General features: G+C 44.2%; 2 protein-coding genes and 4 pseudogenes across 9 annotated transcripts in view; 3 read left to right on the forward strand and 3 right to left on the reverse strand.

Moving 5' to 3' along the window:
* Positions 1 to 8,911: 8,911 nt before the first annotated feature.
* LOC147459787 (Nucleic acid-binding proteins superfamily) lies at positions 8,912 to 119,236 on the forward strand. 5 transcript variants are annotated; one of them, XM_086510987.1, is made up of 15 exons: positions 8,912 to 9,164; positions 24,524 to 24,734; positions 24,980 to 25,052; positions 41,845 to 41,995; positions 42,064 to 42,173; positions 70,073 to 70,213; positions 70,318 to 70,459; positions 70,545 to 70,682; positions 115,247 to 115,334; positions 115,565 to 115,679; positions 115,756 to 115,830; positions 115,912 to 116,050; positions 117,811 to 118,032; positions 118,183 to 118,340; positions 118,633 to 119,236. In XM_086510987.1, coding segments are annotated over exons 1-15 (1,971 nt in total). In that variant the 5' UTR covers positions 8,912 to 8,957; the 3' UTR covers positions 118,634 to 119,236. The 5 variants fall into 5 exon arrangements, with proteins under 5 accessions (XP_086367113.1, XP_086367112.1, XP_086367115.1 ...); XM_086510986.1 differs by having other exon boundaries at positions 118,183 to 119,236; XM_086510990.1 differs by having other exon boundaries at positions 9,031 to 9,164; positions 24,415 to 24,734; positions 118,183 to 119,236.
* LOC147459788 (uncharacterized) lies at positions 53,753 to 54,557 on the reverse strand (annotated as a pseudogene).
* Positions 56,379 to 59,331, reverse strand: LOC147459789 (uncharacterized; annotated as a pseudogene).
* Positions 59,399 to 62,835, forward strand: LOC147459790 (uncharacterized; annotated as a pseudogene).
* A 5,329-nt stretch (positions 119,237 to 124,565) lies between the features above and the next one.
* LOC147459791 (uncharacterized) lies at positions 124,566 to 126,848 on the forward strand (annotated as a pseudogene).
* A 16,435-nt stretch (positions 126,849 to 143,283) lies between these two features.
* Positions 143,284 to 144,179, reverse strand: part of LOC147459792 (ABC transporter G family member 22-like) — a 16,063-nt gene continuing 15,167 nt past the window's right edge. For all 4 annotated transcript variants that reach the window (XM_086510994.1, XM_086510993.1, XM_086510992.1 and 1 more), the window contains 2 exons: positions 144,144 to 144,179; positions 143,284 to 143,683 (listed from right to left, as the gene is read on the reverse strand). The exon at positions 144,144 to 144,179 is cut by the window's right edge and continues 72 nt beyond it. In XM_086510994.1, the coding sequence (XP_086367120.1) occupies positions 143,420 to 143,683; positions 144,144 to 144,179 (300 nt within the window). In that variant the 3' untranslated portion in view covers positions 143,284 to 143,419. The remainder of the gene's footprint in view (positions 143,684 to 144,143) is intronic.

Genomic DNA, 144,179 nt, shown 5'->3' on the forward strand with positions numbered 1-144,179 from the left:
AGAGTCGCAATGGAGAGCCCACAATGTGGCTGGGAGAGGAAAGTGTGTAGGTCTAAGTCATGGTTGAAAATGTGAGAGAAGTAACTTTAGATGTGACCAAAAGCTCAACACTCTAGTAGTGTGTCGTCCTCAGACTCTCAAACTTGCAGTGAGCATAATGTGCACAGTTGATTTGACTCTTCTCCATTGCCCCAACGCCCTGTCTCACATCGATTGGAATGGGAGCTAAGCCGAATGGCTACTGCAATAGTGTGTATCACCGACAAGGGGATAGGCTCAAGCATGTAAGTGTGAGTACAGTTTCCTCTTTCAGCAAAACACATGGTTTTGTAGTTGGGGGCAATATGGATGGTGTAATGTATGAAGCGTGACCCACCGGATTTCTCTCAAGCCGTAATACATTGGCGTTGTAGAAAAGCTTCATTCACTTGGGAGTCAATTGAAGCATCATGTAGCAAGTAATGCATCCCATCCCATTCACTTGGGAGTCAATTGAAGCATCATGTAGCAAGTGTAATGCATCCCATCTCCCAAACCACTTCTTTATGTCTTGCATCCATCCCGTGCTCAAGTTCTTGCTTTTATGTGTCTTTTGAAGTTTTTTGCTTGCTTCTCATGCAATCGTAGGAAGTCAATGCGAGGGGTTTTGATGCATCTTTATCATGTACTCCACAACCCTTTCCATGCCCATAACCTCAATTGGAAGAGATCCTGACTCAAGAAGTAGGAGCATATATGGTGTTTGTCTTAACTTGGAGAAAGTTTGTAAGAAAAAACTTTTGGACATTCTAAAACTCTTTCCAAGTAGACTTTGAGATACTCCCACCCCACACTTCAACTCCATAAAGAAGAACCGGTGCCATCAATGCATCAAAAGGTACTTCTTGAGAACCCAACACTTGATTCCGGCATTACACATGTTCTAAAATGCAAAATATGCTCTCTTTCTCGCTTCTAAACGACGCATAGCACATTCATGCCACTTGTGATTGGACGGAACCTCAAGGCCAAGGTATTTAAAGCTCTAAACAAATTCAAGTATCTCATTGTTGTACACAATGCATGGCTTCTCCTTATGGTTGGTTTTCACAAGCATAACCTTGTTTTGGATTCATTCACAATCATCCCACTATGCAAGCAAAATTTCTCAAGGACAACCATAAGCTTTTGTGCATCTTCTAAAGTGTGTGCTAGAAGAACTACATCATCCGTATACAACAAAAGCATGATTACCGCATTGCAAATAGTGACCTCTTCAATGCCTTCTTCTTGCATAAAGTCAAGTAACATTTGTTCCAATTGATCAATGCATAGAGCAAAGAGAGTTGGTGACAACAGACATCCTTGTTTAACCCCAATTGTGCTTATAATTTTTTTTGAAATTCCTCTTCCCATGCACAATTGACACATCACCTTCTCATAGATTCAAAAAACTGCAAGCATAAACTCACTTGGCACTTGGAGTTCTTCCATCCTTCTCCACAAATTGTTACGTGGAATCATATCAAAGGCTTTCTTAAAGTCCACAAAACAGCAATACAATTGCTTGCCTTTCAATCGACTTTCCTCCATGAGAACACGAAGAGTGACAAGATGATCAATGGTACTATCATATCGATGAAAACCCGCTTGTTCTTTTGCACACTTGTCATTCTCTTCAACCCAATCACTCAATTTCATCTCCATTTTGCACCCTAACAGTCCGGTACTTGTTTACATTCTTTACATCCCCTCCTTTACGCAAAGGCTTGACCCAATTAGTATTCCAATTGTAAGGCATACCATGTTGAAGTGCAAGGTTGAGCATATCACACATCCACTCATGGGTAAAATCTCCCATCCATTTAATCATCTCCGGTTTGATACCTTGAAGATCTCCCCCTTTGCGAGTGGCCAACTTTTCAAGCCCACTGCATACATCCTTAGTAGTAAAAAAAGAGGACATGCATGGGAGTGAACCATAAATGGCATTTTTTCAGCATTTGGTTGCTCATATAGTTGCTTACAATGTGTGTACATATCCACAAGACCCAAGTTATCAAAATTCTCAACCTGCTTGCCCCTCAAGTTTTTCCAAAATCTTTCACATGCACGCGCCTTTTCTTGGAATTGAAAAAGTTGTTGCTTTACTTCCCATCTTCTTCTCTTCTTTTGAATCAATGCCTTGTATGTATGCAAATGACTTTGATATTTGTCTTTGTCCATAGTTGCATCAAGCTTTATCAAGGACTTTCGAGCATCTTGACATTCTTTATCAAACCACCTTTTGCGTGATCTATCTTTGTTGATACCATGGACATGCTTTATGGCAAAGCATTCTTTGGCACAAGAACAAATAACTTTCTTGAAAGCTTCCCATTTAGTTTCCAATGGTGTGTCATATTGAAGCTTTGTCATCCATAACTTTTGCTCAACCATTTCAATGTACATTGGTGCCCATTTGAAATCCATACATAGTGATAACTTCTCTTCCCTTTGGCTGAGTCATGCTTAGTTGTTTCTCCACATGCAAGGTCAATACATAAGGTCCGATGGTTTGATTTTGGGGTCCATTGGCCAAACATAAAACTCTTTATGTGATACATGATGGCTTCGGAGGGTAGCATATAGTCAATCACACTATCCCCATTATGTTTTCTACATGTAAATCCATTGGTTCCACTCCACAAAGATACACCATTGACAATGAGCATACCCGTGCTATTACACATGTGTAATACTAACTTTCCATAGTGATCCAACTCTTTCTTATCCATTGAAGTATGATCATACAATTGAACTTTCTCCAACTCCCTTAAAATGTGTGACATATCAAATTGTTGATTATCATGTTGCAATGTTTTTGTGCGAGCATTCATATCCCCAAATAAAATAACATCACCTTCGCCTTGGAAATAAACAATGTCCTCTTCTAAGTAAAAAAATGACTGATCTCTATCCATGCAAGCATAAAAGGGAGAATCATGATGAGGAAGGTAGCAACCGGCTACAAAAATGGGTGCTCTTTTTGGTGTCATATTTTTCAACCATACATAACGTTTGTACTTGTCATCTTCTTTTACGATTGATAAAAAATCTTTCAATCCTGTCTTGACCATGCATGCTACCCGTCCTTGCCCTCTTCATTGCTTGAGATTCTTTGACCACATCAATGAATGTACATTGTAATCCTCCAAGCCATTAATCCTTTGTATATCATGCTCCCAAGTTTCAACAGGAAGTACAACATTGGATCTGCTTGTTAGTTCATCAATGCCAACCCCCGCATTGCATGGGCATCCATTGCAATTCCAAAAGCATATTTTTAATTGTAACTCGGCCTCATACGTTGCACATTCCTATTTGCTTGAGAGACTTGTCTCTTCCTTGGACACATTTTTTGGAGAAATCTCCTTGTTTTTCTTATTCTTTTCCTCATATGCCTTGCGACGCATATTTTGTTGCTTAATAGTGCGATCTTCACACACAAAATATTTTGAATCCCTCAAATAGATCCAACTATTATCAAGGATAATCTTTTGTTTGATCTCATCCGGCATGGTGCATATAATTGGCCGTTCTCCCAAGCGAGGAGCTTCTTGCTTACCCACTCTATGTACTTCATAACCATAACTCCGGACATACCAAAGTGGGTTTTGATGAAATCTTTGATAACAATGGCAAGAGAAGAAGGCATCTTTAACTTCGCTTCAAGAATTCCACGAATAACAATGTTCTTGGAACGTCGCTCCCGTTCCTTCAACTCCTCCACATCCACATTCTCAACATTCTTTGTTTGAGCCATACCTTGCATGAGGGAGGAACTAGGAACCGCATTGCTACCACATACATCATCCAAAGACTTGTTTGTACATACATTTTTCATATTGCATACTGTTAGGGAAAGGCGGTGTGCCTCACCGTGCTTTGCCCGTGTTCGTCGCCAATGTCCGACCGTCCACATTTATCTCCTTATTCTTTATACATACAAAGAATAAGGAGCTTTCACTCATTCTCACACTGTGCTCATATAGTGAGATTTGGGAGCTCCACCCACATCTTGTGTACTCTCTCTCTCTCTCTCTCTCTCTCTCTCTCTCTCTCTCTCTCTCTCCTTCTCACTCTCTGCACACGCATCGCATTCACGCACTCACAATTGGTATCAGAGCTTTGGCGATGGCTTCCCAACGAGATGGAAGCAATGGAGCTCGAATATGGTGGATTGAGATTGACGGAGGTGGATACAGCTCAACGATGTCAGATCTCAGCTTAAGCATGTATAGAGATTTTTTAGCAAGCCGTTGTTGAATTTTCCAGAAAAAGAGCAGGAACAAGAAGTGTTGCAGCTCGTTTTTGCTGTTTTTGGCTCCTGAAACAATGTTTTTTGCTTATCTGTGTCACACGGAGTCGAATGGATATGATCCAAGAGTTTAGGCTGGGGCTTTGGCACATTTCAGATGTGATGGTGATGTCCATTTTTTGAAATTCTGCTCTGAATTACAGCAAGTGCAACAACATCAAGTTTGTGTTGCGTTTTTGGGCCAAGAACGGAGGTTTTTGGCATATCTCTCACACCGAGACTCGGATACATGTGATCCAGGAGTCTACCCTGAGGTTTTGGCATGTTCCAAACGCGCTATTCATATACAAATTTTGAGAACTGAATATTTTGCAACAGCCTATTAACAATCTCGACATATCGAGGTTTTGGAGTTTGATTCCTACAGTGTAGAGAGTGATGCAGTTTGCATCTTTGGCTATGTATGGCACACTGTGGTGCTATTTGAGAGATAATTCACTTTGTTTATGCGTATGCAAATGATACTTTGGGATGTTAGTTTCGGATCGTTATGCATCCCAATGCGGTTTCATGCACATTGTTTGACTGTGTGGGGCATTTCTAAGAGCCTTTTTTAGCACGGTTTTGTGCAGTTTCATGCTATGTATGCATTATACGGATACTGTTTGAACTAGCCATATCTCGCAGGTAGCAGGTTTATAGGTTTTCAATGTTTTTAGACATGTACACGTCCATAGAGCTACTCGGTCAGGAGTGAGCCAGTCTGCCAGGCTTTTGGCCTTGCATGTAGACCATTTGTGGATTTTTCTAATGAGACAGTGTCTGTTGTCATGCGTATTTGGTGAGATATTTTGAGTTTTTGCTCAGTTTCCAGGGGAAACTCTATCGGAATTCTCCCAAGATTTCTCGCTATGGTTTATGCGCATTCGCAGTTTGCTCTCTGATGGTTTAGTGGTCGAGTTGACTCCCACTCTGGCAGTTATCTATAGTTTTTTGTCTTGCAGTTTGCGTTGAGTTTTGACTCATTTTGCAAAGGAAATTATGTTTGTTTTTTCCCGTTTTCTTGCCATAATAGTTTGCAGTGTATGCCATCTTGTACAATGGTCGATATATTCCCACTTTAAAGTAATCGAGTGTTTACTCTCACTTTGACAAGTTTTGTAAGTTTGGTGTTCTTGTATCCACTCTCGCAGGAGTGAGGAGTTGTGTATGCTACGGTTTTCTGGCACATTATTCATTCATTGACACATTTTGGCAGCATTTTTTCACTCAAAAATGTATGTCTTTACCTAGAGGTGCATTACTTACGCTATGAGATGTACGTTGTGTACCAGGAATAAGTCAGAGTCACATTTTAGTGTGTCAATTTTGCAGAGTAGTGGACATTGTGTACTACTTGAAGAGCGGTCATTTCAGATGTATAGGGGATCACTGGTGATATCTAGAGGTGCTAGGAGTGGTCTGGTATACCCTTTGCATATTTTTGACACACAAGGCGGTGTATTCTATGTGTATTTGTAGCCATGTTTGGAGTGAGAGACGAGGCGTGTCTCTTTTGCGGATGTCTTGTGGTGACATTCACGCAGACAATGGTATCTTTGGGGATGTACAACTTGGTCAGTCATCAGTTGAGGTGACATCAATTGAGCCAGAGACCGATGCATTGTTCTATGATGCGTCTAATACGTTTGAAGGCGACAGTGTCCTTCAGATAGCTGTATGTGATTGCAGTGGTGCTGATTTTTTGGTTTTGCAGTCACTAAGACGATATGCCTTTGCCAGACGATGTTGACATGGTGATGCATACTTAGGTGGTTCCTGATGAGGGTGCATATGGCACTGAGGTTGCTGACAGGGAAAGGTTGGCACACATAGTGCATGTTTCATCGGCTTTCGAGTATCTCATGTCTGACCTTTTGGTCTCGAGACCTGATCTTGCTTATGCAGTTGGTGCATTGCTGTGGGAGTTGTCAGTCGTACGGTGATTGACACTGGCATTGTGCATTGTGGAGCCATGAGGGTCGTCACTCGATACCTGCATCAGGGGTGTCATTATACACTTGTGTGAGCCACTAACATTAAGTTCAATGTGTATTGTGTCTTAGTGCATAAGAAAAAGAAGAAAGAAAGGGGGCACACACTACGTGATGCCTCTCCCCCTCCAACCTGTGTGTGTGGCTATGGTGATGTGTGTGTGTACGTTTCTTCTTCCACTTCCGCTAGGCTCCCAACTCCTCCCCCTCATCTTGTATCAGAGCATTGAGCATAGGTTGAGAGTCGTCTTCTCTCACCTTTTGTATATACTAGTTGTAGACTAGTCTTCTCGCCACTTATCGGCACACAGCCTTTAGTGGAAGAATGTTAGGTAAAGGCGGTGTGCCTCACCGTGCTTTGCCCGTGCCCGATGGCCAGTGTTCGACTGTCCACATTTATCTCCTTATTCTTTATACATACAAAGAATAAGGAGCTCTCACTCATTCTCACATTGTGCTCATACGATGAGATTTGGGAGCTCCATCCACATCCTGTGTACTCTCTCTCTCTCGCTCCCCTTCTAACTCTCCGCACACGCACCGCATTCTCGCACTCACACATACATCCTGGCTCATAGTGTCAAAATTCTCCTCTTTCAATACATGGTTATGCTCTACTTTTGCTCATGCGCTCATTCAAAGCATTCAAGTCCACAAGAGAGCGTTTACATTCCTTGACTTCCTCTTCAACTTGCATCAAACGTGTTGTTTGCATCTCAAGTGTCCTCTTGAGATTCTCATTCTCAACCACAAGAACCCTTAGCGTGCCATTCTCCATTGCAAGTGCCCGTAAGTCTTCACCTTGTTTGTTTACGGTCTCTTGCAACAATACCAAGTATGCCATGATCATGGTTTTGGATGTCGTTGGTTGAGTGGTTGTGTTTCTATCTCCACACTTAGGAGATTGTTGATCATTCTCTACAATGGTTGTGGACCTTGTTGAAGAAGAAGAACCCTTGCGAGTGCTGGAAGACATTGTATGTAAAATAAGAGATGAGAGTCAACTTTTCTGAACCTATTCACTTCAGAAATGCTCCTACAAAAATGCATTCCATAACTTTGAAAAGTTATGTCTTTACATCAATGCATAGAGCGAGTCATGCTCTTCGATTGAGGCTATAGATCACCCAAACTGGAGTTCGGATGAAGAAGTTATGATCAAAAGAGTGAACTGATGTATACATGTCAAAAAACGGCTGCAAGAGAGAGAGAGAGAGAGAGAGAGAGAGAGAGAGAGAGAGAGAGAGAGAGAAGAGAGAGAGAGAGAGAGAGAGAGAGAGAGAGAGAGAGAGAGAGAGAGATGGATAATCAAATAGCCCCAAGTCTTATTTGTTTGCTGACTTAATATTTAAATATCTCACGACTTTTTGCGTGATTTAATTATATGTACACTAAAAAAAGGAACTCATGTTGTATAGGATTTTCCATGAATCCAATGACATATTGTAGCGACAGAGAAGTTTATAATTAAGTATATTCTTGATTTTAATACAAAAACAATGCTCTATTGACCCCATAGTCAAATTTGATATGTGCCCATGCAAGTTGACAAATCTTTTAAAACTAGATGCATGCTCACTCCTTTAAAAGATAAATCACATTTAAATCAAACTTCCTATCAGATACCTAGCAACATTGACTATCATACAAGAGTGGGCCCATTGGCTTTTTAAAATCATCTCTGTGTAGTAAAACGAGTTTCCCTACTATTGCATTGGTTAAGCATTATGGCCCTTTCAACATTTTTAAGCAGGCATGCACATAGGCCTTCCAAAATAAAAGGTAGTCTAAATTGGAAGCCCTCCTTTAAAAGGTGGTGCACTCCCATAGGTATCCTCTTTCATCTAGAAGGTGGTTTAAAGGCAACGTGTTTCTTAGATGTGCACTTTATATAATGTGGTGGTGGAGGTTTATGGGATTGCATTTGCCAACTTGAGGGGCCCTCTAAAAGTGTCGTCACCTATTCTATTTGGTCCATGCATTGACATCCCACTATGTTTTTGATTTTTCTTTGATACTTTTCACAATCTTACACACATGCTTTTAGGGTATACATGCAAGTCCCTATGTTTCAAATGATACAAACTTGTCGTGCCTTGGAGAAGTGTGTTAACATGCATGTCCAGAATTGCATTGCTTGCTAGGCTAGCAATATCTATCAACTTGTCACTTGAGGTTTGGAAACTTGTTGTGCCTTGGAGAAGTGCGTTTGCGTGCATGTCTACAATTGCCTTACTAGGTTAGTAATATCTATCAATGTCAACTTGCCATCTGGGGTTTGTTGAGTTGGTTATGAGGGGGGATGTATTTGCCAAACCCCGTGCAACTAGAATGACACATCATTGTATATTTATCCTTTTTGATAATAGAGATCTATCTTCTATTCATCTAGAGAGGCCACAATACCATGTAAAATCCTAGTCCCATAGTTTTCTCTTGAGAGAAACCCAATCTTGATATGAAAGGGTGCAAACAGTAATGTCGTTTGCAAGGGGTATTTTGGAAAAATTTAAGGGATTTTTAGACTTTTATGGAGGGCAGGATGCTTCAAAGGTATTTTCATGCAATTTTTTTTTCGTACCATGCCCCGGATAGAAATTTGAATTAGGTGGCAAAACTCTCCTGGGCTTGTAGGACAACGTCTAATGGAGGAAGATGCCTTCCTCGCGTTCGTGGAATCAGCACGGCAGATGCTTGTGCAGTTGGGCCATGGAAGCTATCCGGAGCACATAGCGCGGGTGGAGGAAACTTCAGGACCCAGCTGGGGTTGGGTCTTCTGCCGTATTTTTGACTGCCTCAAGGCCTATTCCAGCGGTGTGACGCCTGCCATCCTCCTTTCCGACCTTCTCAAGGTAATTTTTAATCTCTTGTTTTGATTTGATCAAGGAGCGTGTGTCTTTGAATGTGAGAGAAATGAAATGTGTTACAAAATTGTGAATCTGATACCATGTCTGGGTACAAAAGACTAGAACAAAAATACTACTACTACTAGAATCCATCCTCATCTGCACTCTGGATGTAGAGAGAGAGAGAGAGAGAGAGAGAGAGAGAGAGAGAGAGAGAGAGAGAGAGAGAGAGAGAGAGAGAGAGAGAGAGAGAGAGAGAGAGAGAGAGAGAGAGATATGAAATGAAATGAAATGTTATATTAACGTCTTCAAAAAAGGCCAGAATGACCTATGAGACCAAACTGATACAAAAGTGGTGAATCTGTTACAAAGTCTGGGTACCTTAGTACTAAAGTACTAAGTGTGAAAGTGCGAAAATAAATGTGAAAAAAATAAATACAAAGTATTAAATAAACTTCTTAGGAGCATTCTGGGTGTCTGGCTAGAATGCTTCTAATTCTTTGTTGTAGTCTCCTCCGGTGAAGTGTGCTTTTGCATCTCGATCGTGGTCGTCTCGATTTCCTAAGCTCAGTCGCCCTGTCAATGAGGGTGCCTTTGGTATGGATGTGGGTACTCCTTTGTGCTGGCTGCTGGTCTCTTGCTTCTCCTTCCACTTCTGCTTCTCTCGATCCGAAGAAATCTGTGATCTGCCTCTGAGGCTGTAGTGCTCTTTGTCTTCTCATTAGATTATCCCTGTGCCGATGTATTTCCAGTAGGTACAAGCCTAAGCATCTTTGATCTTGGTATTGCATGACTCTATCTAGAGGTCCAAAGCCTTCTTTAAATAGGCAATGGAAACGCCCACGTATCTCATAGTATACGGTGCAATGGCATATGTAGTGTAATTCTGTCTCCGGCTCCATTCCGCATAACTTGCAAATTCTGCTCTCAGGTGGGATTCCCCTAAATCTGCCAAATTCAATTTCCAGATGGTGTGAGGATGTACGAATCTGACCAATAGCACATCTCAAACCATGAGACAGGTGGGTATCCATGTAGCTCGGGCGAATCACAAATCCATCTTCAGATAGCTGTAGGAAGTTTTCTTTGTAGTCGGCCATCTTCATGTCCAATTCTTGTGTAGGGTCTACCCATGTCCTCTTAGTATCCAACTGTATAAGATCCTGACGGATGATTTTATTAATCTCCGTTCGTGTAATTGCCAGTGATGGAGCCTCAAGAGAGTATTGGTAGGGGGGTAATCTTTCCATACTGAACCCGTGTCTCTGAAACCACGAAGACAGTTGCGCATACCAGCATGATGTATCCCCTTTCATTGCTAATTGTCGAGAGGATTCGAGGGCCAATCTAGTATATCGGCAATTACTTGTATCCCACAAACCATGTATAAAGGACACTGATCTGGTAAGAGCTTCAATTTCTATCGGAGGGGCAGCTAGTTCCGCTCAGATAATCGCGTGTGGTACGGAGGCCTTGGCTCTAATCATTCGGGAAATCATAGATACCAAAGGTCTCTCCATTGGCTTCCAATTATCCTGATCCACAGATGGTCCCCAAATCTGGACCCCATAAAGCATAGCAGAAGCCACCACAGTATCAAAGAGCCAAAGTTTTGTTCGTGGTTCCTGAAATTGCTCTTGTGAACACATCCTCTCCAACCCTCCCAAGGCCGCAGAAGCTCTGGACAATCTAGCCTCCGCTGCTTTCTTAAGAGTAAACTTCGGTCCGGCAAATACCGCACCAAGGTATGTGTATGCATCTGTGTACTCTATTGTATCCTGGCCATATGCAAATGTAGGTGCCGATCTCCTAACCCACTGCGGTGTGGTGTTAAACACCATAACTTTGGTTTTACCCAAATTCACCGACAATCCGTTGTCCTTTGCGAATTTATGTAATGCATCTAATTGCCTCTGCATTCCATCTGGTGATTCTGCTATCAATACAATATCATCTGCATACAACAACAAAGTGAAGGAGTACGAGCGGAAGTGCGACGCGAGAGAGAGTGCGAGAAGAAGAGCACGACGATATGGTGAACTCGCTCTACTGTAATGTGTAGAGCATAGTGAGTTCTTATGAGGTTTTAACAAAAGAATATGTGTACATACCTGGCGGCCCGCCCACTTTCCTGGGCGACCACATTGGGCTTTATACCCCAACAACCTCCCACGTAAAGTCCAATGTGGTACTTTAAGTGTGAGAGAAGCTACTATACAAGCTAATATACAAGAGATGTAGAGAAGTGATGTACTACCCTACACCTATCTGCTTGCGAAGATGCGCAAAGCTCTCTGAGGGAAGTCCTTTTGTAAGTAGATCAACAAGATTTTCTGTGGTGTGAACTTTGACAAGCTGAAGTTGCTTATCCTCGAGCATTTCCCTGATGAAATGATACTTCACATCCACATGCTTTGTCTTTGAGTGATAAACTGGATTGCGAGCCAATTGTATAGCACTTTGACTATCACAATATAACACAGGCATCTCTTCTTTGATTCCCAAATCTGTTACTAGTCGATTAAGCCAAATTTGATTCTTTGCATGCCTCTGATGTTGCAACATATTCAGCCTCTGTAGTAGACTGAGTAACACAATCTTGTAATCTAGAACGCCATGATACTGCTCCACCAGCCAATGTAAAGACATACCCTGACGTAGACCTTCGGTTGTCTAAGTCACCTGCATAATCTGAGTCTGTAAAACCCTTTACACTTAGCTCCTGACTCCCATAGCATATACGCATACTCTTTGTAGCTTTCAGGTATCTCAATATTCCTTTCACTGCCTCCCAATGTTTCTTGCCTGGGTTTGACATGTATCGACTTACTACTCCCACTGCAAATGCAATGTCTGGGCGAGTAGCAATCATTGCATACATCAAACTACCCACTGCAGACGCATATGGAATCTTATCCATTTCAGCTTGTTCTTCCTCAGACACAGGACAATCTTGTTTGCTAAGTTTCACATATGGTGGCAGTGGAACACTCAGTGCCTTTCCCTTCTCCATATTGAAACGTTGCAAAACCTTGTCAATATACTCTGTTTGAGATAACCAAATCAACTTCTTTGATCTGTCTCTCTCAATGCGCATACCAAGTATATGACTTGCCTCACCCATGTCTTTCATGTCAAACGATTTTGCCATCTTTGACTTCAAAGCTGAAATTTCTTCCAAGTGCTTGCCAGCAATCAACATGTCATCCACATACAAAATAAGGATGAGCCAACTACCATCCTTAGCCTTCTTTGTATATAGACAGTGATCGAACTCACTACGTTTGTAGCCTTGAGAAAGCATAAACTTGTGGAATTTATGGTACCATGCCCTCGGTGATTGTTTTAAGCCATAAAGACTCTTTAACAACTGGCATACCCAATCTTCCTCGCCTTTCTCAACAAACCCTTTTGGATGCTGCATGTAAATTTCCACATCTAAATCACCATGCAAGAACGCTGTCTTGACATCCATTTGGTGCAACACCAAATCTAATATGGCAACCAATGCAAGAAAGCATCTCAATGTAGTCATCTTGACCACCGGAGAGAAGACTTCATCAAAGTCAATGCCTTGTTCTTGCTTAAAGCCCTTGGCAACAAGCCTTGCTTTGTACTTTGGCTGACTATCATGAGCGGTGATCTTATACCTGTAAACCCATTTACAAGGTAGAGCCTTTTTGCCCTGTGGTAATTTAACTAGCTTCCATGTCTTGTTTTTATGCAGAGCTGTCATCTCTGACTGCATGGCCAATTGCCAATTCCCGGAGTCCTTCATTTGCACTGCTTCCTTGTAACATGAAGGCTCATTGCAATCAGTCAACATGACATAATTCATAGATGGAACAAACCTATTAGGAGGTCGCGTGACACGTCCAGATCTACGCACAATAGGTGGCTCAGGCTCAGCCACAACCTGTGGTTCCACTCTATCCTGTCCTTGCTCCTCTTGAGCCCTGACATTTTGTCTTGCACGTGCAGGTCCATCTTCTTGGAAGACAACTCTTCTAATCTCCTCAACCCTCTCTGGTTTAGAATGATATTTGGATTCATTAAAGTGAACATCATTGCTGCGGACAACCTTTCTGGATTCGGGATCCCAAAGTCTGTACCCCATCTCAACAGAATTACCATAGCCTAGAAAGATGCACTTTCTACTCTTTGGCTCAAGTTTGTTCCTAAATTCCTTTGGAACGTGAGTATATGCCTCACAGCCAAAGACTCTGAGATGCTTGTATGAGGGCATTTTGCCTGACCATACCATCTCTGGCACTGAATCCTTCTGCAAAACCTTGCTAGGAGATCTATTTACAAGATGAACAGCTGTTGATACAGCTTCAGCCCAAAACCCATTTGGCATCTGTGCATTAGACAACATACTTCTGACCTTCTCTTGTATGGCCCTATTCATCCTCTCAGCAACACCATTTTGAGGAGGATTGTAAGGAGCAGTAAGTTCACGTTTTATACCTTTTGACTCACAAAAGTCTTGAAAGGCCTTTGAAACATACTCTCCACCATTGTCAGTGCGTAAACATTTAAGCTTCTTGCCACTCTGATTCTCCACAAGTGTCACAAACGTTTTGAAAACACTAAATGCTTCATCCTTGTGCTTGAGAAAGTAAACCCATACTTTCCTCGAGTAATCATCTATAAATGTCATAAAGTAAGAAGCTCCCCCTAGAGATAGGTTAGGCATAGGTCCACACAAATCACTATGAACAAGTGCCAACTGTGTATCTCTTCTATTGCTTCTATGTTTATGTGGCTGATGTGCTTGTTTACCATACAGACAATGTTCACAGAATTCAAAATCATTAAATGAAAAGCCAGGCAAATAACCAGAACGAGACAAGATTTCCATTCCCTTCTTGGACATATGACATATGTCCTAACCGGCTATGCCACAAAGAAACGTTCGGCTGCTCGGTTACATTGATTACATTTTTAGAGACATTTGATACATAAATCATGTAAAGTCCTCCAGACTTTACTCCATGTGCTACTGTCATAGAACCCTTGGATATCTTCCACATGTTCTGTCCAAAAGTGGTGACGTAGCCAGCATCATCAAGTAAACCTGTGCTGATCAAGCTCTTTGTAATTGCGGGAACATGTCTCACATTCTTCAGCGTGAAAGAAGAGCCATTCTGAAACTTCAATTGTACATCTCCAACACCGTCTGCCCATTGCCTAGCCGAACATGATCTTTAGTGGTCACATAAGAGGTAAACCACTCCTTGTTTGGAGACACATGAAGTGATGCCCCTGAGTCTATAATCCAGTCACTCAGTGCATTTCCATCAGATGCTGTAAGAAGAGCTGAGTCCATTGTATTCTTCAAGAAGTAGATGTCTCCTGACACTAGACTGTCATCCTCTGCAACAGTGTTTGTCACATTTATTTCTTGAATCTTCATTGAGGACTTGTTCTTCTCACCATGGTCTTCAGCTTTCTCTTTGCCTTTTTCTGCTTTCCATTCTCTGTAGTCTCTTTTCATGTGACCCTTCTTGCCACAATGGTAGCATTCTATGTCACTCTTGCCTTTAGCACTGCGGGACTTGCTACGAGACTGATTCCTCTTTCCACCTTTGTACTTTTCTTTGGTCCTTCCCCTGACAACTAAGGCTGTTTCTTTGCCTTTGTCCATTGTCTTTCTATTGGTTTCTTTAGTAAGCAGACTTCCTTCTACACCTGCTATGTTCAAACCATCTGGAGGTGCAGAATTACTCAAAGCTGTGCGAAAAGTGTCCCAACTTTCCGGCAATGTGATCAACAGGAACATAGCTCTAACAGGTTCATCAAACTTGACACCTTGAGCTGACAACTGACTATAGATTGTGTTGAATTCATTCAGATGATTGGACATAGGTGTCCCTTCTTTCATCTTCAAGTCAACAAGCTTCTTAAGCCAGTATACCTGTGAAGCTGCACTCTGCTTCTCATAAAGATCACTCAGCTTTAACCATGCTTGATAAGCCGACATCTCGTCTGCTACATTGAAGTAAACGCTTTCTGCCAAAGTCAGTATAATGGTAGAAAGTACCAATTCATCCATTTCGCTCCATTCATCTTCATCCATATCTTCTGGTTTTATCCCCTTGAGCTTTATAGGTTTTATCTGCTTCTTTTGTACCAACACGTGCCAAATCTGCTTCTTCCACAATGGGAAATTGGTTCCATCCAGCTTTTTGATATTGTAAAGAGCAGTGTCCTGTGATCCAGCCATAGCTACGCTTCACAGTAGTTTACTTTTCTAGGAAAAATTCGGCAGAGTTTCCCCTGTAAACTGACCTCTGAACCAATGTCAACCTGTCAAATGAACCAAGAAAGCTTCAGATTCTGCAGAAATTTTGGCAGAGTCTCCTTTGTAAAATGGCTCTGGTGTACTAAAAACAGACCAAAAAACAGCTCAAAAAACACAGTCTCTCTGACACTGTAAGCTGCGGGTAAACCTGTCCTGCACCTGTCCTGTCTCTTACTGTCCTGTCACTGTCCTGTAAGCATAGACTGCGACAATGCCTCAACGGCAGTAAAGCAAAGATGCAATCCCAACTGTCTAAGTCACAGTCAATACATCCTAGCTGCCTATCTAAGGGTGCTCGAGGGATCTCTCCAAGACCTGTATCATCGAAAGGATCTCAACATTCGAGAATCCCCCAGCTCAATAAAACCTCACTCGACCCTCAACAAAGGCTGCAGTAAATCTGACAGTACATAGACTTCCCACAAAGTCATACATCCACAAATTTTCCACTGTATGCTGTAACCGCTGCGGCGGTTGTTTGCTGCGTGACTCACAGCCAGCAAACCCTCAACAGACATACATCATCTCTGACAATACATCCCATGTGGAAGTACCTGCAATGTTAGGATGAAATCTGGAATATCAATCAGCAAACACAAGCTACCTGATGAACTAGTGGATGTCGCCTACAGTCTGTGTGTAGATGCGCCCGTGTCGTATGTGACACGCCTCCAAGAACTGTGAGCCGTCCTTCGATGTGTAGACAACCACAAATCAACACTCTGGGAGTGTCGATATCCTTAGCGCCTGCAGTCGTAGGCCGAAAACCCCAAATTTGCAGAGTCGGATCTGCACCCGTCGAGACCACGTAGTCGAAAATGGCATGCGCAGACCTTTGTCGAAGCCGAACGGTGGTCGAGATGACCTCAGAATGAAATTCTGAGAACACCAAGCCCTTCGAGCGCTCCCACAGGATTTGGGGCCGTGTCTTCGCCTGTCAAATTTCACTCCAATCTGAGCTGGTGACTCTAGCCTCCTGTAGTGCTGCCCCGAGCCTCGATCTGAGCTCTGATACCAGTTGAAGGAGTACGAGCGGAAGTGCGACGCGAGAGAGAGTGCGAGAAGAAGAGCACGACGATATGGTGAACTCGCTCTACTGTAATGTGTAGAGCATAGTGAGTTCTTATTAGGTTTTAATAAAAGAATATGTGTACATACCTGGCGGCTCGCCCACTTACTTGGGCGACCACATTGGGCTTTATACCCCAACACAAAGGGATCCATGACCCTGCAAGTTGAGCACCTTTGTCACCCTCTTATCAATGTAATCTGATACCTCATCTATATACATACCAAATAAAGTAGGGGACAGTGGGCATCCCTGCTTTACTCCAACGGTGGAATGAACAATGTCGGAATCCCCTTCTGGAGTACGTACATAACCAGTTACTGACCCATATAAGGCCATGATGCCCCAGATAATCTCTTTGGGGACCCCTAACTCTTGCATTCTGCGCATCAATCTGGCCCTTGGTACTGTATCAAAAGCTTTCCGAAAATCCACAAAGCAACAATACATCCTTCTCCCGCTTGCTCTTCCTTCCTCAATAATGGCTCTGAGCGTAAGAATATGATCTAGAGTGGAATAACCCCTCCTGAATCCAGCTTGTCCTGTTGCCCTTATGCCCTCATTCTCTGCCCATCTACTCAATTTTTGTTCGAGAATGGATGCGTACAGTCGGGTCAATGTGTGACCCACCATAATGGTACGGTAGTTCCCGGGTATCATAGGATCCCTTGACTTGAAAATAGGTACGATAGTAGATAATTTCCAAGATTCAGGTAATCCTTCACACATGACCCGATTAAACAGACGAGCAAGGACTTCTGAAAGTAGATCCCTTGCATGGATCAGATGTTTTGCTACTAGACTCTCATGATCATATGCTCTTCTTGTCTTCATCTTATCAATGGCTTTTTCCACCATTTCCGTAGTAAAGAAAGTACTAGTAGCAGGGCATGGCTCTAGCGGGTCTGGTAATGGAGGCTGTCCAGATACCATATATAATGATGTTACATATTGACCCCAAATCTCATGAGAAGTAATTGTCGGAGGTGATGAGTGCTCGTGAAATAAACGCCAGGCCACATGTGAGTCCTGACTCAAGAAGAGCTGATATAAATCCTTCTCCAGTTTGGCTAAAAATGCCCTTTTCTTGCGACGTACTATACGCCGAAGAGCAATCCGAGACTGCTTATGTGTGATGGTCCCAAGTGTAAGCTCTTTTTGGACCTGGGTTCTCGTCTCTCTGCATTCCTCGTCGTACCAACTGTTTTGAGGCATGTTCCCAGATCCTCTCTTCTGATTAGGCTGAGTATGTGGGTATGCCTCTTGTGCTGCTCCATGTAGTATCTCTGTTAGCTGAGAAGTAATCTCCTCTACAGTATATACTGGCTCGGCTGCCCACATCCTACTATAGATCTGTTCCACATAGACTGAATCAGTCTCTGGTGTGAAAGTATATCTTGTGTGCGTCTTCTTCCTTTGTACTTGAGAGGCATTGTATTGGAAGGAGATTGAGAGAGAGAGAGAGAGAGAGAGAGAGAGAGAGAGAGAGAGAGATGAAATGTTATATTAACGTCTTCGAAATGCCAAAATAACCTATGAGACCAAAAAGTTACAATTGGTGAATCTGATATCATGTCTGAGTACGGAGATTACAAAAAACTAACACTCAAAAACACTAAGGAAAAAGAAAATAAATCTGAAGCTGATTCGGGATTGAGACGAGATATTGAGGGGGGGGGGGGGGGGGGGGGGGCGGGGGTTGGTGGGTTCAAATGAAATCTCTCATCGGTCGTTGTCGAATCTCATCAACCTCCTCCATGGTAGTACTCTGCTTGGCCGTCTTGCATGTCGAGCTAAAGTGATCTGTATCTTCTGCTGCAGCCTTCGTCGATGGTGGGAGATCCCCCGAGGTCGCGGGCGTTTGGGTCTGCCTAGCTCAGTGGCTAGGTCAAGCAACGTACCTCTAGTGTGGGTGGGCTTTGAGATTTGCTGCGATAACTGCTCCTCTAGCTATCCCCTGGCTGGTGTAAAGAAATCTGTGATTCGTCTCTGAGACTGTCTTTCCCCTGATGTCCTCAGCAAGCTCTCCCTAAGTCTGCGCAGCTCTAGCAGGAACAATCCGAGACATCTCTGATCCTTGTATCTCATGACTCTAGAAAATGGTCCGAACCTTCTCTGAACAGGCAGTGGAAGCGGCCGCATATCTCATAGTACGCCAGGCAATGACATGTGTAGGGCAGCTTTTTCTCTTGCTCTAAGTTACATAAGTTACATAGGTGACATATCCTGGCCCCTGCTGGCATCCCTCGGAATCGGCCAGTCTTGATGTGGAGCTGATGTGAGGATGTGCGTATCTGCCCAATAGCGCATCGTATCCCATGAGATAAGTGCGTATCCATGTATGCAAGCCTAGTCACAAAACCGTCCTCCGTGAGTTGGAGAAGATGTTCTCTGTAGAAGGTCATCTTCGTGTCCAACTCTTGTGTCGGCTGTATCCATGTGCTCCTGGTATCTAGCTAAATCAAATCTTGGCGTATGAGTCTGGTGATCTCTGTCCGTGTGAGAGACAAGGAGGGTGCATCCAGGGAGTATTGAAACGGAGGCAATCCATCCATGTTGAAACCATGTGACTGAAACCACGTTGTCATCTGTCCATACCAACATGTTGTATCGCCTTGTAGCGCTAGTTGTCAAGATGACTCCAGGGCAAGCCGAGCGTATCCCATAAACCATGTATAAAGGATATTGATCTTGTCAATGCCTCCACCACGAGGGGGGGGGGGGGGGGGGGGGGGTGCGGCTAGCTTGGCTTGGATAATCTCATGCGGTACTGATGCCTTAGCTCGAATCTCCGAGCGATCATAGAGACCAGAGGCCTCTCCATACATCTCCATCCATCTATGTTGCCAGATCTCCCATGGTGGTCTACTGAGGGTCCCCCTAGCTGAACTCCATAGAGCATAGCTGAAGTCATGAGAGTGTCAAAAAGCTAGAGCTTTGTTCGCAGTTCCTGAAATTGAACTTGCGAACACATCCTCTCTAGTCCTCCCAAGGCTGCATATGCTCTCGTCAGTCTAGTCTCTGATGCTCTCCTCAGTGAAAACACCGGTCCACCGAAGACTACCCCAAGATAAGTATATGCATGTGTGTACTCCACAGTCTCCTGGCCATACGTAAATGTGGGTGCTGACCTCGTGACCCACTGTGGTGTGGTGTTGAACACCATAATAGAGAGAGAAATGAAATGTTATATTAACGTCTTCGAAAGGCCAAAATGAGACCAAAAAGTTACAATTGGTAAATCTGATATCATGTTTGAGCACGGAAATTACAAAGTTAGAAAGGACTAACACTAAAACACTAAGGAGAAAGGAAATAAATCTGAAGTTGATTTGGGATTGAGACGAGATACAGGGGGGAAGGTGTTGGTGGGTTCGTATGAAATCTCTCATCGGTCGCTATCGGATCTCATCAACCTCCTCCATGGTCAGTACTCTGGTTGGGCGTCTTGCATGTCGAGCTAGAGTGATCTGTATCTTCTGTTGCAGCCTTCGCGTGTGGTGGGAGACCCCCCGAGGTTGTGGGCGTCTTGATCTGCCAAGCTCAGTGGCACGGTCAAGCAGCATACCTATAGTATGGATTGGCTCTGAGATCTGCTGTAATGACTGCTCCTCAGGCTCTTCCCTGGCTGGTGTAAAGAAATCTATGATTCGTCTCTGAGACTGTCTTTCCCCTGATGTCCTCAACAAGCTCTCCCTAAGTCTGCGTAGCTCTAGCAAGAACAATCCGAGGCATCTCTGTTCCTTGTATCTCATGCCTCTAGAAAAAGGTCCAAAACCTTCTTTGAACAGGCAGTGGAAACGGCCGCGTATCTCATAGTACGTCGGGCAATGACATGTGTAGTGCAACTCTGTCTCTGGCTCTAAGTTACATAGGTGACATATCTTGGCGGCACCCCTCGAAATTGGCCAGTCTCGATCTGGAGCTGATGTGAGGATGTGCGTATCTGCCCAATAGCGCATCGTATCCCATGAGATAAGTGCGTATCCATGTATGCAGGCCTAGTCACAAAGCAGTCCTCCGTGAGTTGGAGAAGATGCTCTCTGTAGAAGGCCATCTTTGTGTCCAACTCCTGTGTCGGCTGTATTCATGTGCTCCTGGTATCTAGCTGAATCAGGTCTTGGCGTATGAGTCTGGTGATCTCTATCCGTGTGAGAGACAGGGAGGGTGCATCCAAGGAGTATTGAAACGGAGGCAATCTATCCATGTTGAACCCGTGCGATTGAAACCATGCTGTCATCTGTCCATACCAACATGCTGTATCGCCTTGTAGAGCTGCTAGTTGTCGAGATGACTCCAGGGCAAGCCGAGCGTATCTGTCCTTGGGGAGATCCCATAGACCGTGCATAAAGGATACTGATCTAGTCAATGCCTCCACCACGAGGGGGGGGGGGGGGGGGGGGGGGGGGGGGGGGTGTGTGTGGCTAGCTCGGCTCGGATAATCTCATGCGGCACTGAGGCCTTAGCCCGAATCATTCGAGCGATCATAGAGATCAGAGGCCTCTCCATACATCTCCATCCATCTGTGTTGCCAGATCTCCCATGGTGGTCTACTGAGGGTCCCCATACCTGAACTCCATAGAGCATAGCTGGAGTCACTAGAGTGTCAAAAAGCCAGAGCTTTGTTCGCGGTTCCTGAAACTGCACCTGCGAACACATCCTCTCCAGTCCTCCCAAAGCTGCATATGCTCTCGTCAGTCTAGTCTTTGATGCTCTCCTTAGTGAAAACACCGGTCCACCGAAAACTACCCCAAATTAAGTATATGCATCTGTGTACTCCACAGTCTCCTGGCCATACTTAATTGTGGGTGCCGACCTCTTGACCCACTGTGATGTGGTGTTGAACACCATAACCTTGGTTTTTCCCAGGTTGACAGACAATCCAGTCATGAGCAAATGTGTGAGTCAGAAATCAGCACAATATCATCAGCATATAGTAACAACGGAATCCATTGCCCAGCTTGCTAAGCCCCCTTGTCTCCCTGACAATCTACATAGTCCGAAAATTCATCCACATACAAAGAGTCGTGGATAGGGGGCATCTCCAATAGTGGAGTGGACCATGTCAGACATCCCCTTAGTGGTGCGTACCCGCCTCATCACTGTCCTGTATAGAGCCAAAATACCCCATATCAGCTCTTTAGGCACACCCATGTCTTGTAGTCTGCGTTTAAGTCTAGCTCTCAACATTGTGTCAAAAGCTTTGCGGAAATCCACAAAGATCTTGCCATGGTGTCTACCCTCCTCAATAATAGCTCTGAGTGTCAGAATCTGGTCAAGAGTGGAGAAACCTCTCCTGAAACCTCCTTGCCCTGGTGCTCTTATGCCCTCTCGCTCTGCCCATCTACTCAGCTCCTACTCAAGAATGGATGCATACAGCCTAGCTAATGTGTGACCGACCATGATGGTGTGATAATTCCCGGGAATCATGGGATCTCCTGACTTAAAGATAAGCACAATCGTAGACATACTCCAAGTCTTAGGGAAGTCTTCATACATGGCTCGATTAAACATCACAGCAGGAGCTCTGCAAGCGTATCTCTAGCATGGATGAAGTGCTCTGCTACTAGACCATCATGATCATGTGCTCTCCTTGTCTTCATCCTGTCAATGGCTTTCCTTACCCTCTCGGCAGTAAAGAAAGAACATGGCTCCGGGCATGTCTCTAGTGGGTCTGGTAGAGGTGGTTGCCCTGATGCTGTGTAGAGAGATGTGGCATATTCCCCCCATGTCTCAGTGGAGGTGACCATTGGTGGTGGTGAATGCTCGTGGAATAGCCTCCATGCGTCGCCTGAGTCCTGACTTATAAATAGCTGATACAGATCCCGCTCTAGTTGAGATAGATAAGCCCTTTTCTTTCGTCGCACTAGGCGGCGAAAGATAATCCGTGACTGCCTATGTGTGGTAATTCCCATGAGCACTTCCCTCTGTAATTTGATCCTCGTCTCTCTACATTCCTCATCATACCAGCTGTTCTGGGGCATGCTCCTAGATCGTCTACGTGTAGGCTGGCTGTGGGGGTATGCCTATGATGCTGCATCATGGAGCGTCTCTGTCAGTATCTGAGTGAGTTCATCTAGTGGCCGTCCCGGCTCTTGGGTGCATAACTGCCTGTATATCTCATCCATATACATAGAATCCGTCTCCCTCATGAAGGTATACCAAGTGTGTGTGGGGACCTCTCCTAATGGAGCTGTGCTGAACTGAAACGTCAGGGTGAAAGACAAGATAGCATGATCAACTGCTACTCCAACTGGCCTAGTGCCCACCATGAAATCGTGAAAGAATGGAATGAGACCTGGCTGGGCCATAATATAGTCCACTGTGCTGGCACCTTGTCAGTGTGGAAAGCAAGTAAAACCTCCAGCTGTTGGAAATCTTTGTAGGCCATTCAAAATGGCCAATCTATGTGCGGTGCCCATATCTATTAAGTATCTGCCATACTCAGTGTATTCCTCATCTTGTGATAGTCCCATCTCTGTAACGTCCAGCTCCCTAAGCATCTCCTCGGAAGTATCATAAATATTGTTTGGTGGTGGGCAGTCCGAGCATTGAAATTCCCTAGTATGATAATGTCACCATCCTTGGAAAACTCCCTTAAGTCATTATCCAAAATAGCAAAGGGGGATTGTCCTCAAGGTGATGCATATACTGACGTACTCGGAGGAAAGTAACAGATAGCAATGTAGAGGTATCTGCCCGTCTCTGCCCTGAGCCTCACCCACATGTACTTAGCCTGTTCATCTTTGCGCGCTATATGTATCAGCGGCTGCAACTCCTCCCTCAATAGAACTGCCACTCCCCTTAAGCCCCATCCTCGATGTTCCGATCTGGTCTCCTGTCTGTAGGCTGTCTCCCATCTATATCTGCTCACCTGTGGCATGGATTGCCCAGGGGCTTGATGCGTTTGAGAGTAGAAAATGACCTCTCTCCCTGTGAAGCTATCCTCAAAGGCCCCTACATCAAGACGGAGTGACCCATTATAGTTCCAGGTTGCCATCTTTAGTGTGGTCCCATAGGTCTCGCACCGTCATGTGGGGCGTCGCTCCAATATCAGCACCTTTCCATCTCTGTAAAACGCAATCTTCCCCTTTTCCCTTGCTGCTCTAATTTCCGGCATTACTTCTTGCATATGAGCAATCTGCGAGAGAGTGAGGTCATCTCCAAGAAAGATGCCAGTCTTCTCTAGAGTCGGTCTCTTCTTCAAGAAGTCCTTTTTCGCTTCCATGGAGGGGAAGCGGAGAATGAGTGCCCTTTCCTTCGAGGTTTCTCCGTTGCTCCGTTCCCACTTTTCTTAGTGCCCACTCTCCAAGCCCTCGTATGCGTCTGCTCGTTGACCCCCACTAGAGTCATGAGTTCTTTCACCTCTTCATCCACATTATCTTGGTCTTTGAGGCCACATATCCTTACGTGTAAGGCTCACACACGTCTCCTTTGCTCCTCTTCTAGTGTCAAGTTGATGATGGTTGGTGTGGGGGTGGGGGTTATTTCCTTGCCTTTTCCTTTCTTGACAATCTCGATCCATTTGTCGGCCTTTTCTGCTTTTTGTTGGGTCTTTGTGATGACATCTACCCCATAGTTACCAGGAACGGGAAACCGGAACGGGAACGCGGAACAAAATGCCATTCCCTGTTACGGGTACTCGCGTTTGAAACACGGAACGGGGATTCAGAACGGGAACTTGGAATGGTAACGGGGAACGGAGACCTGAAAACGGCCATTCCCTGTTACTATGATCTACCCATGAGGTTGTCATTTCTTTTTGTTGCTCCCCACCTTCTTTGACGGCCCGCACTTGTTCAGAGAGAGAGAGAGAGAGAGAGAGAGAGAGAGAGAGAGAGAGCATCTGATGATTTTTGATGCAAACCGTGCTCATTTAGATGATGTATTGGTTTTCGTTTCGGATGGATTGGTGGGTTAGCAACTTTCATTTTGTCCCTCGCAAAGAAGCATGTCTTTCTGGCTATTAATGAAGCTCAACCTCCTCAGGCATGGCTTGAAAAGTCAAAAGTTGAAAATGGTTGGAATTGCAAAGAGACTGGTGGATACAACTCTCCAGGAATGGCTGTTTATAAAAGACAAAAGCAACTTCGCACAAGACTTTCCAATGTTGTCACTATAGATTCAATTTACGAGAAGTGCTTTATCAGTTTTGATGCTGTTTTGGAGGTTGTCATTCTCAACATTCAGCTTCTTTCGGGTGAGAGCAGTGTACTTTGTAAATGCATGCATATAGTGTAAGCTACCTAAAAGTATGATTTAGAGAAGCCTCCAATGATACCATTGTAAGTTGTAATATCACAAGACTTAACCCATTCATAAGAAAAAAAAAGTCGTGCTATGTGTTGTGAGGCATGCATGAAATTTCCCCCCCCCCATTCCCGAAAAATGTATTATTTAAGTCAGACTACCGACCAACAAAGAATTTTTGTTTACTTCTTATAGGCACTAGCAGCTACATTCTCACGCTTGGAGATGCTTGGAGCACAAACACTATCGACATGTATCTACATCGCAAGTATGCATATTTTTACTTGGTACTGGAGATTCAATTGGACTTGTTGTGCTAGAAACCAATCTTTAATGACGTATGGGCTTGATATATGTGTGTCAATTTCCTGGTGGATTGTACATATTCTTTTGAAAATTATGATACACTGTGGTACGGTGAATACTGAAAAAAATGTTAAGGTTTAAATAATAGTTTTGTAAAGTACTGAAAAGAAAGAATTTTCTTTTACTAGTAACTTTTCCTTCCCCTTGGCGTTTGATAATGTAGTTTGGATCATTAATAAAGATCTTGATCGTATTGCTTGGTGGATTGTACATAAACTGATAATCGTCTGGTATGAAGCTTACGATTCACTGTGGTACTCTGAAATACAAACGTTAAGGTTTTTTGGTGCAATACAATAGAAGTATTTGTCTCGTAGAATATAAAATACCTAACTCTGTCTGAACTATGACGAGGACTACAAATGCGGCAGATTAGTGCCAAGGCTTTAGTGCAAACTTCAAATGGTTGAACTTCTGCCCCCAGAAAAAAAAATAAATATCTGCATTTTAACTGATTCGAAACTCCCTTCAGGAGAAAAACTTATTTTACACTGTTACGGCACTATCCAAATTTGTTTAATACTGTATCAGGACACATGGTATGATATCATTGCTTATAAGGGAATGCTAGTTCACAGATGCATATATTAAAATGCTTCTATCTTCCTTAGCACTCTTTGCTGTTTCTAGATTCATACACATCTATATAACCAAAGGCTAAGATTTGAGTGGTCCTCTGAAAGAGCTTCCATTTAATAAAACAGTATTTGTACTTTCTTTTTTTCAAACACTAGATTACCATCGTCTGGATGTATGAGAAGACTAAGATGTGAATTCTGCTGGTTGTGCAAATACTGTCCCAATGTCATCTCCAAATTAAGCATCCAAAAGCTTGAATAGGTGTTTGCAACCCTCTAAGCCCAGTCTCTTGAGCCATGAGATAATTACTCAGTGTTTCTGCAAAAGGCAAGAATAAAAAAGTCAGTAGGGGGCAGCATGTCTTCAGGATGCCATGCCTTGCCCTTGTTGGGCATATCCCAGAAATCAATGTAATCCAAGAGACCATATCTTCAATAGGAAGCTCATCAAAAGCTCTTGTGCCTAGAAAGGACACTCGACATACATATAAACCAAAAGAAGGCAAAAGATTTACTGATCAACAATCGCATAATGGATTTGTTTGCCCATGTCAATGCGTTCCAAGAGGCCACATGCTAGACATGAATCTTGACAAGTACTTTTTATACTTTCAAACCTGACCTTTTTTTGAGAGAGCACTTGATTAATAATCCCACCATATATCTAGATTCTGGTCACTATCCGGCCACACAGATCTAGATAGTGCAAATCAAGGTCCATGTACCTGGTGAGTCACCTTGACAAGACAATAGGAATATTGTAACAATATCGAGCTGAACTGAAATAGCAACACTTGAACTTGAAAAGAGAGAGCACACACTAGACGAGACACGGAGTGAAACTCCGCGGAATTTCACTCCCAAAAGAATTGGCCCCTCAGCTAGGCGCCCCTCGCGGTATTTCTATATTCCATAAGACCAAAGTCAAAGTTTACAACTTGGAGAGTCACGCTCTCCCTCTGAGTCATTCACAAAGTCGCAGGAGCATTCACACTATCCCACAATGTTGCTCTAACTGTATCTGCCAGCCTTTTGAACTCCTTGGTAACAAAGCCTCCAAAGTGGTAGGAGCCGAAAATGTGCCCCTTGACATAAATATGCCAAGTGGAGGATTCATGCCACATCATATAAAAATGACACTTGCCATAATAGTGCAAAAATAGAGACGGTGTCCTAAATGGCCTTGGAACAAGGGTCTTGCCTCTAGCCAACCTACCAAGCTAGCAACTACATGTCTCGACTAGTTGAGAGTCAAGACAGGTGTGTCTATCTCACACATGGTCAAGCACAACCACAAAATAACCCACTCCCTAATCTACTGCTTGGAGATACCGGATCCACCATTAGAAAGGAGGTGACAATGGATTTGTGCAAACCACAAAGAGGATACCAATGCTTTATAAACCATCAGCATCCTGTGTTGTGACAATGAAAGACCGATACCAATGCTTAATAAACCATGTGCATCCTATGTTGTAAAACCAGAACGAATGGGTTTCAAGGGCTGGGTAATGGACGTTTCGGGGCCGGAACGACAAGGATGGCTAGGAACTGACGGCTTCAGTTGTTTTCAGGCAGGTCGCAAGAACAGCTGTCTGGAGCGGCGTTCTGAACGGCAGCCAGTTGGGAACGCTAGCTGCAACGGCCAACGACTAAAAAGTTTGAAATTTTAACACCTAAAAACGGGCAGATTGGCTTTAGGGCACTTTACACCACTCTCTATGAAACCGGCCTGTTCAATCCAAAAAGGGCGGTAGACTTTACTTCAAACCTTGATTTAGCTTTCACCCATTATTAGTCGTCTATTTTACCTGTACTTTCAAGACACAACAAAGGGGAGGGATACAAGCTGCTAGATTGCACCTGTATGAGTAGACCGACACTAGATTGGCCCCTAACTTAGGCGCCCCTTTCGGTATTTCTTTATTGTTCAAAAGAGGGAATAAACGCTGTGGTTCCCTACAAGCTGCCCCGCACAAACTCGGCTGAATTTCCACTGTTCCGGCCTGATTTCGGAAGCATAACTGTACTAGGACACTTCACAGTCAGTTTTCGCACGCATTGACTGACTTTCCCGACGCATACGGGCACTTTGCAAAACCTGGCGAGAATCTGCAGCATGCTGAATTCTCTGTTTTCAGCCCTGAAAATGCGCCAGATCACCTGTACAGCGGTCCCCTTGCGTCCCCGAACTTCCTGGGGGTATTAGGGTCCGTTTAGGGCCAAAACCCTAAACCTGCAAAAATACACAGCAGGCTGTAATTTACTGTTTCGGGCTCCGTTTCGCGTGCCGGTCGCATCTGTAGCAAGTCCTCGAGCTCCCGCACCTGTAGGGCTACTTGCCCTTTGAATCGGACGAGATTTCTGGCGTGAAACCTCTCCGAATTCACCTGTACCTGCGGGGGGATTAGCCGCTAGCTAATCCAGTACCTGTGCAAGAGGCTCTTGCCTCGGCAATCGCGCATGAACCCACACAACTGTACATTGGTCAAATGAAGAGCCCACTAGAGGGGCATAACATACTGCCAAAGGGGAGAGAGAGGGCAGTGCGTAGCGTGCAGGGCATCACTCCTGGCACCGCACTGTGCATAAGAGGGAAAGCAAGCACTCCATAGCTCTTACCCTGTGACAGGTTGAAAATGAGCCTCTTTTCTCTTCAAATTCAGCGCCCCCTTCTCTTGCATGAGGAAAGTGCACCAGAAGGTGCCACTTGGCACATTTACAAGCATTTTCCCGTTTCGGGGTTGCCGTCTAAAAATATCCCAACCGGTTGCCCAATTGACTTCACGGCAGAGTAAGAAAATGTTCCCTTTGTCATTCCGGAGGTAATGACGTCAACACATTTTCAAGTCCCAAAATAGCAGTTCCCTAAATTTTAGGAGATGCTGCCATTGTATCTTTCTAGGTCATCCGACCCTCTTTGTACACTGCGGCCACATCCAGAACTGAAATGTAGCCTCTGTAGCAAAGGATTCCACTTGGTGACATACCCCCCTCTTGAAATCTCAAACGTCCTCGTTTGCATCTATGTCGTACATGCTTACTGTCAACACTGATGTATTCAACACCTGTCGACACATATACGACACATACATGCTCATTGTCAACCCTAGTGTGTTCAACACCTCGTCGACTCATGTATTGCCTGCGTGTGAACCCTGTCCCAATGACATAGTGGTAGCTTCGCACTCTGCCATTGCTTTGAGTCACTAACTTTCCAATGACAAAATGGTAGCTGCACATTTTGCCACTGTCTTATAGTACACGTTGGATCCCGTAACACTTTCGAGCATACCCAAACCGACAGTTTAAGAATGCAGTTACACATGTACTCTTCAATAGAAGCAATCATTGTATCCTTGACAAACTGACAAGAAATACTCACTTCTATAGCACTAACCAAACTTTTGGACATTCCATAAGAGCAATTGCCAAACTGACAATCTGTACAGCTCTAACATTCATGTAACAGGTATTTGATTTGAGCTCACTTTAAATACCATGTACATCATTTGTTTCAGAAGCCATTGTCACATTGACAATCCATGTAGCTTTGAAACTCAAGGGGTCAAGGTAGGTTGCAAATCGAAGGCTTCCAGGTAAAGTGATAACACAGTTGGTGACTCTACAAGTTCACCTTCTTCCATCCACTTAGCATCCATTGGTGGATAGTTTCTGAACTTTACCAAGTATCGCCTAGCAACCTTGCCTTTCACTTTCCTTTCTTTGTGTGCCAAAATCTGTTCAGGGACCAAGATCTCGTCAAGTTCCTCGACTTCCGGCTGATCTTCAGCTGGCATATCTTCTGGCACATCACCCACATAGGGTCTGAGAAGACTCACATGAAACGCATTGTGAATCTTCCAACTGTCAGGCAATTTCAGCCTATATGCAACATCACTGATTATGTCGCACACTTGAAAAGGCCCATAGTAACGCATGCTGAGCTTTGGAAACAGTCTTTCCTTGCCCTTCATCTTCTTTAACCTTGCCTTTTCAAAGCGTAAAAGCACCCAATCACCAAGTGAATATACCACTTCACGACGGTGACGATCAGCTGCTTTCTTTTGCTTTGCCTGAGTCTTTTCTAAGGCCACTTTGACCTTCTTGTACATTTCATCCATGTCCTGAACATACTTATCTGCTTCAAATATCTTGTCCTTTGTATGCAGTATGGGAGGAACTTTCTTGCCACCTTGAACTATCTCAAAGGGTGCCTTGCCAGTTGATGAATGCACTGTATTATTGTATGCATACTCCACCAATGGCAAATACTGCTCCCACTTTCCTTTATGCTCTGACACATAGCACTTCAGCAGATCTAGGACAGTAGAATTTGCCTCTTCTGACTGCCCATCTGTTTGAGGATGAAATGACGAAGAGAATTTGAGCGTGGTGCCCATATTCTCAAACAAGCCTCTCCAGAACAAACTTGTCATGCGTGGATCACGGTCGCTAACAATCGACTGTGGCATGCCATGATACTTGAAAATATTGCTCATAAACAAGCGTGCCATCTGATCTGGCTTTATCTTCTTCCTGACAGGAATAAAATGAGCCTGTTTGCTGAATCTGCAAATAATGGTCCAAATACCATCGTTTCCTGTCTGCGTTCTCGGAAGATCAAAGATAAAATCCATAGCAATACTTTCCCATGGTTTATCTGGAATAGGTAGTGGTTGCAATAACCCTGGTGCCTTTTGCCTGTCAAACTTGACCTTTTGGCATATTAGGCATTCTCGCACAAAGGCATCCACATCCCTTCTCAATGTAGGCCAATAGAAGAATGTCTCAACCGCTTTAACTGTAGCATCGATACCACGATGCCCTGCATACGGTGGGACATGACTCTCTTCCATAACTTTGCGTCGCAATGGCTTTGTGACACACAATCTGCCATGCATCGTCATGAACCCGTCTTTAAGAAGATAGTGTTCATGGCGTTGTCCATCCATTAGCTGCTCGAAGACCCTTGCAAAATCTTCATCATTTCCATACTGTTCTCTCATATCATCAAGTTCATGATGATAAGGAATCGACACAGCTGAAATTTGTGGCTTCCTTGACAAGGCATCAGCCACAACATTCTTCTTGCCTTCCACATGCACAATCTGAAAATGGAACATGGACAAGATATTTGCCCATCGGATATGCTTCTCAGATAACTTTGTCTGTGTCAAGAAGTACCGCAAGGTCTGATGGTCCGTTTGGACAACAAAGTCTGCACCTAGCAAGTAGTGTTTCCAACTTAAGAGCGCATGAATCACAGCCAGTAACTCTTTCTCATAGACCTGCATGGTCATCTCTGGCCCTTGCAAAATTCTGCTCTCATAGGCTACTACCCTGCCATCTTGCATTAGCACTGCACCAATGCTACTACCGCAGGCATCACATTGGACCACAAATGACTTCCTAAGATCTGGCAACACAATGACTGGATCTGAAGTCATCTTTTCCTTTAAGAGATTAAAAGCTAAAATCTCTTTCTGTGTCCATCTAAAGGTGACTGCCTTCTTTTGAAGAGCATGTAAAGGTGAAGCAATCTCAGCGAAATTTCGGATAAACCTTCTGTAATAGGAGCATAATCCCAAGAAACTTCGGACATCATGCACCGTCTTCAAATTTGGCCATGACTTGATCGCTTCAACTTTTGCAGGATCCATTCTGACACCATCCTTTGAGACAATGTGTCCCAGAAAGTGAATCTCTTCCAGAAAAAACTCACTTTTCTTTGCATTGATGAGCAACCTATGACTGCGTAGCTCTTTGAACACAATGGCCAAGTGATGCCTATGCTCCTCTTCATTCTTTGAGTAGACTATCATGTCATCAAAGAATGTACCAACAAACTGTTGGTGTGGACGGAAAATTCTGTCCATCATCCTATTGAACGTAGCAAGAGCATTTGTGAGACCAAAGGGCATCACTAAAAATTCGTAAAGGCCAAACGTCGTTCTAAAAACAGTCTTGTGCACATCCTCTGATCTAATGCGGATCTGATGGTACCCACTCTTTAGATCTATCCTGCTAAACATAGCTGCTCCTTCTAATTTGTCCATAATATCATCAATTCTAGGTATAGGGAACCTATTCTTGATGGTATTCTTGTTCAGTGCACGGTAGTCGATGCACATACGCCATGAGCCATCCTTTTTCTGCACCAATAACACTGGAGAACATAATGGAGATGAACTGGGCTGAATCAGCCCCTTTTCTAACAGCTCCTGTACTTGGCCCATTATCTCTTTCTGCTGAGCCGCACTAACCCTGTACGGAGGCTTATTTGGTGGGCTACTGCCTGGCACCAAATCTATCGCATGGTCCTCGGGTCTCTCTGGCGGTAATTGAGATGGTAATGAATCGGAAAAACAGTCACTATACTGTTGTAAAAACATTGACCTTTCTTTATCTAGCACAGATAAATTTGATTCATCACAATCTGACACTTCACGTGCAAAAACCAAGTACGCAGAAAGATGCTTTTTCATTACAGAAGTAATAGCAGAAGCTGATACAGTAGGAATAGACTCCCCTTTAAGCTTTACATCCAGAATGTGAGTCTTTCCCCTGCTCTGTACAATGATCTTTTTGTTGTAGGCATCCAGGATTCCCTGTACACGAAACAACCAAGGAATACCTAACAACACATCACATCCGTCCAGTGGCATGATGTAAAATTCTTCAGCATCTACATAGGACTGGATATGTAGACGCAACTTTTCAATGATGGGTGTCACACCCTCTGTATGGCCAGGACATGCCAAACCTACCTCTGCTGTATACCCCATCTCTTCAGGTCTGATTGCCAACTTTGAAGCCAATTCTGGGGAAATGAAGTTGGCTTTGGCACCTGGATCAAAGAAGATAAGCACTGTTTGATCCCTGACCTTTCCCCATGCTCTGCAAAGCTCACTTGCATCTGAATTTGGCTTGTCGCCCACCATATTTGGCACTAGACCAGCCATGGGCTTCTTTCCTTTCCTGTCCTCCTTGTCTTCAGAATCAGCTGGCCTTTTCTTTGTAGGACAGTTGTAAGCAATGTGGCCAGGCTGCTCACCTATAAAGCATTTGTTCTCTGTCCTCAGGACCTTCTTTTGCTCTTCTGACTTGCGAGGAAAACGTCTTTTCCATTTCTTTGCTGGTCCTTTTTCTGATTCAGCCGTAGCTTTGTCTTTCCCTGCGTTGGCCGACTCCTGAGTCCCTTTAGGAGCCTCATTGGGAACGTGCTTCTTGGCTGAATTTTTCTTGCCTGACCCTGCCTTGACGCCAGTGTTAAATTCACAATCTTCTCCCTTGAGCAAACCATTGCCAGTGTTTGCTACCTCGATGAGCTGCGTCAAAGTAGTGACTTTTGTCTTCGTGCAGTATTTTCTCAATCCTTTGGGTAGGCCACAACAATATTTTTCAATCTGTTTTGTCAATGGCACAAACCTATAGGAAGTTACTGGAAGTAGAGCTTTCCAAAACTTCCGATTGTAATCATCTAGATTTCTGCAAGTGGCAGCATTTAGTTGGTGCCATTCTGTCATGACATCTGCTTCAAAGTCATCAGATAACCATGCTGCTGCAAAAATCTGCTTGAAATAAATCCATGTGGACGGAGCTTGTCCTTGAAGCAATAATGTTGTCCACCATTGTCCCGCATTCCCTGTCAAGAAAGTGGCTGCCTTGCGGACCTTTGAAGCCTCTGTAAAGTTTCCCCCTGCATAGGCCTTGTCAAACTGCTGGAGGAATGAGAGAGCCTTCTTCCTGTCATCAAACCCTGTAAAGGTCGTGAAAGTCACACCTTTGCCACCTTCTTTGTACGGAGTTGGCCTCTCCAGCGGCGTTAAATTGTCATATGGAAGTGACTGAAACATGGGAACACTATTAGGGTTCATCTGTGTTCCTTGGCCGCTATTAACTTGACCTGGAAACGCCATATTTGGCTGCTGATTTGTAATTCCAGCCATACCAAAATTTGCCTGTGGCATCCCAAATTGGCCCTGAGTGCTCTGAAACCCTGGTTGCATACCCATGACACTGTACATGGGGTTAGGCATCATCGTTTGAGCACCCCCAAACACTGTTCCTGGCGTGTAAAACTGATTTCCAGGTGCATGACCAGCCATGCTCTGGAATACGGATCCACCTCCAAAATAGCCAGGGTGTACTGAAGGTGGTGGGAAGACCTGTTGCATAGCCTGTAGGTTGCTTCCCTGCCCATTAGAACCAGCTATAGGCTGCTGAAAGGTGGCGGGCTGAATTGGTACAGCTTGAAATATTGGCATCTCAGCCACCTGTTCTTGCACCTTAGGCATAGGTTGTGGAGACTGCATGTTCTCCGTCAAGTGTACGGGTGTTTCCATTGACTGTGCGGTATGAATCACCTGTGCTCGAGCCTTAACAGGCTTTTGAATATGATCCAGTGACCCAACTTGCTGAGACGGAACAGGAGGTTGCAGAAAGGCTAAAAATCTCGGGTTCTGCATTACTTGTGTGAACATAGCCACAGTAGTAGCCAACTGGGTCCTGAATATATCGTCATCTGTCTGTGGTGGTCTTGAGGACTCACCCACTTCATGTGTCTGTTGACCCTGTGAAGAGGAAACCTCTTCAGTCACATCATCTGGTCTGTCAGCCATAATTGCAATTCCCTGTGTCTGGTCTATGATCCCCTGTGTCTTCAAGCCTAAACTGACCAAGGCTCACTTCTATGGGAAAAAGTGATTTAATCCCGTCGATGGAACCATGAAACCGGCCTGTTCAATCCAAAAAGGGCGGTAGACTTTACTTCAAACCTTGATTTAGCTTTCACCCATTATTAGTCGTCTATTATACCTGCGCTATAGTGACACAAGAGAGGGAAATGGGATACAGATGCTAGAATGCACCTGTATGAGAAGACCGACACCAGATTGGCCCCTAACTTAGGCGCCCCTTTCGGTATTTCTTTATTGTTTAAAAGAGGGAATAAACGCTGTGGTTCTTTCCAAGCTGCCCCGCACAACCTTGGCTGAATTTTGACCATTCTGGCTTGATTTCGGCAGCATAACTGTACTAGAACCCTTCACGGTCAGTATTCCCACGCATTAAATGATTTTCCCGACGCATACGGGCACTTTGCAAAACCTGGCGAGAATCTGCAGCACGCTGAATTCTCTGTTTTCAGCCCTGAAAATGCGCTAGATCGCCTGTACAGCGGTCCCCTTGCGTCCCCGAACCTCCTGGGGGTATTAGGGTCCGTTTAGGGCCAAAACCCTAAACCTGCAGAAATACACAGCAGGCTGTAATTTACTGTTTCGGGCTTCGTTTCGCATGCCGGTCGCATCCGTAGCAAGTCCTCGAGCTCCCGCACCTGTAGGGCTACTTGCCCTTTGAATCGGACGAGATTTCTGGCGTGAAACCTCTCCGAATTCACCTGTACCTGCGGGGGATTAGCCGCTAGCTAATCCAGTACCTGTGCAAGAGGCTCTTGCCTCGGCAATCGCGCATGAACCCACACAACTGTACATTGGTCAAATGAAAAGCCCACTAGTGGGGCATAACATACTGCCATAGGGGAGAGAGAGGGCAGTGCGTAGCGTGCAGGGCATCACTCCTGGCACCGCACTGTACATAGGAGGGAAAGCGAACACTCCATAGCTCTTAACCTGTGACAAAATCTGAAAAGGAGGCTCTCTCTCCTTCAAATTCAGCGCCACTTCTTGTTGCATGAGGAAAGTGCACCAGAAGGTGCCACTTGGCACATTTACAAGCATTTTCCCGTTTCGGGGTTGCCGCCTAAAAATCTCCCAACCGGTTGCCTAGTTGACTTCACGGCAGAGCAAGAAAATGTTCCCTTTGTCATTCCGGAGGTAATGACGCCAACACATTTTCAGGTCCCAAAATAGCAGTTCCCTAAACTTTAGGAGATGCTGCCATTGTATCTTTCTAGGTCATCCGACCCTCTTTGTACACTGTGGCCACATTCAAAACTGAAATGTAGCCTCTGTAGCAAAGGATTCCACTTTGGCTAGTCAATGACCCCACTTGGCTAACCATAGTCCTTGTCCAACTCTAGTGCTCTCTTGCCCTCAGGCCTGGACTCCCTCTGGACAGTTCCACAGTAGCTATGCAATGCAGAGCAGTTAGATTTCCCGAGGGGTGTTTCCAAAAAGTGAAAGTAAATAGATAATAAGAAAGAAATCAACAAAAAGGATAGATAGTAGTCACACGTTGGTGACAGCACCAATGGCTTCAGGCAATGATCAGTCGACTCCCTCTGCATCTGGAGATGCGGGCTGGGATCACAACGAAGATTCAGACAGAGAGTATGGCCCGCCTCGGCCTACCCAGGCGAAGCAAAGAGAGATGGAGCGTCGTCAATTGATTGGCGATGCAACAAAGATGATGCTCAATTTTGCCAAGGACCCGAAGATGGCAAAATATATGAACCAGACCTCTTTGGAAGAGGTACAGATGGTGTGGCAAAGAACCACAACACCACTCCCGAAACCCGCTCTCAAGAAACCTTCTGCCTTCAAGAAAATATACGGAGAAGGAACTGGAGAACGTGGTTGATGCGCGGATTGCTCAGCTTTTTGACGCGCAAAAGAAAGCCAAAAAGCACGGCAAAAAGCAGAAGAAAAGCACTTACTTTCCAGGTTATTTGGGTCGTCAGTCAACGTTTGACAAGGCAAAGAAACAGAAGAAGCGTGTCAAGTTTGAAGGCTTACTCTGTTCTTCTTCTTCTTCAGACAGTTCTTCTAGCTCTTCAGACTCGAGTGAAGAAGAGAGAAAAGCAAAAAGCGAAGGAAGACAAAGCTTCGGAAAGGGCAAGAAAAAGGCAAAGAAGGCTACATCTGGCCCAGAGACTGACAGTTCTACTGAGGAGTCGTCTACAGAGAGCTCAGATTCCGATGACGGAAAGTTTTATGAGAACAAGAAGAATTTTTACAAAGCTAACGAGTATGACTTTCTCGAAGATAAAAGCAAAAAAGTCCGAGAGTTTAAGGAAGGTGGCCACTCGATCAAGTTTGATACTTTTTCAGGATACTCAGATGCTTCGAAGGCTTTATCTTTTATACAGCAGTTTGACATCGCTTTCGCGGGAGGACGCTATTCAGAGCACTCCAAGATTCGGAGAGCTGCCTCTTACTTTAAGAGGAATGCTCGTACTTGGTGGTCCACGCTTCTTTTAAATAAGACTGCGCCAGTTAAATGGCTGAAATTTAAGAAGCTTTTTATTTGTTCTTGGTTGACGCAAGAATATGAACGAGATATACGAGCTGCTTGGAACCATCTTCGGATGACCAAGAAAGATACAATCAATGCTTATTGTGAAAGATTCTGGAGCTCTTTTCTACCCACCTCTTCATTCAAGAAGATCTCGTTCAGAGAACAGATTGAGAGGTTTACCTTGGGTCTACCTACAGAGATCCGAGATCACTGCTTGGAACAAAAGTCAGCTTCTATTCAGGAGTTGATGAGTCATGCGAAGCGGGTCTTTGCCATTCACTCTGGCAGTCTGACCTACCCTACAGATGAAAGAGCAACCCAGAGAAAAAGGATGCACGACGCAAGCTTACTCCTGAGGAGAGAGCTCGCTTCATCAGAGAGGGGAAGTGCTTTGGATGTGGGGAACAGGGACATATCTCCGCGAAGTGCCCTCATAAGGCACAGAAAGAACAGAATGATAAAGAACGACGACAGGCCTGAGAGTTCGAGAGCAGCTGAGGAGCGTGGCAGAAAAGGCAGATAGAAAAGCAGAACTGGTACCACATGGCATGGGACTTTCACCGAATCAAATGAATGAAAGTACAAACTTTGCCGCTTTTTGAGGCAAAGTGAAGGATCAGGAAGCTCTTTTGAAGGAGCCAAGGCCAACTTCTTCTCACTTGGAATTGGCGGCTCGATTTGGAATTACGCCCGACAGACTGACGCCACAGGCCGAGGTAGTTCGACTGGCACCCGGATGGGATGTTGCCATTACACCGAGCATTAGCAAACTTCGTTTGCAATGACAGGGGTGTTCAGGGCACGCGAGTGACGTTCTACTCAGGATCCCTTGGCACCACAAGAACTACGTCGTGGTTGACTACCGGGCCGAGAAAGCGACTGTGATAAATGAAGGGCTTAGAGATTGTACTTGATGAACTTCAGTGTCTTACTCATTCTTTTGGGAGAGAACTGAACGATGGATAAAGGTTGAATATGTTTTGACCTGATCAAAAGAACGCCAAGATTTTTCTCCACACTCATGCCGATTGCTTTTCAGAGGGCCTGAAGATCAGACCATTGATTTGATACCTGGAAGCACGCCACCGAATCGGCCACCTTACCGTGTGAGCCGAGTACAGAATGAGAAGATTATGAACCCAGTGAAAGAGCTCTTGGAAAAGGGTCTTGTCCAACCTAGTACTTCACCGTATTGCTCTCCAGTGTTGTTGGTTTTGAAGAAAGACGGATCTTGGAAAATGTGCATCGATTATAGCACTCTCAACGAAATCACCATCAAGAACAGATTTCCGATTCCTAGGATCGATGATATACTCGACAGGTTACAAGGATCCTCGTGCTTTAGCAGGATTGACTTGAAGAGTGGATATCATCAGATCAGGATAGCACCAGGAGATGTCTACAAGACAGCTTTTTGGACGACTTTTGGGTTATTTGAGTTTTTGGTGATGCCTTTTTGGCTTAACCAATGCTCCTGCAACATTTAACCGGATGATGGACAGGAATTTTTGAGAGCACAGGCTATTTGTTGGCACTTTCTTTGACGACATCATTGTTTTCTCCAAGAATGAGGCAGAAACAGAGATCAACTGCTTCAAGTTTTCAGGCATTACGAGATCACAAGTTAGTGATTAATGCAAAGAAAAGTGAATTTTTCCTACCAGAGATACACTTTTTGGGACACAGTGTGTCAGCAGCAGGAGTGCAAATGGACCCGGCCAAGATAGAGACTATCCGTGATTGGCCCGATTTGAGGAATGTCCATAAAGTTAAAAGCTTCTTGGGATTGTGTTCGTACTACAGGCGGTTCATACGAAAGTTTGCAGAGGTTGCTTCCCCTTTTGCATACCTTGACTCAGAAAGGAGTACCTTTCTCGTGGGGATCCACAGAGGTGACTGCCTTTCGGACATTGAAAGAGAAATTGACTACGGGACCTATTTTGACTTTGCCGGACTTACAGAAGTCATTTGAAGTATACTGTGATGCTTGTGGTCGTAGTCTGGGTGCGGTCTTGATGCAGGAAGGCCATGTCATAGCTTACGAGAGCCGTTTATTCTCTAGGCCGGAGATGACAGCACAGATTTATGAGAAAGAGCTATTGGCGGTTATCCATGCTCTTACTCAGTGGCAGCATTACCTACTCGGAGTGGATTTTACTGTCTTTACAGACCATCAGAGTTTGTGCTACTTCTCACAGAAGCAGCTTTCGGAAAAGCAGATGCGGTGGGCGAACATCTTGTCACAGTTCCACTTCTAGATTGTCCATGTGCAGGGACAAAAGAACGTGGTGGCAGATGCTTTGTCTCGAAAACCGTTGGTTCTGGCTATTTCCGCGATACATCATAGGAGCTTCGAGGATATGGTCGATCAGTATGCCACAGATACAGATTTTGCAGATATTTTCACATGGATACAGGATAGGGAGACAGTAGCTGGATACTCCCTTCGGGAAGGCTACTTGATGAAAAAGACTATGTTGTGCGTTACACAGCCGTTGAGGGAAAAGGTTATGACTGAATGCCACTGTCCACCTTTTACGGGTCAGCGCGGCATTGCTACCACCATGAAAGGGGTAGAGAGATACTTCTTTTGGTCGTGACTCAAAAAGGACGTGGAAGAGTTGTGCGCAGTATGCCAAAAGGTCAAGTTTGACAGGCATAAGGCACAGGGATTGTTACACCCTTTACCCATACCCACCCGCCCCTGGGAAAGTATTGAAATGGATTTCATTTTTGATCTCCGGAGAACACAGAATGATCACGATGATTTTCCGATTATATGGCACGTCTAAGACGATTGTCTCCGACAGAGACCCCAGATTTATGAGTTTGTTTTGGAAGGCAATTTGGGAGAACATTGGCACGCGGTTGTAATTCTCGTCATAGTTCCACTTGCAGACTGACGGGCAATCTGAGATTGCCAATTCAGTGGTTTTAGATTTATTGAAGTCTTGTATCTCGGATCAGAAGACTCAATGGGAAGAGAACTTACCTTTGGTGGAATTTGCCTACAATAACACGATACACTCTTCGACGGGGAAGACGCCATTTGAGATTGTTGAAAGTGCTGCGAAGGTTCCATCTTTCTTGAGCACGAAGATTAGATATTTGAAACGGATGAATATTCGCGAGATTTGGATTCGGCTTTTGCCAAGGTTCGCGAGACTTTGTAGGAGTCTCAAGAACGACAGAAAAAGGCAGCAGATAGCCATCGTCGCGACTTGAAATTGAAGGAGGATGATTGGGTGCTCTTACGTTTTGAGAAGGCACGCCTACAAAAGAAAAAGGGAAAGGAAAGGCTTTTTCCAAAGCTTAGTATGCGATACTACGGACCTTTTCAGATCACTGACAAGATAAATGATGTCTCCTTTCGATTGAAACTGCCAAATACTTGGAGGATTCACAATGCATTGCATGTGAGTCTCTTGAAACCTGTTAAGGGTGATGTGCTTTATGATGGGGAGCCTGATGAGCAACCCGAAGTGGAAGCAAACGAGGAGATCCTTGTTCCTGAACAGATTTTGGCACATAACGATACGAAGAAAGGTAAAGTCCGAAGGCGGTTCTTGGTTAAGTTCTAGAACTTTCCTGCATTTGATGCGAAGTGGATGGGGGAGAAGGACCTAGCAGATACTCCTCAGATTGTGAAACTTTACCTCGATGTTTTGGTTTAGCATAGTCTATTCCAAACGGAACCCAGAATTAAGCTTAGCCGGAGATCTGGTGTAGTGGGATGCACAAGAGGGGAGTCGCTCCGCTCCTTTGTCAACAGATGCCTTGATTTTGATACTAAAGTCATTGATGTCTCTTTGAGCTTCAGGGATACTGAGAGCTAACAATATTCTGCTGGATGACTTTATGAAATGGAATTCCTGATAATGATACTGATTTGTTCTTGACTTCTTGTGAGTGGAGGAACTGATAGCCGAAATGACTGCAGCATTTTGGTCTAATTGATCTCGAATAGACATGGTTGCAATAGGGGTTAGTCAATCGGACATCGATGAGGTCCCGATTGGCCCTAGATGTGATTGCTAGCTACATTGCCGATAAATCATGGTCTAAGATCCGAATGAATGTTGAATGTCATGTGATGTCCTGTGATGTCGTGTGATGTGACTGTCGATTTTGTACATGTGCTAGATGTGTGTTCCTAGTACGTAGGTACTAACAGTCAGTGTCTGCTAAGACGGTTTATGGCTTTTGTCGGTTTTGCAGGCGTAATCGTAGTCGATTACAATGCTTTCAAGAGGGGGGTATGCCACAAAGTGATGATGTGGCAGATAGCAAAAACCCTAATTTCTGCCAGAAACCCTAATTTTCGGAAATCGTGGAGGTTGATTTTTTTTTTTTGTTTTATAATGATGAGCGACGCGAATTTCGCTTTTGAAGAGAATACTTTTTTTTAACAAAAGAAAGGAGAACTTGAGAGAGGAGCTTTTGAGCTCTTATGCTTTTTATTTTAAAAGCTTTTGGAGCTCTGCTTTTGGGCATCCCTTGTACCTTTAAATATGTGGAGAGGGCTGCACTTCTCAGAGCATCTGGACGCAGAGTCTGAGAGTGAATCCCGATCCACTCTCTTGTACTTTGAATTGATTAATATAAAAAGAAATACCGAAAGGGGCGCCAGTCTTTGGGGCCAATATCTCTAGGCACGGAACTCCGCCGGGCCAGTGCAAATCTATTGTGATCTGTGAATTGTTTTGAAGTGGTTATTTGGTGCTGTCGCGGTTGATTCTTGACTTGGAGTGTCCAAGTCTGTTACATTTGATCTCCGGATGGATGCTGGTTTTATTGAATAATATGGTTGACATCTTTTGTCTCCTTATTTTCAGCAATCTGGTGGCTTTCTATTCTTGAGTTAGTCTGGCTTTCTTGTCTAGTTGCAATTCTGATGCTGCAATCCTGTTTTTGTAGGTTTTATGACTTAGTTGATGAACAGAAAGGTATAATGAAGAAGGGTAGAGAGGTTCGGCTCACTGGGTGTCGTCTTAGAACTGCAGTTGTGGCAGGATCCAGTCAGACTCGCCTCCTTCCCACAGAGTATCTTGTTGTGTTATTGGATGAGGTAAGTCTTGCTCTCAAAGTTTTGTTTTTGGAAATGATATTGCTAGTTACATTTCACCTTGACAACAGGAGCAAGATGACGATGCTTTGTTACTTGGTGCGAGGTTCTACTCTGACACATTCTCTAATATTCAAATTGGTTCACTTGAGGCGGGCGCAGAGTACTGCTTCTATGCAAGGTTTGAGTCAGAATAGACCAATTTGCAATTTATTGTTGTCACTTTGGAAATAAGTTGCTTATGCTGCTTTCTGGCTGCTTCACTTTTACTCCTTTAGCCAGATGTGGGTTTCTTTACGATTTCTATGGTGACAGAAATATTTATCAATGAATCGAATGGATCTACGTGTCTCACCTGTTTTTGTGTCTTTCCGAAAGCCCTCATGCTGGAATCTAATGTAGAAGGAAAAGAGTGCTCTCTATGGGTGCCCCTCAATGCAGTGTGCACAAAGTCCACACTCAATGAACTATTCAAAGAAAATAGTACTATCAGCTGCACAGATAGCGATGATACTAACTGATAGCTGGAAGACACAACACAATGGTACTCAAAGCTCATTTGAACCAGTTATCATCTACAACAACTGGCTGGCAACACAGCTCTAGACCAAGGACCGACAGAAGACAATGGGGGTGTGGAGGCTCAACTTTGCATGGAGTGTGCTGTGAGATTGTGTGATGGATTCAATACTCTAGACCAAGGTAGACCGATGATGATACTAACGACTGATTATCCCAAATAATGACATCGATAGTATTTGTAAGAGCAAAATATCCATTGAAAAGGGATATGCCGAGTAGATGAGTAGACTGGTGGAGGATAAGCTAGGTAGGTGATGACTTGTGCTACTATTTGACCGTCTCCTCCAAAGTGCTTGCCTGTAGTAGTTGGGACCACTAGCTTGGACTCGAACTAGTCCAAGGCTGGAGCTTGGAGCCCTGTTGTTGGCTATAGGTTGCCGCCACAAGTCCACTCACCGTCTGAGTGAATGTGCTGAGGAATCGAAAATGATTGCTGGAGCAACATGAACACTGCTACAAAAGATGACTGAAAATGAAGAAAAACGCTGAAAGAACCATAACTGCATAGAGAAAGAACCATAGCTGCATAGACAAACGAGAGGCTTTTTCCTCCACCACAAAGGCTGGGATTTTGGCTGGGAGAAGGAAGGTCAGCTTGTCTTGGGTGTCCAAAGAGGCGTAATGATTTGAGAAGATGAGCGCCCCATCTGAGAAAAGCTATGTATCTCATGGCAAGGAGTGGATCCTGTAGCAGCTCCATAGCCTGATATGTAGCTGTGTGCAACTTGTGTATAGTCACAAGCTGCTCTGCTGATTCTTCGATTGTCTCGATAGCAATGGTGTGAGAGGTGGTGGGGTGATGTACTGGTGTAGTGTGGCTGTCAGAAAATGGTAAGACTTATAGAGAGACTGGAGATTCTCTCACCACCTTGGCTCGCTTTGAGGTATAGTGAGTGGATCTGGTTGAGGTAGGCCCTGGCAGAGTGCCCACAACCACTGTAGTGGCCTTGTGCTGACTAGAGAGCTACCTTTACCTGTAGATTGGCAAACTGGAGCTGGGGAATCCAACCAAAGATAGGAGCCACATAGCAGTGAAATTTTGATACCTTGGGCGTGACCTAAATCTTTTGCCCTCTCCTTGAGAAAGTCATAGAGCAGTTGGTGAAAGCCAAAGAGCATCGCATGACATAAACAATATAGAGGATGGCATACAATAATCCTGGTTATGCAGGAAATTCTTCTTTAGAGATCCGGGAAATAAGTGCGAGACGTTGAGTTGACTACAGGGAAGGTCTGCATACCCATAGCTCTGCTAAGTAGTCCAGAAGTGGCACGGCAGTGTCCAGGCAACTCTGGAAAAGTAAAGAACAAGGAACTGATCTCATTACCTGGTATGCTGGCGGGTATTGTAGCTGCCGCAAACAAGTGAAGGCCAACCTGTCCAATTGGTGTGCCATAAAGTTTTCTAGAAGGAGATATGAGGCAGCTTTCAGAAAGAAACTAGCACAATTACAACTTCACAGATAACCATGAACAAAACCTAACAGATCATCACTACTTCACTAAACTGTGAAATTCCTGGAAACATTATGCTGTGCAACAAGAAATTGTATGCCAGACGTGCGAGAATAAAGTTGTAAAGTCTTTGTATCATGAAGGAGAAATTCTATGATGGGAATGGTCAAGATGCTGGACATTAGACCACAGGACAGACTTCAAAGGTGGCAAGGTTCTAGAGGTGCAAGGTCGAGTTGTTGCAACGTGCAACTTGACCTTTTTTGCAACAACTCACCTTGCACCTCTAGATTCTTGTTGGCGATGAAGTCGGGTGGGGCTGTGGGCAAGAGTGGTGCCTGGAAGAACTTAGCTGAGAGGAACGTGTAAACAGATGAGCTGTACCGGCACTACACACAACAAAGTACGTGATAAGAGAGTGGGGGCACTTGTGACTGGAATGGAAGTGGTTGACACTACCATAGGACTTGTATAGAGGAGTGCTCCAGGCTTATGTTGGTTGCCTGATCATCCTTCAAAAGTGCAGTTGCAGGAGATATAAACCCTACAAGTGGGATGGTATAATGGAAAAACCTCACAAGAAGGCTGTGACGAAGAAACTTAAAAAGAGGCCATTTTTTGAGGGTGGTGTCCTGAGGATCCCAAGGCAGCAGCTGCAAGTGGTGGCTGAAGGTCCTAGTATCGCTCGCGAAAACAAGCCTTAGAAGATAAGTGTGATAGGCATACAAATCTTATTTTAACGTTTTTCTAGCTCCCAAATTTCCTCACAATGCGTTGAAAGCTTCTCTTCTTTTAGAAGGCCTATGTCAGTTTTCACCCTGTTATTCAAAAGGCCAGTTTGAAGTCGTTGAAACCACTTAAAATATGTATTTGTACACGTTACATTTGCTCTCAAAAGATTCGTGCTTAGGCAGTGCGAGTGCTTTTGGTAGCCCAACAAGGTGAGAGATCACGGAGGCCTACAACATGATGAATGAATGGGGAGTGGCTATGTCAAAGGTGGTCAGAAGGCAGCATAATGTATGTCGCGGAGTGATCGGTCCAGTACATGTAGCTGGATCCTGATTCGTATTCGGAGATTGCAGAGCTCGCCCAAATATGGTCTAAAGAAGATCCGTAGATAGTTGTAATATCTTTTACCAACTGTCGGATGTTATATTTGTTTAGGAAAGAGGAAAGCTAGTAGTAGGAAGTATTAGGAACTTTAATGTCAATGTTGAAGTCACCCAAGATAATGATTGGAATTTCCATAGTGTGTTCTTGAAGCAATGTTTTTAATGCGTCTATTAAATTTGTTAGCCTTGTTGAAGGTGAATTGTAAAGGGAAACTATTTTGATGATTTTGTTGTTTGTGAACTTGATCGTTGTATGCAACATCTCAATTCCCGGATGAGAAATATTCCCATGGTCAAAGTGGATTAGTGTTTCTTGGTGGAGAATTGAAACACCCAGTTTTGCATTATATTGGTGTTGTAGAAAGCCTGGTATTGGATGCGGTATTTTTTTTGTTAGTCTTGTCTCTTGCAAACGAAGTACATGCGATGTCATTAGGATGGAATTTGTTGTAATCTTTCTTATGTGTTTATTGAAGGACACAATGTTGAGAGATTGAATTATGATATGTGTGTTTGAGTAAGCTTCTAATGACTTTTGAGTGGAGATCCATCTAGCTTGTGCTTTTAGACGATCTAGTTCTTCTAGTACAGGTTGGTTGACCTTGATATAGGAAGGTTGTATTCTTTTGAGTAGGTAAAGATTAGTTGGGTCTCGAACGCGTGACAATGTTGTGTATGTGATGTAAGTGCGCGAATGCGGTGCGTGTGCAGAGAGTGAGAAGGAGAGAGAGGGAGACAGAGAGCAGGACACAGGATGTGGAGTGGAGATCCCAAATCTCACTGTGTGAGCACCATGTGAGAATGTGAGTGAGAGCTCCTTATTCTTTGTATGTATAAAGAATAAGGAGATAAATGTGGGCCGGCGGACACGAGCAAAGCACGGTGAGGCACACCGCCTTTACTTAACATTCTCCCACTAAAGGCTATGTGCGAATAAGTGGCGAGAAGACCAGCCTACAATAAGTATATACAAGAGGTGAGAGAAGACGACTCTCAACCTATACCCACTGGCTCACTCCAAACATGCTCTAGTGTAGATGCAACATGCATACCACTAGGGCTAGAGCTACGATGACACACATGATGCAGGTATCGAGTGACGACTTGCGTGGCTCCATAATGCACAATGCCAGTGTAAGTCATCGCACGACTGACAACTCCCACTGTAAATGCACCAACCGCATAAGCAAGATCAGGTCTCGAAACCAAAAGGTCAGACATGAGAGACCTGAAAGCTGACGAAACATGCACTAGGTGTGCAAACCTATCCCTGTGAGCAACCTCAGTGCCATATGCATCCTCATCAGGAACCACCTGACTATGCATCACCATGTCACCATCGTCTGGCAAAAGCATATCTGCTAAGAATGACTGCAAAACCGAAAAATCAGCACCATTGCAATCACACATAGCTGTTTGAAGGACATTGTCACCCTCAAACATACCAGATGCATCATAGAACAATGCATCGGTCTCTGGTTCAACTAATGTCACCTCAACTGATGACTGGCCAAGCTGTGCATCCCCAGAGATACCAATGTTTGCGTGAACGTCACCACAAGACAAATGCACAACCTGCTCTCCATGCAGCACATCCGCAAAAGAGACATACCTCGTCTCTCACTCCAAACATGGCTGCAAATACATAGAGACTACACCGCCTCGCGTGTCAAAAATATGCAAAGGGTATATCAGACCACTCCTAGCACCTCTGGCTATCACCAGTGATCCCTTATGCATTTGAAATGACCGCTCTCCAAGTAGTACACAATGTCCACTACTCTGCAACTAACGCACTGAAATGAGACTTTGACTGAGTCCTGGTACATAACGTACATCTCGTAGCGTAAGCAATACACCGCTAGGTAAAGACATGCGTACATCTCCAGCACCCTCTATGTCATATGCTGAACCATTAGCAAACTGCACACAACCAAGTCTCCCACTAGAGAAAGAGAAAAACAAATCACAACGTGCTCTCACGTCAAAAACTGCATGCTCGTCTAGTAGAAAACGCATAGACAATGTGCTATCCCAAGACACAAAGTAGTCTGAAGGCAAGCTAGACTCAAAAGTGACATGCCCATCACATGCATACTCTCTAGCATCTGTCCTCATAGTAGCACCATGCATCTGCCTCATATGCCTGAAGCAATGGCGCCTAATATGCCCCTTATGGCCGCAGTGCCAACATGTCATTCGCGATCGTGAACGAGAACCGCCTCTAACCTGAAGCGTCTCCATGCCAAAACTACGGCAAACAATGCTCTAGATCACAAGACTCTCCCACCCGAGAGCAAACCACTGTCTCAAGCAAAGAAGAGAACAAACTACGAACACGCATAAACCATGGCGAGAATCTGGGAAAAATTCGACAGAGTTTCCCCTAAAAACTGAGCAAAAACTCAAGTACAATCTCTACCATAAACCATAACACTACTCAATGCCAATGAGTAGAAATACCAAAATGGCTCCACATTTTCACATACAATGGCAATCCGCACTCAACGTAAATCAACGGAGTTACCGTGCATAAGCAAGCGCCAAAAGAGTTGCAATCCGGAAACTTGATCAATGCGAAAACAATGCTCTCAATAGAGCTTACCGGCACTTGAAAGTGCTCGCCAAAATGCATGTATAATGGGTATTAACCATGCGCCATAACCATATGCAAACCATCCGCAAAGACCATGAATCCAAGCACAAAATCACTGCCAAAGTATCTTGTGAAAACCAGTGAAAGAAGCTCCACCTGTGTGCTCCAAAAACCGTGTCTCTCAAGAGACCGTTTCGATGGTGTGTAAACGCCTCCGTACTGCGTTGCCCAAATCTACCAAAAACCCTCAAACCACAAGCTCTGTACAAGCTGGAATTGCATCTTCAGCTCAGAATTTATGCACCTAACTTCGAGCACCTGTCGTGCTTCCAAAAGTGCATCAAGCTCGCACATTATGCAAAAACAAAAAACCTGCAGTTTCTGTATACAGTCAGTCTGAGTTGAATATCAGCAACACGGTGAGGAATTTGCAAAACATTTCTTCTGCAAAGTTGTAGATCACGTCGAAACGGATGGGCATTCGGAGACAAAATTCTCAGATCTGCATTCTACAAGGAGAAAAACTAATCTGAAAACAGTGTTGCTGCGCACATAGTTTTTAGGGCAGCACCTTCACTTACACACAATCTTCCACACTCCTTTCCGAGCTTCCATAAGAGCATACATCACTCTCAACTAAGCTCACAAGCTCCCATTGCATTCTCACAAAGCTTCCAAGCTTTCTTAATCTCTCCACCGTCGAGAGCGAGCGAGCTATCGCCTCGAAGCTCTCAAAGCCGTCGTGCTCTCCGCGGTCACCATGGCTCTAATACCAATTGTGAGTGCGCGGATGCGGTGCGTGTGCGCAGAGAGTGCAAAGGGGAAAGAGGGAGAGAGAGAGTACGACGCAGGATGTAGGGTGGAGCTCCCAAATCTCACTGTGTGAGCACCATGTGAGAATGTGAGTGAGAGCTCCTTATTCTTTGTATGTATAAAGAATAAGGAGATAAATGTGGACAGCCGAACAGTAGCCAGCGGACACGGGCAAAGCACGGTGAGGCACACCACCTTTACCTAACATGTGAGACCATGTGTTGTTATGTGTTCAGGATTGAAAGCTAGTGTTTGCAATGTAAGACCCTGGGAACGATGAATTGTTCAAGCACTAGCTGGTTGCAATTGGAATTGGTATCTGTAGATGATGTTCAAGTAGCTTTTTCCGACTTGGAATTCATGAACGACTCGTTCTACTGGGGTCCATTCTTTGTTAATGGTCGATGAATACAATGCTTGATTTTCATAGCGTTTTCTCTTTCCAATGAGAGGGTTGGAGAAATGAACCCAAATTATTGTTTTTTTGCTTGTTTTTGTACTCCCCTTCTGCTTCATTAACCAATCCATCAAGAATATCCAAGTTCCCTGCGCATAACTCGACAACAATGCCTGCTTTTAGGCTGAGTGTGGAATGCAATCCTCCAGTGGATTTGGGATCTGCAGGAATGCTAATTGTTTTGTTTCATGAGTTTTTTTTTTTGTCAATAGCGATGAAAGTTTGTGGCGTTCCTTCCATTTGATTGAAAACGGCAAGATTATGAGCGTCCTTTTCTTTGTTGGAGTAAAATAGATGAGAAACTTGACGGTTGGTTGGAATAGGTCTATAATAGTTGTTGTTAAGATATTCCAAATCCTCAGAAGTATGTTGTGCAACTTGAAGTCTATAAAGAATATCTATGAATGTTGATCATTTTGTCGCATTGTTAGTGTAAGTTCGTAGCATTGTGGATGAGTGTGCCAATATGATGGGAAATTGCTTCTAAAAGCGTATGTTTTTGCGCGAAGATCCAGGTATGCTTAACAGGGCTTGCCTGACATAGATCACCACAAAGAACGACATCCAACCCACCGAACGGTTTATCATGAATGCGCTTGATTGCTCGTAAGCGAGAGTTAGCCATGGAGAAGACGTTTGAACCTATCAAGGAGACCTCATCGAAAACTACAATTCTCAAGTCTGTATAAAGGAGAGAAAGCGCATTCAATTTTCGGCCCTCAATCTTGTTTGTGTAGAAGTAATTAGAGGCAAGTGAAGTGCTGAGTGGATTGTGGTGCCACCAATATTAAAAGCTGCCTTTCCTGTGTATGCCATTAGCAATGCTGTTGGAGATTCTGGATTTGGTGCGTTTCTATGGTTGTAAAATCGTTGCAAGGCTTCTACTAACAATATTAATGTGAATGTTTTTCCTGTTCCTGCACCTCCTTTGAGAAAGAGGTGTATTTGTTTGTTGGGTTGAATTCGTTTTTTCAACATTATGTCGTCAAATATGTGTTGTTGTTGGTCATTTAATTTGTCAATGGCTGCATGGAAGTCATCATTTTTCATGGAGGTGTATTTGAAATGTTGCAACTGGAAAGTGTTTTAGAGTGCATATTAATGTGCAGGTCATTAAGAATGTCTGTATCAAGCGAGGCATGTGAGTCATTGTTGGTTGTACTAGTTGTGGTTGAGGAGGAAATGTAGTGTATTTTTTTTTTTCTCTATTGGGCTTGGGTCTTTCTTGAACTTGAGTTCATTTGATTTTATGGCTTGTATATTTTCATTATATACATCACTCTATGTACAGGATTCTGCCAAATGTTGGTCTTCGTTATTGGTCCAAGGAAGGTATAACAAGCATTGTTCTCTATAGTGGTCTTTTGGGTTTTTAAGAATGTTATATTTCACGAATCTTATGATCTTAGCTTTGCGCAATGGTTTGTAAGTTGTTCCATCTTGTTTAATTGTTGATGCATATTCAGCCAAGCATAGATGATGGAGACTTTGTGGTCTTTCAACATATTTATCATTAATGTTTTGGAAGAAGATGTTTGTGTCAGATGAGTGTAGTTTTTGTAGACATGCTTTCCTTTTGAGAACTAATGCACGTTGATCAGGAGGGTTAGTACTTATGTATACAAAGTCACGAGTTATAGTATGGAGTGGTAACGATAGCGCTATGTAAGATGCTTGCTGTGTATTAATTTGTTGTGTGTTGAGAATAGTGTCGCCGACCTTACGTAGCCGCTCAATTGTTGTTGCGTTGTTGGCCACACAAATTACAAATTTAGATTTTATTGCTGCTATCAATGTGTTGTCAATTTTTGTTATGTATGATGTGCAATAACTTGCTGCACCATGTGCGTTCAAGACGAATTGAAGATCAGTGTTTGCGTCCCATAGTGTTGCAATTGTGGGGTTTAAATTGTTTGTATGAATGTCCTTCATATTTCGTTTCAACAAGATTGTTGCTTTGGATAGTGAGTTTGTTATTGCCAAAGTATATTCTTCGAATGTCATGCTAGTTGCAGTGGGAAGTGTATCGAGGCTATTCTGAATGCATTTAAAAGTTTTCTTGCTTCTCATCTGGTTGTCGTAGTCATTGGTAGTTGGTCTGAGAATGATTGTGAATGGCATGGGGAACCTTGGGAAAGCAAAGCGACACGATTTGCCTTTCTTGAGGCAAGTTTTTCTATGATGGTGCGTTTGTAATTCAGAAAGGTCTGATGGAAGCTTGGAGCTGTATGTACTTATGTACCTGTCTACGAATGCCACAATAGCATCATATGTGTCAGGTTCGAATATAGGAGCTTCTTCAACCCATAAAAGACCATGATCATGCTGGCTGCCACGGCTTAGGAACTCTGTCACAAAGAAATAATCAAGAATTTTTCTGCATAATTTGCTATCATTAAGTAGTATTCTTTTCATGGCTATGAAGCGGTTAAGGTAGAAGCGAGCTGTTGTTATTGGATCTGCTCGCAACAAATGTCTACGGAAGGAGCTATTGCTTTCATCGCTATCTTGTTTAAGCGGCACTATTTGTTCCAAGGCATCAACAAGTTTTTTCCAACGTTTTTCAGCTGAAGAAAATGTCACGAAGAAAGTTGGTGGCCCTAGATGTCGAATCATGCCGAAAATCTTTTTTTTTAAAAATTTTTCTTTGTAATCTGGTGAGGTACGAAGCGCTTCGAAGTCTCTGTACCCTAGTTGTGACGAGACTACTTTTTCTATGTTTGTGTCCTGACAAACATGTCCAGCAGACAAGGTTCCTCCCTCAAGTTTTGCTTTGCGTAGGCATATCCAAATGAAGGATAGTATTTTTTGCGTCATGATTTTCACTGATTTGAAAATAAGTTTTCGATGTTGAGGGCAAAACGTCTATCTTTCTGCATGAGCTCCCATTTGGCTACTGTTTGGTAATTTTAGATACGTGTTGGTGGTATTTTCTAGGCTCTCCAAAGAAGATCATAGGGAAACTGAGCTCCTCACAGAACACATGAGCAAATAAACAAAGTGGATTGTTCCCCTCTGATGGTGCGACATACAAAATTTTATTGTTGTAATCAACAACTTGCTCAGCAGTAGTGATGCTGTGTAGGAGCACATCAGTGTCAATAGCTTCCTCGTTCTCCATCTCGTATGTGTTTGTGTTTAGGGGAAGTGATGAGTGTGAGATTTTTTGAAAGTGTGCAAGCCATTTATCATTTATGGTTATGTTTTCCTTCTTATACAAAGGGGTATGAAGAAGAGCGTGTGTGGCCTTTAGTGTCAGCAATAGTCTAACAAGGCCAGATAAGTAGCAATGTGTGTACTCGAGCTTGCGTTTGAGCCCTATCAAGACTTTAGCCTCATCTTGGATAATTCGAGAAAGAACTTCTTGTGTTTTTTCGATATTTGCAAGGACATTCACGACACTGCCTCGCAAACTATATTAGCCATCATAAGTTAGTTCTCGAATCTTTGCGAACGGTATGGAGACCAGGCGTGCTTCAACATTGTTCAGTTGTGCAGGACTCGCGGCAGAGGGTCGTTAAAACCCAATGTACATAGATCTGTTTGATTTGCGTTTGCATGCACGACAATAGAATAGTGAGGAGCATCTTTTTCGTTTTCCACCTCCAGTATGTAAGCATAGTGGAGGAGTGAAATGCGTGACTTGCGAGCGGAAAAACAATCGGCCACACTTTTCGCATGGATATGTAGGCGTGTCATTAAGCCTCTTTAAGAATTTGTTTACAATCTTGTTTTTTTGTTGTGGATGAATGGAAGGATGGTGCTGCAATTAGGCAGTCTCTGGCAACTTTATATGTCTTAGTCGCTTCGGTTTTGTTGTAATTGCAGAGCATGTATGGACACAAAGTGGTTGCTTTTCAATAAATAGAGCTGCGATTTGAGTAGCTGATTTATGCATGTTCTCTCTCCACAAGTGGGTTAATGCATCATACTCTTCAATTGTCCAATGGACTAGTTTACGACGTGATTGTGAAGTCGTGAAAGCATAATAGATGAAGCCGATAATAGATCCATCTATAATTAGAAGTCCTTTTTTGAACTGTTCAATTGATTTTCCAACTACTTGTTTTTTGTTGTGTCCACTCGTAGCATTGTGAAGGATTACGGTAAGTGTTTTTCGAATTTGTGAGCAAAAATATTGATGACTTCCATTGTGAGACTCATCGATGTTTTACAAGTATCGTATAGAGCATGCAATTGTGTAGCTCTTTCACTCAATGACTCTAGCTGTGATCCAAAGAAGAATGAAGCTGAAGAGTGTGTGATAAAATTTGTTAAGTGGTTCTCAAACAAGCATTGTTGCATTATAAGTATAAATGATTCAAAGCTTAAGGTTATTTGCAATACACTATGGAGTGCTAGAAACAATTGTTGATTAAGAGGATGTGTTTGCATAAATAGCATGTCAATGTCTCTTTTTTGGAATACTGAAACTATTAGGATTTTCCATTATAGAGAGAGGAAGAGAGTAGTGTTTGTTGTTTTGCATATAATTGATAGATAGAGAGAGGAATTGAGGACTAGACACACACACACACACATAGAGAAAGAAAGAAAGAAAGAAAGAAAGAAAGAAAGAAAGAAAGATATATTAACGTCCTGTCGAGGCCAAAGCTGACCTATAGGACAATCAGAATACATCCTTGGTTACAGTTTCTTCCATCATAGCAAAATGAAAATAAAATAAAACTACCTCAGTAGCTCAGAGCTCGATGGTCATGAGCTTACCATTACAACATGTATTACCCATGCTTTCTACATATAAAGAAAAGAAAGATGTGCAATCCAGTTTCTTTAGTTTCTTGTGCTTGAGGTGATTTGTTGACAAAGTCTCTAATGATGGATCTTCCTCCTCTATTGATTGCCCACTTCTCCTTTTTCCTTGCTTCTCTTACTTTTTCTAGTTCTGCTGATCTGTTCTTTAATTGGGTAGGTGTTAGCTCATCTGATATCCAAACGGATGTACCTTTTAATGACCTTGTCTGCTTCAAGACTGCTATCTTTTCTTTCATATCATAGTAGAAACCTTTGCTTGTTTCCCTTTGACTTCCACATGCATTGGCTCTCCCAAATCGATGAAGGGGACCACCCGGGACAATCGTTTAGTCAGTGTATCTGTCTCTACAATGTATTCAGATTCATCTTGTTCATCTTCATGCCTTTGCGTGTCCCACCCATCAGGAAGACCTCCAATTCGAATCTGTCTTTCTATGCTCTTTACTCTTTTTTTTTTTTAATAATAGAAAAAACTTCATCAGAAAAGCTTTGTGGAGTTACCTTAGCTGTAGATTGGTCTTCTTCAACCTTTGGTGGGAGTTCTTCCATTACTGTTTGCTTTGTTGTCAATTCTTGTACTTTTGTTTGAAGGTCTGCTATGTGTTCCTCTTTCTTCTGTAGCTCTTGTTTGACAAGACTAAGTTGATTCTGGAGTTTCTTCAATTCTTGTAGCAGGTAAGATTCCCATCCTGTTGGTTTTATGATTGGTGGAGAGATGCGATCTGGTTGCGTCAGGATGTCAGCAAAAGTCTTCTTCTGCTTCCCTGTCATGGTGCGGGTGTGTATGTAGAAAAAGGGGGGGGGGGGTGTTAGAGAGCTACCCGCCAAAAGGAGGGAGCCCCCCTTCAATCCCCTTGGGGGCCTACTCCCTTACCTCAAGGCGCTAAAGGGCGCTAAAAGGTTTGCGGCAGCGAGCAGGTCGGGTGCAGAGCGAGAGCGCAAGGGCAGCGAGAGAGAGAGAGAGGGTGAGCAGGAGGCGGGAGGTCAGAGAGAGAGAGAGAGAGAGAGAGAGAGAGAGAGAGAGAGAGAGAGAGAGAGAGAGAGAGAGAGAGAGAGAGAGAGAATGTTTTGTGTATCTATGTGTGCCTATTTGTATTTGATTCTAGAGAGAGAGAGAGAGAGAGAGAGAGAGAGAGAGAGGAGAAATACAGAAATCTTTTGAGTTCTCAATTCGCGGAAGAAGCGAACAATACTTACAAGCGTAACCACAATACTTAGAACCACAACCAAAAGTGTGGAAAAGCACGTTACAAAGAAGTAGAGGATGGAAGCATTGGTTTTGTTTGAGGATATAGTTAGAAAAAGCAAGCAAAGTAAATGGTAGCTAGTAATGAAAGGCAAACATTCACAACACTAAGATTCAGTTTGATACGCCACCACGTGGCCAGTCGCGTTGATTTTGAAACGGCCAAACTATGAGGTTGTTTCCAAGGTATCTCTTGCCTCGGAAACAGACTCAGCGTAAATTTGATTCAAGCACTAAATCGGTTGCTGCACCAATAACTTGCATATCAAAAAGCTTTTTGTCTTTTGTTGCAATACGTGCTTTTAGCTTTGGTGTTGTGATTATTGTGGTGTTGTTACTGTGCAAGATCCACAATAAGGTGCCTGCCTAAGTCTATACACTTTTGTGGATTTACAATTCGAACAGTGCTTCTTCAGCAGCACACTATTGAAGTTGACGAATCGGAGGGTGCCAACAACCTGGACAAGGCAACTATGTAAGAAAATGAGAGGAGTCACTTCTAATATATCACTATATGCTATTTGAGTACACCTCACGATTGTAGCCTAAATTTTCGGTTTGAGCCTGAAAGACGGCGGCAAGCTCCTCTCTGAGGCGTGCACTGCCGAACAGGCACTAGAATTGTAACATCCAGTATTGACAAGGTATTGGCCTTGGCAAGGAATGCACCGATGTTTCTTGCGACGCACATTACAGGGCCATCAACAACCATTTCTTGAAGCAATTGTTGGCAATCAGCGTTGCGAGAGTTCACAGAACTCAGTTGCAAGAAAAGATTAATATGGAAACAAAATCAAAAAGAGCATCAATATATCGTGGAAGATTTCAAATATATAATAAAAGAGCAGAAAACAATAAGCAAGATAGGGCAATTCTTACAAATGCCCTATCTGATGGGAGAGGACCATTTGCAATCAGAAGGTCACCAACAGACCCACCAAATCTTGACTGCGAGCTGTGCTTTTGTAAAATAACAAAAGCAAGTGTACTCAATTGAGAACGTCCACTCGAAGATTGTTGAGTACCTATCTCATCAAGAAATGCAGGTATCTTGCAATGAGGGGCGAATGTAAGAGACATTGGGAAAGGTTCCGCTGTGCTTCCAACAATAGTATCATGGATGGACAAGGAATACAGTGCTGACCCCCTATCTGTCCTATTTTTGCGTCTGACAACTGGGCTGTCAATGTGAACAAAGTCACCGAGGTGGAGCTTGTCAACGTAGAGCTCTATGTATGGATCATTTATCACCACCGTAATAGTGTCGGTGCATTCTTCATCAACCAAGTCGAGCTTCAAGTAACGGTTGTATTTCAGTTGGTCAAGACCAACTTTGTATGTCCCATCTAGTTCAATATCTCGCCCTCAATACAGAATCGTGGGCTTGAGTTAGAGATATCAGTGATCAATAATTGTAGGAGAAAACTTTGAGGAAATGGAACAATGCTCAGATCAATAGGCTTGCTATCTAGTTGAGATGATTCACCCAATTCATACAAGCCAGAAGGTTGAAGAGAAGGCTCAATGTCAATCGGGCTTAGATCATTGGCATTGTTAAGAGGTATGTCCTCAATAGGGTTTGGGACAATTGTTGCTTGGAGTGGCAAGGGAGGCTCAGTAGACAAAGGCTCAATATCAAGAGGTGTTGGCTTGTTTAGCGTATGGGATGGAGCAACTGTTTCAACATATGGTTCCTTCTTGATATTAATGGGCTCCACCACGGGTTGCTTGTTTACATAATCCAAAAGATAGCAACAAAAACAAACAACTCTATGAGTTGATAAAATCGCTCTCAAATAGACATGCTTTTCCAATAATGAATGCTGACATGCAGAGTTCACCGAGTCGTTCAAATGAAACGTACGCGTGTAATAGGCTTGTGAGGCCTATGAAGGTCCTGCTTCGATCTTTTGTGAGGCGTTGCTGATGTGCAAGCAGTTGGAGGCGCGTCGGAACGTTTACCGCTTGAGATAGGAGTACTTTCTGCCAACCGTCGAAGCTCTGTAGAAAATTAATTATGAGCACCTAACGCCTTCCGTATATAATGAAAAGTTGAATAATGATAGGTAGAAACACAAGCAATCATTTGTGGCACGAACTGTTCAAGGTGACAACCTTGCCGTATAACTACTCCTTGTATATCAAAGCAGCTAGAGGACAAAGAGGCGCTTTCAATTATAGGAAGGTGGTAATCATATGAGAGTGGCAAATGTTGTTGTGATACAAGTCTATGTGTCTGTGTGTGTTGTAGAGAGAGAGAGAGAGAGAGAGAGAGAGAGAGAGAGAGAGAGAGAGAGAGAGAGAGAGAGAGAGAGAGAGAGAGAGAGAGAGAGATTCAATGATTATGCGGCGAGAATGACGAGATATTAAGCACCGTAGATGACATGACACAAGACGAGATAATAATTCTTATCCTCATATATTACATATGTAGCTTAGTTATGATGAAAGGAAGTTCGACACAAAATATGATGACCACAAATGCATAGATGGCCGATTGAAAGGAGAGCATGTTGACCAAGTATGATTACTCAAGAGTTGCCTACTAATTGGCTTCTTAAAAGCTAACAAACTTAAGAAACGATTGTATGCACCATAGATAGCCTATTGAAAGGAGAGCATGTTGACCAAGTATGATTACTCAAGAGTGGCCTACCAATTGGGTTCTTAAAAGCTAGCAAACGTAAGAAACGCTTGTATGTATTCGCAAATGTGGAGAAGAGGGCATGGACCTAGAACATTGATCTTTGAACTACATATTAGAAGGATTGTAGTCGTGCAAGCCTATGTTCCTGGAGAGAAGCCACAATGCGGGGACGCGAAAGAAATATTAGGTGTGTCGCACAGCACATGATCAAGCCATTTCGACCTTTGAACGATATAGTAGAAGGATTGTAGCCGTGTAAGCCTATGTTCATGGAGAGAAGGCACAATGCGGCGATGCGAAATAAAGCCTAGGTGTGTCGCACAACGCACATGCATATGAAATGGTTAACCTATTTGGACTTTGTTTGGTCGATCTGAGTCAAGAACCACATAGTAGAAGGATTGTAGCCGTGCAAGTCTATATTCAGGGAGAGAAGGCACAATGTGGAAATGTGAATGAAAGCCTAGTTGTGTATGCTCATCGCTTAAACATGTCGAGGGTTATGAAAGCTACATTTTAAAAAACCAAGAACGGCTTGGTTGAACGCGAGCAAAAATCCAAGACTACACAAGCACTCAGTAACAAGATAAGACGACAAGAAGAGAATCCACGAAGCAACCATCACATTTCCATAACAATAATCAAAGTAAGCATGATTAGACAATAATATCGAACAATCTCGCAATGAGTAACACATTAATAATGCCGATCAACAATAGATTCGATGATACAGATTCTTAAAGAGTTTGGCCAAGCAAAAACAGTGAGTAGAACAAGACAAAAATCTTCAATAGGTCTCACCGCCTTCAAAATCCATGTTGTCAGCACCATTAGAATCTCCACTGCTTACGTACCATTCTTGGCCTTCAGAAGCAAAAGAACTCCCACTGTTTTGTTTGGAAGCGATTGCTAAGCAAAGTAATTTTAGCACAAAGTATTTTCACAAAGAGTTCTTCAGATACACAAAGGCACAACAATGCCTGCTTTTATAGAATTTCACAAGAGGTCTTCAAAAGTGACATTCAATTCAACTTCAACAGGCATTTGTTTATTGTAGGCATAAAGAGCACGTTTGTCATGGCACATTTGTTTATTGTAGGTTGAAAGAGAACACTTTTTAAATTTCCTCTTGGCAAATTGAAGAAAAGGAATTTGCTCTTGACAAAGTCAAGGAAAGGAATAGGCCTAAAAGAGCACGCTTTTCAAATTTCCTCTTGGTAAATTGAAGCAAATGAATTTCCTCTTGGCAAAGTCAAGGTCATGGCATCGTGGAAAACAAAGGTCATGGCATTTAATGCCTTGTAAGGCTATGCATCCTCTTCACCACTGTCGAATCCTATCAGTGGTGGAGAGGATGCATAGCCTTACAAGGCATTAAATGCCATGACCTTTGTTTTCCACGATGCCATGACCTTGACTTTGCCACGAGGAAATTCATTTGCTTCAATTTGCCGAGAGGAAATTTGAAAAGCGTACTCTCTCAGCCTATTCCTTTCCTTGACTTTGCCAAGAGGAAATTCCTTTGCTTCAATTTGCCAAGAGGAAATTTGAAAAGTGTGCTTTTTCAGCCTACAATAAACAACTGCCTTTGTTGAAGTTGAATTGAATGTCACTTTTGAAGACCTCTTGTGAAATTCTATAAAAGCAGGCATTGTTGTGCCTTTGTGTATCTGAAGAACTCTGTGAAAATACTTTGTGCTAAAATTACTTTGCTTAGCAATGGCTTCCAAACAAAACAGTGAGAGTTCTTTTGCTCCTGAAGGCCGAGAATGGTACGTAAGCAGTGGAGATTCTGATGGTACTGACAGCATGGATTTTGAAGGCGATGAGACCTATTGAAGATTTTTGTTTTGTTCTACTTACTGTTTTTGCTTGGCCAAACTCTTTAAGAATTTGTATCATCGAATCTATTGTTGATCGGCATTATTAATGTGTTACTCATTGCGAGATTGTTCGATATTATTGTCTAATCATGCTTACTTTGATTATTGTTATGGAAATGTGATGGTTGCTTCGCGGATTCTCTTCTTGTCGTCTTGTCTTGTTATTGAGTGCTTGTGTAGTCTTGGCATTTTGCTTGCGTTCCACCAAGTCGTTCTTGGTTTTTTAAAATGTAGCTTTCATAACCCTCGACATGTTTAAGCGATGAGCATACACAACTAAGCTTTCATTCGCATTCCCACATTGTGCCATGAACATAGGCTTGCACGGCTACAATCCTTCTACTATGTGGTTCTCGACTCAGATCGACCAAACAGAGTCCAAATAGGTTGACCATTTCATATGCATGTGCGTTGTGCAACACACCGAGGCTTTCTTTCGCATCGCCGCATTGTGCCTTCTCTCCATGAACATAGATTTACACGGCTACAATCCTTCTACTATATGGTTCAAAGGTCGAAATGGCTTGATCATTTCGTATGCATGTGCTGTGCGACACACCTAAGATTTCTTTCGCGTCTCCACATTGTGGCTTCTCTCCATGAACATAAGCTTGCACGACTACAATCCTTCTAATATGTAGTTCAAAGATCAATGTGCTAGGTCCATGCCCTCTAGATCAATGTGCTAGGTCCATGCCCTCTGCTCCATATTTGCGAATACATACAAGCGTTTCTTACGTTTGCTAGCTTTGAAGAAACCAATTAGTAGGCCACTCTTAACTTATCATACTTGGTTTACATGCTCTCCTTTTAATAAGCCATCTATGGTGCATACAAGTGTTTCTTAAGTTTGCTAGCTTTTAAGAAGCCAATTGATAGGCCACTCTTGAGTAATTATACGTGGTCAACATGCTCTCCTTTCAATAGGCCATCTATGGACTTGTGGTCATCATATTTTGTGTCGAACTTCCTTTCATCATAACTAAGCTACCTATGTAATATATGAGGATAAGAATTATTATCTTGTCTTGTGTCATGTCATCTACGATGCTTAATATCTCGTCATTCTCGACGCATAATCATTGACTCTCTCTCTCTCTCTCTCTCTCTCTCTCTCTATACAACACACACAGACATACACTTGTATCACAACAACATTTGCCACTCTCATATGATTACCACCTTCCTATAATTAAAAGCGCCTCTTTGTCTTCTAGGTGGTTTTATATACAAGGAGTAGCTATACGGCAAGGTTGTCACCTTGAACAGTTCGTGTGACAAATGACTGCTTGTGTTTCTACCTTTCGTTATTAAACTTTTCATTATATATGGAAGGTGTCAGGTGCTCATAATTAAATTTCTACAAAGCTTCGAAGGTTGGCAGAAGGTACTCCTCTCTCAAGCAGTAAACGTTCCGACGCGCCCCCAAGTGCTTGCACATCAGCGGTGCCTCACAAAAGATGGAAGCAGGACTTTCATAGGCCTCACAAGCCTACTGCACGCGCATTGTTTCATTTGAACGACCCGGTGAACTCTGCATGTGAGCATTCATTATTGAAAAAGCATGTCTGTCTGAGAGCCATTTTATCAACTCATAGAGTTTGTTTTTGTTGCTATCTTTTGGATTATGTAGACAAGCAACCCGTGGACGGAGCACATTAATATCAAGAAGGAACCATATGTTGAAACAATTGTTCCATCCCATGCGCTAAACAAGCCAACACCTCTTGACATTGAGCCTTTGTCTAGTGAGCCTCCCTTGCCACTCCAAGCAACAATTGTCCCAAACCCTATTGAAGACATATCTCTTAACAATGCCAACGATCCGAGCCCGATAGAAATTGAGCCTTCTCTTCAACCTTTTGGCTTGTATAGATTGGGTGAATCATCTCAACTAGATAAGAAGCCTATTGATCTTAGCATTGTTCCATTTCCTCAAAGTCTTCTCCCACAATTCTTGATCACTGATATCTCTGACTCAAGCCCACGATTCTATATTGAGGGCCAGATATTGAATCTATATGGGACTTACAAAGTTGGTCTTGACCAACTGAAATACAACCGTTACTTGAAGCTCGACTTGGTTGATGAAGAATGCACCGACACTATTACGGTGGTGATCAATGATCTATACATAGAGCTCTACGTCGAGAAGCTCCACCTCGGTGACTTTGTTCACATTGACAGCCCAGTTGTCAGACGCAAAAATAGGGCAGATGGGGGGTCAACACTGTATTCCTTGTACATCTATGCTACTAGTGCTGTAAGCACAGCGGAACCTTTCCCGGTGTCTTACATTCGCCCCTGATTGCAAGAAAGGTGCATTTCTTGATGAGATAGGTGCACAACAATCTTCTAGTTGACATTCTCAATTGAGCACACTTGCTTTTATTATTTTACAAAAGCACAACTCGCAGTCAAGATTTGGTGGGTCTGTTGGTGACCTTTTGATTGCAGATGGTCCTCTCCCATCAGATAGGGCATTTGTAAGAATTGACCTATCTTGCTTATTGTTTTCTGCTCTTTTATTATACATTTGAAATCTTCTATGATATATTGATGCTCTTTTTGATTTTGTTTCCATACTTAATCTTTTCTTGTAGCTGAGTTTTTCGTACTCTCGCAAAGATGATTGCCAACGATTGCTTCAAGAAATGGTTTTTGATGGCCCTGTAATGTGCGTTGCAAGAAACATCGGTGCATTCCTTGCCAAGGCCAATACCTTTTCAATATTGGATGTTACAATTCTAGTGCCTGTTCGTAGTGCACGCTTCAGAGAGAGCTTGCCGCCGTCTTTCAGGCTCAAACCGAAAATTTGGGCTACAATCGTGAGGTGCACTCATATAGCATATAGTGATATATTAGAAGCGACTTCTCTCATTTTCTTACATAGTTGCCGTGTCCAGGTTGTTTGGCACCCTCCGATTCGTCAACCTCAATAGTGTGCTGCTGGAGAAGCATTGTTCCAATTGTAAAATCACAAAAGTGTATAGACTTAGGCAGGCACCTTATTGTGGATCTTGCAATAATAACACCACAATTATCACAACACTGAAGCTGGAAGCACGTATTGCAACAAAAGACAAAAAGCTTCTTGATGTGCAAGTTGTTGGTGCAGCAGCCGATTTAGTGCTTGCATTAGATAGAACCTTCAACCAAACTTACGCTGGGTCCGTTTCCGAGATAAGAGATACCTTGGCAACAACCTCACGGTTTGGCCGTTTCAAAATCAACGCAAGTGGCCACGTGGTGGCGTGTCAAACTGAATCTTAGTCCTGTGAATGTTTGCCTTTCATTACTAGCTACCCTTTACTTTGCTTGCTTGTTCTAACTATATCCTCAAACAAAACCAATGCTTCCATCCTCTACTTCTTTGTAACGTGCTTTTACACACTTTTGGTTGTGGTTCTAAGTATTGTGGTCATGCTTGTAAGTATTGTTCGCTTCTTCCGCGAATTGAGAACTCAAAACATTTCTGTATTTCTCTTCTCTCTCTCTCTCTCTCTCTCTCTCTCTCTCTCTCTCTCTCTATCGATCTAGAATCAAATACAAATAGACACACATAGATACACAAAACATCCTCTCTCTCTCTCTCTCTCTCTCTCTCTCTCTCTCTCTCTCTCTGTCTATTGCTTGTAAACAGAGTGGTCTTGTACGGTCACGTACGTTTTGTCCACGTACGAAGACGTACGGTACTCATCGAACTAGAAAATTTTATGTCGTACGACATGGTTACGTACATTCAAAAATAAAAACACGCAATTCTTAACCCTAGATTTTACACTTAGGACAAATAGACAATTGATTATCACATTGGACAAGAATGCAACTTGCAAAAAGTGCCAAGTGCCGACACTCAAGAGTTGAGAATCAAGGCAATGAGACACAATGGGTATGAACTGCGATTCGCATTACATATGTCATAATCAAAAAGCTAAGTTGAGATTTGATAATCAAGATGATACAAAAAAGTAGGCCTTTTAAGCCTCAATCGTGCAAAAAGTGGAAGTAGGGTCAAAAAAGATATGAGACACTAAAGTATAAGAGCTTTCTCCGCTCTCATCACCATCATCATCTTCCTCTTGTGAGCTATGCTCATCGATGTCATCTTCATCCTCACATGAATCGGATTGTGGTGTGTCATAATCTCCCTCACTAAGGAGATTTCCCTCCTCGTCATACTCCGGCTCTCTAGGGTCCATTGTGTTGGATCTACGAATAGGCACATCCTCCAAAACAGAGGCCGCCACAATGGAGCCGCTTCCCGAGCCTCGCCGCACATAGGTTGTAGGAGTAGTAGACTATCTCACGCCCACGGCCACGAGCATGGGAAGCTCTTGCACCTCTACCTCTTGTAGCCCAAGGGACTCCACGCACAATGACCCTCTTGCGTGATCGTGTGCGAGAAACCCGTCGGTCAATCTCCTCTAGCTCCAAGTAGAGCTCGCGAAAAATTTGCTCCTCCGTCATATCACGCTCTTTGTTGACATTTTTTGAGAGTATCAATTGAGAGCTTGCAATCATCAACATTGACCTATTTGACAAGTTATACAAAAGTTCAAACGAGTCAAGAATCAAGATAAAGTTAGGCTAGTTAGCACATGTGAATTGGAATGCAAAGCCATAGCCCATATGAGTCAAGAAGCAAGTGTGTAGAAAGAGGGTTTACTTCATAGGCATCTCATGCATGGAGCGCAACATTCGGAGATTGGAGCGACAATAGATGAGCCGCTCCAATTGCTTTGTTGACAGTTTGTTGCGAATTTTGGTGTGGATAAGCGAGTATGCGGACCAATTTCGCTCGCATGCACCGGATGAGCAATCCTATATTATATTCAAAAGATAGTGAGTATCATGTATGTAATATAATTCATGAGAGAGAGAGAGAGAGAGAGAGAGAGAGAGAGAGAGAGAGAGAGAGAGAGAGAGAGAGAGAGAGAGAGAGAGAGAGAGAGCCAAGGCCCGAGGCTTAAGAGGGTTTACTTGTCCAAGAATCCTTAATGCAACTCTTTGAAGGTGAGGTAATTGGTACCCGAAGCTCTCCCACCAAAAAAGAGGCTTCACCAAGGACTCCCTCTTCCAACATATGGTGGAAGTAAAAGCCATGCCTCTTTGGTCTCCATAGTTGATTAGCTCTTGAAGGAATGCGCCGTGAGGATCTTCAGAGAGGGCCTTGGGAAGGAAGTTGCGGCTCTCTTCTTGTACCATTTGGTTTGTGAAAAGATCCGGCTTCTTGTAGGCCGGATGCAAGAGAGCCGCAAAGTGGTGAATGGGCCTCTTCATAAAATCCAATCTCTGTTGGAAAAGAAAGAGGATATCATCTTTCTTGGGGGAATCTTCAAAGACATCACTACAAAAAGAGAGAGAGAGAGAGTGGTGAGGCATAGTGCAAATTAGCAAAAAACATATTGTCGACTTGAGAATGGAGAGCAAAGGAGATACATCATACCGTGTCCCATCGGGTGGACCATCAAGAATGGTTGATGCCTCTATTTCCTTGTATGCCTCATCCATGAAGTGGTGAAGAAGGCCTATGGTAGATCCCTCCATGTCGGTCATTCGGAGCACTCTGTAGATGGGCAAGATGGCTACCACAAGACCCTTCACCTCTTCCCAAAATTCTTTTTTGAGAGAAAGCCATTGGATGGCCTTTGCCTCTTGTGAGGTTGCCGAGTTCTCTCCATCATACCATTGGTTGAACTCATCGGACACCATGGTTTTTTGCACTTTGTTTTGGACATGGTAGAGGCGCTCAAGAAGAAGCCACATAGAGGCAAATCGTGTTGCCGAGGGTTTCTTCAACTCCTTGTCGGAGTACGTGCGAAAAATTGCAAGTACTTTCACCTTAGCATTGATGAAGTTGACGATAGTGAGGGCTTGGGTGAGAATGGCCTTCACCCATTCTAGTTTTCCTATGTCTTCCATGAGAAGATCGAGGCAATGGGAGGCACAAGGGGTCCACACAATGTTCTTGTATTCGGCCTCAAGTAGTTGGCTCATGCTAATGCAATTGGATGCATTATCGGTTATCACTTGCACCACATTTTCGGGCCCAACCTACATTAAAGAGAGAAAAATTTAGAACACTTATCAAGAGGGCAAAAAGTAGTAAGTACATACTACACATTGCACAATGCACATTGTACAAGAAGAGGGGACAACTTAAACTCTCGCCTCTTCTATTGCCGCCTTGATGTGCTTGTAGATGAATTTTCCCGTGACCTTCTTGCCTCTTGCTCCCTCATCAACCGCTCTCAAGAAGTAGGTGCCAAGAGGGCATGACACGAGTATGTTAATGATGCCCGTCTTCTTACGATCGCTCCACCCATCGGAGAGAATGGAGCACCCATATTTTGCCCATCCGGCTCGCACGGGCTCAAGGGATTTGTTGATTCTTGCCCGCTCTTCGTCGAGCTTCTTAGTGCGCATGTCCGCATAGGATGGACCCGTCCACCCCTCACATGGACCGACGGCCGCAATAGCTTTCACCATCCTCTTCCACCGCTCTAGTCGAAGGATGTTGAAAGCAAGATTACACTCAATGATGGTGCGTGCAATCTCAATGTCCGCAAGCCTTTGTCTCTCTTTGAGGAAAGACAATGGACCGGAGCTCAAACCCACCGATTGCGAGAGAGAGGCTTGCCTTGCTTGCTTTGGAGGACGGCCACTAGAACTTGCCGATGCCTTCTTCTTATTGGTAGCCATTGAGCTTGCTGTCGCGTCACCGCTTGCAATGGAGGTAGAGGGAGAAGGGCCGCTTGTAGTTGTATCCTCCTCCGAGTTGGTAACATCAATGTCGGGCGCCACTATCTCCTCTTGGGCTCTCTTCATCCCCACCTTGCGCCTTTTCAAAGGGAGATACTTCTTCTTGCACTCTTTCAAAATGTCGTCGGGTATATTGGGACATGGACCGGCTTCACCTCCCATCTTCGTCAAGTGGATGATGAGTCGAGTGGAGGAGGAGGTCATGATCTTGGGACAATACTTGCATGTCCACCTACAAACGTTTCGTTTGTCCCTCACTCTCTCATAGGAATGGCAATGCTTTTCAAAAGCTTCATGAAGAGGGGGAGGCATGATAGAACACTTGAAAGTTGAGAGATTTAGAGCTTGAAAGTTGAATGCCAATGGAGAGCTATGAGGGAGGAATGGAGAGCTCGAGAGCTATAGAGGAATGCTTCATGGAGGAATGGAGAGCTTGAGGGAGGAATGGAGAGGCTAGAGCTTGGGAGGAATGGAGAGCTTGAGAGCTATGGAGGAATGCTTCATGGAGAGCTATGAGGGAGGAATGGAGAGCTTGAGAGCTATGGAGGAATGGAGAGCTTGAGAGCTTGAGAATGACTCATGAGCTTGAGCCTTGAGTTGGAACATAATGGAGAAGAAGAGAAAGAGGGCATCCTTATATAGATTTAGAGTGTACACACTTGCCCTTAAGGCTTGAACACAAGAGAGAGTTAGATAAGAGAGAGAGAGAGAGAGAGAGAGAGAGAGAGAGAGAGAGAGAGAGAGAGAGAGAGAGAGGAGCCTAGGCCCTAATGGAATCCAAGGTAAAGGACCAAAGCAATGAGAGAGAGGGAGAGGGAGAGAGAGGAGCTAATGGAATCTAAAGCAATGTGAGAGGGAGAGGGAGAGAGAGGAGCTAATGGAATCCAAAGAAATGCTCAAGGCATGTGGGAGGTGAGGGGGGGGATCCTAGGAGGGATCCTATGCCAAAAAGTCACGTAAATTCCTCACAGTCAAAAGCGCAGTCAACATTTTTTAAATCGGTCAAACAGACTAAAAACTGGCCGGACGGAACGAACGGCATTGCCGGACGGGACGACACCGGACGGGACGCGACGGGACGGGACGGCACGAGCCGTACGACGGACGAGAACAACACTGCTTGTAAAGCAACACACAAGCTCTGTGTGTGTGTGTGTGTGTCTAGTCCTCAATTCCTCTCTCTATCTATCAATTATATGCAAAACAACAAACACTACTCTCTTCCTCTCTCAATATTCCAAAAGAGATAGACATTGACATGCTATTTATGCAAACACATCCTCTCAATCAACAGTTGTTTCTAGCACTCCATAGTGTATTGCAAACAAACTTAAGCTTTGAATCATTTAGACTTATGATGCAACAATGCTTGTTTCAGAACCACTTAATAAATTTTATCACACTCTTCAGCTTCATTCTTCTTTGGGTCACAGCTAGAGTCATTGAGTGAAAGAGGGACAAAATTGCATGCTCTATACGATACTTGTAAAACATCGATGAGTCTCACAATGGAAGTCATCAATATTTTTGCTCACAAATTCGAAAAAACACCTATCGTAATTCTTCACAATGCTATAAGTGGACACAACAAAAAACAAGTAGTTGGAAAATCAATTGAATAGTTCAAAAAAGGACTTCTAATTATAGATGGATCTATTATTGGCTTCATCTATTATGCTTTCACGACTTCACAATCACGTCGTAAACTTGTCCATTGGACAATTGAAGAGTATGATGCATTAACCCACTTGTGGAGAGAGAACATGCATAAACCAGCTACTCAAATCGCAGATCTATTTATTGAAAAGCAACCACTTTGTGTCCATATACACTCTACAATTACAACAAAACTGAAGCGACTAAGACATATAAAGCTGACAAAGACTGCCTCATTGCAGCAACATCCTTCCATTCATCCACTACAGAAAAACAAGATTGTAAACAAATTCCTAAAGAGGCTTAATGTCACACCTACATATCTATGCAAAAAGTGTGGCCGGTTGTTTTTCCGCTCGCAAGTCACGCATTTCACTCCTCCACTGTGCTTACATGTTGGAGGTGGAAAACGAAAAAGATGCTCCTCTCTATTCTGTTGTCGTGCATGCAAACGCAAATCAAACAGATCTATGGTGCCGTTTGAGAGCTTGCATACGTTGGGCTTTAAGGACCCTCTGCTGCCAGTCCTGCAACTGAACAATGTTGAAGCACGCGTGGTCTCCATCCGCATACCATTCGCAAAGATTCGAGAACTAACTTATGATGGCCAATATGGCTTGCGACACAGTGTCGTGAATGTCCTTGCAAATATCGAAAAAACACAAGTAGTTCTTCCTCGATTTATCCAAGATGAGGCTTCCGTCTTGATAGGGCTCAAACGTAAGCTCGAGTACACACATTGCTACCTTTTTGGCCTTGTTAGACCATTGCTGACAATAAAGGCCACACAGGCTCTTCCTCATATCTCTTTATATAAGAAGGAAAACATAACTATAAATGATAAATAGCTTGCACACTTTCAAGAAATCTCACACTCATCACTTCCCCTAAACACAAACACATACGAGATGGAGAACGAGGAAGCTATTGACACTGATGTGCTCCTGCACAGTATCACTACTGCTGAGCAAGTTGTTGATTACAACAATAAAATTCTGTATGTCGCACCATCAGAGGGGAACAATCCACTTTGTTTATTTGCTCATGTGTTCTGTGAGGAGCTCAGTTTCCCTATGATCTTCTTTGGAGAGCCTAGAAAATACCACCAACACGTATCTAAAAATTACCAAACAGTAGCCAAATGGGAGCCTATGCACAAAGATAGACGTTTTGTCCTCAACATCGACAATTGAACAAGACGGAACGACTTACAAACCATTGCGCAAAGCTAAGATCATAAGATTCGTGAAATATAACATTCTTAAATACCCAGAAGACTACTATAGAGAACAATGCTTGTTATACCTTCCTTGGACCAATAACGAAGACCAACATTTGACAGAATTCTGTACATGGAGTGATGTATATAATGAATATATACAAGCCATAAAATCAAATGAACTCAAGTTCAATAAAGACCCAAGCCCAATAGAAAAAAAACAAATGCACTACATTTCGTCCGCAACCACAACTAGTACAACCAACAACGATCAAGTTCACAAACAACAAAATGATCAAAATAGTTTCCCTTTACAATTCACCTTCAAAAGGTTAACAAATTTAATAGATGCATTAAAAATATTGCTTCAACGACACACTATGGAAATTCCAATCATTATCTTGGGTGACTTCAACATTGACATTAAAGTTCCTAATACTTCCTACTACCAGCTTTCCTCTTTCCTAAACAAATATAACATCCGACAATTGGTAAAAGATGTTACAACTATCTACGGATTTTCTTTGGACCATATTTGGGCGAGCTTTGCAATCTCCGAATACGAATTAGGATCCAGCTACATGTACTGGACCGATCACTCCACGACATACATTATGCTACCTCCTGACCACCTTTAACATAGCCACTCCCCATTCATTCATCATCCTGCAGGCCTCTGTGATCTCTCACCTTGTTTGTTTTCAGAGTTGGGTAGGGCACGCCCGGCCGCTCCCCTCATACACCAAAAAAAACCTTAACTGGTGATTGCATTGCACGTGATTCCCGAACCCAACCCACCCACGTGCACTGCACCACAGAGTGAAAATGTTTAGACTAAAATAATTGATCTGTTTAACTGTTCTTTCACAGACTCGAAAAAATTGGGGAAGTTGAGTTTCACCCACAGTGGAATCACGTGAAACAGCAGACATTATTTCTTACAGATCAGAATCACGCTTCTATGCATTTAATTCTCTGGGATGAGCAAGTATCTCTTGCAAGTCTCTTCAGGTAAACATTTACCTGCTGCTCTCTAGGGCTTGATGCACAATCCAAAAAGTAGCCATGCACAGTCTGACAAGTCTTCTGTTTTCCATTATTCCATTATATTTTAGTCAAGGAAGTATGGTTGCCTTGGAGAGACCTTTTATTTCACAGACTGACCCTAGCAACGGTCAGCAAGACTTCGCATTCTTTCTAGAATATGGCAGTGCATCTCGAATATATACTGTGCCATTTATACATGATGAAGAGCAGGTCAGTTTTATCTCCTAAAGCTTCAGTTGTAATCCTTTTTTGAAGGTGTAGGTCTATTATATATCATGGAGTGGTGACTTATCAGGTAATGCTGGGGACAGCAAGTCAGGAAAGGTTTAAACTGTCATCAGGAAGTTACGAGAGATCCCCTGTCATCTTTTCACAGTTGATGCTACCCAGAGATTCTCAGGGATGTACTGATTATTGCAACTTTCCGGTCCAGGTAATTCTTAAATTTTGGTGTACAGCTTTTGGCTTCTTCTTGACTTAAGTTTTCTATCCAGGGCAAGGCATTTAATGGATTGTGGGGAATGCTCTGGGAGCTGCATCCTGTTTTTGCATTGGACAGAGAGTCTTATTTTATGCATCCCAGACATGTTTCATTCTTCTCACAATGGACAGACAGATCTTATTTCATGCATGCGCTTGTGCCAAAAGGGCACCTGGAAACTTTTTCAGCCTTGTTGGGACCGGAGAGTGGCATGGCCTTTCTGCTGCTGCAGATGTGTTGGAGTCCTTGGTCTCCTTGTTTCGGTACATAGTCAGTCTTGGGGCCAAGGTATACTCCATCTTTGAGCAGATAGTCAGTCTTGGGGCCAAGGTATACTCCTTTGTCACCAGTACCACCAGCTTATTCGCTTGGACCATTGGTTAGATCAGAGACTTCCACAGCCTGCGCTCGGATGAGACCAAAGACTTTCAGCTTTCTCCTCTCAGTTTTGGGCTTGCATCTGAACTATTCGTATCAGGCATCGGATTATCTTCTTCATGTGGATGCTGGGTCCTCACACATGCCAGATTGCTAGTGGACACTTGGGTTGGTACTGTGGGACATGACCGATTCACATTCAATGCACTCTCCATGCTGTTGAGAGTCTCTGTCCTTACTTATGGGTTAGCTCCCATTACTTATGGGTTAGCTCCCATGCTCTCAGGATTTAGAGAATGGTTTGTGCCGTCACGAGGTGCATGGGTGTCCATCATGGCTTTACCACTTGGGGTGCAATTTCATGGCTACTGCAATTCCTAGTTTTCATAAGTTTTCTAAGGGGTAGCTGAGGACCCCGTTTTCATGTTTACAGAGCTTGGTTATTGGCGAGGTACTTTGGACAGGTTGCTAGTTAGGGAGTATGAACCCATGCAATATCACACTCTAGGTGTGTGGAAGGCATGATGCATACATGTTCTCAGTGCGGAACCCCACTCTACTATCACTTTCTCTAGTATCCATAGTCACAAGTGGCATTTCATCATTTTGACACATTTTGTTTGGTTTTACATATGACAAGAAAAGACAAATAGGTTTCCTGGGGTATAACGCCATAATATGCGCGTGATAAACAAAAACTGACATTCAAGAGAACTCTATCATGAAAAGTCTTAAAGTCAAATCTAGTGAGCGTGAATAGTGTGGGGGAGAGTGGGCATCCTTGCTTCGCAATAATGGTGCTAGCAATGGTCTTTGAGATCCTTTTTGGGCATCAAACTCTCTCGTGGCACTGTGTGAAAGGCTTTACAACAGTCCACAAGTTGCAATGTAACTTCTGCACCGTGGCCTCATCAATCAAACATTGCTGAGTGAAAACATGATCTATAGTAGAGAAGGTTCTCCAAAATCGTCTTGTCTTGGTCGTCATAAGCCCTCACATTCTCCATATAGGAAGACTCAGCTCTGCCTCAAGCACTATCCCACAAAGTTTGGCCAAGATATGACCTACCATAATACCCGGGACTCTCAAGTACAATGGGGGTGTCAGGGTGCAGATGTGCGGTGCTGGACCCAAGACTCAAGACTCAAGACATTAGACCATAGAAAGTAGGTGATGTGATATCCCAACGACTAGAACCAACTACAATGGGGGTGTCAGGGTGCAGATGTGCGGTGCTGGACCCAAGACTCAAGACTCAAGACATTAGACCATAGAAAGTAGGTGATGTGATATCCCAACGACTAGAACCAACTACAAGGGCAACGTGGGCATACATGTGAATAAACCTGCGATGATAACCTGTATGGTCTACAAAGCTTTGAACACCCTTTGGATTAAGCGAGGGAGGTAATCTCACAATGGACACTATCTTGCAAGGGACAAGAGCTAAACTTTTAGCAGACACCACATGACCTAAAAGCGTACCTTGAGTTACCAAAAAAGTGGCATTTGTTAGGGTTGAGCTTAAGACGCGCGTCCTGACACTTAAGAAAGACTGCAGAGAGTTGAGCTAGGTGCTCCTCCAAATTTTCCACTCGGGTGGAACACTGAGCTTTAGAGAAGCTCGAAAAATCATCCATGAAGATTTGAAGATGATTAGTGAGGAAAGGGTAAAAGACGATGTATATTGTACAATTGGAAGGAGGAGTTTTTCAATCTAAAAGACATCCTTGTACAAATGAACATACCCCATGGAGTCACGAATGCAGTCTTGATCTGGTTCGCAGGATGAATGACCAACTGATTGTAGCCACTGAGCCCGTCCATGAAACTGTAAAGTATGCGTCCCGCCACATCTTTGAGCACACGTTCGGTGAAAGATGCTCGAAAACCATCTGGGATTGCCACCTTATTCAGAGCACGATAGTCGACGCACACACGGATTTTATTGGATTGCTTCTTGGGCGCGATGACCATGGGTGACAGCCACTCGAAGTGGTCCATAGGCACGATGATCCTAGCTTCTTGCATTTTCTCTAGCTCCAGTTTGACAGTTTTTGCATACTTACTGCTGAGCTTGTAAGCACGGCCTCTGACTGGCTTAGCTTCTATGACGAGAGGGTTAGCGTAGACACCCAATTTCGGTGGGATTCCTTCCAAATCTTTGTAAGACTATGGAAAAACGTCCTTGAAAGTGTGCATAAAAGAAACTACATAGTCAAGGAGTGCCGTGTGTTCCCACAGCCAAGCGGCTAAGAGAATGGGCTGAGGGTTGTCATGGTCCCCAAGGTTGACTTCCTTGACATGCTCAGAAGATGTTGCTAGTAAGGAGGTGTCAAAACATGAAGAGTTTGCTGCCTCTTGGAGCTTTGAGGCATCATGAGGTGGCGTCTGATTACTATTGAAATCAGCATATTCTTCTTGTAACCATCCTTGTGAAAGCTCGTCAAAGGGAAGTTTATCAGACACAGAAGAGAGCGTTGCCTTAGTCATGGAGTTAGACCTAGAGGAAGCTGAACGTTGGGGGAACTCTTGTAAAGGAGATTTCTTACGTCATCTGGGGTCTTTGATAGGCTCACCAAGTCCATAGGCCTCGACAGTTGGAGTATTGGAGGCAACAGTTTTCATGACCTCAGTACCTGTTTCTGGGCTAGGCAGCACATTGGGCCCGACTACTGTAAGGGTAGTGGGAGATGGGGTATTTTCGGGCAAAGATTGGATAGAAACCACATAACAAGGCATAGACTTTGTAGCTTCCAACCACTCAAGCAAGTCATCCTCTGGTCCGTCAGGTGGGGTAGGCTGGTCGAGGTCGGGGTAAGACTCCACTGACAAGGAACTATGGTGGACTACTATATTCATGCCTCCTTTAAGTCGAATGGGTTTCATTGGGGAGCCAGGAGTATGTATCCACATTGTGTCATTTATCCAATCATGTAGTGCTTTAGTGTGCTGCAGCCATGGTTTGCCAATGAGCAAAGGAAAGCCTCCCTCAACCGGGGGAAGACGGACCACAACAAAATCTAGGCTAAAGGTGAAGTCCTTGCACCTGCAGAGGCACTTTGTCTACTATGCCCAAGGGGTAGACAGTCGTTTGGTCTGCCAAAGTGATTGTGAATGGGGTAGGCCTAGTCGACTGGAGACCAGTGCCAACATAGTGAACTCAGGCATCAGGTTGATGTGAGATCTACTATCCATGATTACCCTTGAGAATTGGCGTCCTAAAATAGACACAAGAGACGAGGACTCCTGTAATCAGTGAGAGGAGCAGTGGGATAGGAGATAATGTAGGACTCAAAAGGGTTGCACTGGGAGATGTCAGCCACTGGACCCTGCACCGGGGCACAAAGATTGAATGACTGTAAGGGTGTCACTTCGAAGATTTGCATCCAACTGGAGCATGTTGTAGAGTGACACTTGTTGAAAGGTGTTCTTCAAGATAGTCTGTGTTTTAGGCTTTTCTCCTTTGATGAGGGCCTTCTCTGGTACCTCGATCTGCTGCAAGTCAGCCACTGCTTCCAAGAAGGCCCCATCAATATCAGATAGCATGGAGGTAGATCGGCCTTTGGCACCAGTGGATGGCTTGTCAGTTGCTCTAGATAGGCTAAGTTGTGGAAGTGGGGATCGCAGAGTTGGACCTTTTCAAAGACTGAGGCCGAGGGCTGCCCTTTGTGCCCGAGTGAGGACACTAGCAGGCTCCTCCACTTGCTGCAGCTTGTCCTGAGGGGTAACCACATGAGTAGCAGGTGACGGCTGAGGGATGGTGCTCACCGCTATCAGGTTGATCTTTCGAAACGTGAACTCTTGTTGGTTCGGACCCGGGCTCGAAGACGTGGATGCCCGTTGCTCAAGACAATCTTTATTGTAGTGATTCTTAGCCTCAGGGCAATGACGGCGTCGATTGGATGGGCGAGTCGGGGGGTGAGGTGGTCTCTACTCCTACTACATGGAGGTGGAGGTTGAGGTGTAGAATCTTTGAGGGGCTGAGGGAGCATTAGCATGATAAAAGCTTTGAGATGGAAAAGTGCTTTGCATACCTTGCATAGGAGGGGTTGTCAGCAAAGGTGGCATGTGGTTTGGATGGCCATACGGGGAAACCATATTGGATGCAGGTGCCAATTCCTGGTGAATAGGTGCCAAGCCTTGTTGAAGCGGCTCTATTGTAATTGCCGAAATCCCTTCAGATAGTAGCAATCTTTGTTGCCATGTCTGGGGCCTAGGCTTCTCACAGAACTGGCAGTAAGCTCGAAGCGGGCATCCCTACGGAGGATGCCCAAGAGAGCTACACGTGCTACACCACACCATGGGCTTAGTTGCCTGCTGAGCCCTGAGCTCTTCTAGCTCCTGCTTGATCTGGTCCAAAGCCTTTTGATGTGGAGGCTTCTCTTGTCGAAAAGAGCAGGATCGCTCCTCTTGAAGAGCTTGTTGTAATTTCAGTGTTTCCAGTTTCCTAGGTAAAGAAGTCAAGGGGTCAGGTGGACTTTTCCAAGAGTATTGAGGCAGTCTCTACGTGACGTGAGTCGTTGAATAGCTTCCTTGCCCCTTCTATCCTAGTAGCAGCAGCGACGAACTCCTCCAGAGTGGCTTTGGGTCCGAGACTCTCTCGGAGTTTTGCCCGAGAAGTCTTGGGAAGAGCCTTCTCCACCCATTTCTTGACCATGAATTCTTGTGGTTGCTTGGGAAGCTTGGCGACTAGAGACTTTGTCCTTGTCATGAGTTGTGCAAAAGTCTCATTTGACTGGAGTACTAGGTTTGCCAACTCATCCAAAACCTTCTCTTCAAAGTCACACGGCTTGAAGGCTTCACAGAACTGTCATCGTAGTGCTGCCCAAGTTGTGGAGTGGTTCTCTGCGAACTGACTGTACCATTTGTCTGCTTAGCTATCCAAGGTTGACGGGAAGAGCATGAGGTAGGCGTCTTCTCTGTTGAGGCCACGACCCGTGCAGAGGGAGACAAATCTCCTAGCATGGTCGTCTGCATCCTCTATGGAGAGTCCTTTGAAAGTTGGAAATTTTATGTTCACCTTAGCCAAAATGCTTGTAGGCTCCTCCATGGCTGCGTACTCAGAAGCCTGGTGCTCCTGAGCTTTTTGTTACACAATTGGTGAGAAGGGTACCGAGGAAGGTGACCTGGGAGGGGAAGAGCTGGTTGAGGGAGTGGAGGTAGATGTGTGGGAGGGTAGGGGTAGCGAGGCTGGTGGACTTCTACTCGGCACAAAGGTTGGTGCTCTCAATGGTAGTACTTTAGAGGGCTCAATAGTGGGCTTTCTTGATCTTTAGACTGCCTTGTATGTGTCATCCAGTAGCAACAACTCACCCAAGCTCTGGGTGCGGAGATCCTTGAACTTGCCGGATGGTCTAGACCCACTGGGTCCAGACGAGACCAAGCTAGACTCGGCTAGACCACTCTTGCTAGGTAGGGACGAGTGACTAGACGACAAAGCTAGACTAGGACGAGTGACTAGACCACTCAGCTAGACCAGGACGAGAGATTAGACCAGTTGGTCGAGGGCTAAGGTGGACTAGACCAACTAGACCAAGTTGTTCGAGGCGAAGCTGGACCAGACAAGGCTAGACCAGCAGATTGACACAGGCGAGGGGCTTAAACTAGCTAGCTCCTCGACCTGTATGCTCAAAGGTACAATGGGGGGGTCGAGTGTAACAAACTCGCACACCCCAAGTCAAGATTCTACAGCGAAACAACAGAGATTCACTTCAAAGCAGTTCACAAAGATGACACGGCCCGGCGTAGTTCCGTGCTTAGAGGTATTGGCCCCAAAGATTGGCGCCCCTTTCTGTATTTGTTTTTTTATATTAATCTGTGTTCAAAGTACAAAGAGGGCCCGCGGGTCTCACTCTACGACTCTGCGTCCAGATGCTCTGAGAAGTGAGCCCCCAAAGGCCACTTATAAAGGTTACATACGGTTGCTAAAAGCAGAGCCCCCAAAAGCTTCAAACTCCAAAAACAATAAGTTTCCGAAAGCAACTTGGCGTCCAAAACTGCAAAAAGATGTCAGCTTAATTTCCGGCCAGTCCGTACGACTGTCAGCGCCGATTTGCGGAGATCCGTACAGTCAGCGTGATTTGTGGAAATCCTTACACCAGCCACGTCAATAGCCGCTTTGGATTATTTTCTTGTGTTCCCGAGGGTCCCCTCGTCACTTGGCCATAAGTTGGGACAACTTCTAGGGTTGCCACGTCACTAGTTTGTGCCATACCCCCCTCTTGAAAGAATTGTGATCGCCCTCGATTACACCTGCAAAACAGACAAAGGCCATAAACTGTGTCAGTACCGATGCACTAGACACAACAGATCTAGCACTTGTACAAATCGACAGTCACATCACCGGACATCACTTGACATCACATGACAAATCACATTTAAATTCATTCCAAATCTCAGACCTTGATTAATCGGCAACGTATTTAGTAATCGCATCTAGATCCAATCGGGACCTCACAGATGCTCGATTAACTAATCCTTATTGCAATCATGTCTAGAGATTTATGAGACTGAAATGCTGCAGTCATTTCGTCTTTCAGTTCCTGCACTCAAACAAGTCAAGTATAAATTTCATTTTTGGGAATTCCAGTTCATAAAGTCATACAGCAAAATACTGTCAGCCCAACAGTATCCTTGAAACCCAAAGGGACATTAGTGACTCTATATCAAAATCGGCTTGTGCAAGCCCATTGCACTAGATTCATTCATGCTGAAATCGGGGCTCTATCGGAGTAGACTACTCTAAACCGAATGCTTCAAGGTAAAGTTCCAAAATCTGAGGAGTATCTGCTAGGTCCTCCTCCTCTATCTTCTTCACATAACCAAGAACCGCCTAATCGCTTTACCTTTAATCTTTCTATCCCCTTGTGTGCCAATATCTGTTCTGGAACGAGTATCTCCTCGCTTTCCTCCACTTCGGGTTGCTCATCTGACTCCCCATCATCGGGCACATCGCCTTTAAAAGGCTCCAAGGGACTCACTCACATGAAAAGCATTGTGAATCCTCAAGTATCGGGCAACTTCAGTCTAAAGGAGACATCATTTATCTTTTGTTTTATCTGGAAAGGTCTATAGTATTTCATGCTCAGCTTTGGAAAAAGCCGCTCCTTTCCCTTTATCTATCTGTGAAATGAACAGTCTCGCTAAATGATCCGGCTTGAGTGTTTTCTTTACTGGAACGAAGTGAGCTTGCAGCTAAATCTATCGATGATAGTCAAAATGCCATCATGCCCACTCTGTGTCTTCGGAGATAAAAAATGAAATCCATAGCAATACTTTCCTAGGGGCAGGCGGGAATGGGTAAAGGCTGTAAGAGTCCTTGTGCTTTATGCCTCTCAAACTTGACCTTCTGGCATACTAAGCAACTACGTACAAAGTCGTCCTCATCCTTCTTGAGTCTCGGCCAAAAGAAGTAACGTTCCACACCTTTCAAGGTGGTGTCAATGCTGCGGTGACCCGTAAAAGGTGGACAATGGCATTCATTCAGAACCTTTTCCCTCAACGGCTGTGTAACGCACAACATCATTTTCTTCATCAAGCAGCCATCCCGTATGGAATATCCCGAGTGAATACATCAGAAAAATCTGGATCTGTGGCAAATTGATCAACCATGTCCTCGAAGCTTGTATGATGAATCATGGAAATAGCCAAGACTAACGGCTTTCGAGACAAAGCATGTGCTACCAAGTTCTTCTGCCCTTGTACATGGACAATCTGGAAGTGAAACTGTGAGAAGATGTTAGCCCACTGCATGTGCTTTTCTGAAAGTTGCTTCTGTGACAAGAAGTAGTGTAAACTCTGATGATCAGTGAAGATCGTAAAATTGGATTCGAGTAGGTAATGTCTCCACTGAGTAAGAGCATGGATAACCGCCAAAAGCTCTTTCTCATAAACTTGTGGTGTCAATTCCGGCCTTGAAAACAATCGGCTCTCATAGGCAATGACATGGCCTTACTACATTAAGACCGCACCTAGACTACGATCACAAGCATTAGAATATACTTCGAATGACTTTTGCAAATCCGGCAAAGTCAATATTGGTCCCGTAATCAATTTCTCTTTCAATGTCTGAAAGATAGTCACCTCTATGGGTCCCCACGAGGAAGGGACTCCTTTCTGTGTCAGAATGTGCAACGGTAAGCGACCTTTGCAAACTTTCAAATGAACCATCGGCAGTAAGAACATAAGCCCAAGAAGCTTCTAACTTCATGAACATTCTTCAAATCGGGCTAATCAGGTATAGTCTCAATCTTGGCCGGGTTCATCTGTACTCCTGCTGCTGAGACGATGTGTCCCAAAAAGTGTTTCTCCGGCAAGAAAAATTCACTTTTTTTGGCATTGATAACTAACTTGTGATCTCGCAATGCCTGAAAAACTTGTAGCAGATGGTGTCTATGTTCTACCTCATCCTTGGAGAAGACTATAATGTCATCAAAGAAAGTGCCGACAAACGATCTGTACTCTCTAAAAATCCTATCCATCATTTGGTTGAAAGTCGCTGGAGCATTGGTAAGGCCAAAAGGCATCACCAAAAATTCATATAAATGGAAGCTCGTCCGAAAGGCTGTCTTGTAGACATCTCCCGACACAATTCTGATATGATGATTTCTGCCTTTCAAATCAATCCTGCTTAAACAGGATGATCCCTATAGTCGGTCAAGACGGAAGAATTCAACCAAAGCAGATAGCTCAACCAAAACCAAGGGCATAAAACAGATATGGATCCCAAAGAAAATGCTCAGCAATAACCCAAATGTTACTCGCATTTGGATACCGAAACAAAAGCAAAAGGAACTCCCTTCAGTACAAGCAAAAGGAACTCCCTTCAGTACAAGCAACATCGGAAGGCAAACAGCTGCATTTGCAACAGGACAACCGACTTATGTGGATGCCAATAAGCAACAAAACAGTGGCAACAAAAGAAGTAGCAAAAAACCTACCAAAAACGGCAAAAACAAGCTACCAATGGAAAAGTCAAGAATATCATCGATCCTTGGAATCGGAAATCTGTTCTTGATGGTGATTTTATTGAGAGCTCTGTAATCAATGCCATTCTCCAAGATCCATCTTTCTTTAAAACCAACAACACTGGAGAGCAGTAGAGTGAAGTACTCGTTTGGATAAGACTCTTTTCCAAAAGGTCTCTCACTTGGTTCATAATCTCTTCATTCGGGGCTCGGCTAACACGATAAGGTGGTTGGTTCGGTAGTGTGCTTCAAGGTATTAAATCAATAGTGTGATCCTCAGCACGAGATGGTGGTAACTCGCCTGGCAGGCCCTCAGAAAAGCAATCGGCATGAGTGTGGAGAAAATCTTGGTGTTCTTTATCAAGTTCAAACATATTCTTTCTGTGTTCATCATTTAACTATTTCAAGTAGATCGAGTAAACAAACAACTTGATTTCATTAATTTGGAAACGGGCGAAGCTGATACAATAGGGACAGACTCGCCCTTCAGTTTTACATCAAGTACAATTTTTCGGCTCTTTTCATTTGTCAAAGTGGCTTTCTTTGCCCGATAATCGACCACGGCGTTGTTCTTATGGTACCAAGGGACTCCAAAGAGGATGTCACAACTTTCCAAGGGCATTATGTAAAAGTCCTCGTGCCCCAAATACCTCTGACAATGCAACGGAAGTTTGCCAGTGATGACAGGTGTACTGGCTATGCCTGTTCGAGTGCCGCTAGAATTGCCTCTGCAGGTGGTTGTAGCGCAGATAATGTGTCGTGCTCTCTACAGTGGGTGGTCCTCAATGCAATGTGCGTGACAATCTCACTCAAACAGACTGAAAAGAAAGGAAACAATAGACATCAACAGAGCTCACAAAGGCACAACAGTAGACCAGAACATATGACTCGACTATCTCAAAGACTGATACAGACTCTGGCGTGGCAGCACACTCAGCTCCAGCCCAGGACTCACAGGTACAATGGGGGTGTCGAGGCTCAGATGTGCCGGGATCGTGAAGACGTGCTGTGTGTATGGACTCTATCAAGACGACCACGTGAAGCTCCGAGGTGAAGAAGATAATCCCGATGACCAACCGCTACTACTCATATGTAACACCATAAAGAGCCACCAACGGCTCATAAATGTCAGCCATGTGGTGACCTGGCCACGATGTCCACTAGACCACCGTCGGTACCCTGCCACGTGTCACTCCCCAGCCCAGAGGGTCCGTCCAGCGTGAAACAGCCTAGACCAACTGTACTACCTGTGTCCTGTGAAAGTGACACTGTAGCCTGCTACAGTGGTCCCATCCTATCAGGTGTAATCTCGAGCCGCGCCGCCAATTTAGGTGAAATGAAGTTGGCCTTGGGTCCTCCATAAAAGAAAATCAGGGCTTCTTGATCTTTCACTTTGCCCCAAGCTCGGCAAAGTTCTGTGCTTTCATCAATCGTGCTTGGGTCAGTACCCATGCAATCTGGAACTAGTCCTGCTTTCATCTTGCCTTTTTTGCCACGTTCCTCAGCTGCTCTCAAACTCTTTGGCATGTCTTTATGTTGTTCGTGTTGTGCCTTTTTGGGGCACTTTGCGGAGACGTGCTCATGTTCCCCGCATCCAAAACACTTCCCTTCTTTGATGTAACTGGCCCTCTCTCGAAGAGTGAGCCGGGGTCGTGTATCCTTGTCTTTCTTTTCTTGGAAACTCTTTTTCTTTCTACTTTCATTGTGAGAGGTCTGTTGGGTTCTCTGAGTCAAGATCTCATCAGTGGGGTAGGTCAAATTTCCTGAATGTATTGCAAAACCCTATTTCGCATGACCCATCAATTCTTGAATAGAAGTAGACTTTTGTTTTAGGTAGTAATCTCGGATCTCTGTAGGGAGTCCGCAACAAAACCGCTCAATTTGTTCCTTAAACGAGACCTTCTTAAATGAAGAGGTTGGTAGAAAAGAGTTCCAAAATTTCTCGCAATAAGTGTCCAAAGGATCTCCCTTGGTCAATCCGAAGATGATTCCAAGCAGTTCGTATATCTCGTTCGTACTCCCGAGTTAGCCAAAAAGATATAAAGAGCCTTTTGAATTTCAACCAACCATTTAACTGAAGCTTCCTTCCTCAGAAGAAGAGTGGACCACCATATTCGAGCATTTCCGTTGAAGAAAGATGTAGTCCCTCCTAATCTTGGAGTGCTCTGAGTAATGCCCTCCAGAGAAAGCTATGTCAAACTACTGAATGAAGGACAAAGCCCTCGGAGCATCCCGGAACCCAGAAAAGGATTCAAATTTAATTGACTGTCCACCTTCTAGAAGAACTGTCTGAAGAAGAAGAACTGGGTAGTCCTTCAAATCGTACATGCTTCTTCTGCTTTCTTGCTGATGCAAAAGAAGATTGACGACCCAAATAACCCGGGAAGTCAGTCCCCTTCTTGTGCTTTTTTGGATTTGTTATTTGTGTCCAAAAGCTGACTAATTTGTGTCTGAACACCTTGTTGTAATTCTTGCTCTGTAAACATCCTCCGAGAAGGAGATTTCTTGATTGCCGGTTTGATGGGTGGTTTTGTGGCTTTCTGCCATTGGGTGTGCACTTCTGCGATGGATTGCTGAGACAATTTTTGCAAATTGTGAATCCTTCGTAATTTTAATCATCTGCTTTGTGCACTCGTCAACATGCTGTCGACGTTCCATCTCTTCAAGTTTGTACTGAGTAGGCCGAGGTGGCCCGTACTCTTCCTCTGTTTGATCATGAAAATCTTCTTCGTGATCTCCTCCCGCATTAGCAAAGGCAGAAGAAGTCGACTGATTCTTGTTGGAATCCATAAGTGTCGCGAGAAAAGGATCGGATTTTCCGGTAGAAGAGAAATCGGCCGCGCTCTGATACCACTATAACAAACTTGGACACCCCAACTCAAGATTCTACCGCGACACAACAGAGATTCACTTCAAAACAGTTCACAAAGATGACACGCCCAGCGTAGTTCCGTGCCTAGAGGTATTGGCCCCAAAGAGTGGCGCCCCTTTCCGGTATTTCTTTTTATATTAATATGTGTTCAAAGTACAAAGAGGCCCCGCGGGTCTCACTCTCAGACTTTGCGTCTAGATGTGAGCCCCAAAGACCACTTATAAAGGTTACATAGGGTTGCTAAAAGCAGAGCCCTCAAAGCTTCAAACTCCAAAAGCAACTGGGCAACCAAAACTACAAAAAGTTGTCAGCGTAATTTCCAGCCAGTCCATACGGCTGTCAGCACGATTCGCGGAGATATGTACAGTCAACATGATTTGCGGAAATTTGTACGCCAGCCACTTCAGCAGCCGCTTATTTTCTTGTGTCCTTGGGCCCCCTCGTCACTTGCCCATATGTTGGAACAACTTCTAGGGTTGCCATATCACCAGTTTGTGACATCGAGGCTCCAATGTGCAGGGAGGGTGCAGATGTGCGGTGCTGGACCCAAGACTCGAGACTCAAGACACTAGACCATAGAAAGTAGATGATGTGGCATCCCAACCACTAGAACCAACTAGAAATATATACAATCATAAAGAGCCACCAACGGCTAGCAAAATATCCTAGTCCAGCTAAGTCTCTGCAAACTATGGTGGTCGTGATTTGGCCACTGTGTCCACTAGACCACTACCCGTATCACTGTCACGTCTCACTGCCTACCTGCCAGTCCGTCTAGTGTGAACTCCAGACCAAATGCAAGTAAGTGCCTATCCTATGCAAGTGACACTGTAGCCCTCCACAAAGTGTTTTCGTCCTCGATGTGGTGTATGTCTTCTTGAGAACTCTAATGTTTTCCCAAGTGGAACCTTTTGCAAGTCGGTCTTTCCACTTAATTGATGCTTGACGTCCCACTTGATGACAAGTACGTAAAGCATGATAGTCTTAAATACGCTCGGAGTCAATGAAATCGACCAAAATCTGATGGTCAATGACAGTGTTATCCCTATGTAAGTGTTTACTTAAAAGACTTTCATGAAAACCCAGATGAGTACGAGAGTGTGCAGGCAAAGAAAGTTTGTTAGCCATGTGGCTTCAGTATTGTGAATGGCCCACAATATCTAGGATATAATTTAGGTGTTAACCCAGTTTTTAAACTTTTTGAATATTCTGGTATACGTGAAAATTCCTTTTCTTCTTCCATGAAGGTTACCGGCCGAAGTTTCTCATCAGCATAATCCTTGTATTTATCTTCTTGACGAGTAACATTTAGCATATCCATATGATCATGGATAAAGTCCTTCAACCCCACCTTACTGGTGACAGGGGTTGAAAACTGTTCATAAGCATGAAGGGACTACCTGCTTGCATCATGATAAGCAAACTCCAAACTAAGAGGTAATCTTGCCAACTGGATTGCTTCTCGCTAACGTAAACTCTTAGCATATCCTCTAGCATGTGATTAACACTATGTGTTCCCAACTGTTTACAGAGAGTCCTCCAAAAATGACTGTGAAACGTGGGTTCACAAGAAAGCACAATATTGGTGGGCAATCTAGATAATCTATCCATATTATCAACAACCAACGTGGTTAACTTTAAAGATTGTATAGGGGACTGGTTTGGAATAAGCTTAGAAAGTTTAAATAACCTATCGACAAGCACCTATACCAAGCCACGACCTCGTATGGTGGTTGGTGGATCCACAATAAATCCGAGATTGGTACTGCACTTATGGTGGAAAAGCTAAGACCTTGCAATTCCATGATAAAGAAAAATAACAGGTATATGAACCTCTAACCTTTCCGATAAGGGCTACCATGTAGCGATGCATGACCATGTCAATTGCATCAAAAACCATTTGGGCAACAGTGTTGCACAACTAGAACTAACTCTTGGTTTTCTTTGGTCCAGAACGCTTCGAGTTGCCAAGCACAACTAGAACTAACTCTTGGTTTTCTTTGGTCCAAAACGCTTGGTATTGCCTTGGCAACTCGAACCTCTTGATCGGCGTTGCCCATGTTGTACACAATCGGGGCCAATGAATTACAATGCGACCTCGGACAAGCCTTTGGCAAGCACTAGGCTCAGTACACCTAGGATGTTTGGTGACAAAGGCGTATCCGAGTCGGTAGAATTCAAGATACTCAAATTGTGTTGGCAAATCAGAAAAACATGACTTGGTCATGGACATAACGAGCTAAGGGAACTGAAGAATATGCAGCCCACTCAGATAGCTTAAGTGAAGCATTAAAAACTAAAATATTTGTCTAAGAAAAGTACCATATACTTACCACAATGGAAGGGCTCTTGGGAACAAAGAAGGTAAAGGTGCATCACTCGCAATCCTTGCTTCTATTGATCCTCCCTTTCTTGTGACCTGTAAAAACTTGAGTGTTCTAGGGTTGTTACGGAGTCTTTGCTCCCCCCCTTATAACGATTAATTGTACAATTTGCTTAATTAAAAAATCCGTCTTAGTTGCAATAAAAAATCCATCTTAGTTGCAACCTTGACATATAACTAATTGTAGGATCCATGTTTATATTGCTTGCCTTTCGATCACCGTAACATAAGATTAAATCGAACAGAAATGAACGTAATATATAGCTCCTTGAGAAACTAGCTTCTTAAGCAGCTCTGCTTCATGCCATACAATCAGAAATTTAGCAAAAAAGTATACCGTTCAATGGGCCTTGCCCTCCAAAAAGAAAAAGACTTACAGGGCATACAATGCAATATTTACACGAGAGAAGTGCCTGACAAGAGAAATCCAACCAGCACGAAGAGATTCACCATATCCAAGGTAAGTGTAAGCATCCGTATACTCCACGATCTCCTGGCCGTATGTGAATGTAGGTGCTGACCTCCTGATCCACTGTGGGGTGGTATTAAACACCATAGCCTTGGTCTTACCAAGGTTGACAGACAAACCACTTTCGTGGGCAAACCTATGCAAAGCATCCAAGTGACGTTGCATCCCCTCTGGAGAGTCGGAGGTCAACACAATATCGTCAGCATATAACAATAGTGGAATCCATGTCCCTGCTAGCTGTGCACCTCTATCACCATCGCTCTCAATGTAGTCAGAAACCTCATCCACATACATACCGAAGAGAGTAGGAGAGAACGGGCAGCCCTGCTTCACCCCAATAGAGGAGTGAACCGGTGTAGATAGACCCTCTGAGGTGTGTACATGCCCCACTACTGACCTGTATAATGCCATGATCCCCCAAATGAGCTCTGTAGGTACTCCCATCTCCTGTAGTCTGCGCATCAATCTAGGTCTGGGTACTGTGTCAAATGCTTTGCGGAAGTCCACAAAGCTACAATAGATCCGTCTCCCATGTGATCTGCCCTCCTCACTGATGGCTCTGAGTGTCAAGATATGGTTAAGAGTAGAAAAGCCTCTCCTAAACCCTGCCTGCCTGCGGCTGCACATATCCTCTCCCTCTTTGCCCATCTACTGAGCTGCTGCTCAAGAATGGATGCGTACAACCGTGCCAATGTGTGTCCAATCATGATAGTGCGATAATTCCGAGGTTCCATAGGGTCTCTTGACTTGAAGATAGGTACAATAGTAGATAGGCTCCAAGTGTCAGGAAAGCCTTCACACATGGCACGGTTAAACATAACTACTAGAAGCTTTGCTAGTAGATCTTTGGCATGCATGAAATGTTCAACCACTAAGCCATCATGATCATATGCTCTCCCAGTTTTCATCCTGTCAATGGCCTTCTTCACCATCTCAGCGGGTGAAAAAAGCACATGCGTGTGGGCATGGGTCGGGAAGGGGCGTCTGTCCAGGAACTGTATACAAAGATGATGCGTACTAGTCCCAGGCCTCTGTAGAGGTAATGGTAGGGGGGAGGAGAGTGCTCATGAAAGAGCTGCCATGCCTCACGTGAGTCCTGACTCAAGAATAGCTGGTATAGATCTTGCTCTAATCGAGCCAAAAATGCCCTCTTCTTCTGCCGCACTAGGCGTCAGAAGTCAATCTGTGAGTGTCTGTGAGTGATGTCCCCCAAAAGCACCTCCCTCTGAAGTCTGGCTCTGTTCTCGCGGCATTCCACATCATACCAACTTTTCTGCGGCATGCTCCGAGAACGGCGTCTCTGCTCAGGCTAAGTGTGTAACTAAGTCAGACTTTGTAAATAATTAATTTATTTACGAGAAAAGAATTATCTAATTAGTTGTGTGCACACCAGAATAGACCTAGCAGTTCTCAGGCCTCAGGTGAGCCTAAATGCGGGCCACAACACCTCAGAGGGACCTTAGCAAAAATTACCCTGAATCCCTAGTGATTGGGAAATCCGGTCTTCAGAAAGGGGTAAGCAGTAGCCTCATATTTTAGGCTCAGGAAAAATACGCGCGTCAGTACAAGCACATGAATGAGATGGGGTCCTTAGAACAATGACCCTAAGGCTAATAAAGCTAATAAAGCCTTAGGGTAAGTTTCGTTAAATTAAATTTAACGGTCCGTGCCCGAGCAGGCGGCCGGACAAGTGTGAACAGGTAAAGGCGGTGCAGTGCAAGTGCGGCACTGCGCCGGCAGACCTTTGGTGTTCTCATAAAAGAATCATTGGTAGCATTTGTTAGTTAGTTGCACATTTTTAATTAATGAGCTAGAAGTTTTTAAAAGTCAAAAGTTGAATGGTTTTTAAGTTTTTAAAGTAAGTGTGCCAAGTGGCACACTTACCAATGCACACTAAATCTCTCTCACTCACTCTCACCCTCTCTCTCTTCCTAGCGTCCCCTCTCCCTGATGGCTATTTAGGAGCCCCCCCTCCCCCATTTTCAGGGCTGGCAGTGCACCTACCCCCCCTAATGTGAGCGTGCTCTACGCGGTGGAGCCCTCCATTGAAGCTTGAGAGCAGCCCCTTGCGACATATGTGGTAGCCTTGTGCTCCCATTGTCAAGAACAAGGGATGTCACAGTCATAGACACCTTCTGGTGAAGTTTCATCGCGAGAAGCTGCTATAGACGTTCTCTTAGCAGAGTGCGGCTGCTGTAATTCTCTGTTTTCAGCCCCTAATCACCTCGATTGGGGCTGTTTTCAGCAGATCAGCCATAGAAATTCTCTTCTCTCTCCTTACCCTAAGTCTACATCAAGTTTGGCGCGATTCCATCGCAAAGAAGACCTCTGTTTCGGCATAGGGGTGTGCACAGGTAAGAATTTCAGGTTATGTGCAGAAAATTACAGCAAGCATGTGCGTGTTCATTTTGCTTGTTTCTCTTTTGTGTTCGATGCATGAATGAATGGGCATGAAGGCAACACATAACGGAAGATGGACTCTCCTCTGTGAGAGCTTCCGATGAGCTGTTTTGGAAGATAGACTCTCTTTTCGAGAGCTTCCAACCAGTCTCGCAGAAGATGGGAAATTCCCTAAGCAGAAAGAAAGTGGAAACACTTTCTCAGTCAGTAGTCAGAACAGAACAAAAGAAAGAATATAGGACGGGCGTATTCCCCGTTCCTGTGCTTGTAAAGATTCTCCCTTAGTAATAAAGATATTCTCTTTATGGGGGGGGACCAACCCATCTTCTGGTCCCCAATGGAGTGTCAAGTTTTCTCTCTCCCTCTAATTCTCTTGAGTATTTGAGGTGCAATTAAACGTCAGTTTACGCTTCCGTATTTTTGTGACAGTGATATCAGAGCAAGGTCCTCTCTCTCTTTTTGAAGGGATTGAAGACTCTTGGCAGAGTGCAGAAATGGGAGGACGCGAGATAGAGTTCTCTCTCCTTCAACAGCAGGTGGAAGAGTTGCAGAAAGCTCTTTCCCATCCAGAAGTCCAAAAGGTTCTCCATACTCTTGAAAAAGAGAAGGAGAAAATGCCAATGGGGTTGGGAGAAATCCCGCAGAACCCAAAGGCGCCACAACCAAGAAAAGATCCTTTGATTGGAACTTCCCGCATGCACGAGAGGCAGAAGAAATCTCCAGAACGTCATGTGCAGTTTAATCCAAAAGTTCAAGAGCAGGATCCCCCTGATTCCCCTCAGTTCTCTTTCATGAAGGATCTGGAAGACATAGTTTCTCCGGAAGACATGTTTCTCGACGATCCGTCGCAGCAAGAAGTACATTCAAGGGAAAGGACTCCTGTCCCTAAGGAGTCTAAGCATAGAAAGAAGGAGCGCCATAAGAAGAAGCACCACAGGCAGAAAACATTCAAGTCGGGAGATAGAGATGTGAAATTCGACACCTACAATGGACGGCGTGATAATGACAAAGCTTTGGCTTTCATCCGCCAATTTGAAGTTGCATTTGCTGAAGGGAATTTTAAAGAAAGATCCAAGCTTCGCCATGTTAGTTTGTACGTGAAAGGCACCGCCAGCAATTGGTGGTTAACCCTTATCCTGGAAGATTGCAAACCCCAAGACTGGCCGCTTTCAAGAAGGAGTTCTACGCACAGTTCCTTCCTCCAGACTATGAGGAAGAGGTAAAGAAAGAATGGGATCGACTTTCACAGTCAGAGAACGAAACTGTTCCATGCTATGTGGATAGGTTTTGGGACGTTCTCTTGAAAGTCACTCCATTCAAGAAGATTGACAATTCGGAGAAGATGCGCAAGTTTGAAGCAGGTTTGCATGAAGCCTTGCAAAAGGCTATGAAGCTTTACCCTCGAGGTAACTTGCAGATACTTATGGAATCAGCCCGCATAGCTGATGGAATACATGACAAGGGTACTCCCAGGAAGATGGAGCAAAGCACTTACCATGCTAAGCAGAAGGCCCATGAGCAGCCTACCTCTTCTACTTCTTCTCAAAAGAAGAAAAGAACCGCCTCCGAAGCAGAAGCAAAGCCAAATCAGCCCAAGAAAGGGAGATATCTCTCTCCTGCTGAGTTGCGAACATACATTAGTGAAGGAAGATGCTTCAAGTGCGGACAAGTTGGTCATATGAAGGGTGACTGTCCTACCAAACCTCCACAACCACCCTCTTCCAATGCAGTCCCAGATGTACAGGGAAATACAACCAAGGATGGGAAAGAAAGAGCTCTTCTCAAAGCATGGGGTAGTATCAACAACCAGCGGGGTCTTATTTTGTTTGACCTTGGTAGCACAGACAATTTCATCTCTACCAAGCTAGCTGACGACCTGAACTTGCAACCCAATCGTTTCGGAGTCTCTATTCAAGCGCAATCTGCTTTCAAAGGGCAGAACTCAAACTCTACTCCAATCATAGGGAAGTTGAATCTAAAGGTCGACGACTACAAGGATCAAGAGTCTTTCTTACTAGCTTCACTTGAAGGATGCGATGTTATCTTGGGAATGCCTTGGCACTACAAGATGCATCCCATTCCGGACTATGTTCAGAAAACCTTATCCTTTGCTCATAAAGGAAAGGAGTATCTTGTACTTGCAGATGCAGGTGATTGGCGTATCCCTATCGCCAATCACATTGCCATCAAGAAAGAAATGAAAAAGTGTGTTTCAGCGTACTTGATTTTTGCAAGAGAGAGAGATGTGTCTGTTTCACAACTTTCTTCCTCTTTAGAGCAAAAAAGACTTAAGTTAATAGAAAGATATAAAGATTGTTTTGCAGATGAACTTCCAAATGAACTCCCACCTTCGCGACCTGAGGATCATACCATTGATTTGATCCCAGGAAGTTCTCCTCCAAATCAGCCCCCTTATCGAGTTAGTCTAATGCAGCAAGAGGAAATTCTCAACCAGGTTAACGAACTTTTGGAGAAGGGCTTAATAAGGCCTAGTACTTCTCCATATTGTTCACATGTCTTGCTAGTACAGAAAAAGGATGGCACATTCCGCATGTGCATAGACTATAGATCTCTAAACAAGATCACAATCAAGAATCGATTTCCAATCCCTCGGATTGACGACATTCTTGATAAGTTACAAGGAGCCAGTGTCTTTAGTCGTATAGACTTGAAGAGCGGTTATCATCAAATCCGCATAGCTCCTCAGGATGTGCATAAGACTTCATTTAGAACAACCTTCGGGTTGTATGAATTTCTAGTGATGCCTTTTGGGCTCACTAATGCACCAGCTACATTCAACAGAATGATGGATAGAATCTTCCACTCATACAGAAGCTTTACAGGCGTTTTCTTTGATGACGTCTTAATCTTCTCAGAGACGGAAGACGAACACTATAAGCATCTCGCCTTAGTGTTTGAAGAATTACGCAAACACAAATTATTTGTGAATGCAAAGAAGAGTGAGTTCTTTCTAAAAGAAATCCACTATTTGGGCCATATAGTATCTCACAACCAGGTGAGAATGGACCCTGATAAGATTCAAGCAGTTGTAGAATGGCCTACGCCAACTACAGTACATGATGTTCGAAGTTTCCTTGGCCTCTGTTCTTATTATCGGCGTTTCATTCGAGATTTTGCCACGATAGCAGGTCCCCTCCATGACCTGACAAAGAAGCGGATTCCATTCCATTGGGGGTTTGGACAAAAACAAGCTTTCGAAAAGCTTAAGTATCTACTCAGTCACGGACCTGTTCTCAATGTCCCTAATCTTCGCAAACCTTTCGAGGTATACTGCGATGCATCTGGAGATTGTGTAGGAGCAGTTTTGAACCAAGAGGGTCACGCGATAGCCTATGAAAGTCGGCGCCTTAAAGATGCAGAGTTGCATGTCTCCATATATGAAAAAGAGCTAATGGCAGTAATTCATGCTCTTTCCATTTGGAAACACTATCTATTAGAAGCTGATTTTATTATAAAGACAGATCATCAAAGTCTTCGCTACTTTCTCACACAGAGAAAGTTATCAGAAAAGCAGATGAGATGGGCCAACTTTCTTTCAATGTTTCATTTTCAGATTTTACACACTTCTGGAACAAAGAATGCCGTTGCAGATGCTCTCTCCAGGCGTCCAAAGATCAATGCACTAACAACAATTTATCATGAGGAACTAGAATCTCTCAGTGAGATGTATCCTCAAGATCCAGACTTCGCCACAATTTGGGCAGATCTTCAAGCTGGTCATTCAAAGCCACCTTATTGTATCAGGGATAATACACTCTATCGTCAACAAGCAATATGCATAGCTCAGCCCTTACGACAAAAGGTGATGGATGAAGCACATAATTCTCCTTATGCCGGGCATCGGGGAATTGCTTCCACCACTAGTGCCCTCGAAAGGTATTTCTTTTGGCCAACACTCCGTGCGGACATTGAAAAACATGTACGTGAGTGTTTAGTCTGCCAAAAGGTAAAATATGACAGACATAAAGTTTATGGCAAGCTTCAGCCGCTCCCTGTGCCTAACACGCCATGGGAAAGTATTGCCATGGATTTTATTATGGATCTTCCTCGATCCAAGAATGGAAATGATGCAATCTGGACTATCGTAGACAGATTCAGTAAGCAAGCCCATTTTCTTCCAGTAAAGAAGACGATCAAAGCTGATCACATGGCTAGAATATTTCTAGCTCAGATTTTTAAACACCATGGATTGCCAAAGACTATTGTCAGCGATAGAGATCCCCGCATGACTAGTCTATTTTGGCAGGCATTGTTCGAAAACTTGGGAACTAAGCTTGATTTTTCATCAGCTTATCATCCTCAAACAGATGGTCAAAGAGAAATCGCTAATGCCACTGTTTTAGATCTCCTCAAGTGCTATGTTTCGGAACGACAATCCGAATGGGAACAGTACTTACCAATAGTTGAGTTTGCGTAAAATAATGCCATACATTCCTCAACTGGTAAAGCCCCTTTCGAAATTATTTATGGGAAGCCACTCTTACTTCCTATTATGGTGACCAAAGAAAACATCTTCGCCGCAGATGAATTTGTGCGCAATATTGATATTGCCCATCAACAAGTAAAGCAAGCGATTCTTCGTACTCAAGAGCAACAGAAGAGAAAAGCAGACAAGCACAGAAGGAATCTCAATCTTGAAAAAGGACAATATGTCCTGCTTTGGTTTGAGAAAGCTAGATTGAAAAAGCGGGTCGGCAAAGGGAAAGTTGTCAAACTTTCCCATAGATTTTACGGCCCTTTCAAAATTACAGATAAAGTCAGTGATGTGACTTTCAGATTGGATTTGCCTTCTAACTGGCGCATCCACAATGCTTTTCATGTCAGTCTCCTCCGACCATATGTTGGACCTCCTCCCGTGGCGCCCGTACAAGAAGATCCTCCAGAAGTCGAAGAGACTGAGGAAATCCTTCAACCTGAACAGATAATACACCACTCGGAGAGACAACTCAAGTCGGGGAGTCTACATCGAAAGTATTTAGTCAAGTTCAAGAATTACACTCCTTTAGATGCAAAGTGGATGACTGAGTCCGATCTCAAGGACTACCCTGACATCTTGCACAGTTATGTTGACGCTCTACAGTTGAGGTCAACTGTTTAGAACCAAGAGGGATGTAACTAAGTCAGACATTGTAAATAATTAATTTATTTACGAGAAAAGAATTATCTAATTAGTTGTGTGCACACCAGAATAGACCTAGCAGTTCTAAGGCCTCAGGTGAGCCTAAATGCGGGCCACAACACCTCAGAGGGACCTTAGCAGAAATTACCCTGAATCCGTAGTGATTGGGAAATCGGGTCTTCAGAAAGGGGTAAGCAATAGCCTCAGATTTTAGGCTCAGGAAAAATACACGCGTCAGTACAAGCACATGAATGAGATGGGGTCCTTAGAACAGTGACCCTAAGGCTAATAAAGCTAATAAAGCCTTAGGGTAAGTTTCGTTAAATTAAATTTAACGGTCCGTGCCCGGGCAGGCGGTCGGACAAGTGTGAACAGGTAAAGGCGGTGCAGTGCAAGTGCGGCACTGCGCCGGCAGACCTTTGGTGTTCTCATAAAAGAATCATTGGTAGCATTTGTTAGTTAGTTGCACATTTTTAATTAATGAGCTAGAAGTTTTTAAAAGTCAAAAGTTGAATGGTTTTTAAGTTTTTAAAGTAAGTGTGCCAAGTGGCACACTTACCAATGCAAACTAACTCTCTCTCACTCTCACTCTCACCCTCTCTCTCTTCCTAGCGCCCCCTCTCCCTGATGGCTATTTAGGAGCCCCCCCTCCCCCATTTTCAGGGCTGGCAGTGCACCTACCCCCCCTAATGTGAGCGTGCTCTACGCGGTGGAGCCCTCCATTGAAGCTTGAGAGCAGCCCCTTGCGACATATGTGGTAGCCTTGTGCTCCCATTGTCAAGAACAAGGGATGTCACATTCATAGACACCTTCTGGTGAAGTTTCATCGCGAGAAGCTGCTATAGACGCTCTTTTAGCAGAGTGCAGCTGCTGTAATTCTCTGTTTTCAGCCCCTAATCACCTCGATTAGGGCTGTTTTCAGCAGATCAGCCATAGAAATTCTCTTCTCTCTCCTTACCCTAAGTCTACATCAAGTTTGGCGCGATTCCATCGCGAAGAAGACCTCTGTTTCGGCATAGGGGTGTGCACAGGTAAGAATTTCAGGTTATGTGCAGAAAATTACAGCAAGCATGTGCGTGTGCATTTTGCTTGTTTCTCTTTTGTGTTCGATGCATGAATGAATGGGCATGAAGGCAACACATAACGGAAGATGGACTCTCCTCTGTGAAAGCTTCCGATGAGCTGTTTTGGAAGATAGACTCTCTTTTCGAGAGCTTCCAACCAGTCTCGCAGAAGATGGGAAATTCCCTAAGCAGAAAGAAAGTGGAAACACTTTCTAGTTCAGTAGTCAGAACAGAACAAAAGAAAGAATAGAGGACGGGCGTATGCCCCGTTCCTGTGCTTGTAAAGATTCTCCCTTAGTAATAAAGATATTCTCTTTATGGGGGGGGATCAACCCATCTTCTGGTCCCCAATGGAGTGTCAAGTTTTCTCTCTCCCTCTAATTCTCTTGAATATTTGAAGTGCAATTAAACGTCAGTTTACGCTTCCGTATTTTTGTGACAGAGTGTGTGGATATGCCTCTGCTGTTGCATCATGTAATGCCTGTGTCAGTATAGTAGTAAGCTCGTCCAGAGGTCTCCCTAGCTCCTCAGTGCACAACCATCCATCTATATATATAGAGTCCATCTTCCGTGTGAAGGTGTAGCGAGTAGGTGTTGCTGCTCGTAGACTGTGTGCTACATTAAACTGAAAAGAGATGGTCGTCGACAAAAGGGCATGATCCACTGCCACCCCAACAGGTATGGGTCCAACCGTAAGAACTTGGATACTAGAGACGACACTCGGCTGTGCCATGACATACTCCATGACATAATCCACTGTGCTAGCTCCATGTCTGTGTGGAAAGCATGTAAAACATCCCGCAGTGGGAAATCTCTGTAGGCCATTCAATATGGCCAATCCATGTGCAATTCCAATGTCTATCAAGTGTCGTCCATACTCAATATGTTCCACATCCTGTGATAGTTTGGACAGACCCGTTTCTACAACATCTAGCTCTCTCAGCATCTCCTTTGAAGTATCATAAAATACTGTCTGGTGATGGGCAGTCCTAGCATTGAAGTCCCCTAGAATGATACTTTCACCATCTCTAGAGAACTCCCATATGTCATCATCCAAAATAGAAAAGGGGGACTGTCCTCTGGGTGATGCATAGACTGACGTACTCGGGGGGAAGTAGCAAATAGCAATGTAAAGTTATCTACCTGTCTCTGCACTCAATCTTATCCACATGTACCTAGCCTGCTCATCCCTGCGGGCTATATGTATCAAAGGTGCCCGTCTTCTTAAGAGTTCGCCTTTTCTTCAAAAAGTCCTTCGCTTCCATGGAGGAAAAAAGAAGAATGAGTGCCCTTTCTTTCGAGGTTTTCCCATTGCTTCCATTTTTCTTGTTGCCCACTCTCTAAGCTCTTGTGTGCATTGGTTCGTGAATCCCCATCAAAGCCATGAGTTCTTTTACCTCTTCGTCCACATTATCTTTGTCTTTAAGGCCACAAATTCTCACATGTAAAGCGTGCACACGTCTTCTTTGCTCCTCCACTAGTGTCAGATTAATAATAGTGGGTGTGGACTTCCTTGCCTTTTCCTTTCTTGGCAACCTCGATCCATTTCTGAGCTTCATCCGCCTTCTGTTGAGTCTTTGTAATAACATCCACCCAAGAAGTCGTCATTTCTTTGTGCTGCTCTTCTCCCTCTTTGATTGCCCGTACTTGCTCTTTGATCGTGTTTAGTTCTTCTACTACTGAGGGTTGCAATTCTCCCTTTTCAAGTGTTTTTTTTTATCCTGCTTCAGTGAGATCCTTCTTGAGTGACGCAAACTCTTCATCTTGAGCCGTCACACGAACTTCCAGTGCATTTATCTTCCTTTCTTGGATCAATACGCGTCCTTCGAGCATTTTTATTGTGCCCAATAGGTTGCGGTTCATCTTGCTAATGGTTTCCGTCATTTCTTCTTTGCACTTTTGAATGGCATCCTCTAAGGGATCGGCCTTATCATTCTGCTTCCTCATGCTTAATCGTAGCCAACGGGAGCCACACTATGCACACACATGTTTCCATATTATGCACATATGGTTTTTTTTTTCTTTCCTCCCCCCCCCCTCTCTCTCTCTCTCTCTCTCTCTCTCTCTCTCTCTAAAAAAAAACGTAGCCGTTTTTTGACCTACTAGACAATAGTTCACTCTTTTGATCATAATTTCTTCATTCGAACTCCGATTTGGGTGGTCGATAACCTCAATCAAAGAGCACGAAGCCTTCTACTCATTGATGTAAAGACAAAAATTTTCAGAGTTATGGAAGGCGTTTCTGTAGTAGCATTTCCGAAGTGAACAGGTTCAGGAAAATTGACTCTCATCTCTTATTTAAAATGATCCAAAATCTCCTAAGTGTGGAGATAGTAACGACATCGGAAACCATGATCATGGCATACTTGGTATCATTGCAAGAGACCATAAACAAACAAGGCAAAGACTTACGAGCACTTGCAATGGAGAATGGCACACTAAGGGTACTTGTGGTTGAGAATGAGAATCTCAAGAGGACACTTGAGATGCAAACAACACGTTTGATGCAACTTGAAGAGGAAGTCAAGGAATGTAAACGCTCTCTTGTGGACTAGAATGCTTTGAAGGAGCAGATGAGCAAAGTACAACATGGCCATGTATTAAAAGAGAAGAAATTTGACACCGTGAGCCGGGATGTATGCGACATGAAAAATGTATGCACAAACAAGTCTTGGGCTGATGTATGTGGTAGCAATGTGGTTTCTAGTTCCTCACTCATGAAAGCTATGATTCAAACAAAGAATGTTGAGGATGTGGATGTGGAGGAGTTGAAGGAACGGGAGCGACGTTCCAAGAACATTGTTATTCGTGGAATTCCCGAAGAGAAGTTAGAGACACCTCATTCTCTTGCCATTGTTATCGAAGATTTCTCTAAAACCCACTTTGGCATGTCCGGAGTTATGGTCTATGGAGCACATAGAGTGGGGAAGCAAGGAGCTCCTCGCTCTGGAGAACGGCCAATTGTAAGCACCATGCCAGATGAGACCAAGTAAAAGATTATCCTTGACAATAATTGGATCTATTTGAGGGATACAAAATGTTTTGTATGTGAAGATCGCACTATTAAGCAACAAAATATGCGTCGTAAGGAATATGAGAAAAAGAATAAGAAAAACAAGCGGATCTCTCATGAAGAAAATGTGTCCAAGGAGGAGGCAAGTCTCTCGAGCAAATAGGGATGTGTTACCTATGAGACCGAGTAACAATTAAAATTATGCTTTTGGAATTGTAATGGATACCCATAAAATGCGGGGTTTGACATTAATGAACTAACAAGCAAAGCCGATGTTGTACTTCTTATTGAAACTTGGGAGCATGATACACAAAGGATTAACGGCTTGGAGGATTATAATGTACATTCATTGATGTGGTCAAAGAATCTCAAGCAAGAAAGAGGACAAGGAGGAGTAGCATGTATGGTTAAGAAAGGATTGAAAGATTTTGTATCAATTGTGAAAGATGACAAGTACAAACTTTATGTATGGCTGAAAATTATGACACCGAAAAGAGCATCCATTTTTGTAGCCGGTTGCTACATTCCTCTTCATGATTCTCTCTTGTATGCTTGCATGGATAGAGATCAGCCATTTTTTTATTTAGAAGAGGACATTGCTTATTTCAAAGGTGAAGGTGATGTTATTATATTTGGGGATATAAATGCTCACACAAAAACATTACAACATGATACTCAACAATTTGATATGCCATACATTTCAAGGGAGTTGGAGGAAGTTCACTTGTATGATCATACTTCAATAGATGAGAAAGAGCCGGATCACTATGGAAAGTTACTTTTACATATGTGTAATAGCACGGGTATGCTCATTGCCAATGGTGTATCTTTGTGGAGTGGAATCGATGGATTTACATGTAGGAGACATAATGGGGTCAGTGTGATTGACTATATGCTACTCTCCAAAGCCATTATGTATCGCATAAAGAGTTTTATGTTTGGCCAATGGACCCTGGAATCCAACCATCGCACCTTATGTATTGACCTTTCATGTGGAGAAGCAATTAAGCATGATAATCTCAGCCAAAGGAAATAGAAATTATTACTATGTATGGATTTCAAACGAGTACCAATGTACATTGAGCAAAAATTATGGACAAAGTTTCAATACGATACACCATTGGAAACTAAATGGGAAGCTTTCAAGAAAGTTATTTATTCTTGTACCGAAGAATTCTTTGCCATAAAACATCTCCATGGTATCAACAAAGATAGATCACGCATAAGGTGGTTTGATAAAGAATGTCACGATGCTCGAAAGTCCTTGATAAAGCTTGATGCAACTATGGACAAGGACAACTATCAAAGTCATTTGCATACATACAAGGCATTGATTCAAAAGAAGAGAAGAAGATGGGAAGTAAAGCAACAACTTTTTCAAGTCCAAGAAAAGGCACATGCATGTAGAAGATTTTGGAGAAACTTAAGAGGTAAGCGGATTGAGGTCTTGTGGATATGTACACACATTGTAGGCAATTATATGAGCAAACAAACGTTGAAAAAATTACCATTTTATGGTTCACTCCCATGCATGTCCTCTTTTTTTGCTATTAAGGATGTATGCGGTGGGTTTGAAAATTTCGCCACTCGCAAAGAGGGAGATCTTCAAGGTATCAAGCCGGAGATGATTAAATAGACGGGAGATTTTATCCATGAGTGAATGTGTGATATGTTCAACCTTCCACTTCAACATGGTATCCCTTATGATTGGAGTACTAATAGGGTTAAGCCTTTACATAAAGGAAGGGATATAAAGAATGTAAACAACTACAAGACTATAATGATTAGGTCTCTTATGACAAAGTTGTTTGGATGCATAATGGAGATGAAATTGAGTGATTGGGCTGAAGAGAATGACAAGCGTGCAAAGGGACAAGCGGGTTTTCGTCGATGCCATAGCACCATTGATCATCTTGTCACTCTTCGTGTTCTCATAAAGGAAAGTCAGTTGAAAGGCAACCGATTGTATTTGTTGTTTTGTGGACTTTAATAAAGCCTTTGATATGATTCCACGTAACAATTTGTGGAGAAGAATGGAAGAACTCCAAGTGCCAAGTGAATTTATGCTTGCGGTTTCTCGAATCTATGAGAAGGTGATTTGTCAATTGCACATGGGAAGAGAAATTTCAGAAATTTTTGTAAGCACTATTGGGGTTAAACAAGGATGTCCGTTGTCACCAACTCTCTTTAGTCTATGCATCGATCAATTGGAACAAATGGTACTTGACTTTATGCAAGAAGAAGGCATTGAAGAGGTTACTATTTGCAATGCGGTAATCATGCTTTTGTTGTATGCGGATAATGTAGTGCTTTTTTAGCACACACTTTAGAAGATGCACAAAAGCTTATAGTTGTCCTTGAGAACTTTTGCTTGCATAGTGGGTTGATTGTGAATGAATCCAAAACAAAGGTTATGCTTGTGAAAACCAACCATAAGGAGAAGCCATACATTGTGTACAACAATGAGACACTTGAAGTTGTTGAGAGCTTTAAGTACCTTGGCCTTGAAGTTCCGTGCAATCACAAGTGGCATGAATGTGCTATGCGTCGTTTGGAAGCAAGAAAGAGAGCATATTATGGATTTGAGAACATGTGTAATGGGGGAAACATCGAGTGTTGGGTTCTCAAGAAGTATCTTTTTGATACATTAGTGACATTGGTTCTTCTTTATGGAGTTGAAGTGTGGAGCGGGAGCATCTCAAAGTCTACCTGTAAAGAATTTGAGAATGTACAAAAGCGTTTTCTTACAAACTTTCTCCAAGTTAAGACACAAACCCCATATATGCTCCTACTTCTTGAATCGGGATCTCTTCCAATTGAGGTTATGGGCATGGAAAGGCTTGTGGAGTACATGATAAAGATGCGTGAAAACGCCTCATATCGACTTCCTACAATTGCATGGGAAGCAAGCAAAAAAGAAGTGGATGCAAGAGATAAACAAGTGATTTGGGAGATGGGATGCATTACACTTGCTACATGATGCTTTTCTACAACGCCAATGTATTACGGCTTGGGAGAAATCCGGTGGTACGCTTCATACATACACTACCCAAATTGTCTCCAACTACAAAACCAGGTTCTTCGTTGAAAGAGGAAACCGTACTCACACTTACATGCTTGAGCCTATCCCCTTGTCCGCGATACGCACTATTGCAGCCATTCGGCTTAGCTCCCATTTCCTTTGATGCAAGATAGGGCGTTGGGGCAATGGAGAAGAGTCAAATCAACTGTGCACATTATGCTCACTGCAAGTTCGAGAGTCTGAGTACCACACACTACTAGAGTGCTCAGCTTTTGGTCACATCCGAACTTGCTTCTCTCACATTTTTAGCCATAACTTAGATCTACACACTTTCCTCTCCCAGCCATAGTGTGGGCTCTCCATTGCGACTCTCATCACCACAATTTTGGAGCATCGAGAGTCATTCATCAACCATACACATTCTACATCACATGTAACTATGGTCCCATAGGTCATATTTGATCTCCGAGGACGATAATAAAATCTCTCTCTCTCTCTCTCTCTCTCTCTCTCTCTCTATGCGCGCACAGGTTTTCTCTCTCTACGCGTGCATGTTTCCCCCCCCCCCCCTCTCTCTCTCTCTCTCTCTCTCTCTCTCCTAGAATCGCATATGAAGCAAGTCAAATGGTTCAAAAGACATGCAAGAGCAAAATACTAAGTTCGGGGTGGATGCTTGATATCAAGAAATGGTTTGGAAGATGGGATGCATGTCACTTGGTCAAGGATGCGTCGATTGACTCCCAAGTTAATGAGGCCTTCTTACAACGCCAATGTATCACGGCTTGGGAGAAATCCGGAGGTTCTCGCTTCAGCCATTACACCACACACGTTGCCCCAAACTACAAATCTCTCTTCTTCTCGGAACGAGGTAACCGAACCCATTCCTACATCCTTGAGCCCATCCCGTTGAGTGCGATCCGCACCATTGCCTCCATTCGTCTTAGCTCCCATTCTCTACGCTGCGAGACAGGACGTTGGGGCACTGGCGAGGAGTGTCATTGACTTTGCACCTTATGCCCTCGTCACGTGCGAGAGAGTGAGTACCACACACTACTTGAGTGCTCAGCTTTTGACCACATTAGGTCCTCTTTTCCCCATATATTCAGCCATGATCTCTCCCTACATACCTTCCTCTCCCAACCACGATGTGGACTCTCTATTGCAATGTTCATTTCAGCCATTTTTGAGCATCGAGAGTCACTTATGAACTCCACTCACACCACGTGACATGTTCATTTGGTCCCATAGGTCATATTTGACCTCCCAGGACGATAATAGAACTATCTATCTAACTATCTCTCTCTCTCTCTACACGTGCAGGTTTTCTCTCTCTACGCGGACATAATTTCTTTCTCTACACTTTCTCTCTCTAGGCTTAAATTTCCTCCCACTTCTCTCTCTATGTACGGGCATTCTCTCTCTCTCTACGCCTAATTTCCCTCCCGAAGATGAAGCACATGTGACATTGGAATGCACAGAATACGCTCACATCCGGGGTAATTTTCAACCATTTCTAAGCGGTTGCTCTACCTTTGCGGACCTGTTATCCAAGACAGACCCCTCCCCTACAACTCTCAGAACATACCTCACCCGCATACTTGAGCATCAAAAGACACTCATAGGAACACAAAAAGAGAATAATACACACCACACCATACACCCCCGTGAGGGGAGACTATGTATCACTTTCATGTCCCATGGGTCATTTCTGGCCCCCTGCGGACGTTAATACCAAATCAAATCAAATCAAATCAAATCTCTACGCACAAGCCAACAGGGGGGGGGGGAGGGGGGGGGGTTTGCAGGGAGAGCGCGAGGGGGGCTGGGGGTGCAGAGGGAGCACGAGGGGGGCGGGACTGCAGGGGTGGAGAGCGAGGGGGGCAAGGGCAGCAGAGGGACGAGCGCGAGGGGGGGCGAGAGCAGCAATGGGGTGAGCGCGAGGGGGGCTAGAGGTGCAGAGGGAGTGCGAGGGGGGTTGAGAGAAACAGAGTCTACACACCATAGATATATAGAATTATGAGTAGGGAGGATTCATGGAGGCCTTTGGGGAAGCTCACTTAGATGTTCACTAAGACTCTACTTGCAGCTATGGCGACATCTTTTCCCCATAGCCAGTCCACCAGGAAACGGCATGGTGGGAGCATGCCCCAAAATGCAGCTATGGGACATCTTTCCCCCATAGCCATTCCACAATGCGTCGACATTCTGGGAACATGCCCTAGAACAATTGGTACAATGCGGAATGAAAATATACGAGAGCTCAATTACAAAGAGAGATTGCTACTGGGTCACCACTCACAAACAGTCACGTATCCGCTTCCGGTGCCTTGTGTGAAGGAAGAAGCGAGCATTCTTGGCCCATCTTGAGAGAGACATGTACCAGTTGTTCTTGAGTCAGGGTTCGGGAGACGCGTGGAGGATGCTTCATGAGCGTTCCACACTTGTCACTAATACTTCTCTAGAGACTTAGGTGGAGTATGCAACCTCACTATACATCTTGCTACATTAGGCCCCTTTGCCCGATCCTCCACAGTCGTGCCCACCCAATTGTACCTGGTAAAGAAAGCCAGTGACAAGCCCATTACAATGAGATCACAAGACCATGGCAGACTAGTAGTTGAGCACTCCATACATGCAGAGACACGATAGCAACTCTACTAGCTCTCATTTAAACAAAGCTATGTGTGAGGGATTTCCGGACTTTTGGAGTATGTCTACGATCTTGCCGATATTCAAGTTTGGTGATCCGAATTTGCCAAATAACTATCGCACTATTATGGTAGGTCACTCACTGGCCAAACTCTATGCATCTATCTTGGAATATGAGTTGAGTAGATGGGCAGAGAGAGGGGATATGTGCCCTGGGACAAGCAAGATTTCAGAGGAGATTTTCCACTCTGGATCATATATTCACTTTCAAAGCTATCATTGAGGAGGGTAGAGCACATGGGAGAAGGATATATTGCAACTTTGTGAATTTCCGCAAAGCCTTTGACACGATACGGAGAACTAGACTGATGCTGAGACTGTAGAGTTGAGGAGTATCCTGTGAGATGATATAGGGTATTATGGCACTGTATGAGACTATGGTTGGACGAGTACGAACCTTTGATGGTTTACCATAGCCACTTCCAATATAGGGGTGAAACAGGGATGCCCACTCTCACTGACCCTCTTTGGATTATATATTGATGAGATCTTGGACTACATTGGGAGCTCAGGAGGGAGAGGAGCCCAGTTGACGAGCACTTGGATATCTCTTTTGTTGTATGCTGATAATATTGTGCTTAATTCAGACTCCCCCAAGGGTATGCAACAACACCTCAAGGCTTGACGCACTTTTGCGCAGGATAGTGGTTTTGTCAGTGAACCTTGGTAAAACCAAGGCCATGGTGCTCAACACCACATCGACTTCAGGGATCTTGATGTGTTGACAGTATTATGACTTTATGAGAGAAGTACTTTGACATGGGATCCCCCGAAATGATTATCGTGCACGACAGTGCTTGAGTGAAATGATTGACCAAATGACTGCAGCATTTTGGTCTCAGAATCCATGGACGTGATTGCGATATGGGATTAGCTAATCCAACATCAGTGAGATCTTGGATAGATATAGATACGATTGCTAAATACGTTGCCAAGAATCATGGTCCTAAATTCTATGTGATGTGAATGTGAATGTGATCTGATGTGATGTGACTGTCATCTTTGTACAGGTACCGAATGTGTGTAGGCTAGTGTGTCGGTACTTAGAGTCAGTGTCTATTGAATTGGTTTATGGCCTTTGTCTGTTTTGCAGGCGTAATCAAGGGCGATTACAATTCTTTCAAGAGGGGGTATGTCAGCCTTTTCCTCAGCAACAGCCTTTTATCTCCTGCCATAGCCACCTGATGACACTGATTGATGGACTAGCTATGGGAGTATACTTCAAACCCCAAGAGCATACATCAAAAATATTCCCACAGATAATACATCAATCAGTATGCAATCAGCCAACAATTTGTGTACGCACACTCATGATTTCTATTTCTAGTGTTGCTGAAACTTGATCTGCTGAAAATTTGAAAATCTGAGCGATGTGTGAAATTTGCAGAAACTTGATCTGCTAAAAATCTAAAAATCTGAAACACTGAGCGATGGGTGAAATTTGCAGATGGACACGAACACGAATGCTGGCAACTGTTGCGTGCTTGCAACTTGCAACGATGCAGCTACACGGGTTGAATAAGGGTGTGGATCGAGGGGCGTGGAGGGTTGACAATTGGGAAGAGGCGGGTAGGGCTAATAGTGGGAGGGCCAGGGATAAATAAGGACAAGGGGGCGAGAGCTGGATAGAGGTGAAGACGAGAGACGAGGAGTGGGTAAGGGGGGCGAGGGCAGGTGGGTAGGGGTGCAAGGCGTGGGCAAGGGGCGAGGGGTGGGTAGGGGGGCGAGGGCGAGGGCAGGTGGGTAGGAGGCGAGGGCCAGGGGACTAGGGCGAGGACAGGTGGGTAGGGGCGAGGCCTGGGCAGGGGGCAAGGGGTGGGTAGGGGGACGAAGGCAAGGGCAGTATAGGGGGGTCAAGGGTGAGTTAGGGATGAGAGCAGTATAGGAGGGCGAGGCAGTAGGGATGAGACTTAGATAGGGGGGCGAGGGGCGAGGGCAGTATTGTAGGGGGCAAGGATTAGGTAGAGCAAGGGCTAAAGGAGAAACTTAAGGAAGACCTGCAAGCTCAAGGGCAACTTGGTTGCAGAGCAAGAAGAGAGCAGAGAAAAGGGCATGAAAGCTGTCTAAGGAGTTAGTGTTGTATAGGGAACATGTAAGAAACATGTAGGATGTTGTTGTAGCTTGGAGAGAACAGCAGGAGGTACCAACAGAGATCTTTGACACGCAGGTGCTTTATCTTGTAAGCAAGGAGTGCTCTCCTACAATGAAAGGGTGGGATGCTAAAGAGGTGACCCACCTGATGCATGAGATAACGGTCAAGGAGCCATCCAGACAAGAGACCTCAAGATCTATCCTAGAGTTGAACTCCTGATACTCTAGAGAAAAGTGTCGAGGTTTGTTGTTGTTGATATAATTATTTTTCCCCTTGAACAACTCCTCCACATGCTTAGAAATCCACAGAGACAGAAACGAGATAGCAGAGACAGTAAAGATAGTGGAGATAGATACAGAGACACAGGAGGAGGATGACAATCCAATCTACGCCAAATTTATGCTTGTGATAACTGTGATGAGAATAACTTAATAAGAGAGGGTATAGATGTTGGTAAAAAGTGAGAGTTAATCCAAACAATTAAAAAAGAACACGTTGAATCATAGGAGGGCTCACCACCCAAGTTACATAAATGAGAGAGGGGGATAAAATGGATGCAGACAGTAAGAATAGGGAATTTTTTTAGGATAACATTGATCACAACTCAGATGAGAAAGACTTGAGAAGAGGGAAGAGAGAAAGCTGGAGAGAGCTGAGGAGGGGACAGTCATATGGTTGTTGGTGGGAGGGATAACATCACTAGATTTCTAAAGAGTTAGGGCGAGTGATAGCACTTGATTCTGGATCCATTTACCAGCGGCAAGGGAACACCTTCCAGAGTGACTAACTGGACAACCCCCTGTGGCAAAATCTCTTGTACCATGAATGGCCCTTGCCAAGCTGGGACCAGCTTCTTAGCTTTTTTCAGATATTTAGCTTGATAGAGTAGCACTAGTGTCCCTTGCGTTATTTTTGGCTTTCTGAGATGGTGATCATGCCACGCTTTGTGACGAAGTTGCTTGGCTTGTAGAGCATGTGAAGCTAACATCCTGCTTTCTTCTAACTTCGAGAGACAAGAGAGGTTTGCGGAAGCAATACCCACTGTGACGCGAATACTACCCACTCTTGCTGAGCCTGAGTTGAACTCGTATGGTGTAAGTGCTTCTAAACCGAAAGCTAGCTAGAATGGGGTGTGGTTAGTGGTTGCTTTGAAGGAGGTGTGATAAGCCCAGACTGTGCCGAGGATAGCTTGAGCTCAAGAAGTTGGATGTAAGTGACAAGCTTTCCTGAGAAGTGCGATTAGCACTTTGTTAGTGCTCTCGGCTTGCCCATTTGCTCTGGGATAGTAAGAGCAAGATTTGCGATGAAAAATCCTGTAGTTCGTGAGGAGTGTGGAGATCAAGACGTTGACGAAATGACTACCTCGATCACTTGTGATTTCCAGAGGACACCCAAACCTACAAAAAATATTTTCATACAAAAATTTTGTGACAGTGTGGCTGTTGTATAGTCGATGGTCGCCACTACCTCGGTCCACTTGGTTGCATAATCCGTCGCTACCAGGCGATACTTACGATTATTGGGTTGAGCGGGTGGAGCAATTGGACCAACAAAGTCCAAGCCCCATCGCTCAAAGGGCAACCACGCCATAGATACCTGCAGAGGGCGATTGGATTGCTTGCTAGGCTTGGGCGCACATCGTTGACAGACATCACAAATCTTGACATCAGCAATAGCATCTATGAATAGACAGGGCCACCATAAGCCTATCTGTAAGATTTTTTGCGCCGTGATGTGACCAGGGTAATGGCCACCTGTAGGACCACTGTGTGCATCTTCCAGAATGTGGTCCACTTCATGAGGGGAGATGCACCTGCGCAGCACACCATCTGGCCTAGATTTGTAGAGCTGTGCGCCAATCAGAGACAAGGGTTTAGACTTCAGCAAGAGTCTTCTTTTTTGCAATGGAGAAGCATTCTCAGAATATAGGCCAGTAGAGAGCAGATGTAACACAATCTCCATACCATTCCAGGGTCGTGTCGACCTTAAAAAGATGACTATCCCGAAAGTCATGATCAACCCCAGTATCTGGCTCACCTGCGTGTATGCAAGAGAGGTGGTCGGCCATGACATGCCGCTTGCCTAGACAGAGAACTCCGTCGAAATCAAATTCCTGGAATGTCAGTAGCCACCTCCAGATTGTTCCTGCAACCTGGGGTTTATTCAGAAGATAGCACAGCGCATGATAGTGAAGTGAACCCCTAACAAGTAATTACGAAACTTTTGTAAAGAATACACCAAAGCCAAACCTCCCCTTTCTGTGGTGCTGTAGTTGTGCTAAGCCTTTGTGAGCAGGCGACTAGCATAGTGGACTGGGCGATCTAGGTTGAACTCCTTGCTAGGTTGAGTCAAGACCGCGCTGACCGCAAATTGACTAGCATCAGTATAAACATGAAAACGAGTGGACCAATCAGGAGCAACTAAAATAGGTGCCTCAGTTAGGCGCTTTTTGAGATAGGCAAAAGCTTGGGATTCAGCTATGGACCACTAAAAGGGTACAGCAGCACTACTCAGACGAGTCAAGGGTTGGGCAACCTCTGCATACATGCGAATGAACATTCGATGATAGCCTGTATGGCCTACAAAGCTTTGAACACCTCTGGGATTAAGTGGAGCGGGCAATCTTAAAATGGCCACTATTTTCTCCGGGTCAGGTGCTAAACCTTCAGCAGACACGACATGACCTAAAAGCGTACCTTGTTTCACCAAAAAGTGACACTTGTTTGGATTGAGCTTAAGGCGGGCCTCGCGACAATTCGAGAAGACTATTGAGCCAGGTGCTCCTCCAAGTTTTCCACCGGGGTGGAACATTGGGCACCAGAGAAGGTGGAAAAATCATCCATGAAGATTCTGAGATTGTTGTTGAGCAGGGGACAAAATATGATGTAGACAGTAGGATTGAATGAAGGAGGAGCGTTTTTCAACCCAAAGGACATTCTTTTGTCAATAAAAATTCCCCATGGAGTGACAAAAGCTGTCTTTATTTGGTCGTCAGGATGTATTCCTAACTAATTGTAGCCGCTGATTGTAGATTGCATCAGGAAGAGAAGACCTTTCCGCCTCTGTTAAATCATGTAGGACTAAGGGCTGCACTGGCAGGTGCCCGCCACTAGCCCCTGCACTAGGATACAGAGATTGAATGATGGAAAGGGTGTCACTTCGAAAATTTGCATCAAGTCGAAGCATGTCGTACAATGACACTTGTTGAAAGGTGCTTTTCAAGATAGTCTCTATTGTAGGCTTCTCTCTTTTGATCAATGCTTGCTCCGGTATCTTGAGCTTCTGTAAGTCCTCTACTGCTTCCATGAAGGCACCATCAATATCTGAGAGAAGAGAGGTAGGTTGGCTCTTGGCACTACCTGTTGGTTTGTCAGCTACTAGGGGAGGTTGACTCATTTGTGTGATTGGAGATGAAAAAGTTGGACCGTCAGGGAGGCTGAGACCAAGAGCAGCTCTCTGTGCCCGTCTAAGCACACCCGCAGGCTCTTCCACCTGTTTCAACCCATTTTGAGAGGCAACTACAAGAGTGGAAGGCGGGGCTTGTGGAATGGTGCTTACTGTGATTAGGTTGCTCTTTGGGAATGTAAACTCCTACTGGTTATGTCTTGTACTTGTAGGGCAGTCCTGAGGAGGATGCCCTGGAGAGCGACAAGAGGTACACCACACCATCGGCGGCTTAGTGTCTTGCTGTGCCCGGAGCTCTTCTAGCTCCTGCTTGATTTGTTCTAAAGCCTCTTGCTGTGGAGATTTTTTTGGTCTAAGAGAGAAGGACCTCTCCTCTTGAAGTGCTCTTTGTAACTTCAGTGCTTCTACTCCTTGCGTAAAGAAAGCAAGGGGTCAGAGGGATTTACCATGAGTCCTTAGGCAGTCTCCACCTGAAGGGGGTCCTTGAATAGTCTCCTTGCTCCTTCTATCCTAGAAGCGACCGCTATAAACTCCTCCAGAGATGCTTCAGGTCGAAGACTTTCGCGTAGTTTCTGTTGAGACGTCTTTGGAAGAGCTTTCTCTATCCACTTCTTGACCATAAAGTCCCCTGGTTGCTGAGGAAGCTTGGCAACCAGAGACTTGGTTTTAGTCACGAGTTCTGCAAAAGTCTCCTCTAGCTGGAGCACCATGTTGGCCAACTCATCCAAAACCTTTTCCTGGAAGTCACCCGGCCTAAATGCTGCACAGAATTGTAGTCTTAAAGCTGCCCAACTTGGAAAGTGATTCTCTGCAAACTGACTATACCACTTGTCTGCTAAACCATCCAAGGTTGATGGAGACAGCACCAAATAAGCATCTTCTCTATTAAGACCACGACCTCTACAGAGAGATACAAACCTCCTTGCATGGTCGTCTGCATCTTTTGAGGAGAGTCCCTTAAAAGTAGGAAACTTGATGTTTACCTTGGCCAAAACACTGGTCAACTCCTCCATGTCTTGTTGCTCAATAGCTTGCTGTAGTCTTAAAGCTGCCCAACTTGGAAAGTGATTCTCTGCAAACTGACTATACCACTTGTCTGCTAAACCATCCAAGGTTGATGGAGACAGCACCAAATAGGCATCTTCTCTATTAAGACCACGACCTCTACAGAGAGATACAAACCTCCTTGCATGGTCGTCTGCATCTTTTGAGGAGAGTCCCTTAAAAGTAGGAAACTTGATGTTTACCTTGGCCAAAACACTGGTCAACTCCTCCATGTCTTGTTGCTCAATAGCTTGCTGGAAGATGTAGAACCAGATGGAGGAATGAATGATGCCGTATGTGGAGTAATAAGTGATGAGGTTGGTGGACTTCTACTAGGTACCAAGGGTTGATGCCTTCTGTGGTAGTACTTCAAAAGACTTAGTATTGCGCTTTGACGCTCTAATGACCGCCTTGTATGTGTCATGTAGTAACCACAAACCCAACCAAACTTTGGGCAACAAGACCTCTAACTAGCAGAACACCGGTCTAGACTCTACTAGACCAGGGCGAGTGACTAGACCACCTGGCTGGACCAGGGACGAGGAAGAACTAGACCAAGACGAGAGCTGGTTGGACCAAGGCGAGAGAGGACCAGACCAACAGGGCGAGAGACCAAGTCAGCTAGTTAAGCTGTCTATGGTAAAACTGGACCAGACTAGCACACTGCACTGTGCAAGGCGAAGTAGGCGAGACTAGGTGAAAACCAGCTAGCTCCTCGATTTGTACCTCAACAGAGAGTGAGACTTCAGTTGAGGTCCCACCAGGCGTGCCAAAAATGAGAGCACCTGTAGTGTGGAAAGTGTGTCGTGCTCTCTACAGTAGGTGCTCCTCAGTGCAATGTGCGTGACATCTCACTCAAACATAATGAAAACACAGGAAACAATAGATAACAGCAAATCAACACAGAGACATAGCAGCAGACCAGAACATATGGACTCGACTATCTCAAAGGAACCAGTACAGACTCTCGCGTGGCAGCACACACAGCTCGAGACCAAAACTCACGGGTACAATGGGGGTGTCGAGGCTCAAATGTGCAGGGATGGTGCAGATGTGCTGTGTATAGACTCTCTCTCTAGACGATGACGCTGGACCATATATGAAGAAGATGATAATCATGACCCAACAGCTACTACTCATGTGTACAACCATAAAGAGCCACCAATGGCTCATAAATGTAAGCCATCTAAGTCTATCTTCAAACTGAGTGGTGGTGACCTGGCCACGATGTCCACTAGACCATCGTCCATATCTGGCATGGTGCTAGTACAGTGGATTATGTTATGGCCCAGCTAGGTCTCATTCCATTCTTTCAGGATTTCATGGTGGGCAATAGGCCAATTGGAGTAGCAGTTGATCATGCTATCTTGTCTTTCACTCTTACGTTTCAGTTCAGCACAACTCCATTAGGAGAGGTCCCCACACACATTCGGTATACCTTCGTGAGGGAGACGGATTTTGTGTATATGGATATGTTATATAGGCAGCTATGCACTCAGGAGGCGGGGCGGCCTCTAGATGAACTCACTCAGATATTGACAGAGACACTCCGTGATGCAGCATCAGAGGCATACCCCCACAACCAGCCTACACAGAGACGATCTGGGAGCATGCCCCAAAACAGTTGGTATGATGAGGAGTGTAGAAAGACGAAAATCAACTACAAAGGGAAGTGCTCATGGGTATTACCACACATAGACAATCACGGATTATCTTTCACCGCCTAGTGCGAGGGGCTTATCTATCTCAGCTAGAGCGGGATTTGTATCAGCTATTTATGAGTCAAGACTCAGGCGAAGCATGGAGGCTATTCCATGAGCATTCACCACTAATAGCCGTCACCTCCACAGAGACATGGGGGGAATATGCCACATCTCTCTACACAGTATCAGGGTAGCCACTTTTGTCGGACCCACCAGAGACATGTACTTTCTTTATTGATGAAGACAAGGAGAGCACATGATCATGATGGTCTGGTAGCGGAGCACTTCATCCATCCTAGAGATATGCTTGCAGAGCTTCTCGCTATGATGTTTAACCGAGCCATGTATGAAGGCTTCCCTGAGACTTGGAGTATGTCTACGATTGTGCCTATTGTCAAGTTAGGAGATCCCATGATTCCCGGGAATTATCGCACCATCATGGTTGGTGACACATTGGCTAGGTTGTATGCATCCATTCTTGAGCAAGAGCCAAGTAGATGGGCAGAGCGAGAAGGCATACGAGCACCAGGGCAGGCAGCATTCGGGAGAGGTTTCTCCACTCTTGACCAGATTCTGACACTCAGAGCTATTATTGAGGAGGGTAGACACCATGGCAAGAGGATCTGTTGTAGCTTTGTGGATTTCCGCAAAGCTTTTGACACAGTGCCGAGGGCCAAACTTATACGCAGACTACAGGACATGGGTGTGCCTATAGAGCTGATATGGGGTATTTTGGCTTTATAAAGGACAGTGATGGGGCCGCTACGCACTACTGAGGGAATGTCTGCAATGGTTCACTCCACGAGAGTGAAGCAAGGATGCATGTGGATGAGTCTTCGGACTATGTAGAGCGACAGGGAGAAAGAGGGGCTCAGCTAGCAGGGACATGGATTCCCTTGTTACTATATGTTGATGACTCTCCAGAGGGGATGCAACATCATTTAGATGCTTTGCACACATTTGCTCGTGACAGTGGATTATCTGTCAACCTTGGGAAAACCAAGGTTATGGTTTTCAACACCACATCACAGTGCGTCAGGAGGTCAGCACCCACATTTACGTATGGCCAAGAGACTGTGGAGTACACAGATACATACACCTATCTTGGGGTAGTCTTCAGTGGACCGGTGTTTTCACTGAGGAGAGCATCGGAGACTAGACTGATGAGAGCCTATGCAGCCTTGGGAGGATTGGAGAGGATGTGTTCGCAGATTCAATTTGAAGAACCGCAAACAAAGCTCTGGCTTTTTGACACTCTAATGACTTCAGCTATGCTCTACGGAGTACGGAGTTCAAGTATGGGGACCCTCAATAGACCATCATGCGAGATCTGGCATCACAGATGGATGGAGATGTATGGAGAGGCCTCTGGTCTCTATGATCGCTCGGATGATTCGAGCTAAGGCCTCAGTGCCCATGAGATTATCCGAGCCGAGCTAGCCAACCCCCCCCCTCGTGGTCGAGGCATTGACTAGATCAGTATCCTTTATACACAGTTTATGGGACCTCGAGGCATTGACTAGATCAATATTCTTTATACATAGTTTATGGGACCTATGCAGAGAGAGAGATGCTCGGCTTGCCCTGGAGTCATCTCGACAACTAGCGCTACAAGGCGATACAACATGTGTGTATGGATAGATGAGAGTGTGGTTTCAGTCACATGGTTTCAGCATGGATAGATTGCCTCCATTTCAGTACTCCCTGGATGCACCCTCCCTATCTCTCACACGGACAGAGATCACCAGACTCATACGTCAAGATCTAATTCAACTAGATACCAGGAGCACATGGATACAGCCGACACAGGATTTGGGCACGAAGATGGCCTTCTACAGAGAGCATCTTCTCTAACTCACGGAGGACGGTTTTGTGACTAGGCCTGCATACATGGATACGCACTTATCTCATGGGATACGATGCGCTATTGGGCAGATACGCACATCCTCACATCAGCTCTAGATTGAGATTGGCCGATTTTGAGGAGTACTAGCAGGGGCGAGGATATGTCAATTATGTCGCTTAGAGCCAGAGATAAAGTTGCACTACACATGTCATTGCCTGGCATACTATGAGATACGAGGCCGCTTCCACTGTCTGTTCAAAGAGGGTTTTGGACCATTTTCTAGAGTCATGAGATACGAGGATCATAGATGTCTCGGATTGTTTCTACTATAGCTGCGCAGACTTAGGGAAAGCTTTCTGAGGACATCATGGGAGAGACAATCTCAGAGACAGATCACAGATTCCTTTACACCAGCCAGGGGAGAACCAAAGGAGCAGTCATCACAGCAAATATCAGAGCCCATCCACACTAGAGGTACGCTGATTGATCGAGCCATTGAGCTAGGCAGATCTAGACGCCCACGACCTCGGGGGGTCTCCCACCATCGACAAAGGCTGCAGCAAAAGATCCAGATCACTCTAGCTCGACATGCAAGACGCCCAGTCAGAGTACTGACCATGGAGGATATTGATGAGATTCGACAGCGACCGATGAATGATTTCATTTGAACGCACTACCCCCCTCCCTCTATCTCGTTTCAGTTCCAGATCAGCTTCAGATTCATTTCCTTAGTGTTGTAGTGTTTTAGTTTCAGTTCTTTGTACTTTCCGTACTCAGCCATGGTATCAGATTCACCAATTGTAATTTTCTGGTCTCATAGTTCCTTTTGGCCTTTCGAAGATGTTAATATAACATTTCATTTTCATTTTTTCTCAACATTGCTTTGTATACAGAGATGCATCAGTGTGTTTCCAGAAAATTGCCAGAAAAGTACTCATCGTCCTCAAGCCAGGATCTAGCCAAGTGGCTATTGCCACTAAGTGATGATGTAGCAATCCGACCTAACAGAACAGAGAGAGAGAAATGAACCAAGGGGCTGGCGTGGTAGTAGTACAAGCCCATAAACTGTGATGCGATTTGCATCGGATTATCCTGCAGGAAAATGCTGGCAACTAGGGATTTTCTTTTCTACATCAGTTATGAAAGCAATTGACTTGCCATACTTTCAGGCTTCTGCTTTTAGCGGCCAAAATTTTTTGGGGGCGCCAGTTTTTTGGATCAGTTGTGTTTAACACATTTGCTTTTGGGCCATATTGCCTTTAAATATGAGCCTTGACCACACCGAAGCCCACCATGGCAGATTGGGTGCATCGTTGCTCTTCTGCCACTCGACTCCCTGGTCTGTGGGTTCTTTAATATAAAAAGAAGTATCAAAAGGGACGCAGCTATGGACAATGCTTTTGGGACTAGAACTCCGCCACTTCGTGTCTCTTTGTGTGGGGTGTTCCCAAGTTCAAGTATTTGCTATTTTGGTTCAGTTTGGTGATTGTTGCAGTGGTTTTATCGCCTTGCCAATGGCTTGCCGGTGACAGTGGTATCAGAGCTTCACCAATTGTTCTTCTCAGAGCAATCTAGTCCAGAATTGCAGGAATCGATTACGGAAGAAGCAACTTTTACAGAAACTGTGTTTCATAGAAGAATCTTTCTACAGAAATTGGTTTTCGAAGAAGAAGATTTTTAAAAAGTAAAGATCTTGCTTTTTATAGAAATTTCTTTTTGAAGAAATTGCTTTTAAACAAGCTGCATTTTGGAAGTTGTTTTTGGGAACAAGGTGCTTTTGGGATGAAGCTGCTTTTGGAAGAATGTCTTGCCAAATCACAAAAGGAAAATGTGCAGTTCTTGTGCCTGCCCCTTGTCTTGATTCTAGTGAAACTGTTTATATACAGTAATAAGAGATCTTATTGGAATTTTTGACACTGTAGTGACATGCCTCAAATTAGAGACTTGCAAAAATCATATCATCTTTGTTGTTTCCAAGTTGGTTTTCCTATCTCTTGTTTCTGCAGTTGATGGTTTCGGATTTGCGACCAAAGATGTCAAATATATCTTTATTTGGAGTAGTTAGATCGTTCACCGAGCTTGATGTGGCATCCGGTGAGTCTCGGCTTAAAACTATGCACTAAAATTTTATCTGCGGCATAGCAAAGGCACACGAAATTCTTCACCTTTAAGTAGGGCTTGACCATGCTACCTGTTATCATGAATGTCTGGCATGATGTGAGTACTAATTTGGTGAGGAAGGCAGGTAGATAGGAGTCATTTCTGAAAGTCTGGTCAAGTTATTATTGTCGCTGTTTTGAAATGCTGATTCTTATTTGTGAAAGGTAGAGTTATTGACCAGATAGTGGGCTCTGGCCTGAATACAACAAACTTACATCAAATGACTCTGGAAGATCAGTCGGGTTCTGTTGTTATACATATTCTCTTTTTGGAAGGCCGGTAATTATTCTTTTCTGTGTTGAAAGCAGTCAGTTATAATATCTGCTTTACAGGGAAAAGATATTGATATGATCAGGAAATATGAGAAGCTTGATATTGGCCACACAATTTTCATCAGCGGCCTTAAGTCGCTTATTGGGCCTTCCGATATGTTAGTATGTGTTATTTTTTTCCCTTTTGTGTGAGGAGCCATAAATCATTAGATCTCAAGTCACAATATTTCAACATACAGGGTGGATTGTTTCTGGAATGAAAGGGAAACAATGGCACAGTTGGTCAACATAACTCAATTACCAGCATTGTTGACATCCCCATGTCTTTATCAGCTTGTACCTCTGCGTAATCTTTCCAAAAGTTGCATTGGAGTTCAAGTAAGTTGACTTGCTGTAAGGAGCATCTTGACTTTTGTCCTGTCTATTTTCTCTTGTGCTGCAATCATAAAAGCTCTTTGGGTCAGAAGTTTCAGTAAGTTGAATTGGTTGCTTGTTGTAAATGTGGAGGAGCCATGCTGAGGGCATGCAATTGATGCTGTTTTTAGCTGTTTCTGATCAAATTACTGGTTTTATAAAGGCTACCCAAGAACTTTTGGCATAAGATCATTCTCTGGATTGTTGTTTAGACTCTTTGATTCTTATATCTTTATCAAACTCCCCAGCATACATTTGTTCATTGCCGCATTTGAATTGCCTACTAAGTGCATCTCCTTTTTATACGTATACAGAAACTTTAAGTACATTAGCTAGAATTACATTTGGTATGACTGCCGTATGTGAATTGATGGGGACAAATATGTTAGAGAGAATCTCAGTACAGTTAATAAGGTTTATCATAGCAGGAGTAATTAGTGACTCTTTCTTTGAGCGTAGGAGAGCAAAGGAATTTTACTTTATTTTCTCACTCTCAACCTATAAGAGAATTGAGTTTCCTAATGGACCATGAACTGCCGTCATGGCTCCCATCTTCGTTCATTCTATTGAGTGATGATTTTGTATAAGTCTCGCGAGATTTTCTTTAATAAGTGACCATTGAAATGCATGGTTTACAACATGAAACAGAAGAGTTAATCCTGATTTGTAGGAACCCTTGGGTTGTTGAAGCATAGCATATAAAACCTGGAACTATTTGTTTATGTGCATAGAGCATTCATGTCTGTGATTATTTGACCCTAGAGTATGAGGTGGAGCAGAAGATAGAGGAGAAAACTAGGGGAAAGCAAAAGAAACAATCTACAAGGTGGCTCCAGAGACTGATAAGTGATTTGGAAGCTAAACATGCAAGTATGCTGACTTGCAAACCTGCAAATGGAGAGTTATTTTGGAGGGAGTTTACATGGTTAGAGCCAGCAAATCACATAGCCATTAAAGAGAAGCTGGAGATGATAGGCTCCTCAGAGCAGACAGTTGGGACAAGGCCTAGCTCATTAAAATTCTGTATATCTCTCAATCAAGCATTCAAAACTTTGACTGCTTGCCCACTTCCGGAGCCCCCTGCCTTTCCGTCAAAGTCGGGAGTTGGGGGGCTCTGTGCTGCACCGTCAAATCAGCTGGCCTACCAGGCCAGAATAGCCATTGGATGGTAGCGACCGCCAGTAGAGGGGAAAACAAACAGCAGCAGTGACGCTGCAGTTTATAGCTCAGCTGGCGGAATGACGGCAGCATGCGCCAGCTAAGCAACCAGAATATGGAAAAACGACGTGCGCTCATAAGCTGCCACCTCAGCTGCCATAATGATACAGTATTACAATAGCTTGTCTCATCCTGCCACGTGTGGCATCTGCCGGTCCCCCCTCCCACGGACTCTTGACGGCGGATCACTGCTCCCGCCATGGCTCCCGGCCTCCGTTGGTTGCCAGGCGGTCACATTGATTACTGGGAAAGACAGTCAGCATCCTTTCCCTATACTTTGATAGTATGGATTGCTCTGTTTGTTTGAAACTGGGTTAAAAAATGTATATTTACTTCATAGACATCCATTGTGAGAATTTATAGAAGTGGAGAAGCTGTTGCCAAGTTCAGTTAGTCAAAGAATTACACAGATGTCACAAATTTGATTTTGTAAACTTGGAGAGCTCTTCAAAGCCAGTTTATCATACAATTACAAAGATGTTACAACCAGAATTCTGGGCATGTAGGTCTGCAGGGTGGTTGTGAAGGACTTAAAAGTGGACTATGTTTGCCAAGGAAGTGCATCGGTTGGTTGTTCAGAGAGCCAAGCCGGGTTAAGCTTTCTCATGGTTTTAGAGCTTTACAACAGGCACGATGAAATGGATGGGGTGTGCATGGCTCTTTGCTTTGGTCAGCCTGCAACAGATATATTACAAGCATCTTACAAGGACTTCCTATGCTGGCCTGAGGTTTGTAACAACCTTGCCAAGCCTGCATTTTTTTTTGGAGTTTCTGGGTCTTGTCTCTTTTGAGGAAAAATTATATTAGCTATTATTTTTTTCCCTTAAAGGTGTATGTTCTCATCACATTCTTTCTTTCGTGTGCTGGATTTGGCCTAGGATGAGCAAGCTTTGTACCTCTATGGCCTTCAAAGCGAAGAGTACATAGCTACTATGTATGACGGAAGTGGCGATCGTATGCAGAACTTCTCTTCCCTAGCAAAAGACATCCCTTGGAGAATAGGCCAGGCCTTGAAGTTAGAGAGCTCAAATAACTAGTAAGTGCTTATGGGGCTTCCTTATTGCAGCTCACTTTATTCACTGCTTTATGACTCCTTTATTCTGCCCCCCAATGTATCATAGCAATGAAGTCCAAGAATTGAGAGATGCCTTTGAAAACCTTGCATTCCTGATACACAACATGAGCCACAAGAACCAGCATTTAAGGAGATCAAAGAAGAGCCTTTAGGGAGTCCAAGTTAGGCCAAAAGTGGAACCTAATTTCTCATTTTTGAAACCCTATAATCTTGTGCCACCAAATATAAGGCGATGCAAATGTATGTGATGCAGGGTTTCTACATAAGGCCTTCCTAGACTCTTGGAGTAATTTTGGAACATTGGATTAAGCCTTAAAGTCAAAAAGGAGTTGTGCCACAATATGTACAAGGCAGTCTCATAGAAATGGAATGGCCTGTTCGGGAGGTTTTTCTTACCATGATTCCTATGCAGCGTATTAGAGAATGCTGAAAGTAGAGAAATGCCACTTGACACATACTGATTGGAGATTAAAAATAGCTATCAATCTCTAGGTGTTACAAAAGAGACAATCTTTTTAAGAATTTTTGGCATTGTGCACTAGGGGTGGCAAGTACCTCATCAAAAGATAATGCGCATCAAATGAAAAGTGACCCTTAATTAATTGTGTCGGTGGCTATTTTTTACAAATTTTACAACTTGATAGAAAAGCCCCTCCAAACTACCTCAAAGGAGCCCTAACATGGGCCTTCACTTGTGGAGGCCAATTTGCTATTGTGGTACGTAAGAGTCGATGAACATCTCCTAGCTTCTTTTGCAATTTTCCTCGTAACATTTACAATGTTGCATTTTTGCAATCTCAACCTGTTTTGTGTTCTCTTTTGTCTCTACCTTACTAAAAGTTCAAAGGATTCAAACCCTCCCTCTCTCATTTGGTATGATTTTGAAAGAGGTTTGATCTCCATTGTTAGCTCTCTTTTTGCTCCCTACATGTTTATTGCTTACCTCTTTAATCAAGGTATGTTGTTTTGTTACATCCCCCCCAAGATTCTAACAATCAATGCCTCTCTCTCTCTCTCTCTCTCTCTCTCTCTCTCTCTCTCTCTCCGTGCCATGGAGGATATTGATGAGATTCGACAGCGACCGATGAATGATTTCATTTGAACCCACCACCCGCCTCCCTCTATCTCATTTCAGTTCTGGATCAGCTTCCGATTCATTTCCTTAGTGTTTTAGTGTTTTAGTTTTAGTTCTTTGTACTTTCCGTACTCAGCCATGGTATCAGATTCACCAATTGTAACTTTCTGGTCTCATAGGTCATTTTGGCCTTTCGAAAACGTTTAATATAACATTTCATTTCTCTCTCTCTTTCCTCTCTCTCTCTAGATGGGCAGAGAATGAAGGCATAAGGGCAACCGGACAAGCTGGATTCAGGAGGGGTTATTCCACTTTATATCATATTCTTACGCTCAGAGCCATTATTGAGGAAGGAAGAGCAAGCGGGAAAAGGATGTATTGTTGCTTTGTGGATTTTCGGAAAGCTTTTGATACAGTACCAAGGGCTAGATTGATGCCTAGAATGCAAGAGTTAGGGGTCCCCAAAGAGATTATCTGGGGGATCATGGCCTTATACGGGTGAGTAACTGGTTATGTACGTACTCCAGAAGGGGATTCCGACATTGTTCATTCCACCGTTGGAGTAAAGCAGGGATGCCCACTGTCCCCTACTTTATTTGGTATGTATATAGATGAGGTATCAGATTACATTGATAGAGAGGGTGACAGAGGTGCTCAACTTGCAGGGTCATGGATCCCTTTGTTGTTGTATGCAGATGATATTGTATTGATAGCAGAATCACCAGATGGAATGCAGAGGCAGTTAGATGCATTACATAAATTTGCGGAGGACAGCGGACTATCGGTAAATTTGGGTAAAACCAAAGTTATGGTGTTTAATACCACACCGTAGTGGGTTAGGAGATCGGCACCTACATTTGCATATGGCCAGGATACAGTAGAGTACACAGACATACACATACCTTGGTGTGGTATTTACAGGACCGAAGTTTACTCTTAAGAAAGCAGCGGATGCTAGATTGTCCAGAGCCTCTGCGGCCTTGGGAGGGTTGGAGAGGATGTGTTCACAAGTGCAGTTTCAGGAACCACGAACGAAACTTTGGCTCTTTGATACTGTGGTGGCTTCGGCTATGCTTTATGGGGTCCAGATTTGGGGACCATCTGTGGATCAGGATAATTGGAAGTCAATGGAGAGACCTTTGGTATCTATGATTTCCCGAATGATTAGAGCCAAGGCCTCCGTACCACACGCGATTACCCGAGCGGAACTAGCTGCCCCTCCGATAGAAAGTGAAGCTCTTACCAGATCAGTGTCCTTTATACATGGTTTGTGGGATACAAATAATTGCCGATATACTAGATTGGCCCTCGAATCCTCTCGACAATTAGCAATGAAAGGAGATACATCATGCTGGTATGCGCAACTATCCTCGTGGTTTCAGAGACACGGGTTTAGTATGGAAAGATTACCCCTCTTCCAATACTCTCTTGAGGCTCCATCACTGGCAATCACACGAACGGAGATTAATAAAATCATCCGCCAGGATCTTATACAGCTGGACACTAAGAGGACATGGGTAGACCCTACACAAGAATTGGGCACGAAGATGGCCGACTACAAAGAAAACTTCCTACAGCTATCTGAAGATGGTTTTGTGATTCGCCCGAGCTACATGGATACCCACCTGTCTCATGGTTTGAGATGTGCTATTGGTCAGATTCGTACATCCTCACACCAGCTGGAAATTGAATTTGGCAGATTTAGGGGAATCCCACCTGAGAGCAGAATTTGCAAGTTATGCGGAATGGAGCCGGAGACAGAATTACACTACATATGCCATTGCACCGTATACTATGAGATACGTGGGCGTTTCCATTGCCTATTTAAAGAAGGCTTTGGACCTCTAGATAGAGTCATGCAATATCAGGATCAAAGATGCTTAGGCCTGTACCTATTGGAACTACATCGGCACAGGGATATTGAGAAGACAAAGAGCACTACAGCCTCAGAGGCAGATCACAGATTTCTTCGGATCGAGAGAAGCAGGAATGGAAGGAGAAGCAAGAGGCCAGCAGCGAGCACAAAGGAGTACCCACATTCATACCAAAGGCACCCTCATTGACAGGCCGATTGAGCTTAGGAAATCGAGACGATCACGACCGAGATGCTGAAGCACACTTCACCGGAGGAGACTACAACAAAGGATTAGAAGCATTCTAGCCAGACACCCAGAATGCTCCTAAGAAGTTTATTTAATACTTTGTATTTAGTTTTCACATTTATTTTCACACTTTCACACTTTTCACACTTAGTACTTTAGTACTAAGGTACCCAGACATTGTAACAGATTGACCACTTTTGTATCAGTTTGGTCTCATAGGTCATCCTGGCCTTTTGAAGACGTTAATATAACATTTTATTTCATTTCATTTCTCTCTCTCTCTCTCTCAAGCTGTAGAGTTGGGGAGATTGAGACAACCACGACTGAGGAGGGGAGGCACGCAACACCGACGGAGATTGCAGCAGAGGATCCACAGGATTCTAGCACAACACCCAGAGTGTTGATCAGGATAGGCTTCTAATTCTACTGCTATATCATGGTGACACTTATCCCCACTTTGTACCTTTGTGGAATTAGACCATTGCTCAGCTTATGAGCCACCCATAGGAGTCGGTAGCACTCCTATCTCAGTTTCTAGTTTGTAGTTTTCTTTGTTTGTACCCAGACTTGGTACTAGACTCACCATTGTAATTAGTTTAGTCTCATAGGTCATTTTGGCCTTTTGTAGACGTTAATATGTCATTTCATTTCATCTCTCTCTCTCTCTCTCTCTCTCTCTCTCTCTCTCTCTCTCTCTCTCTCTTACACCTACCTTGGAGTGGTTTTTAGTGGACCAGCATTTTCATTGAGAAGAGCAGCAGAGACTAGATTGACTAGAGCCCATGCAGCATTGGGTAGATTGGAGAGGATGTGTTCACATGTTCAGTTTCAGGAGCCTCGGACGAAGCTCTAGCTCTTTGACACCCTGGTGGCTTTTGCATTGCTCTATGGAGCTGAGATTTGGGAAACTTCATTGGACCATCATGGGAGGACAGGTCGCACTGATGGATGGGGGGACATGGAGAAGCCACTAGTCTCTTTGATCTCACGGCTCATTAGAGCCAAGGCTTCAGTACCACGTGCCATTATACGAGCAGAGCTAGCTGCCCCCCCACTAGTGGTTGAGGTGCTCACCAGATTCGTCTCCTTCATACACCGTATCTGGGAACTTCCCAGAAACAGATATGCCCGCCTTGCTCTTGAGTCCTCGCGACAGTTAGCCATGCAGGGAGATACAGCATGCTGGTATGGGGAGATGACATCATGGTTTCAAGGGTTCAGCATAGACAGACTGCCACCCTTCCAGTACTCACTGGATGCACCCTCTCTGACTCTCACACAGTCCGAGATTACCAGGCTCATCCGTCAGGACCTGACTCAGCTAGACATGAGGAGGACATGGATACAGGCAGCACAGGAGCTGGGCATGAAAATGGCTTTCTACAGAGAGCATCTTCTCCAGCTTACAGAGGACGGTTTTGTGACGAGACCTAGATACATGGACACCCACTTGTCTCATGGGATACGATGTGCTATTGGCCAGATACACACATCTTCACGCCAACTGCGGATCGAGACTGGGAGATACAGCAGAGTACCAGCAGAGGCCAGGACATGTCTCCTATGTGACCTGGAGCCTGAGACAGAGTTGCACTACACATGCCACTGCCCCGTCTACTACGAGATACGCGGCGGCTTCCACTGCTTGTTCAGAGAGGGCTTCGGACCACTCTCCAGAGTCATGCAGTACGAGGATCAGAGATGTTTGGGTTTGTTTTTGCTCGAGCTACGCAGACACAAAGAGAGCTTGATTCGAGGAGAGCTCAACCAGTCTCAAAGACGGATCACAGACTTCTTTAGAGCAGACATTGGACACCCGGGGGAGCTACTACCACAGGAGAGCTCGCCGCCTCACACTGGAGGCACACTGATCGACCGAGCGACTGAGCTAGGGAGATCCAGATGCCCACGATTGCGGAGGACCACACAGCATCGACGGAGGTTGCATCAGAGGATTCGGATCACTTTGGCCCAGCATGCACGACGCCCGGTCAGGCTATTGACCATGGAGCAGATTGATGAGATCCGCCAGCGACCGATGCTGGATCTTTTGTGATCTGTGATTTAGCTATCCCACCTATCTGCTTAGATCACACCTAGCTGTTTCAGATTCCATAGCATTTTATTCTGTCATTTTATTTTGTCATTTTTGTTACTCTGACTTTGTATCAGATCCACCACATTGTAACTGTTTGGTCTCATAGGTCATTCTGGCCTTCTGAAGACGTTAATATAACATTTCATTTCATCTCTCTCTCTCTCTCTCTCTCTCTCTCTCTCTCTCTCTCTCTCTTATCAACATGACCCTCGAAGAGGAACAAAGAAGGCGGATGCGAGCACTGCATGTGAGAGTGACCGGTCTCAAGGACATAAACAATGTGGAGAAGGAGGTCACAAGCCTTACATCAATGATGGGGATGGAGAAGCCTTTGCACACAAAGGCATGGAGGGTATGTAAGAAAATTGATGGCACGGGAGAGTCTTCAAAGGGGAGAGCTCTCATACTACGCTTCCCCTCGTTGGAAGATAAGAAGGAATTCTTGAGGAAGAGGCCTACTCTCAAAAAGACAGGTATTTTCCTCGGTGATGATCTGACTCTCTCACAGCTCGCACATATGAGAGAGGTAATGCCAGAGATTACAGCAGCAAGGGAGAAGGGAAAGATATCCTTCTACAGAGATGGACGGGTGGTGATTTTAGAGCGGCGCACTGCATGATGGTGCGAGACCTATGGGACCACATTGAAGATGGCTACCTGGAATTGTAATGGGTCTATGAGGTTGGACGTGGGTGCATTTGAGGACAGTTTCAAAGACAAGGATATTGTATTCTTCTCAGAGACTCATCAGGCCCGTGGACAGGTGATGCCACATGTGTTGGGATACAGATGGGAGACAGCTCACAGGACAAATGCGAGATCTGAGCATACGAGTAGAGGTTCAGGAGGAGTAGCAGTGCTATTCAAAGAGGAACTACAACCATTACTGCATATTGTACGAAGAGATGATCATGCTAGATATATGTGGGTGAGACTAAGAGCTGACACAGGTCGATTCCTATATATTGCCATATGCTACTTTCCTCCCGGTACATTAGTGTATGCTGCATCCAGAGGGCAGTTGCCTTTCTCTATACTAGATGATGACATATGGGAGTTTTCTAGGGATGGTGATATCATTCTCCTAGGGGACTTCAATGCCCGAACGGGTAACTCGCAGACAGTCTTCTACGACACTTCAGATGAGATGCTTAGAGAGCTGGATGTGGGTGAGTTGGGACTTGACAAATGCTCAGATGACAGAGAGGAGATGGAGTATGGGAGATACCTCATGGAAATGACGACTACACATGGATTAGCCATACTTAATGGCTTACAGCGATTTCCTGGAGCAGCCAGTTTCACATGCTTTCCACACAGACATGGGGCCAGTACAGTGGATTATGTTATGACACAACCGAGCTTTGTCCCCTGCATTCAAGATTTCACAATGGGAGCCAGGCCAGTGGGCATAGCAGTAGATCATGCTCTCTTGACTCTGTCCGTTAAATTTTAGTATAGTATAACCCAGACATCACGAGGCAGGTCACACACCCGCTATACATTTACACCAGAGACTGATTTTGTTTATACAGAGGAGATCTGGGACCGTCTATTGGAAGGCACAACTGACACAAATGGTACAGGCCTCTCAATGGAGGAGTGCACCACTCTACTGACTGAAACACTGCATGGGGCTACATCAGTGGCATATCCACACACTGAGCCGGGCAAGAGACGACATTCTGGGAGCATGCCCCAAAATAGTTGGTATGATGAGGAGTGCAGAGAGATGAGAGCCCAGCTTCAGAGGGATCTTCTTTTAGGAGTCATCACTTACAGACGGTCTCAGATTGCTTTCCGACGCCTTGTGCGACGGAAGAAGCGAGCTTACCTAGCTCAGATGGAGCGAGACTTATATCAGATGTTCTTGAGTAGGGACTCGGGAGAGGCATGGCGACTCTTCCATGAGCACTCCCCTCCCCCAGTGATTACTTCATTTGATGTGTGGGGCCAATATGCGACATCATTATATACGGTTCCTAGACAGGAACCCCTTCGAGACCCTACCAAGCCTTGCCCAGCTACGAGCACTTTCTTTACACCTGAGATGGTACAAAGGGCCATCGACAGGATGAGGACCGGGAAGGCATATGATCATGACGGTCGAGTAGCGGAGCACTTTATACATGCCAGGGATATGCTAATGGAGGTTCTCGCAGTGTTGTTCAATCGTGCCATGTGTAAGGGATTACCTGAGACTTGGAGGTTGTCTAATATTGTGCCCATATTCAAGGCGGGTGACCCTACAGAGCCTGGGAACTACCGCACTATTATGGTTGGACACACATTGGCACGGTTGTATGCATCTATTCTGGAGCAACACTTGAGTAATTGGGCAGAGGGCGAGGGTGTACGAGCAAAGGGTCAGGCCGGCTTCAGGAGGGGTTTCTCCACTCTTGATCACATTCTGACACTCAGGGCCATCATTGAGGAGGGCAGAGGAAATGGGAGACGGATCTATTGTAGCTTTGTGGATTTTCGCAAAGCATTTGACATGGTACCAAGAGCTCAATTGATGCGCAGACTACAGGAGATGGGGGTGCCCATAGAGGTGAGTTTGGGGATTATGGCTTTATACAGATCAGTGATGGGACATATATGCACTCCGGAAGGGGGAACTGATTTAGTTCACTCTACTATTGGAGTGAAACAGGGCTGCCCATTGTCTCCTACTCTATTTGGTATGTATGTTGATGAGGTATCTGATTACATTGACAGAGAGGGTGACAGGGGTGCCCAGCTGGCAGGGACATGAATCCCATTGTTGCTATATGCTGATGATATTGTGCTGATATCTGACTAACCAGAAGGTATGCAACGACATTTGGATGCACTACGCAGTTTTGCAGAAGATATTGGATTGTGTGTAAACCTAGGTAAAACCAAGGTTATGGTGTTTAACACCACACCGCAATGGGTCAGGAGATCAATACCTACTTTCAAATATGGTCAGGAGATTGTGGAGTATATAGATGCATACACTTACCTTGGGGTAGTCTTTACTGGGCCGAGAGTTTCTTTGAGAAGAGCAGCAGAGACTAGACTAACTAGAGCTGGTGTGGCTTTGGGAGGAATGGAGAGGATGTGTTCGTAGGTTGAGTTCCAGGAACCTAGGACAAAGTTATGGCTCTTTGATACTTTGGTTGCCTCTACTATGCTATATGGGGTGCAGGTTTGGGGACCTTCTGTAGGCAAGGATGGTTGGAGGCATATGGAGAAGCCCCTGGTATCTATGATCTCTCGGCTGATTAGAGCCAAGGCTTCCGTACCGCATGATATCATTCGAGCGAAATTAGCTGCCCCCCCTATGGAGATTGAGGCGCTTACCAGATCAGTCTCATTTGTACACAGTCTGTGGGATACTACCAGAGACAGATATGCCAGGGTGGCTCTAGAGTCCTCCAGACAATTAGCTCTTAATGGGGATACATCATGCTGGTATGCATAGATGGCATCATGGTTTCAGACACATAGTTTCACCATGGACAGGTTGCCTCCTTTTCAATACTCTCTACAGGCACCCTTGGGGTCTCTGTCGCGGGTAGAGATTAATAGACTCATTCGTCAGGATCTGATCCAGCTGGACACGAGGAGGACATGGATAGAGCCGATACAGGAGTTGGGCACAAAGATGGCTTTCTATAGAGAGCATCTTCTCCACCTCACGGGGGACGGGTTTGTGATTCGACCTAGCTATATGGACACGCATCTTTCTCATGGTTTGTGTTGTGCCATTGGCCAGATACGCACGTCCTCACATCAACTCGAGATTGAGACTGGCAGATTCAGAGGGACACTAGCAGGTAGCAGGATATGCCGCTTATGCCATCTAGAGCCAGAGACAGAGGTACATTACATATGTCATTGCACAGTGTACTATGAGATACGAGGCCATTTTCATTGTCTATTCAGAGAAGGTTTTGGGCCTCTATCTAGGGTCATGAGTTATGAGGATCAGAGATGTCTTGGGCTATATCTACTTGAGTTACACAGGCATAGAGAAACTTTACTGAGGAGAGCTAAAGAGAGACAACCCCAGAGACAGATCACAGATTTCTTTACACTAGATATTGTACACCCAGAAGAACAGACAAAGGAGCTGTCAACAGTGGAGAGGTCTGCCCGCACTACTGGCATTCTCATAGACCAAGCATTGGAGCTAGGGAGATCTAGACGACCCTGATAGAGAAGAGGAGCTACACAGTTTCGAAGGAGGCTACAACAAAGGATTCAAGCCATACTTTTTCGTCGTCCAGAGTGCAAATGAAGATGGATCTCTATGAAGATGGATCTCCACTTCCCTCCCATATTGTCTACACATTGTACTGCTTAGTTCACACATTTCACGCCTTTCACCTTTCACACCTATCAGCTTAGTTTAGGTTTCCGCAGTATTTATATTTTGTTATCCTAGTTTAATTTATTTTGTTAATCTGACTTTGTGTCAAATACACCGCATTGTAACTTTCTGGTCTCATAGGTCACTTTGGCCTTTTGAAGACATTAATATAACATTTCATTTCATTTCTCTCTCTCTCTCTCTCTCTCTCTCTCTCTCTCTCTCTCTCTCTCTCTCTCTCATCCTCATAGCTCATGACCCTAGAGAAAGGACTGAAACCCTCTCGGAATAAGCAGTGGAAACGGTCCCGTATCTCATAGTACACTTTGCAATGACATATGTAATGTAGCTTTGTCTCTGGCTCTAGCTGGCATAAGCGGCATATCCTGTTGTTTGCTGGTATCTCTCTGAATCTACCAATCTCAATCTCCAGCTGATGTGAGGATGTGCGTATCTAACCAATGGCACCCTGCAAACCATGAGACATATGTGTGTCCATGTAGTTGGGTCGAATCACAAACCCATCTCCTGTGAGGTGGAGAAGATGCTCTTTATAGAAAGCCATCTTCGTGCCCAACTCCTGTGGCGGCTCTATCCATGTCCTCGTGGTATCCAACTAGATCAGGTCGTGACGAATGAGTCTAGTAATCTCCACCCGTGTAAGAGACATCGAGGGTGCCTGTAGAGAGTACTGGAAAGGGGGCAGCCTGTTCATGGTGAAGCCATGCGTCTAAAACCATGATGTCATCTGTGCATACCAGCATGAAGTATCCCTTTGAAGAGCTAACTGTCTGGAAGACTCAAGGGCTATTGTAGCATATCTGCCTCTAGTAGTATCCCACAAGGAGACTGATCTCTGGTAAGCGCCTCAATCTCCATATGTGGGGCATCTAGCTCTCCTCGAATAATAGCGTGGGGTACGGAGGCCTTGGCTCTGATTAGTCGAGAGATCATAGATACCAACGGCCTCTCCATACGTCTCCGACCATCCTGGCCTACAGACGGTCCCCATATTTGCACCCCATACAACATAGCTGAGGCTACTAAAGTATCAAAGAGCAATAACTTTGTCGGAGGTTCCTAGAACTGAACGTGTGAGCACATCCTCTCCAAGCCTCCCAAGGCCGCATAAGCTCTGGTCAGTCTAGTCTCTGCTGCTCTCCCCAAATAAAACCTCGGCCCAGTGAAGACAACTCCAAGGTAAGTGTATGCATCTGTATACTCTACAATCTCCTGACCATATGTGAAAGTCGGTGCTCATCACTTGATCCACTGTGGTGTGGTGTTAAACACCATAACCTTGGTTTTACCTAGGTTTACAGACAATCCACTATCCTTTGCAAAATTGTGTAATGCATCCAACTGTTGTTGCATACCCTCTGGTGACTCAGAGATCAACACAATATCATCTGCATATAACAACAATGGGATCCACGTCCCTGCCAGCTGGGCACCTCTATCACCCTTTCTGTCATGTAATCAAACACCTCATCAACATACATACCAAATAGAGTAGGAGACAATGGGCAACCCTGTTTCACCCCAATGGTGGAGTGAACTAAATCAGATTTCTCTTCCAGGGTGCGTACATGTCCCCTCACTGATCTGTATAGAGCCATAATCCCCAAATCAACACTATGGGCACCCCTATCTCCTGCAATCTGCGCATCAATCGAGCTCTCAGTACCATGTCAAATGCTTTGCCGAAAGCCACAAAGCTACAGTAAAATCCGTCTCCCATGTGACCTGCCCTCCTCAGTGATGGCTCTCAGTGTCGAATGTGATAAAGAGTGGAGAAACCCCTCCTGAAACCGCTTGGCCCTTTGCTCGTACAACCTCACCCGGTGAGATGGTGAGGAAGGCCATTGATAGGATGAGGACTGGGAGAGCATATGATCATGATGGCTTAGTGGTTGAGCATTTCACGCATGCCAGAGATTTACTAGCAGAGCTTCTAGCAGTTATGTTTAACCGTGCCATGTGTGAGGGCTTGCCTGATACTTGGAGCCTATCTACTATTGTACCTATCTTCAAGTCGGGAGACCCGATGGAGCCTGGGAATTATCGCACTATCATGATTGGACACACATTGGCACGGTTGTACGCATCTATTCACAGCTTAGTAGATGGGCAGAGAGGAAGGGGATACGCGCAGCCGGGCAGGCAGGTTTCAGGAGGGGTTTTTCTACTCTTGACCATATCTTGACACTCAGAGTCATCATTGAGGAGGGCAGATCGCGTGGAAGACGGATCTATTGTAGCTTTGTGGATTTCCGCAAAGCATTTGACACAGTGCCCAGGGCTAGATTGATGCGCAGATTAGAGCAGATGGGAGTACCCACAAAGCTCATTTGGGAGGTCATGGCATTATACAGGTCAGTAGTAGGGCATGTACGCACCCCAGAGAGTCTATCCACACCAGTTTACTCCACTATTGGGGTGAAGCAGGGCTGCCCGCTCTCTCCTACTCTATTTGGTATGTATGTGGATGAGGTTTCTGACTACATTGAGAGAGATGGTGATAGAGGTGCACAGCTGGCAAGGACATGGATTCCACTATTGCTATATGCTGATGATATTCTGTTGATCTCCGACTCTCCGGAGGGGATGCAACGTCACTTGGATGCTTTGCATAGGTTTGCCCAGGAAAGTGGTTTGTCCGTCAACCTTGGTAAAACCAAGGTCATGGTATTTAATACCACCCAACAGTGGATCAGGAGGTCAGCGCCAGCATTCACATACGGCCAGCAGAAGGTGGAGTATACAGATGCTTACACTTACCTTGGAGTGGTATTTAGTGGGCCAGCATTTTCATTGAGGAGGGCAGCAGAGACTAGATTGACCAAAGCCCATGCAGCATTGGGTAGATTGGAAAGGATGTGTTCACAGGTTCAGTTTCAGGAGCCTCCGACGAAGCTCTGGCACTTTGACACTTTGGTGGCTTCTGCATTGCTTTATGGAGCCAAGATTTGGGGACCTTCACTGGATGATCACGGGAGGACAGGCCGCAGTGATGGAACGGGGGACATGGAGAAGCCTCTGGTCTCTATGATCTCGCGGCTCATTAGAGCCAAGGATTCAGTACCACGTGCTATTGTACGAGTAGAGCTAGCTGCCCCCCCACTAGTGGTTGAGGCGCTCACCAGATCTATCTCCTTCATACACCGCATGTGGGAACTTCTCAGAGACAGATATGCACGCCTTGCACTTGACTCCTCTCGACAGTTAGCCATGCAAGGAGATACAGCATGCTTGACATCATGGTTTCAGGCGCATGGGTTCAGCATAGACAGATTGCCTCCCTTCCAATACTCACTGGATGCGACCTCTCTGACTCTTACACAGTCCGAGATCACCAAGCTCATTCGCCAGGACTTGACTCAGCTAGACACCAAGAGGACATGGATACAGCCAGCACAGGAGCTGGGCACGAAGATGGCTTTCTACAGAGAGCACCTCCTCCAGCTTACGAAGGATGGTTTTGTGATGAGGCCCAGATACATGGACACCCACTTGTCTCATGGGATACGATGTGCTATTGGCCAGATACGCACATCCTCACACCAGCTTCAAATCGAGACTGGGAAATACAGCAGAGTACCAGCAGAGGCTAGGACATGCCCCCTGTGTGACATCAAGCCTGAGACAGAGTTGCACTACACATGCCACTGCCCCGTCTACTATGAGATACGAGGCCACTTCCATTACTTGTTCAGAGAGGGCTTTGGACCATTCTCTAGGGTCATGCGGTACGAGGATAAGAGATGCCTGGGTTTGTTTTTGCTCGAGCTGCGCAGACACAGAGAGAGCCTGATGAGAGGAGAGGCTAGCCAGTCTCAGAGACAGATCACAGACTTCTTTAGAGCTGCCACTGGACAGCCGGAGGAGTTACTACCACAGCAAAGCTCGGCGCCTCACACCAGAGGCACAATGATCGACCGAGCGACTGAGCTGGGGAGATCCAGACGCCCACGACTGCGGAGAACTACACAGCATTGACGGAGGCTGCGTCAAAGGGTTCGGATCACTTTGGCTCGACATGCACGACGCCCGGTTAGACTACAGACCATGGAGGAGATTGATGAGACCCGCCAGCGACTGATGTTGGATCTCCTGTGATCTAGCTATCCTAGTTAGCTGTTTAGCTGCTTAGTTCACACCTAGCAGTTCAGGATTCCTTAGTATTTTATTTTGTCATTTTGTTATCTTGTTACTCTCACTTTGTATCAGATCCACCACATTGTAACTTTTTGGTCTCATAGGTCACTTTGGCCTTTTGAAGATGTTAATATAACATTTCATTTCATTCTCTCTCTCTCTCTCTCTCTCTCTCTCTCTCTCTCTCTCTCTCTCTCTCTCTCTCTCTCTCTCTCTCTCTCTCTATCGTGTTGATATCAGACTCACCAGAGGGTATGCAGAGACATTTGGACGCATTGCGTAGTTTTGCAGAGGATAGTGGATTGTCTGTCAACCTTGGTAAAACCAAGGTCATGGTATTTAATACCACGCCACAGTGGGTTAGGAGATCAGCACCTACTTGTTGGGATCGGAGAGCACACACACAGAGAGCCAGCACGAAGAAGGAGATAGACACAGTGTGTGGCGGGGCGGTACTCACACTACAATGTGTAGTTATGAGTATAGTTATTATGGATGAGTAAATGAATGGTTGTACATGGGCGGCTGAACAACGGGCAGCCGGGCACACGGGCCTTTAACCCAACAATCTCCCACTTAAAGGCAGTGTGCCTTTAAAGTGGCCAAAGTACAGCAAAAGAAGTCAAGCCATACCCATCAGCGATCTACAGTGTGCAAACCGCTGTGAGGGTAACGACTTTGTGAGTAGATCAGCAGGGTTATCGTCAGTGTGTACCTTGACAAGCTCTATTCGCTTGTCCTCTAGCACCTCTCGTATGAAGTGATACCTCACCTCAATGTGCTTTGTCTTCGCATGGAAGACAGCATTCCGTGCCAACGCTATGGCACTCTGGCTATCACAATGTAGAATCGGAGCATCACCAGCTATACCAAGATCTCCCACTAGTCGTGAGAGCCATACGGCCTCCTTGGCAGCCTCAGTGGCAGCCATATATTCAGCCTCTGTAGTGCTCAAAGCAATGCATGGCTGTAAACGTGATGCCCACGAAACCGGTCCACCTGCAAATGTGAACACATAGCCGCTAGTAGACTTCCTCGAGTCCACTGACCTTGCATAGTCTGAATCTGTATATCCGCAAACATACATATCCTTCTCACCATAACATAGGGACAACTCTGAAGTCCCTCTCAAGTATCTGAGAATACCTCTCACTGCATCCCAATGACGCTTGCCCGGGTTAGACATGTACCTGCTAACCACACCAACTGCATGAGCAACATCTGGACGCGTAGCCACCATGGCATACATCAAGGAACCAACAGCTGACGCATTGGGAATCTGAGACATCTCTGTAGTCTCCAAATCTGTCTGAGGGCAGTCATCATGGCTGAGTTTTACATATGGAGGCAACGGGGTACTAATGGCCTTCCCCCCTTCCATATGAAAACGCTCAAGCACCCTGTCAATGTACTCTTTCTGACTAAGAAAGAGCATCTTGCGAGAACGATCACGAGTGATCCGCATACCCAAAATATGACTGGCATCCCCAAGATCCTTCATGGAAAAGGTCTCATGTAGCCTATGTTTCAAGGCATCCACATCAGAAATACACTTCCCTGCGATCAGCATGTCATCCACATACAAAACCAAAACAATAAGACTACCATCTGCAGCCTTGCGAGTATAGAGGCATGGGTCCTCATAACTGCGTACATAGCCCAATGAACTCATGAATGCATCAAACTTACGATACCATTCACGAGATGATTGCTTCAGCCCATACAAGGTCTTAAGAAGCAGGCATACCATCTTCTTTGAGCCATGAATAACAAACCCACTTGGTTGCTCCATGTACAAATCCTCGTGCAAGTCCGGATGTAAGAAAGCTGTCTTTACATCCATTTGCTTCAATTCCATGTCTTCTGTAGCTACCAAAGCAAACAACATACGCAAAGTAGACATCTTCACCACTGGGGAGAAGATCTCGTCAAAATCAATGCCCTTCTGTTGCTTGAATCCTTTAGCCACAAGCCTTGCTTTGTACCTAGGCTTTGCATCCATTGAACACAATTTTATCTTGTAAACCCACTTGCATGGTAGTGCCTTCTTACCCTTTGGCAAAGGAGTAAGCTCCCACGTTTCCTTTTGGATCAACGAATCCATCTCTGACTGCATAGCCTGCTCCCACTTGAGCTTGTCAACACTAGACATGGCCTCATCATAACATGATGGCTCCCCGCAATCAGTCAACAATACATAATCCATAGAAGGCACAAAACGCTGAGGCTGTCTTGCACGCCGCTCTGAACGCCTCAAAGACTGTGCAGGAGGTGCATCTGGCTGTCCCACATCTACATGATCTCCCAACAAGGGCTGATCTCCCACTTGAGGGTCAATGGGTTGCCCACGAGCAGCCATGGGACCATCATACCGATGACCATCCTCCTCAAATATCACACGCCGAACCTCAACCGTTCGCGGTGATGCTCTATACATAGAGTCCTCATGAAAAACAACATCATGGCTGCGCAGAATCTTCCTGTCAATAGGATCCCACAATCGATAACCCATCTCACCAGAGCTACCATAACCCAAGAAGATACATCTCTTGCTCTTTGGATCCAATTTGCTGCGTTTTGCCTTAGGTACATGTACATAAGCTTCACAGCCAAAAACACGAAGGTGACCATACGAAGGTGGCAAACCTGTCCATACCTCTTCAGGCACTTTGAAGCCCAAAGGAACACTAGGTGAACGATTTATCAAATGCACAGAAGTGGCAACAGCTTCAGCCCAAAATCCATTTGACAAACCAGCCATAGAAAGCATACTACGGACTTTTTCCTGTATAGTCCTGTTCATGCGCTCTGCCACACCATTTTGAGGAGGTGTATAGGGAGCACTAAGCTCGCGCCGTATACCCTTTTCAACACATAATGTTGTGAAAGCATGAGACATAAATTCACCCCCATTGTCCGTACGTAAGCACTTCAACTTACAACCTGATTGGTTCTCAACAAGAGCCAACCATTGCTTAAATATATCAAACACCATATCCTTCTTACGAATGGGGTATGCCCATACCTTCCTGCTAGCATTATCAATGAACGTAACAAAGTACATAGCACCTCCAAGAGAAGCATTGGGCATCGGCCCACATACATCACTATGCACCAAAGCTAGCTTTTCCAAAGATCTGTGTGGAACACTTTTCTTATGAGAAGACCGAGCATGTCGACCATAAAGGCAATGCTCACAAAACTCAAAACCACCAAAATCTGAAACGGGAATGTAATCCGCACGTGCCAACAACTTCAAACCTTTCAGTGACATATGCCCCAAACGCTGATGCCATAAAGAAGCAGGAGGTTGCTCAGTGATCCCCACAATGTGATCAGCCACACTAGCTACACAAAGGGAATACAACGTATTCCTCTTAGCACCTTTAACCAAAACAAGGCTGCCCTTAGTGATTTTCCAACCTCCATCACCAAAAGATACATTGAAACCAAGTGAATCCAACTGACCCACACTAATCAAGCTTTTTGCAAGAGCCGGCACATGACGCACACGCTGCAAGACAAACGTAGTAGAGTTTGGCATAGCCAAATGAATACCCCCAATGCCATGAATCTGCATAGAACGCCCATCGGCAATCCTGACAGTACCTGTGCTCGAAGCATCATAGTCATGAAACCACGACCTATGAGGCGTAACGTGAAAAGAAGCACCACTATCAATGACCCAATCCATAGGCATACTACGCTCATGAGTGAGAAGAAAAGCGTCATCAAAATAGGATGCAAGCAACACATCACCAAGCTCTTCACTAGTAGCACTAGTCGGAGCACATACATGGTCATCTTGAGAGCTACACTCTCCCTGTGTTGCATTTAACTCCTCAATCTTGACATTGGACTTAGGCTTGTCCTTAGCATCATGGTCTTTCTTCTTACCATCTCCATTTTCCCTTTTCCACTTGTAGCAATCCTTTTTGAAATGGCCTTTTCTACCACAATGAAAACATTCCACATCCTTTTTACTTGTGCCTGCACGGGACTTGCTTCTAGATTTACCCCTGTTGGACTTATACTTGTCCATAGTCCTGCCTCTGACAACCATTGCACTAGAAGACTTACTACCTGCATTATTCTTTCGATTAATCTCTTCCGTGAGAAGACTAGACTCCACATTAGTACTTGTCAACTCATCCGCAGGAACCGAGTTACTTATGGCTGTCCTAAATGTGTCCCATGACTCAGGCAACGTGACAAGTAAAAACATAGCTTTTACATTGTCCTCAAACGTAATTTTCTGCGTAGCAAGTTGGCTGAAAATTGTATTGAACTCATTCAAATGCGCATTCATGGAAGCACCTTCCTCCATTCGCAAATCAATAAGCTTTTTAATCCAATACACCATAGAAGCAGCTGAATGCTTATCATACATATCGCAAATCCGCTGCCATAGCTCATAAGCTCCACCCTGTGCATCTTTCACATTGTAATAAACAGACTTTGAAAGGGAAAGCCTAATGGTAGACCTGCACATCTCATCCAACTCCTCTCAATCATCCCTCTCCATGTTCTCTGGCTTAACTCCCTGCAACTTTAGAGGTCGAATCTGTTTCTTCTGCACCAAGACATCCCAAATCTGATCTTTCCAATATGAGAAGTTAGCACTATCCAACTTCTCAATATTGAAAACTGTGTCCTCTTTAGTGCCCATTACAACAAGAATGCAACAATGAGAAACCTGTAACCAACCAACAAACTGCCACAACAAAGTAGTGTTGCAAATCTGACAACACCTGCTGCTCAATCAAAGAGCAAACGCACAGAGTATAAATCAGCCCATAATATGGTCCAAAAACGTACGTAGAAATCCACAAACAAATGCATAAACCCGTGACACCTGTAACTCAACCGGCCTAGGCAAACTGTGCCACAAAATGCATCAACAATGAGCTGTCATAGAGGCATAAACATACTCCATGTCTGAATAACCACAATAGAGACATAAGCTGACCAAGCTTACACAAATCCGTGAGCATAAATGGATCCAAGTGAGCATATAACCAATGCACAAGCTCAACGAAGTCCAATCTCTACTGTCAACCAAGTACCTGTCCGTACTCAAACCGCAACATTGCAAGCAAGAGCAAACCCGCTCTATGTATAAGTGAACCAAATCTCCACAATATCATGCATAAAGAGTGTCTGTCAAACTGCCATATCCACATCCATCAACATACATAGATGATGTCAACCTGTAGCTCAAGAACACGCATAAACAGACTGCCCAGAAGAGTAGAAGCTCCCACTCAAACCACAACCATATGCATGGCTGTCCCACAGTCAAAATACATGTTTTGTAACCACAGAAGAAACCTGTATCCAAAGCTCCCTGTAACCTGTAACCTGTACCCGTACCTGTACCTGTAGTCGAAGAAGACAATGTCGCCAAACTCCCACTCTATCTATGTGTATGAGGCCACTCCAAGAAGAGGCTACACACTCTCAAATGAGCTGTGGGCTCACGTAAGTGGAAGACACTACAACAATGGCACCTGTAATGGCTATGGAAGCTCTGGCAGCAGAAAACTACCAAAGAGAGCTGAAAAACGCAGCTCCTAGTCTGTAGCTCGGATGGGATTTCTAATGGCACGAATGGCTCCGAAAGGGGGGTTAAACTCCAGGATGCCTGATGAAAATACTCGCGGAGTGCTGAACCTTCCAATGCCAAGCTCAGAAAAAACTTTTGCTCTTTAGAAATGTGCGCGTGCGCGAAACCGAAAAACGGCAATGAAACAGCAGCAAGTTTCAACACACTCAACAATGATGATGAAACTCTCAATGCTCTCACTACCAAGCTCTGATACCACTTGTTGGGATCGGAGAGCACACACACAGAGAGCCAGCACGAAGAAGGAGATAGACACAGTGTGTGGCGGGGCGGTACTCACACTACAATGTGTAGTTATGAGTATAGTTATTATGAATGAGTAAATGAATGGCTATACATGGGCGGCTGAACAACGGGCAGCCGGGCACACGGGCCTTTAACCCAACACTACTTTCACATATGGGCAGGACAGTATGGAGTACACTGATGCATACACATATCTTGGGGTGGTCTTTAGTGGACCGAGGTTCACACTGCAGGTGGCAGCAGACACTAGATTGACTCGTGCCTATGCAGCCCTAGGTGGTTTAGAGAGGATTTGTTCGCAGGTTCAGTTCCATGAACCTCGAACAAAGCTCTGGCTTTTCGATACTTTGGTCGCTTCAGTTATGCACTACGGGGTTCAGGTTTGGGGACCGTCTATTGACAGTGCTGGATGGAGTAATATGGAGAGACCCCTGATATCTATGATTTCTAGGCTGATTAGAGCCAAGGCCTCAGTCCCACATGACATCATACGAGCGGAGCTGGCTGCCCCACCTATGGAGGTTGAGGCTCTCACCAGATCAGTATCATTTGTACACAGCTTATGGGACACCACCAGGGACACGTATGCGAGGCTTGCTCTTGAGTCATCCAAACAGCTGGCATTACAGGGAGATACATCATGTTGGTATGCACAGATGAGCTCATGGTTTCAGCATGGACAGGCTGCCCCCTTTCGAGTATTCTCTTCATGCACCATCCTTGGCTCTTACACGGATGGAGACTACTAGACTCATTCGACAAGATCTTATCCAGCTTGATAGCAAGAGGACATGGATAGAGCCATCACGGGAGTTGGGTACGAAGAGGGTTTTCTATAGAGAGCATCTTCTTCAACTCACGACAGACGGATTTGTCACACGGCCCAGTTACATGGACACACATCTATCTCATGGGTTACGATGTGCTATAGGCCAGATTCGCACATCTTCACACCAGCTTGGGATTGAGATAGGTAGATTCAGAGGCATACGAGCAGACAGTAGGATATGTCAGTTATGCCATGCAGAGCCAGAGACAGAGTTTCACTACATATGTCGCTGCACAATCTACTATGAGATACAGGGACGCTTTCATTGTCTATTCAGAGATGGTTTTGACTCGTTAGATAGAGTCATGAGATATCAGGATCAAAGATGTCTCGGATTATTCCTACTTGAGATTCAGAGACATAGAGACGCTCTATTGAATGGGCAAAGACAGAGACAGTCCCAGAGACGCATCTCAGATTTCTTCAATCTGAGCACCACAGAGGCAGAGGGGACACCACCACCACAGAGCTCGGTTCCCACCCATACACACACCAGCGGTACTCGAGCTATAGAGTTAGGGAGATCGAGACAACCGCGACTGAGGAGGGGAGCCACGCAGCACCGGCGGAGATTGCGGCAGAGGATCCACAGAATTCTAGCACGACACCCAGAGTGTCAATCAGGATAGGCTTCATGCTACTTCTATATTGTATCATGGTGACACTTATCCCCACTTTGTACCTTTATGGCATGATACCATTGCTCAGCCTACCAGCCACCCATAGGAGTCGGTAGCACTCCTATCAGTTCTTTGTTTGTAGTTTTCTTTGTTTGTACCTAGACTTGGTACTAGACTCATCATTGTAATCAGTTGGTCTCATAGGTCATTTTGGCATTTTTTTGTGTGTGTGTGTGTGCGCGCGCGTGCGCCATGGAGGATATTGATGAGATTTGACAGCGACCGATGAATGATTTCATTTGAACCCACCACCCCCCTCCCTCTATTTTGTTTCAGTTTCGGATCAGCTTCAGATTCATTTCCTTAGTGTTTTAGTGTTTTAGTGTTTTAGTGTTTTAGTTTTAGTTCTTTGTACTTTTTGTACTCAGCCATGGTATCAGATTCACCAATTGTAGCTTTCTGGTCTCATAGGTCATTTTGGCCTTTCGAAGACTTTAATATAACATTTTATTTCTCTCTCTCTCTCTCTCTCTCTCTCTCTCTCTCTCTCTCTCTCTCTCTCTCTCTCTCTCTCGTATTGGCCTCCCATTGTATCAGTGCTAACACATACCCCACACAGTTTCAACTAGTAACACTTTTTTGTTCTCAGACATGGTATCAGATTAGCCATTATGTAACCTATTGATCTCATAGGTCATTTTGGCCTTTTGAAGACATTAATATATCATTTCATTTCATTTCTCTCTCTCTCTCTCTCTCTCTCTCTCTCTCTCTCTCTCTCTCTCTCTCTCTCTCTCTCTCTCTCATCCTCATAGCTCATGACCCTAGAGAAAGGACGGAAACCCTCTCTGAATAAGTAGTGGAAACGGCCGTGTATCTCATAGTACACTTTGCAATGACATATGTAATGTAGCTCTGTCTCTGGCTCTAGCTGGCATAAGCGGCATATCCTACTGTCTGTTGGTGTCTCTCTGAATCTACCAGTGTCAATCTCCAGCTGGTATCTCTCTGAATATACCAGTTTCAATCTCCAACTGATGTGAGTATGTGCGTATCTAACCAATGGCATCCCGCAAACCATGAGACAAATGTGTGTCCATGTAGTTGGGTTGAATCACAAACCCATCTTCTGTGAGGTGGAGAAGATGCTCTTTATAGAAATCCATCTTCGTACCCAACTCTTGTGGCAGCTGTATTTATGTCCTCCTGGTTTCCAATTGGATCAGGTCGTGACAAATGAGTCTAGTCCACCAGTGTAAGAGACATCGAGGGTGCTTATAGAGAGTACTGGAAAGGGGGCAGCTTGTTCATGGTGAAGTTATGGTTTGTTTGGTCATGATGTTTCAAAGCAGAGAATGTGGTTTAATTATTTTTGGACACATGAGTTGTGTTTTGTGTCAGATTTTGGCTTTGGTGCAAAGTAAGTGCATTTTTTGGTATTGGAGTCAGTGAACAAGTGATTTCTGTGCACTAAGTGGTTTTTGGCTTGAACTCAACATATGAAAGAGTGCTAAATTGGAAAAGTGAAAACAGATGTCAAATTTAGCCTCATACCTGTTGGAGTCAGTGAGCAAGTGATTTTTGTGCACTAAGTGGGTTTTTGGCTTGAACTCAACATATAAAAGAGTGCTAAATTGGAAAAGTGAAAATAGATGTCAAATTTAGCCTCAGACCTATTAAGGGAGCAAATGAGGGTGTTTGTTCCAATATATGAGCATGTTTCTTTTGCCACGAAGCGAGTAACCTTTACCTTTGACAAGCATTGTGCTATTTTGAAACCTTGTGTAAGTGCCAAGTCTTTCCTCTCCTTCTAGAAGTGAATTGATTATATCTTTGTGGGCATGGATGGAAATGTCAATGGTTCTTCATGTGTATCCCTTTCACTTTGGGCTGTTAGGCGTGAAATCAAACGCCATTGACTTTGTCGAATTTTTTTGTGAACATTGTGTATGTAGGATGGTCTTATCAACTAATTTGGCAATGTTTGGATACTTTACGAAAGTTAGTGTGCATTGTGGTAGAGCCTACTAGATCAAGTATGGCATATACATTAACTTGTTTACAACCAAAGAGACAAATTTATCATCAATACAAGCAAAGAGGATTGGAGTTTTAATGGAGGAAGGTCGTTCACCCTTTGAATTGGAGTAGGGATGCTTTGAAATTTCAATGAGTTTCGATGCTCTTGGTGTCCTTGGAAATGCTTCTATACTACTGTGATAACACAACCTTGTCGTTAGTAGTACCAATAGGCAAGAGGGTTATGAGGCCAAGGAATTTTGAGTTTAGCATGGTAACTTCAGCTTAGAAGTAAACTCTAATAAAAAAAGTTCAATAAGTCAAAGTGGAAGCGTGTTGAAATTTGGCGGAGGTGTATCAGGTAGTGAGTGAGGGTGGGGAAGGGCACGTGGTTGCAATAGACAACAAATGGTGCAAAACAAGCTTTTCAATTGGGACGAGCGTCGGCCAACAATGACAGGCAGCGTATGTTGGGGTAATCAAAGCAAGCCTTGGGTTGATTGTGAGGCAGCAAGGGGCAGCAACGGCCAACCAAGCACTTTGAGCAGGCCCACGTGGTCTTTTCATTCTCCGAGAGACTGTGTGTGCATTTAAGTATGTGTCTGCACAACGGTGAGAACCACCATTGTGCCAAAAACAAAACAAAATAAATTAGGGGGCTCCAAGAATGGCCAAATCAAGCAATCAAGGGCTTCGATGAAAGCTCTATAGAACGTCTTGAAGAGCACTATTTGCACACCAATTTCTTAAATTTCTCAATGTAATTGAGTGAGAAAAGTAAATCCAAATGGAGTGCTTTAGAGCTCATTTCTACGATTTTGATGTGTGTGTAGACGCCAAGGCTCATGTACATTATGCAAGCATGAACATGCAATCAAAGGAAGTCTAGCGAAGAAAAGAAAAAATCACACACAATCTAATGCTCAATCCAATTATTGTTCATAATTGGCAAGGATAGTGGTTGTATCAACTTGCCAAAAACCAATGCTAGAGATAATTGAAATTGAGTAACAATTAGCAGAAAGAGTTATGATTCAACTTAGTGCTTAGAGAAGGAGAGCATTTAGCTCAACATATAGATCTAACCATTGTGATTAGAAGTTGTTAAGTACATGTTAGCTCGGACTCCACATGTAAGAGCTATTGTGGATAAACCAAATGTGGCATTCATCATTGCGTGAGCACCATAGAAATAGAAAGCAAGTAGATTAGATAGAGTACTCAATACAATGGAATGTAAACTTGCTTGATTGATTGGAATTGAGAAAAGAGTACAAGCTTTGCATAATGACCTTATGTAGGCTTAAGATGGAAGGTGGCAACAAAGGTGAGAGAGATATGCACCACATATTCACAAATTCACAAGTGTTAAGCACTAAGCGAGAGCGAGAGAGTCCATATGCACACACATGTGCATAATGTGTATCTATTTGTCATATGGCATAGATGTGTAAGGGTCTCATACAACGAAGCAATCACATACAAGTTTGTAAATCAAGTTATTTGGTTTATTATTTGGGAGGTGCAAATATATGAAACTTTCATGTTCTTGGTCATTCATTTTGTTTTTCCACATAGGTGTTCAAAGGTATCTAGCCAATGCACAAAGCATGTAAGGCATCAAAATGTTAATGCATGGATGTCCTCTGTGTCTGATTTGACTTCTTTTTTAGATTGATAAAGAATGATTTCATTAATACTTGTGAATTTGTGGAATCAAGAATGATTTGCTTAAATACGTGTGAATGACACGATCATTTGCTAGTTAGAGATTCAACCGCTTTTGTCATGGAGGGTAGATATTGGTATGACCAATTATGGGAGGCGTTCAAAGCAGGGCTTACCCAAGTACATCATTCTCCAAAAAGTTTGATATGCGAGTCGTAAATTACATAAGCACAAACAAAATTTCTTATGCTTTTCGTTCAAACAACTAGTCTCATATTGCGAAGTGCTACATATGCTATCAAACGATATCCAACTATCATTGATAGAAGGATTACCACCTCTTGCCCACCACCATCTAGAGACATGCTATGAAATATGGCAAAGTCTACAACCTTTCGGCAACCAATTGGAAATCCACAATCAACTTCTTGTCCTTCGTTGTATTGTATCTTCACTAAAAGATTGAATGTATGGTAATTGTAAGAAATGTACCGTATCCACGATATAAAATTTGGAATACTCTGCAAAAAATATAGTAAGTTCAATAACAGATGTAGCTTATGTTGAGTAAAAAATGAACTTCACCATTCGTGAGAAAAACTCTTAGATTATTATGTATCCCCATCATTCAATAGTGATAAAAGATTCCAACAGTTACCCCGACAGTTGAAGTCATCAAGGTGCATGCTTTGTTTCATAATGTTTACTTTTTTTTTTCTTTTGAGGAAAAGCAAATTGTCTAGTTTGGCTCTTCTATCTCTTTTTTTTTCTTTTTGTTTGATCTAGGCAAGGAATTCAGATAAAGAAGCATTTAAAACTAGGCCATTGGCAATAATTAGGCTAATGAATTGCCATGTTTTGATTCTTTTAAAATGTGAACACTTCCTAGTATTGTTTTGCATAAAATATAGAGGTTGCAAAAGGAAATAGTGCATAGAAGTGTAGAAATCGTAGTCTCTTGACTTTAAACTGTTGCAATACCTGAACAAAAAAACCTCCTGATAACATAAATGTCAG

Source organism: Adiantum capillus-veneris, chromosome 4 (genome assembly GCF_014529385.1).
Source record: "Adiantum capillus-veneris isolate H3 chromosome 4, ASM1452938v2, whole genome shotgun sequence".
NCBI classification, from domain to species: domain Eukaryota; kingdom Viridiplantae; phylum Streptophyta; class Polypodiopsida; order Polypodiales; family Pteridaceae; genus Adiantum; species Adiantum capillus-veneris.

Coding starts and splice junctions, on each gene's coding strand:
- LOC147459787 (XM_086510986.1), top strand. CDS start 8,958: ATGGAGGAAGATGCCTTCCTCGCGTTCGTGGAATCAGCACGGCAGATG. Junction 25,053..41,844: donor GACATGTATCTACATCGCAA/GTATGCATATTT, acceptor CTGTTTTTGTAG/GTTTTATGACTTAGTTGATG. Junction 118,033..118,182: donor ACTTCCTATGCTGGCCTGAG/GTTTGTAACAAC, acceptor GATTTGGCCTAG/GATGAGCAAGCTTTGTACCT.